General features: G+C 45.5%; 3 protein-coding genes across 3 annotated transcripts; 2 read left to right on the top strand and 1 right to left on the bottom strand.

Moving 5' to 3' along the window:
* Positions 1–8,208: 8,208 nt before the first annotated feature.
* LOC130486918 (D(1) dopamine receptor-like) lies at positions 8,209–9,570 on the top strand. The gene has a single exon (XM_056860217.1). The coding sequence runs from the start codon at positions 8,209–8,211 to the stop codon at positions 9,568–9,570; it is 1,362 nt and encodes a 453-aa protein (XP_056716195.1).
* Positions 9,571–22,498: 12,928 nt separating this feature from the next.
* On the top strand, positions 22,499–49,864 carry R3HCC1 (R3H domain and coiled-coil containing 1). The gene is made up of 8 exons (XM_056860909.1): positions 22,499–22,528; positions 28,759–28,889; positions 31,441–31,578; positions 33,641–35,024; positions 43,101–43,273; positions 45,570–45,640; positions 48,269–48,364; positions 49,651–49,864. The coding sequence occupies exons 1-8, from the start codon at positions 22,499–22,501 to the stop codon at positions 49,797–49,799; spliced, it is 2,172 nt and encodes a 723-aa protein (XP_056716887.1). The 3' UTR covers positions 49,800–49,864.
* A 4,145-nt stretch (positions 49,865–54,009) lies between these two features.
* Positions 54,010–127,263, bottom strand: LOXL2 (lysyl oxidase like 2). Its single transcript, XM_056860220.1, has 13 exons — positions 126,918–127,263; positions 125,030–125,205; positions 100,636–100,847; positions 90,561–90,783; positions 81,785–81,968; positions 75,137–75,288; positions 73,407–73,574; positions 66,421–66,583; positions 64,567–64,810; positions 59,967–60,082; positions 56,981–57,117; positions 55,530–55,641; positions 54,010–54,343 (listed from the first exon to the last, which is right to left on the bottom strand). Exons 1-13 carry the CDS (start codon positions 127,261–127,263, stop codon positions 54,264–54,266), a joined length of 2,313 nt encoding a protein of 770 aa, XP_056716198.1. The 3' UTR covers positions 54,010–54,263.
* Positions 127,264–130,774: the final 3,511 nt, after the last annotated feature.

The raw sequence follows: 130,774 nt of genomic DNA, 5'->3' as shown, positions 1-130,774 counted from the left end.
TTAGTAAGCAGATGAGAGAAGGAAAAGTAATCACTGTATTTTTTACCAATGATGAAATAAAGGGGAGAAAAGACTTTAAGCTTCTAGTTTTCTCTGTTGCTGTCTATGCCAGTAGTCAGCTCTGCCTTCAAAGATACATTGCTTTGAAACTAGCATCTTCCTGTCCATCTTCCTGTCTCTTATTCCCTCACTGTTTTTATTCTGCCCTTCTTAGAAACTAGTACAACATGCATTTTTCTTCCCTCTTCCTTTTCATCCTCACAGCAACCCTGTGAGGCAGTTTGCACTGAGAGTTGAGCTGCCCACTGATTATAGCCAAGTGAAGATTTGCACCTGAGTCTCATCAGTCTTGGTCCAACACTCTAGCCACTATAGCACCTTGAGTCTCAATGTAAGGGCATCTTTTCCTCTCCCAAGGCCGAAGTATGTTTTGAGTTCCACCTTGGTTTGGGAGCACGGCATGTCTAGTGCTTAAATGATGCAATCTCCACTGTCTGCACCAGAGGGCCCTATATCGTCTCTGCTGATAATTTGTCAGAAAATTCTACAATCTTCTTTTTGAGAGCTCTTTTATCTAGCTATTCTGCTGTTTTGCATAAAGTGGATAGGAGCCAAGCTTGTCTTTGCTGGTGAGAAAGGAAGGAGGCGTTGTCTGACCACTGAACAAAGGTTATGCTGAGAATCACAGGATCTGCATTGGACTGGGTGACATTGAATGAAAGGGTTTGTCGAGTCCATCTTATATTGTTTTCCTCCAGCATTTAGTTGAAAATACTAATATCACTAATTATGGGTTTTGCTTGTTTTTTCACCCGTATGCATGTAGGTATCTGGAATAACTGATTTTTTTTGTTCAGCATTCTGTGTTCTGTTTAAAAATTTAAAATTTTAAAATTCCTGGAACTGCAGATTGCACTATAGGAATATGATCCTTACTATGAACTGTAGAAATTTTCTTCCAGGTTTAGGTACAGTGCAAATGGTTAGGAAGTTGATAACAGCACTGCCTTTGCATTGGACCGGCTGCATCTGTGAATGCCTTTCCAGCAGCCCCACTCCCTCTCCTTGGTCTAACTCAGGGTGGGGAACCTTTTTTCACCCAAGGGCCAATTGGATATTTATAACATCATTCGCGGGCCATACAAAATTATCAACTTAAAAATTAGCCGACCAATAAGTTTCTCCATGGCCCGGGTGGGAAAGGGTTAACACAGTTTCTTGGGCAGTCCTAGCAGCTCCATGGCTAAAGGGGAGGGGAAGGTTCCTTTTCTTGGCAAAACAAACTCACATCTGCCTTGAATACAGGCTATTCCTGTCCACGGGAGGGGGCGGATCGCCAGTCTTAGATTCTTCTGTGCTAGAGATCTGCCAGGACCCACGAAGGGCCAGACCAAATGATTTCGCGGGCCTTAAAGGCCCCCCTGGCCTGACGTTCCCCACCCCTGGTCTAACTGGAATATGTGTAAGATAAGAGCCAAATGGATTCCTTAGAGGAGGTAAAACAAGTCATGCTTATGTTGCTGAGCAAAGAAGCTTCATTTGTGTCTGATCTGCGTACCAGTTCTGTGGCATAGCATGTCCAGTTTGTGAATAAAACTCCTGGGTTATGCTTCAATGTAACAGGCTTTTCAGACAGGCACAGCAGATAGCCCTGGGCTAGCTGGACCATTGGTCTAACTATATGGCAACTTCATGTGCTCTTACAGTCCAGCACTGCCTATCTATCTAGGATCAACTGGAGTCCCTCTCCTGTCACATATTAATTCTGTGTTATTACCACTGCTATTTCAGTTCTGCCTTCAACATGCACATCCTCTCCAGAGGTAAATGTCACCTCTGTTGGCTAAGTACATGCTAGTTGGTGCTGTTAGCAGGAAGTACCATCAATTCAGCAATGTGGTGCTGGTTGTTGTATGTTGGGCTGTGTGTACAGTACCATTTAAAAAAAAGTTCTGTGTGTAAGCAATCCAAATTCTGCACTAAAAGAACCTGGATTCTGAAATGTGATTATGCACAATAAGAAGGAAAATGTAAATTTGCTCAATTCTCCCACATTTGTTAACTTGTATAATATCTTATTGGTTGGTTAGTCACAGGAGGGGTATGGATGTTGAAGCCTCATTCCCATCCACTGGCAATGTATGTAACAACCTCTCTAACCTGTGAAATTTCTACAAGAATTTTCTACATGCTTTCAAGTGTATCTTAGCAGCCATAAGGGCTAGAAACTTAAAAATCACAGTAAACTGAATTATCCACCCATACCACATTTGCCATACAGCCCTATAGGTATGCTAGTTCCTAGAGATCATGTTATTGTGCATTTTAGACAGCTGTTTCTCCTGATTCTCATAGCTGTGATTTGATTCCAAAAGAGTTAATAAAGGATTAAGTATTTTCTTTCCTTAGCTCAGCATCCTGTATCCTTGGTACTCAAATGCCAAAGGTTTCTGCTGTTATTTTGAACATTCAGTATCTTTCAGTCCTCCGTGCAAGAGGCAGAGGTGTTACTGAGTATATCCCTACTGCTTCTGCATCTAAAATATTTGCTGCTCTGGAGAGTTGGAGGAGGTATTCAACAGTTAATGCTGAATAGCTCATGCTTTGTTTGAAGTGGCCTGTAATTTTCATGCTCTGGCACCAAGTGGGAATGTAATCAAGAGAATTGAAGAAAAGGAAACAGACACAATTGTTGAAGGAGGGCAATTTACATAAGGAACATTTTCTCGGATATGAGAGAGAAATTAAATAAGCATTGCAATTTTAAATAAGGTAATGGTGGTGAATGGAATACTTGATGAAGTGTAAGCACGGTCCCCATCGCATTGTGTAAAAATGCAGCCAATAGGGGTTTTCTTCCCATCCAGACTTTTATATCAAAATGTGCTTCAAATATTGGCAAACCTATTATTCTTAATTGGCATGGATTTGGATTTTTCACTATTGAGGTATGCAACAATGGTATATGAAAAGTATGGATAAGAGACTTGTGTAGTTTAATTTAAAAAAAATGGGTGATGGCTTAATGCCTGGGGAAGAAAACATGACTTATAGCCTAGTCTTATTTTTGCTTGCTTACAAGCAATTCTCACTAGTTCAGTGCAGTTTCTCCTAGTTAGTAGCTATAAGATACTGGTTTTTCCTAGTTAGTAGCTATAAGATATGAAGTCTTTCTGGTTTTATGGGGAAAGTAGTCATACAGTCCTATGTGTTTTTGCCACTTGCAGACACTTCTTGGCTGTTCTCGTTCTGGGCTCTTCAGGCATCTTGTAGACTGGGTTTTACCATCACGTGACCAGGGAGGCAGGACTAAAGCTTCACTTCCTGACCTCCTGGGCGGGAAAACCTCCCAATCCCAGTTTCCGTCCTGCCTTTGTAAAGGGAGGCAGCGTCTGCAGTCAGCCCCGTTAGAGGAAGGCTTTTCAAAGAATTTTCCCTTGACTTTACTGTCCCTTTTTGCCCTCCCAAGAGTCTTTCTAACCTCCAGACGTTTGCAGAGTTTGTTAGATAGTTCGGTCCTTTCAGGATATGAATTCCTGCTATGCATGTTCATTCTCCCTTGCCGCCATCTTGCGTCCAAAGGAGATCATTGTTAACATTTTAAATGGTTGTTTCACTTTCTATTCCTGTTCTTATTCGTATCACTTATTTTGCTGTAGTGTTTGTTGTTCCTTGCACTTACCTGTCTCCTTTAGCTCGGCGAGTCCGAAAACTGGGATTGGGAGGTTTTCCCGCCCAGGAGGACAGGAAGTGAAGCTTTAGTCCTACCTCCCTGGGCACGTGATGGTAAAACCCGCAATCTACAAGATGCCTTTGATCCCAGAACAGAAGGAGCCCTCACGGAAGTAAACAAGGCTCCGTTTCATATCACTGAGGGCTGGAATCTTGATTTTGTTTTGAGTGACAGCTTAGTTTTTCAAATTTTAAGCTATCAGCGTGTGAGATTCCACAGGCAAATAGACATGGTTACATGGAACTTTCTTCTCGGAGAGCCAACTGCTTTGTTTTGTGTAGCTGCCAGGAGAATTTCATCCAAGCGGGCTATAATTAAACTTAGGTTGCAATTTGACTATGACATCATTTCACTCGAGCAGCCTGAGGGAATGATAATGAGCCTTATTTCTTTTGCTTGTCTGAACTTTTACCTCTCTCAACACTAAACCTGTATGTTTCCTCGAAAGACGGAAAGTCTGTATAGAAATCACCATCGGTTTTTGTGGTGCTTCAAAATACTGAAAAAGCTGTTAGACCCAAGATGGCTGTGGGGGCAGAATATGTAGACGGATCTTAGAAATTATGCCTGTATTATACTCTGCTATGGAGGGTAACTTGGGCCAGCCCCTCTCTTTGCCTAACCCACCTCAGCGGGCAGTGGTTGGAAAGGTAAAATGGAGGCGGAGAGAAAGTTGTAAGCTGCTGTGTGCCCTCATTAGGAGGAAATCATGCTATAAATATCTAAACATCAGTGATGGGCTGATTTAAAAGCTGCAGTTAGTTTCCTTAATCTGCAGACAAATCCCCAAAACATTGTTTGCGTAATTGCTTTTTAACAGGACCAACCAAAATATCACAAAACTGTGCGTAAACTTTTGAGTTCTCAAAAGATTCTTCAGGGTGGATATTCAGTACAAAGGGAGGGGGAAGAGAATAAGCTGCTTCATGGTGTGTTACGGTGGCAAGGCCAAAATCTACTGCTGTAGTCTTAAAATGGAAAGTGGGGATGTACTGTAGTCTAAACTGGATTTGTTTAGGTTAGGGGTCCCCAATGGGCACCATGATGCCCGTTGACACCTTTTATGGTGCCCGTCAGGTGTTTTTAGGAAGTGGGCAGAGCCAGTAGGGCTTTTGCCCAGCAAGGCTTCTTGACTATGGGAGATTTGACTGGCAGTGCAGATTTTTTAAAATTTTGCTTTGGCAGCAACTGCCCCCGCAGCACAAGGATCTGCACTGTGTTACCAAAGTCACGCTATGGCAATCATTTTGCACCTCCTGCTGCAGCCATTTTGTTGCTGCGCCCACCATGCCATGTCTGAGTTCTAAATGTGTCTGCAGGCTCAAAAAGGTTGGTTTGGCACCCAGCAACACCTAAGAGATTTCCAAATGCTCCAAATTCCTGGGATGGAGGAAAAATTGCTTTGTGAATGGCAAAGGCAGCAGTTGTTTCTCCAGCATTAAAATGAGACTCAAATTTCAAGTTTTTCTTCACCCAAAAATACAAAAGCAAAGTTTTGGTAGTTCTGTGCTTTTTGATTGTAAGCCTTCGATGTGATAACTGATGGGGAATGGCCGGGCCAGTCGAAGAACAGTCGTGCCCTAACTATATTCTTCAAAGATCTAATTATATCAAGCAACCTGCCTTCCAGAAGCAGTTCACCTCCTCCTTGCTCTGAAGCATTAAGTCTCGGTTGGAAGGAAGCTGTACAGCTTTCGTCATGAAAGAGGTCCGGCTGCGAGGCTATTTCGTTTTCGAGCAGGTAGAATGCTGAGACTTGTGCCTGGGAAGGAGATCATTAAGCCAAGGCCCTTTGGGGGGTGGGGATCGTGTGGGTTGTCAATAGAGGGACTGCTGTTTCCTTTGGAAGAAGGGCACGCTTTACAAGCCCATATTAAGGTCACTGTGCAGAGTTACAGCAAAGGCCAGGGTAATTAGCAAGGATAGTGCTGAAATGTTTTACTCGGGGCTGGTTTCCAGGGGAGAGCGTTGGCTTCGTAGAGCTTGGCTGCTTGTTTCTTAAAAGACTTGCCAAAGCAAGGATTAAAGTCACTGTTTTCCTGCTAGTGGGAGAGTGCTTTCTATAGGGTTGGCACAACATGGCTTCGTGGCAGCATCATACATTTGAATGTGTTAACGCAACACTGTCTTCCTCACTTGCAAGCTTTCCCATATTTAGGCCAGTTTATTTAGGTTTGTTGGCTGCTTCTGCATAAAATGCAGGCTTTCTATCACTAGAATAGTAACTAGTAACTTTGAGAACAGACTCTGAATTACTCTACACCAAAGCTTCTTAAACTGTGGATTGCGACCCCATATGGGGCTGTGTAAATGAATATGGGGGTCATGAAAAAATTGATTTATTATCAGTAAATGTTTGATTTGTATACCTATATACCCAGGGCTGTGTAAAGATTTCTCAGGTGAAAAGGGGTCGCGAGTGGAAAAAGTTTAAGAAGCTCTGTTCTACACAATGAGCTGGAATTCATTGCCATAAGATGCAGAGGTGGCCACTGGTTTGGATTGCTTTCCTAGATCAGAGTTTCATCAGATGGACACTCCAATGCATTTGATAAAGTGAACTTTGACTCACAACAGCCTATGTTGGAATAAATGTTGTTAGTTGTTAAGGTGCCACCAGACTCCTGTCTTATTCCACTATTGCCAACTAACAGCTGCCTCTCTGGAATGAACAAGCATTTCATGCACAAGAATGTTGAGTGCAAGAACTGGCAGCTTCGGAGGGTAGACTCTACCTTGCTAAGATCTCTGCCTCTCCCCCCAGTGTGGCCCCCAAATCTCCAGGAATTTCCTATGCCAGAACAGACAACTCTAACACCCCACTATTTTGGAGCTTTAGAATCTTTTAAATTGGCAGTGTTTTGCCTCTTACTTTTGTGTGTCACTGCAAAGAAGAAAGCAAAATGTATTAGTGATAAAAGGGAATGCACTAACAAGGGCAAACATTTTGTAGGAAGCCCATTTTGCCCACTCTGTTTCGTGTTAAATCCAGCGTCATGGGCCATATTGATCTCAGCTGGATCTTTTAGAAACAGCGCTAGTTATGATTACTGCAAAGTTTCAGTAACAACAAATGCTCCTAAAATATACTGCATTTTACCTCTTAATTTTGAACCTTGCTGAAAATCATGCAGAGTCAGAAATGATGCCCCCATTCACATATCCAAGCAATCTTTCAGTGTTGCAATCATCAGGAAATGAACATGTGTGTGGGAAATGTCGCATAAGATTATAAGGACTGAAGAAGTGCAAAGGCTGTTAAAATGCTAGAGCAGTCATTAATAACAAGATCACTTAACATCTATAATATAAATGGGAGAATTGCCTGGAAACAGTATTTACAGCCCTTCAGCTGTAATGTGGAATTCCCCCCCCCCACACACACACACAAATTACACTGAAAAGTCCAGGTTGTTTTCCTTTTTCATAATATACGCTGGGTTCTTGTTGCATACACTTTCTATAGGGTGCTGTTTAGTTGGGGAGTGGTGTGAGCCATAAGTCAGCATCAGTTTCTGGCTATTTAACGAACAGTGGAGGCACAAGAAAGCTATTTAGTGAAAAGTGAACCACCTTCAACAGGATCCAAGTCCCTTAATATCAAGGAAGGAAAGTGTCATTCTCAGTTTTCCAGTAAACAGGATAAAACACTGAAGAATCTCTTACATGTAAGAAACCAGTTTCACTTAAAGGAATGGAATATCCCCAGTGAAGGTAATTCAGCGGGGCTGGTGATGAAATCTTGGGAATACAACTCCATGCTGCCTCCAAGTGACTTGCGTGTCCTAACAGAATTTGCATCCCACCAGTTGTGAAGCTAAAAACTCTTGAATCCTCTTCAGTCCTCATTATCTCACTTCTTATCCTATGTTTTCTGTGAGCCTGTCCATCTTGGTACACCTGGTTGTGGGTCGTGGTACTTCTGAGCAGACAGAGAAAGAAAGACGGAATATCTCACTTGAGCACAATTCTCAGCAGACTAGCAGCAGCAGTAGAGCGACTTGAACTGAATTGTAGAGACGAGCATCCCGCCGGCACAGTGGCAAAAGCCCATTCTTCTCCAAACAAGTCCCATCCCGGACAACACAAAAGGAACGAGAATTTTGCAGCAAGCGATAGACGAGATGTTCGTCTGCCGAAAAGTGGAGAGGGAGGCTTGTATCTGAATCCACTCTTCAAAAAAGAAAAGAAAAGTGCTGTAGGTGAGAACTGGCTGGCTGCGAGTGTCACTCTGGAAAAAAAGGGGGTGGGTGCGAGGAAACGTCAGGCTGTCGGCAGGGATTTTGGAAAGGAACAAAAGGTTGGAACGCTGCTTCTTGTAGCTGGAAATCTTGCTGGGATGCTGGATCGTCAGGAGTCAGAGGTGGTTGCTTCTGAGATGCAAGTGAAGAAATAAAGGAGGCAGGATCTGATGGGGCTGGTAGAGATCTAACACCAAGGGAAGCACCACAGATTCTTCAGGACTTCCAGTAGCCATGAATGGACTTTACCTGCGCGGAAGAGGAGGGGGTGCATCGGCCATGACTAATGATAGCCTCACAAAGGAAGGCAAGGCGAAGGAGGGCACCCCTGAGCTTTCCCTGCGAGTGGTGATGGCCGCTTTGCTGTTCCTCCTCATCTTCTCTACCTTGCTGGGCAATATTCTTGTGTGCCTGTCTGTGGTCAAATTCAGGCATTTGCGCTCCAAGGTCACCAATTTCTTTGTTTTCTCACTGGCTGTTTCTGATCTCTTTGTGGCGGTGCTGGTGATGCCCTGGAAGGCAGTCGCCGAGGTGGCCGGCTTCTGGCCATTCGGTGGCTTCTGCGATGTCTGGGTAGCCTTTGACATCATGTGCTCCACGGCGTCGATCCTCAACCTGTGCATCATCAGCGTGGATCGCTACTGGGCTATCTCCAGCCCCTTTCGCTATGAGCGGAAAATGACCCAGCGGGTGGCGTTTGTCATGATTGGGGTGGCTTGGCTGCTCTCTGTTTTGATCTCGTTCATACCCGTCCAACTGAGGTGGCACAAAGCTGGTGAGCTTCTTCCTGCCCGTGACGTGGGCCTCAACATGACGTGGAGCCCTGAAGAAAACTGTGACTCCAGCCTCAACAGGGCTTATGCTATTTCTTCCTCCCTAATTAGCTTCTACATTCCTGTCGCTATCATGATAGTGACGTACACCAGGATATTCCGCATTGCCCAGAGGCAGATACGGAGGATTTCTTCTTTGGAGAGGGCTGTGGAGCACGCCCAGAGCTGCCAGAGCCCCCATGGCTGCCCCCATGACGTCTCCTTGAAGAATTCCTTTAAAAAAGAAACCAAGGTCCTCAAGACCCTCTCGGTCATAATGGGCGTCTTTGTCTTCTGCTGGCTTCCTTTTTTTGTCCTCAACTGTGTGGCACCATTCTGTGACCCCAACCTTCACACGCTGGGGGAATTGCCCTGTGTTAGCAAGACGATCTTCAACATCTTTGTGTGGTTTGGCTGGGCCAATTCTTCCCTCAACCCCATCATCTACGCTTTCAACGCCGAATTCCGGAAGGCCTTTGCTACTCTCCTGGGCTGTGGCCGAATCTGCCCCAGCAACGCAGTGGAGGCGGTGAATTTCAGCAATGAGCTGGTCTCGTACCATCACGACAGCACCTGTCAGAAAGACATGGTCACTCTGAGTTACCCACACCTTCTCCCCCACGCAACCTTCCTCCCAGGGGAGGACAATGATGTTGCTTGGGACAAGGCCTCCCAAACCTCTCCCCAAAATGCAGCTGTCTTGTCTGCTGTAGTGCATATGGAGTGCGAGGCTGACTTATCACTGGAGAAGATCACACCTTTCACCTCTCATGTGTTGGATTGAAAGGGATAGGGAGGGGATGGGAACTATCTGGGGCCATCCATATTTCATCAGTTTTGTGGAATGCATGCAGAGAAGAGGGGCGGGAGGAGAGGAAATCTGTATTTTCTTATTACCAAGTGTGATAAGCATTTATCTTGTTAGTAGGTATGCAGATGATCATCTCTGTCTTTTTGATATACTTTAGACGGAGAATAAGGGAGCGGAGACCTCTGGTGCACATGCCACTAGTTAGGGAATGCCAGTCATTTGCATGGCCCATGTAAAAGCAAATTCATATCAATTTTAGGAAGCTGGTACGGTCAACAGGGCCAAGGGCTATTGTCACCAGGAGGTGGTGATGGAAGCTGCAGAGGTCTTGCCCTCTCGGTGATCCAGGCTTCTTCCCTGAATTTTCAACTTTTTAATAAATGAAGGTACATATAAATTGTACAAGATGTTGAGTTGTAGATAGTGCTGTGCCAAATACTCATGGGAAGGCATGGCTCAGAGAGAGTGAGAGCAAGAGAGCAGTTGCTTTGTACTCATAAGGTCTCAGGTTCAATCTCCAGTTAAAAAGTAGTGGATGTTAGGAAACAACTTTTTCTTCCTGAGACCCTGCAGAGCGGTTGCCAGTTAGAGTAGATATGACTTGGTTAAAGGTACCAATGGTTGGATTCCTCTAGGGCAGCATGTTGTATTCTTCAGAAGGCAAAAGGAGCTGCACCGATAACAGAAAAGCCACAAAACGTTAGGCTTATGAGCTGCACTTGTTTTATATGCATTTCCTTATTAAATAACAATTGTACTCAGGCAGCTGTTTTGTTTGTGTCTTTCAATAGGAAGTCTACCTGCTTCCACATCCAGGTGTGATCTGGGAGTTCACTGGTTCAAATCTTGCCTCCGCCACAAGCTCACTAAGTGGCCTTAGGCAAGCCACTCGCTCACCCTCATCTGCAGCATGAGGTCATAATAACTAGCCTACCTTACAAATCTGTTGTAAAGATGACAAAATGTACGTGGACGCTGAAAGGAAAATATAAAGGCTAAGGAGTATTATTTGTTTAAATTGATTTTATGATGATTCTGCATCACAACATTTCTGGCTCTGTTCAACCAGGACCCCATGGGGAAGTGGTTGTATAACCTCCTTTTAAAGAGGTATCTTCTACAGACAGGGGAAACTGATGTAGTTTTATCAGGACTGCAGGCTTGGTGGGCATGGACCAGGACATATATTGAGCAGAGAATGGGAAAACCCAGCAATGACTGTGTATTTTTAAACGGGATTTATTTGAGTGGGCTGGTACTATCAGCAGCTTGTCACTGCAACCTTGCCCAGAGCTGAGGACTATCTGCCTTGAAAGTATGGTCTGCCTGGCACAGTGTGCAGAAGATAAAAGAGGGCCTATTAAATGAAGGTGATTTGGGTTTTTTGGAGGTGTTGGAGAACCATCATTTCTTGCTTAACTCACAGCCATAGTCCTGAGCATGTTTGGAAATATGCTCCACTGAGTTCAGCAGGTCTTAATCGCCCAGGATTGCAAGCTTGGTACTAAGGCAACTGGCTTAATTAGTATTTGCATATATTTAAATGAGGGTGTCTGTGTTTAACAGGTGTCAGCATTGTGTGGGCTGCTTCAGTTGTGATGTTTTCCTACTTGAATATTTTCCCAGCTTAAGGGTACACAGTTGTGCATGTTAAGCAGACTCATGGTTGTTTCCCTGCATGCATGTGGTACACAGCAGTGAGATCTGCGCTGGGAGAACCACTCTGTGCCTGCAGAGAGTTTCAGAGGGTAGTTATGCTGGTCTGCAGTAGAACAGCTAGATTTGAGTCCAGTAGCACCTTAGAGACCAACAAGTTTTCAGGGTATGATCTTTTTCAAAGGTTCCATCATCAGATACAGTAGCTCACAGAGGGAGCTTTGACTCTTGAAAGCTCATACCCCAAAAATCTTCTTGGTCTGTGAGGTGCTACTGGACTCAACTCTAGCTGTTCTATGCCTGTAGTTTCCTTGGCCTTTCTTTCATCCCATCTCAACCCCAAGCTCTTTTGGGGGCAGTTAAATTAGAGAAGAGTGAGGGCATATGCCCCAAGTCTGAGAAGAGTGAGGGCTTATGCCGAAGGCTCACATAATCATTCTCCACCACTCATCTGGAGTAGCATATTTGGTACAAGTGCCATAAATCAGCATAGACTCAATGGCAAAAAATAATAATTAATCAGTTAAGTAGAATGGCAAAAAATAATTAATCAGTTAAGTAGACTGGGGTCTTTGGGTGTATGTATAAATTTCAGAACAATTAGCTAGATATTCCTAAGATCCCAAAAACTATTTCATTGTTAGAATTGTAAGTCATTACCTCAACTTTTAAAAGAAAAACATGTGAGTAAGCAAGTACCACATTTATGCGCTGGTTCCGGAGCATTTTAGTGCACAAGCATGAGGTTCACTGGGTGACTTTGGGCCAGCCACTCACAGCCTGACCAACAGGGTGGTTGTGATGACAAAAGGGGGGAGGGGAGACCCAGGTATGATGTCCCGAGCTCTTTGAAGAGGAAGAGGGAGGTAAAATGTGGCAGACATGTTCCATATCATCATCATCCAAACCTTTATTGGCATAGAAGCAAAATAATAACATTCATAAACAAAAAGAGAATATAAATAAAATATCAATAAATATCAATAAAATATCAACCCATCAACTGTGAGAGGAAGCCAGTCGATGTTCAAAATTTTAAAACAGTTCCTCAAAAATCTGGCGACCCCCACTGTTATGTGCAGGCTAAGATCATTCAATAAATAACGAACCAGCCCCTCATCGGTTCCAATAGTACATTTCTTCAGAAGCGGCTCGATAAATTGCTCGTGAGGATAGGAACCAAATTCACAATGGTATGTTCCATATCTCAAAATAGATCTATGTGCTGGAGAAGCAGAACGACAGATACGCCTGGGTAAAATAGGGTGGTGGTCTACAGGACTCTAAACCACAGTGTTCCCGTGTCATGAACATAAAGCATTACTAGTCTAAGGTTTATCCTCCATTGTGCTGAAACCTATAGTTGGACAGTTTCCAAGAAGTTTGAACACACATGAAGCTGCCTTACACTGAATCAGACCCTTGGTCCATCAAAGTCAGTATTGTCTACTCAGACTGGCAGCAGCTCTCCAGGGTCTCCGGCAGAGGCCTTTCACATCACCTCCTGACCTTGCCTGGTCCCTTTAACTGGAGATGCCGGGGATTGAACCTGGGACCTTCTGCATGCCAAGCAGATGCTCTACCACTGACCTACAGCCCCTGAGTTCTGGCACTCTATGATTAGGTCTTTGATTAGATTAAAACTCTTCTATCAGAGCCCAGCTGAAACAGTTGGGTAGATAGTTTGGGGGAGAAAGGAAAATAACGGTGCCATCTTAAGTAGAGTTACACTCTCCTAAGCCTATTGACATTTAAGTAGAGTTACACTATGCCTATTGACATTTAAGTAGAGTTACACTCTCCTAAGCCTATTGACATTTAAAAAAATTCTGGTGAGAGTCCACAGTAGCTGGGGACAGTTTCTTGTAGCGTTGCAGGCAGTACTTAGGATATGGTTCTGAAACTTTAATGTAAGTGTGCTTGTTTTGCTGGTGTGGTGTAGTGGTTAAGGTGTCGGACTAGGACCTGGGAAACCCAGGTTCAAATCTCTACTCATGCCATGGAAGTTTGCTGGGTGCCCTTGGGCCAGTCGCTCACTCTCAGCCCCTGACCCTGGCTAGTATTTGGATGGGAGACCTCCAAGGAATACCAGGGTCACGACACAGAGGCAGGCAATAGCAAAAGTCTCTTGCCTTGAAACCCCTATGGGGTCGCCATGAGTCAGCTGTGACTTGATGGCAAAAAAAAAAAAAAACAGCCCAACAACGACCTTGTTTTGTAACTGAATTTTTTTTTCTGAATGGGGTAAGCCTGAGGAAGAACAATATCTATTTTAATTTGAGCTTATTAAATATCTGAAAATACTGTTTGTTTCCCTCACACCACTCTCTCTACACAAATGTTCATTTCAGGCAATAAAAATGAAGTACTTATTTGTTGTACAAGGTCTCAAGATAGCTAGTACTGATATCACTTCCTAAACAGCTTGGAATGGCATGTTTTTCCTCCCCTGTTAACACTGTAACAAGGTAGAGAAGTTGGACGAGGGGGGGAGCAGGCACCAAGCGAGCATCATAGCACTGTGGGGATTTGAACCCAAGCCTCTCTGCTGCTGGTACCACACCAGCTTCTGTTTACCATCAATTGAATATGCTATTGCATTTCTGTTGGTTTTCTTGGTTACATGTATATATAACCCAGAGGATATTTTTGCAGGTACACAATATGGCTATGTATTTTTTTACAAAAGCTACACACATTCGCCTGAGACTTGTAATGTGGAGTAGTTCTAAGAAGGTCTATATTAGAAGATTTGGCTTCCATTTTAGGCCCAGCATGTCACCTTGGAAATTAATTACAGAGTGAGGAAATCTATCATTTTTATTTCAGCTTTTTTCCCAAGGTGAGCAAAACACCATACAATGCTCTAGTCTCCTCCATTTGATCTTCACACCAACCTTGTGAAGCACCTCAGGCTGAGTGCTTCATGGCTGGAGTCATCCTTGGTTCAAATCTTAAAGCAATCTCGGACACCTTAGTGCTTAACAAGGAATTGGTTGTTGTAAATATCTGGCAGGTGATCTAAATGTCCAAATTCCCACTAAAGCATGAAGCACCTGGGTGAATTTGGGACAAGTCAGCCTAACCTACCCTGAAGGGTTATTGTGAGGACAAAATAGAGGAGGCAAGAACTGTATAGGCTGTCCTGAGCTGCTTGGGAAGGGTGGGGTAAAAAAAATGAAGGTTGTAAAAAAAACCACCTGAAAATGGGGGTGGGGGGAAGCCCCAAAAAGGTGGCGTAGCACCGCTGTAGCTTGAGGGGTTTTTCCTGGGCTGAAACAGGTTAGAAAGCTGCCTAAAGGCAGCTCCGCCCCCAGGAACGCCTCCTGGGATGCCAGCGGGAGGCTGCGCTGGTGTCCAAGGGTCGCACTGCTGCCGCAGTCCAGGGGGGCAGGTGTAAGTGCTCCAGTGTCCGTGCCAGTTTGCATGGCGCAAGTGGCTTTGAATGCTGAAAGTGCCATACAAATGCAGTGTTATCATTATGACTGTAGTTATGTTCAGACTGAACTTACCAGTTGATTCCCAAACCACTTTCTTCTTTATGACACTTCCTTAGGGCTGCTATATTAATGATCCCCATGCACTAGGGCTGCCTCATTTCAATAACAATGGCTTTTAAAGAGGCTTTTTCTACTCGTACCTTTGTAATTAGTATCTTCTTTGCATATTCTCATCCTGTCTGGTGGCTTCAGAATGGCAGATGAAGAGGAAGGAGATTGGAAGAAGATGAGGGCAGCTGCCAGTGTTTCATTGTAAAAAGTGACAAGGGTGGTTTAGAAAAGAAAAGTGCTTTGAAAGAGACGTGCTCTAGTGCCAAAGCAGAAAGTGGCAGATGCTCATTCCATGCCTCTCTGATGTGCAATGTGGGGCACCTCTGGTTCCTCAGCCTTGCCAAAGTACGTTTCAATTCTCCTTTCCAGCAAACTTTTAACAAAGAGGAAAATCAGAAGGTGCTAATTACTGAGTAAGGGTAATGACTAAATACACCCCAATTACAGTCAAGGCGCTGCTCAGTTGGTGTGGGTGGGGGAGGCACTTCGCTGATGCTCTGGGGGACCGTCCTGACATCTTGCTGCTGAAGCACTGACAGATCAGATCTGCTTCGTTGCCTCTTAAGTAACTGAGGCTTTTTTGATTTCCTTGCCCTAATCTGAATGGTGTGTCTGCCATAGGTGGTTTTTATCGGGCTTGCTGAGTTTAAGATGGTGGAAATGCTAGTTTCTAGGTGCCACAGAACTCTTTTCGGGGTTCATGTTCAAAGTACACTTGAACACATGAAGCTGCTTTATACTGTATCAGACCCTTGGTCCATCAAAGTCAGTATTGTCTACTCAGACTGGCAGCGGCTCTCCAGGGTCTCAGGCAGGGGTCTTTCACATCACCTACTTGCCTAGTCCCTTTAACTGGAGATGCCAGGGATTGAACCTGGGACCTTCTGCATGCCAAGCAGAGGGTCTACCACTGAGCCACGGCCCCTGTACATTGATTCCCCACTCCTCCACATGAGCAGCAGACTCTAATCTGGTGAACCAGGTTGATTTCCCCACTCTTACACATGAAGCGTGCTGGGTGTCCTTGGGCTAGTCACAGAGCTCTCTCAGCCCCACCTACCTCAGAAGGTGTCTGTTGTGGGGAGAGGAAGGAAAAGAGACTCTAAGATGGTTTCCCCTTAAAAAGTAGAGAAAATTGTCATCTAAAAATCAACTCCTCCTTCTCCCTCCTCTTCCATTACTCAGTCACTTCAGATAGTTCCGCCTTACAGTCCGCAGGATGCGGTAAACAGTCTTAGAGACCCAGATTACCCACCCTTCCTGTAATGTAGTGCATTGTTTTACATTGTTAGCAGATTGCTAGTAGATGTCAGACTCTATTGGATTCCATTGTTTCACACTATGTAATCCACCTTGGCCCTGACCCGGATAGCCTAGGCTAGCCTGATGTCGTCAGATCTCAGAAGCTAAGCAGGATCGACCCTGGCAAGTATTTGGATGGGAGACCTCCAAGGAATACCAGGGTCATGACGCGAAGGCAGGCAACGGCAAACCACCTCTTGAAAACCCCACCAGGGCTCACCATATGTCAGGATGTGACTTGATGGCAAAAAAAAATCCACCTTGAGTCTCAGTGAGAAAGTTGGGCTATAAATAAAGTTTATAAAAATAAATAAGAAGTTGTTTGCAGGGAGGGGGAGGTGACATCATGGCAATGTTCTTGGAATCCATTCCAGTGATGGAGGGCAGAAAGAGAGAACCTGCAGAATCATTTATGGGAGCTAGCACACTTAGAAGTGGAGAGTCTTTTCTGAACGGTGTTAAGGACTTCATCAGAACAGAATCAGTGGGTATCCTTCTGGATTAGTTAAGTATATGTGATCTTGCAGGTTGTGGTGTAGTGACTTGGTGTATGATCTTCCTGTGGATTAGAATGTGAATTTATGAATTAGTCTGGCTCCTGAGTATCCGCCTGTTCTGTTTCCAGGTTGGACTTATAATGGGCATTGGAGAGAGCTCAATAAAGGATTACCAAACTGACATTTTAAATGACCGCCCCAGTTACCAGGAGACACAGCCGAGTGCTGAAACTGCCGCTGCTCAAGAAGCTGAACTAGATACTATTAGAGACACAGCAGATGGTGATTCATCCCAGTTGACCTGCGGAGGAATTATAATGGTAATACAAGAGATCCCCTTCCCGCTGCTACCAATTGTGGGGACATGGGAAATCGGGAATGAACTCTTCACTTTGGGAAAACATGGGCAGAGGCCAAGGATTCTCTTAAATGAGTAAAATGTTTGCTTTTATGGAATAAAGATTTACATATCACACTAGATTCCTCACTCCAGTTTAAATCCATTACATTTTTATCCCACCAGAGAGCTCTGGTCATTCTCCCCATCCTTATTTTTTCATAAATACTTTTTATTTGTTAATATAGGCGTTGACATAGATTTAAATCCAATCCAAAGATACATCTGGTATAGCATAATGGCTGATAGCATGAGCTGTGATCTGGGGTGTCCCTGGTTCAAATCACACCTCTGCCATGGACTCACTTGGTGGTTGTAGGGAACCCATTCTCATATGCAACATGGAGGTGCTAATACTGGCCTACCTTATGGGGCTGTTGTAAGGGTTAAACAAGGCAATGTATGTTTAAGTATTTCAATACTGTGTTGGTAGAGAGTTGGACTAGAATCGGGAAGACCCAGATTCAAAGCTGTACACTGCCAGGAAGCTTGCTAGGTGATCTTGGGCCAGTCCCTCTCTCAGCCTATCCTACATCACAGGGTTGTTGTTATGAGGATAAAATGGAGGATGGAAGAACCATGTATTCCACTCTAAGCTCTTTGGATGAAAGGCAGGGTAAAAATGTACTAAAATAAACAATTGTAAGCACGATACTAATGCTAAGGGTTATTATTATCCTTATTTCCCATCTACTGATGATAGATGATATACTTAAAGGGCCAGCCCATTCTCTGCCAATAAAGGGTGGAATTTTATTTTATTTTTATGGGCCAGCCAATCATTATTTTCTGTACACAAAACCTTTGCATTAAGGCTGGAGAGAAATTTCATTACCAAAAGATAATTTCTTATGCATACAGAGGGAAATTGGCTGAGAAAATCTACGAACCTGACTCCTCCCGCAAATATTTGAAAGTTAAACAAGTGTAAAGTGAATACAGTTGGTGATCGATGCAATTATTAGCCGAGACAAAATGACATTTTAATCGCCTCTTGGGGGACTTCATCCTTAGGGGTGAAATGGTGCGAGGAAACATTGACATTCTCTTTCGAAGGGTTTGGAGGCTGTGGTGCGTTTGCTTAGGAATTCAGATGAGGCCTGTTGGGAAGCTGCCTGTCTAGGGCATTATTTCTCTTGGGTTCTTTTCCAAATTGGAGTCATTAGAGGCCATGCTCATCAGAGAGAGAAAAGCAGGTGCAGAGGGAGGGAACAAGTGAGAACGGCTGCATTACCCGAGGAAAGCAAAAAGTCTCTGGGTGAAGGCAAGAACTTGCTGAGGGTCTCTAGGCCACTTGAAGGAAGCCACTTGTGCAATCACAGGCTCGGCTTTCTTAATCTGTATGGTAATTCAGAGCAATCAAAATTCCGTTCATAGAGCCGAGAAGGGCACAGAGACATTAACCCTCGGTGGGCAGGACGTTTCGTGGAGGTGGGCCACTGGCGAGGCATCTCACAGCCATCTTTTCATCCATTTTCTTCTGGGATCTTTTGAAAGGAAGAGGAGGAAAGAAGGAAAGGCCTGCAAAGGAACACAGGTCTGGCACAACCTCGCTTCAAGATTGTCTGTGTTGGCTTTTAGGAGGGTGGGCGGCATGGTATAGCCCGATCTCGGAAGCTAAGCAGGGTCGGTGCTTGGAAGGGAGACCTCCAAGGAAGGCGCTGCAGAGGAAGGAAATGGCAAACCACCTCTGTTTCTTACTTGCCTTGAAAGCCCCTTCCTGGGGTCGCCATAAGTCAGCTGTGACTTTACACAAATGCATGTTGGCCTTTAACCTATTTCTGGACATCCTGAGTTTCTCCCTTTAACTGTGCCTTGTAGCCCACACCCAATCCTCATCAGATTTCTTTTCATTTAGTGTATACCTCGTGTATAAAATAGAGATGAAGTATTTCTCCCCCACTAAAAGACTTTAATTAGTTTAATGTAATCTTGGTAGTCAGTGTTATCACCAGTTACTGTGAATGATCACTGTGCTTATCTTGTATCCTTTCATATAGATGTAGTGTATTGGAATCAAAGTGGGGAGGGGAGGATGGAAAAATATGCTGCTGCCCTACTTTTGGGGGGCAGTGACTCTGGTGAAAATCATTGGAGGGTCTCAAACCAGGTATCATAGATCTGGAAAAGCCACTTGGGGTGCTGAGACTGACCTATCTATGGGGAAATGTTATATCGGCGTCTTTGCCTTTTTGGAGAAAAAAATTGTTAAAGGGGGGCATGATAGAAAGCAACACAAAACAACCTTATGGATTATAGAGTACAATCCTAAAGAGTGTTACACCCTTTCAACTTAACTTCAGTGTACTTAGGAGGGTATACCTCTACTTGTTTCTGTCCAGCCTACCATACAGAGTTGTAGCATGGGGGAGGGGTTCCATGTAGCCCCCTTAATTCTTGAAGGAGAGGGATGAAGTTAAATAAATAGTAAATAAATATCACCTTTTAATAACCGTGATGGGAATATATTACAAGGGTTTGGTTTAGAAGATGTTTCAAGGAAGGGAACAGGTTTGAGGACTTTTCTACTGTGCATGGCATGTGTTAGCTATTGCTGTGTGCATTGTGTTTCTACTGACGTAATACCACTTACTGCTTGCTTACCATATCATGCTTAATACTTATGTTTGTTTCAGGTTTCTCCTTATTTCAGATTTCCCAGTGCTATAACATTGCTTATTAGATTGCATCGACTTCCATTGTGTAATCTGCCTTGAGTCTCAGTGAGAAAGGTGGACTATAAATAGCACAAATAAATAAATAAATAGTAAGCATGCAGGAGAACCGGTTAGCACAAATGGCTCACCATATGCACTCTGCCTCTGCACATTTGTGTTTTGGAAAGTCTTCCTCACATTGCCATGTGCATCTGCCATTCAGACTGAAGACTGGTGAGATTCTGGGAAGGGATAGAGAGGAATACATTCCCCTCCCCACCCTCAGAACTTTTATCTATCCCATTTGTATCCTGCCTTCCCTCTCAGAAGCTTAGGATGGCTTACCTTACATGGATCTCCTTCCTTCCATTTTATTTCACAAAAATTCTGTAAAGCAGATTACGTTGAGAGAGAGTGACTGGCCAGATATTGCCCAGTGAGCTTTATGGTTGAGTGGGGATTTGATTCTGGATTTCCCAGTCTGGCTCCCATAACACTTTGCTGGTATTTCATAATCCGTCATTTCCTTCTCAGTTCTAGTTAAATGAAGAGCCTGTCTCCCCAGAATGCACTTTCAAGGAACAGTGTGCACGACATTCTGATAAACTGTGCCGTCTACTGCTACTCTCTGTTCAAGGCTGTTGTTGCAAATTGATGAGAGAGATCATTTCCTGTGAGGGCTCAGGGTGGGATGTACTGTGCCAGCTGGGGTTGGGAGTGCTAGGAGTAGTTGTGGAAGGACTATCTTGCAGTAGTCAGTAGTCTAAAAGGATCTTATGTCTTGTCAAATCAGGTCAGGGTCAAGTCCAGATACGCAAGGAGGCATTTGAAAGGGAGCAGGAGCTGGCCAGGGCAATCTTTTCATTGTTCTAATTTTAGTATATGTGTTGCTGAAGCATGGCACAGGGGAATCTCTTCATCGTAACTGGTTTGACTGAGAGCCAAACTAGATATTATATGTGACATATATTGGGACACAGGTAGCCAACCTGAGTCGCTGTGAACTAGGGCTGCCAGGTTCCTAGAGGGTGATCCCCTCCCCCTGGCTCCCATTTCCCACGACCATTCAGAGCAGAAGCAGAAAAATAATGGCTGTGGGACCAACAAGCATGATTAGGGATGCCAACCTCCAGGTGGTGGCAGAAGATCTCCTGCTATTACAACTGATCTCCAGCCGACAGAGATCGGTTCACTTGGAGAAAATGGCCACTTTGGCAATTGGACTCTATGGCATTGAAGTCCCTCCCCTCCCTCCTCAGGTTCCACTCCAAAAATCTCCCACTTGAGGTGATGGAGGGACCTGGCAACCTTAAGCATAATGTTACTTCTGGGGAAAATCCAGAAGTGTTATAAGTCCTCGCTAGGAACTGCCGGAAATTCTATGGTTTTACTATAGAGTTTCCAGCAATTCCCAGAGAGGTATGATATCACTACCCTGAAAATGACATCACACCGTCACAAGCAGCCACTCCCATGTCTCCACCCCCAGTCTGTGTTTGTGACCCAAATTGGAGAACCCCCCCCCCCAAGAAGCTACTTAGTAATAATGCACACACCACAGATCCATTCATGGATCTTCTGGAATCTCATCTAATTTAAGATTTTTACAACCTTTGCTGATGAATGACTAATAGGCTAATCTTATGGTTGTGGTATGCTGACTGTTGCTCCACTAGTGTTAATGCCAGACGTACATTTTTAGGATCTGATGTTCCCCGCCACCAAGTCCAAAGCACAAAGAGATAGAAACAAAAGCTACCTTAGCAACATGACAACCACTCCCATGCAACTCTGTTAACACAGAGGATGGTGCAGAGTTGTTTTCTGTTGCCCAAGAAGGTCGGACCAGAACCAACGGGTTGAAATTAAATCAAAAGAGTTTCTGCCTAGACATTAGGAAGAATTTTCTAACAGTTAGAGTGGTTCCTCAGTGGAACACTGTGTGTGTGTGTGTGTGTGGGAGGTAGTTGTGAATGTCCTGCATTGTGCAGGAGGTTGGACTTGATGACCCTGGTGTTCCCTTCCAACTCTATGATTCTAACACCCACCACTCATGTCACTCACCAATGATATCTCTGGATTAGCCACTGGTCAACCCATGGCAACAGTAGGAATGCTGAGATGAGGTCATGGAATCCAGTTGGTAGCCTCTCCCACACAAAATGTATAGGCAGGCTGCCAGAAGGAGGGACTGTTGTCCCTTCCCCGTCAAAGGTGGTCATTAGCTCCATAAACTTCCACACAGATCCTGTAGGCAAGAGATTTCGGCCATTTATGCATGGGAGTTTTTGCCTTGGGTGCTGCTCTCTAGATGCAAATGTTTCATCCGAATTCTCTAAACTCAAAAATAAGCCCCCATGCAGAGTTTTGAGAATTCAGATGGGGAAAACGTGCATCTAGAGAGTGGCAAATCCAAGGCAAAACCTACCATGCATAAATGGCCTTCCTGGATATTTGTGAACGCTACTACAGTTGACCCATAGTCCGCTGCACATGTGCCGTTATGCTAATACAACAGCCATGTCTGCGGGCGAGGGGTGGAGTCTGTATAGGCAAAAACAGACCCAAATGAACAGGGGGCAACTCTAAGCTCTGGCTCTGACAGCTTAGAGGGGGCAATGGGCCGCAGTGGGAAACAGGAGATGTGGGGTTGATTCCTGCCTGTGGGAAATACTGAGGTGATTTCTGCAAGGTAAAGCATATCCTTTGCCCAGCAATAATCTTAGATGGAAAAAGGAGAGACAGTGGGCTCTAATTCCACAGCAACCGACATGAGAAACTCAACATGGGACCTCTGTAATTTCCTCAGGGCTCAGCTTTTCTCTCTCCCCAATCATATGCATGGAGCGAGGCAAAGAGTACAGTATGAAGGTGACTTATTTGGTCTGACAGTTCAGTGGAACACCATAGGCTTTGCATTCAAGAGGTCCAGGTCTGATACGTTGTTATGGGCTCCCAGGTGAAAGAACTGGTGTTAGTAAAGGAACCTTTTTTCATTGTTACTGTATTACAAAATTTCTTTCCTGTTTGGAGGTTTGCCGAAGCGAGAGCTGGATTCATCTGAATCCCCCTCATTTGGGCTGCTTTTTGGCCAACAAGACGCTCTGACAAGCCAATTTTACTTTATGTTTTCCAGTACATTGGGCTTTTTATTTAAGAGTTTGTATTTTTTCTGGTTCAACATTGTTGGGCAACCCAAGTTCCCAGCATGGGATAAAGATCTTTTAAAAAAAGAAACAGAAGTACCTTCATTCATCATCAGCTACCAAAACTTTAATATCTGAATTGATAACAGTCCTTTTCAGCACTGAGTTTGTGAGGTCAGTATTTCTGCACGGCCCCTCTATGACAAATATAAGGACATTCTAGAATAGGCAAAAATTCTAAAGGAGTTGACCAGAGACAAATGAAACAGCTCAAGGGACTGTGTCAACTGAAGATCTAGTAAGTTTTCTGAAAATGGATTAGGAACGGTTTAATGCAAACACTTCAGTGGACACCTGCATTCCACAGACTACATTATGTTACCTTACCTGGGTAGATTTGGGTAATGCATTACATTAAAGCCAAATCTAGAAAAAAAACGCCATTGTCAGATATAGGGCCATAGCCAGAGGAATCTTGATGGGGACCTCTTCTTGAATTTTCAGCTTGCATTTTTTAAAGAGGTCTTGTCACTGTAGAAGATATGTGGAAAAACTGGCAGGGACTATTATACAGTTGCTCGACAAAATATGCTTCTAGTTTCCTGGGTTAAAGGTTCTTGGCCAGGGCTCCTGTTGCTAATTTTTAGTAACATTTTTGTTTTGCTAAAATTCTGTATCATGAAACATACTAGACTGCATATATTAGATTTTTACTGCTTTTCTACTGTTTGTCACTGGTTTACAATGCCCCTTCTATTGTTATCTGCATCAGAAAAGCATCTGTTTTTAAATATAGGAGGAAATACAATTCCAGCTCACTTATATTTAAAAAAAATTTAATCAGCTATTTAAATTGTTTACAATTGTTAAAATGAGCTATTTAAAATTGTGAGGTAATTTCAGAATTATTTTATAATAATTTAGAGCTGTTTTATTTGTGTGTTGAGAATACTCATGCCTCACCTACATATACTGTACTCAAGGCAGCTAACAAAATAAAAAGCTAAAGTTCATCACAATTAAAACAGATAAAATTACATCAAAATTAAAATCAGATACTAGCATATTTATATAGCAGAGCAGAGAAAAATTCTTAAAAGACCTACCACAGCACTAAAAAGATCTTGTTGGACACTATCTTTCAGAATAGCAATGTTAGATATTGTCAGAAATTGAAAGAACTGAAGTACGGGGAGCGGCTTGTCCGTTATGGTATCATGTTCCATAATCTGGGCGCCACACTTGAAAATGCCCTGCTTTGTGGAACCATTTCTATAGATTAACCCTCTCCTTTGCAGAGGTATTAAAACTAGTTCTGGCAAGTGAATATAAACCAGTTGAAGCAGCTACAATATCTGCAACCACTACTGAGGCGGATTAACTCACTTAACCCTTTGGCAGTTGCTCTCAGTCTTCAGATTCAGCCAAGGTTACAGACAGAAACCACACACAATGAGATGTGTGTAAGGAAAAGGCTGTGGCTTAGAGTTAGAGAGCCAGTGTGGTGTAGTGGTTAAGAGTGGTGGTTTGGAGCGGTAGAGTCTGATCTGGAGAACCGGGTTTGATTCCCCACTCCTCCACATGAGCGGTGGAGAATAATCTGGTGAACTGGATTGGTTTCTCCACTCCTACACATGAAGCCAGCTGGGTGACCTTGGGCAAGTCACATTCTCTCAGACCCACCACCTCACAATGAAGGGCTTCTGCATGGCAAGAAATTATGACCTGCTACCTGCAGCATGATCCAAAGCTATGCCAAGGGATAGAATCCCCATTGCTAATGCTATAAACATGTCTCCGAGTAAACAACAGACCCATCCAGTTCAGCAACTCAGAGCTTAATTAGCCAGTTGCTGTGTTAATCAACTTGCTTAATTGGGCAAAGTCTGTGAGAGTCTGCTTTTAAAGATTGAATTGTATATATTTGCATGTCTGAAAACAAAGATTACTGTGTGCATGGGGCGGAGAAACCTGTGTGGATAGAGAGATTTTTCTCCTTTCGTAATACTAGAACTTGGGAGCACCCAGTGAAACTGATGTGTCCAGGACAGAGACAAGGAAGTATTTATTTACTCAATGAGTAATTAAAATGTGGAATTCACTGCCAGAGGACATAGTGATGTCCAGGAGCATTACGCAGATGGTTTTAAAGGTCTATCTGTGCTGGCTAAAGGGAACCTCCATATTCAGAGGCAGCAAACCTCTGAAGATCAGTGCTAGGTTGCAACATCACTGAAAAGCCTTGGCCTCTATGCCATTTTGTTGGCCCTCCAGACTAAAGGGTTGGCCATGGTATGAAACAGGATGTTGGCCTAGGTGATTAACTGTTCTGATCCAGCAGAGCTTTTCTTATGTTGTTATGACCATGTTAGGACTAGTTACCAACCTTGAGATGGGGCCTGGAGTTCTTCCAGAATTACAAGGGTTCTCCAGAATACAGAGATCAGTTCCTTGCTGGGAGGAAAAGGCAGTTTCAGAAGGTGGACTCTATGGCATCCCTGCTGAACGCCTCCCCAAACTCTGTCTTCCCCAGGGTCCGCCCCCAAATCTCCAAGAATTTCCCAACCCAGAGCCGGCAACCCTAGGGTAGGGTAGGGTTGCCAACTCTAAGTTAGGAAATTTCTGTAGATCTGGGGCTGAAGCCAGGGGAGGGCAGAGTTTAGGGAGGGGAGGGACCTCAGTGGGGTATAATGCCACAAAATCCACCCTCCAACGCAGTCATTTTTTTCAGGGGAACTGATCTCTGTTGTCTGGAGATCAACTGTAATTTTGGGACATCTCCAGGCTCCATCTGGAAGCTGACAACCCTAGCGGAGGTAGGAAGACTGGGAGCTTGGTGTGTTTCATGCAATTGGGAATGTGCTTTCTATGCAACTGTGGTAAGTAGCATGCGGTGAAGGCACTTCTGCCAGTAATTTGTAGGAGAGAACTCACCACTGAACTCATTGGTATCTACAAAACTAAACCAATCACTAGTCTGTGGATTGTATTGGACACACTAGCTTCTGCATCCAGGTTTTTAAAAGATTTGGTGGGTGATGAGATATTCATATGTGTGTGTGTTAGGTGCCCTCAACTTGCTGCTGACTTATGGGAGACCCTATGAATTTATGACCTCCAAAACATCCTGACAACCTTGCTCAGGTCTTGCAAACTGAAGGCTGTGGCTCATTGCAAAGATCAAATCCCTGCTCCTGGGTGACATTTAGGATCAGACTGTTAAAAAGCAGTGCATTTTAACAACACATTTGTTAGGTTGCTGATTAGACGCAAGTGATAGGGGAAGTGTCACCTCTTGTATTTTTGCCTGCTATAGGCACAGTGTAGTGGTTCTTATTGGGCAGAAAGGAGACATCCAAATTTTGTCAATAAATAAATACATTTTAAAAGTGGCAAATCCAACCCAGCATCAAAGGTCAAAGCCAAAAAGACCAAAATCAGCCATGGTGGAAAACCCCAAGCAGAGGAGCTTATGTCACTAATTTTAGCTGTAGCAGGTCTTCTGTACCCAACCTTTTAACTGCAGTTTAATCTGAAAATAAACAGGGCAGAGTCCAGTAGCACTCAAAACAATAACAAAAATGTTATTCCATCATGTGTTTCCATGGTCTAGAACCCTTTTCTTCACACAGTGGATTCTACTCCATCAAAATTAATGCCGGAACACAAAGATTGTTATTCTTTCAGGTGCCACAAGTCTCCTGTTCATTGTTGCCACCATGAAATGTGTGTGTGTGTGTGTTCTGTTGGGCCTGTTGAGGAAACCTGTAATTGTACACCGGGGTTTCCCCAATGGGTCAAATACATTCCTGGAACCAGGCTGGGGAAGGATGAAGCACCTTCTTCATTTGTGTCACAGTGACGATAAACCAGACACCATATGCTAAGGAACTGAAGAGAACCCACAAGTCAAGTATGACCACTTAACACAGGATGGGGATTGCAGACCCAACCCCTGTACCCAGTAGTGTGTGGAGAGAACATTGACTACCTGTTGGGAATCACTGATCTGAGAAGGTGCCCTGAAATGATGCATCTGTCAACAGCTACCAAGCTAGGGTTGCCAGGTCCCTCTTCACCACTGGCGGGAGGTTTTTGGGGCGGAGCCTGAGGAGGGTGGGGTTTGGGGAGGGACTTCAATGCCGTAGAGTCCAATGGCCAAAGCAGCCATTTTCTCCAGGGGAACTGATCTCTATCGGCTGGAGATCAGTTGTAACAGCAGGAGATCTCCAGGCAGTACGTGGAGGTTGGCAACCCTATACCAAGCCTCCATCAATGTGAGAAGATCCGGCCAGACTGGAGTTTTCGCTGGACAGTTGGTTGCCCTATCCCTAGGCGATAGCCTGTCTACACCCATCTAGAGATTTCCTGGGGGTGGTGGCAAAAACTGCCTAGACTAGGCCGTTCTCTTCGTTTCAATTACCCCCCGCCCCCGCTGCTTGGCATCTCTTGGGCCTTTGCTGCCTCCGGTGAACCTGCTGCGAGAGAACAAAGAGACTGGCCAATTTTTGCACCGGGCCCTGGATCTAAAAATATTGGCTGCCAGGAGACAAAGGGGGCCCACCCACAACTATAAGGCTATCATTTAATTTTTATAAGCTATAAATAACATTTTCAAAAAATACGTAAGTGGAAAAAAGGTACTATTAAAATTCCCAGCTAAACTTCATTACAGTCGCAATAGCAAAGATCCGAGCCCATATAACGTATGTGTTGGCCTCATATAACCTGAATCAATTTTTTTCAGTTATTTATTATATTCTTAAATATAAAGTATCCTCGAAAAAATAATTTTATTATTTTTTTTATTAAAATTGTGTGTGTGTGTGTTAAGTGCCGTCAAGTCGCTTCCGACTCGTGGCGACCCTATGAATGAAAGTCCTCCAAAATGTCCTATCTTTGACAGCCTTGCTCAGATCTTGCAAATTGAAGGCTGTGGCTTCCTTTATTGAGTCCATCCATCTCTTGTTGGGTCTTCCTCTTTTCCTGCTGCCCTCAAATGCATTGCCTTGAGTTTGAGTAGCAACTGTAACCCAGCAGTTTCTCTTTCCAAGGAGCAGAAGCAAAGCCTGGCGGAAGAGGGGGGAGCCAAGAGGGGCGGGGAGGGAGGCGGAGCTGCCGCCGCCGCCGGGGAAGTGGGAGGCGGGCAGGGGGCCGCTCAGCCGTCGCCGCCCGGGGGAGCAGTTGCAGGCCGGGGGCTGCGGTACGTGCCGGCCCCGGGGCGCGCGCGGGGGTCTTGCTTCCCTTCCCTACCCCCCCCCCCAGATCCGTCCCTTTGCAGCGGCCCCGCAAATCCCGGCCCCGGGATTGCAAACCCCCGGGGGAGGAGGGGTTGCTTAGCGGCCCTAGCAGTGGCACCCAGGACTAGGATTCTCCCTCCCCCGCAAAAAAAAAAGGCGTCTGATGTTGCAAAACCCCGTGCAAAACCCGGGGGATCCGTCCTTCGTCTCCTTCCCAAGCCCATGCGGAGCGTGACACTGCCATTTATTCGTGGAAGGTTTTGCATTGGGTTTGCCGCTCTTTAGAGGCACTTTCCCCCCATCCCTATTCTCAAAACTCAACAATAAGCCGCCATGCAGAGTTTTGAGAATTCAGATGGGGGAAATGTGCCTCTGTAGAGTGACAAATCCAATGCAAAACCTTCCATGAATAAATGCACGCATTTATTCATGGAAGGTTTTGCACATTGGGTTTGTCACTCTATAGATGCACATTTTCCCCATCTGAATTCTCAAAACTCTACACTGCAGCTTATTGTTGTACATGGCCGTTTGTGGGGTGTGTTTTGTGGGGTTGCTTCGTGTTGTACATGGCCGTTTGTGGGGTTTGTGGGGTGTGTTTTGTGGGGTTGCTTCGTGTCTGACTGCTCGGGCCTCCGTTGACTCTTGATTCAGGCTGGTTTCTTTCTTCTCCCCCCCTCTCTCCTTCCCCCCCCCCGTTGCCCCCTCGTGACAGGCTCACCACCCCACCGTCACCCTGGCGCTGCGTTGCTTGGACGGCGTGTTCCTCTCCCCCACGGAGAATGACTTTGTCAACAAGATCCTGGAGGAGCTGGACCACTTTCTGCTTCAGAACCAGCTGGACAGGTAAGAGCCCGGACGGCCAGTGGGGAAAGGATGCTCGGCCCTGGCGATGGTCGTGAGAAGGTGGACAATGTCGCAGCAACCTTTTTTTGGGGGAGGGGAGGAATCTGACCCTGGGCTTTTCTTGGCTTTTTGTCTTAACTTGGTAAATGCATAGAAAGTGTTCTCGTGAATGTCCGGTTGTTTGTGTCCTTGGACTGTCAGAAAGTGACTTTTCTTAATGTGGAAGAGGAGGTGTGGCGTTGCATGCCTTTGAACACGTGCTGCTTGAGTAATGGGAACTGGTTTTCAATTCTGAAGGTTGTTCATTGCATATTATGGTTTTATTATATTGCTATGTCATTTTAATGATGATAGCCGCCTTGAGCCCAGCATTGGCCGGGATAGAGGGCGGGATACAAATTGAGTAAATAAATAATAAATAGTGGATACTGAAGGAGAGGAGGAAGAAGAAGAGTTGGTTTTTATATGCCGACTTTCTCTACCACTTAAGGGAGACTCAAACCGGCTTACAATCACCTTCCCTTCCCCTCCCCACAACAGACACCCTGTGAGGTAGGGGGGATGAGAGATTGTGACTTGCCCAAGGTCACCCAGCTGGCTTCAAGTGGAGGAGTGGGGAAACAAATCTGCCAATGTGAGCTTTTTTTCCAGTGAGCGCAAGCATATGGTGGGAACCAGCATTCCTTTACCATGAGCCAGACTACAAGGGACATCTCTCTCGTTGAAAGTCATCATCTCTAAGCCAGACTTTGGCTGCTTAGAATTGCGGGGTCCCAAAGCCAGTCAGAGGGGATCATGGACAAAGGCAGAGGGAAAACAAGGGCCACTGCCCATTTGTCTATCTTTGCTTGTTTTACTACTGCTTATTTATCAGTTAACTATCTCAGCTCTTCCTTGAACTCAGGCCTTTAGTGCTAAACAATTAGGAAGGAGACAGGACGGAATGACTTGATGGGGGTTGTAAGAAAACACAAGAAAGTTGGACCCCTAGCCAACCATCTCTGAGAGAACTTCAGAATTCTCAGCAATTGGGTCTTGGCTTGTGCCTCGCCATTTTTTATTTGATGGGTGTAACATGTAGCCAAATTCTACTCCATACTGGCTCTCTTGATTTTGGTGGCACTTCAGCATTGGTTGTGCAGCCATAGCCTACATTTTACTGTATTCAGGCTGTGCTAATTTCTGTTTGGATTTTACTGGCAGTCTGTGAAACCTGGTTTTAAAATGATTTGTGGCAATTATTTTTATTCTCCTGCCGATATATGTATATTTTTAGAACTATCTGTTGTTGTATTATTGTAGTTGATGGAAGTTTTTGTTACCTGATAAGTGCCTTGGGAGTTGCTAGCTGGAGAGCGTAGGCACTATCTAGTCCCTTAGTTAAGATCCTCTGCTCAAGCCCTGCCCTCTGTGCCCCTACCTGCTGAGTTGAGGAAGGTTTTGACTACAGATAGGACTTTTTCAGTGGTGGCACCACCTCTGCCGAATGCCCTTCCCCTTGAAGCTCATCTGGCACTTACCTTACTGTCTTTTAAGCACCAGGCCAAAACATTTAATTTTACCTAGGCTTTTTATCTAGGAGCCCCGTGGCGCAGAGTGTTAAGCTGCAGTACTGCAGTCAAAAGCTCTGCTCACGACCTGAGTTCGATCCCGACAGAAGTTGGTTTTAGGTAGCCGGCTCAAGGTCGACTCAGCCTTCCATCCTCCGAGGTCGGTCAAATGAGTACCCAGCTTGCTGGGGGTAAAGGGGAGATGACTGGGGAAGGCACTGGCAAACCACCCCGCAAAACAAAAGTCTGCCTAGAAAACGTTGGGATGTGACGTCTCCCCATGGGTCAGGAATGACCCGGTGCTTGCACAGGGGACCTTTACCTTTACCTTTTTTTTTTTTTATCTTATTAGGTGTTTTATCATCTGCTTCTAGCCTGAGGACTATTTGATGGGTATCTTTTAGGATGCTCAATAATATTTTCTAATTTTCTAATTTCCTAATTCTGAATATACCATACTCAGACAGGATCTGCCCTTGCTCTTCTGGCTCTATTGACTCATTAGCCCATGCCCTTTTGGAATGCCGCTTTTACGAGGAACTTCGATCGCACTATATTTCCCCCCTTTTAATATACAAATCCAATGCCTCTGTGACTGACATAATGCCTTTTTTACTAAGCGACAGGGACCCCAAGGCTACATTGTCAGTGGCAAGATTTGTTTCAGTCCTTATATCCCTCCAACACTAGATATATGCTGCTCAAGATCAATTGATCAAGGAGCTTCTAAGGGATAAAAGGAAAGGAAAGGAATAATATTTTCCTCCTCTCCTTTTTTATGCTATGGGCTTGTTTTTATAGTGATATGTGGGTGTTTTGGGGGGGTATTTTTATTTGTAATTGTCCTTGAGTGGGTCGTTGAAGAGGCAGCATATAAATTCCCCAAATAAATGAATGATACAAATAATAAATAGGATAAGTCTTTGTGATAACCTAAGCAGGGCTTATGATCTTACTGCTGGATGCTAACTTATTTGATGCTTTCTCTCCCCCTCCCCCAGAGTTCTCTTGTTTCCTCCCTTGTCCAGTCGACTTAGGTATCTGATCCACAGGACTGTGGATGACGTTGACCTCCTGAGTAGCTTTTCTGTTGGGGAAGGATGGAGAAGAAGGACCGTGGTCTGTCACTCAGCAATAAGGTTGGCTTCCCACACTTAACAGACCTCTTGGATGGGCTGTGGGCAAGCATGCAGGCAAGCAAGAGCTCCTGGCTGAAAACAGAACTTACCTTCCTCCTCCTGCCAATTGCAGCCAAAAGTGAACAGCTAAAAGGAGACAGGAAATAAATGGAGACGGCAGCAGAAAGCAACATGGGAGCGGGCTGGATCAGCGTCCGCATCTCATGAACACACGAAGCTGCCTTATACTGAATCAGACCCTCGGTCCATCAAAGCCAGTATTGTCTACTCAGACCGGCAGTGGCTCTCCAAGGTCTCAGGCCGAGGTCTTTCACATCACCCACTTGCCTAGTCCCTTTAACTGGAGATGCCGGGGGTTGAACCTGGGACCTTCTGCATGCCAAGCAGATGCTCTGCCACTGAGCAACAGGCCCTCCCCTCGCTCCATGTGCCCCTCTTTATTTCTCCCTATTGTGCCTGCACAAATGGGCAGCTGCAGTGCAGCCAAATTCAAGTCCAGTAGCATCTTAAAGACCAACAAGATTTTCAGGGTATAAACTTTTGAGAGTCAAAGCTCCCTTTGTCATATACATAGAGTTGCTGCCTAGCAGATCAGCCTCCTTAGTCATAGCCTGAAGTGGCTTGTAGATGTAGTGGTAGCTGGAAGATAACCAGCCTTAAATGTATGGGCTGTGGCCCAGGTTCAGTCCCTGGCATCTTCAGTTGAAGGATTTGGTAGTAGGTGATGTGAAAAGCCGCTGCCTGAGACCCCGGAGAACAACCAAACAAAAAGGACAGAACTCCACTGTAGACTATGCTAGATATATAAATCATATCATTCTCTGATTAGAGTTTTCAATTGTCGTGCAATAAGATAATCAATGTTTACAGCACCACAATTTTCTAGACTAACTGCTTTTTTGGGTTGTGGTATACAGCATTTTTGACTGCTGGACTGGTTGCATATTTATTTTCTGTTATTCTGTGTTTATTGTTTCTACAGTTATGGTGTATTTAAACTATCAAACTGTGGTTCAATATTGCCTTTATGTTCTTTTGAACTGTGTTTGTTAGCAGCAATTTGTACGCTAGCTTTGGCACAATTTATACTTTCTGCAGATGTGGTATTTCTATTGCCTTGTTATGTGCAACCTGATCCTATCAGCAGTTTACTTTTGGCAGTTCACTGCCAGTCTGAGTGGGCAGTACTGACCCTGATGGAACGATGGTCTGATTCAGTATAAGGCAGCTTCATGTGTTGAATGGCGGTTTTGCTTGGGCCCCGAATGACCAGGAAGTAGCCCTTCCTCCTCACTTTCTCTTTCCAGACCAAGGTGCTTCGTAACACTACAGTGTGGCTCTTCAAGGGAAATAGGGAAAGGCCCTTTAAAGGGCTGATGCTGTCCCATGCAATTTTAAAAGCAGAACGTAGCTCCTTAGCCCAGTTGGTGGCTCTGGATGTCCAGATATATGCTGCCCCTGCAGCCAGCCCATGGTTCCCCCTTTAAACCAGAAAAAGGCAGGTTTTGTTATTTTCCAGATTAAGGGGAAGCTCTGGGAATGCCATGAGTTATGCTTAGAATGAGCATGAAGTCATGTGGCCATTGCTCTTAAATCTGCAGGCTTCACATGTTCTGTGCAGGGAAAAATCCCTGTATGAAAGCAGCCCTTTTCTCAGGCTTACATTAGATGTTATGCGAAACCATGATTTAATTAAACTAGCTATGGTTTCTGTGATGGTTTTGAATGCAGGCCATTCCACTGACTGTTGTTAGTTATGGTCTGTCATGTCAGGCTCTGAAGTTGGTTTATTAAACATGATTAGTGTTATGGGTTTTGATGATTTCTGCAGGCAGAATACCAGGGTTGCTGTGCAGAGGAAGGCACTGGCAAACCACCTCTGTTAGTCTCTTGCCATGAAAACCCCAAAAGGGGTCACCATAAGTCGGCTGCGACTTGACGGCACTTTACACACACACACAAAATTCTTCAACTTTTTGCATCTTTTGCCAGAAAGTGAACAGCATTTACCTGGGAGTTTGCACATTGCCAGTGCTGAACTCTCTTTGTTTCTTTTGGCTAGGCTGCCGGATAACCCCGATGATCAAGACGGCTCCTGCATCAGTGCCTCAGCCTCCAATCACCCTCCCCATTCGAGAAACAGAGGGTGCAGATCTGGAGGAGGGCCACGCCGCATGGAAGGACAGGCCAGTGGTGCTCAAACTCGCCGAGGAAATGGCAGGGGCAGGAGGCAGCCCCGAAGGAAGCCAGATAGAGCTTTGTATGTCCCCAAGGCTATGCGCAAGAAGCCTGAGGGCTTGGCAGAGGACAGCCCTGAAGCGTTTGGAGCAGAGTTGCATGACTTTGGGTTGAATGAGAACAGAATGTCAAGCATGGTCTGTGGCTGTGAAGGAGTTACAAATACTGGTACGTTTCCTGACAACGTTGGCCCTGATGTGGAATATCCAGAAGCTCAGAACCCCAGTGAGATGTATAATAATAATTTGGAGTCTGGAGGTAAAAGTAGTGAAGACCCTGCGGGGTATCTATGTTCTCCTTCATTGGAAGGTCTGTCAGAAGAGGAAGGCCAAAATAAAATGAAGCAGATCACCTTGGTACAGGAGATCACCCCAAGCCTGGTCCTTTCAGAAAACCAGAATACAGATGGTCTGGATACTGTGATATCTGAGAGTTTTGAAACATCAGCCTTACTGGAAGAACCAAAGACTAGGAATCTCGATGCTTCATTTTTCAAAGAAAGTGGACAGCTGCCTTCAGTAGAAGACCAGAACAAAAGCACTCCAGATGTTATTGCATTGGAACTGAGCAAAAATCTGACATCCTTGGAGAACCATGGAAACGACTGTCAGTATTCCACTGTGTCAGAAAGCAGCATGTCCTCATCCCTACTTGAAGACCACGAGGTGCAGATTACAGGTGAAGTTGTACTGAAGCATACTGATGAGCTGTTGGAAAATAAGAATGATTGTACATGTGCTGGTAAAGTGGAGTATAGTAAAACCAGACCCTTGTTAAAAGACAGCAGTGTGGATGCCGGCGCATCTCAACATGACCCAGAAGTGTCGGCCCAGGAGGACCAGGATAGGAACGGCATTGATGTATCCCTATTGGAATGTAGCCAAACTGAGCCCTGTGAAGTCACCCAAGATCAAAGTACCACTTATTCATCTGGTTTGGGACAGGCATCGGTGGTGTCTCCTGTTCTGGAACGTAGTACAAAGTCATCTGTCTTAGACCCTGAGGCCCTGCCTTTTATAAATACCTCTGTATCCTACCATGGCAAAACCAGTCTGGTGCTTGAAGACCACGAGACCAGTGTAGACCTGGAGGGCAACAAGCTGCCTGGGCTGGAACTGTCTGCAGGCGATAGAAATGTGGGAACCTCTGCAGTGGACGAAAAGGACGGCATCTTTGAAGATGACTGTGGCACCGAACTCCTTCAAGAGGTAACGGTTGGACTTTTTTTCAGAACACGTGAACACATGAAGCTGCCTTCTACTGAATCAGACCCATGGTCCGTCAAAGTCAGTATTGTCTACTCAGACCGGCAGTGGCTCTCCGGGGTCTCAGGTAGAGGTGTTTCACATCACCTACTTGCCTAGTCCCTTTAACTGGAGATGCCGGGGATTGAACCTGGGACCTTCTGCATGCCAAGCAGATGCTCTACCACTGAGCTACGGCCCTTCCCCTAAACGTCTTTAGCCTGGGAGGTTCTTCTGCATGGCTTGTGTAAAAATGACTGTTCATAGGGGGTTTGTTGGCCTTGTTGAGTTGCTGATGATGCATTCACCTTGTCTGCAGAAGGTGTACCTAAGGTGGAAGCCAAACAAGACCATCATTTTGTGTTGGGGCAGGACAGGGGAGGCTCCTGCGCCCGACTTCCCTGTTTAGTCCTTCCATAGAAGTTGATAGCTCCAGTTGATTCATGTGAGAAATGCTTACAGGGATTGTAAATGGGAGGAGTCTTGGGATTGTAAATGGGAGGAGTCTTGGGATTGTAAATGGGAGGAGTCTTGAAGAGGAAGCGAAACTTTTCCTTTCCCTGTCAGCCCTTGGCCCACAGAACCAGAAATCACCACAAAGTCATATAGAGTCCAAACAGATGGCTTTTACTGGTCAATTAGGCATACAGTGCAAACGAATAAAATGACAGCTATGAGAGGCTCACTAGCTGGGAGATATTATAAGGCAGGAAAGGCGGGAGATTACACGTACAGGCTGAATACAGTTTCCCAGGAGCTGGGTTCCCAGGCCTAGGTATGCGACCTTGGGGGGCAGACAATACAACGCAGAGACAGAGGCAATAACGAAACCGAGATAGCAGCCTGACATTCTGCTCCCCTCAAGGCCCCCTCCCAGTTCGCAAGGGGGCTGGCCGATCTGGGTAAGCAATGTGAAAGGCGTCGACGAGGTCGGGGGCGGAGACATCCCGTGCGCGTACCCATTCGTCATAGGCAGGGGGGAAATGTTTCCAACGGACCAAATATTGCAGGTTGCCATGGTGAACACGGGAGTCAAGGATCTTGGAGACTTCGAAGTGTTCCTCCCCCCCCACCATGATGGGTTGCGTAGGAGATGGGTCTGGATGCCACCGTGGAGAAGCAACATGGGGTTTGAGGAGGCTAATGTGGAAAACAGGATGCACACGCCTCAAGGATTTGGGGAGAGCCAGTTCCACTGTGACAGGGTTTATGACCCGGGTGATGGGGAAAGGGCCAATGTATTTAGCACTGAGCTTATGGCACGGTTGGGTGGAACGGAGATTTTTGGTGGAAAGGTAAACCAAAGTACCCACTTGCAGATCACCCCCGGGGGAGCGATGTTTGTCAGCTTGTGCTTTGTATTTACGTTTGGCTCGGTCGAGGTTGCTAACGAGCCAGGGCCAAGTGGTACGGAGGGCGTGTGCCCAGGAGGCAATGTCGGGGTTCCCCTCCCCCTCTATATCATCTGTAGGGGCGATGGGACTGAAATCTTGTCCATACACAGCAAAAAATGGACTAAAACCTGTGGATTGATGCATGGCATTATTGTAGGCATATTCTGCTAAAGGTAACAGTTCTACCCAGTTATCCTGGTGGTAGTTAACATAACAGCGTAAATAACATTCAAGTACAGCATTGACACGTTCAGTTTGACCATCAGTTTGAGGATGGTATGCACTAGACAACCCTTGTTCCACTCCCACCAACTTGAGGAAAGCTTTCCAAAACTTAGAAACGAAACCACTGCCGCGGTCACAAATTATCTTACGCGGAAACGAATGTAAACGAAAGATATGCGTCACGAAGAGGCGGGCCAGTTTCTGAGCAGAGGGGATCCCTGCGCATGGAACCAAATGTATTTGCTTAGAAAACAAATCAGTAACAACCCACAATACAGTTTTACCCCCACTGAGAGGGAGATCAGTCATGAAGTCCATAGCAATCACTTCCCAAGGTTTGCTGGGCGTTTCAAGAGGTTGTAGCAGTCCCGGGGGTTTGCCCTGCGATCGTTTCGCAGCGGCACAAACGGGACAGCTGCGGATGAAGGAGTCAATGTCGGAACGCATTCCCCCCCACCAGAACTGTCTGCGCAATAAGTGAAGGGTTTTCAGAAACCCAAAGTGCCCAGCTGTTTTGGCTCCATGGGCTAAATGTAAAACGTCCTTTCGGAGAGCCTTGGGGACATACAATTTCGAGTCCTTGTACCAGGATCCTCCTTGTTCCAAAACACCAGGAGGTAGGGTATGAGCGGAACGTTCTAAAAGGCACTGGTCCCGAAGGACAGTTAAAAAGGACTCGGAGATGGGGATTTTGGAGGGGGCCCCCCCGTCGGCCATGGAGATCTTAGAAACAGTTATGGGGCTAGTGCTTACGTGCGGCGGCGCGCAGACTGCAGGCGGCTGGGCGGTCGGAGGGGTAGGAAGGGCGGGAACTCCGGTTTGTTGCGGTGGCGGCTGGGCAGCCGGTTGAGCTGGCGGAGCTTGTACGTTGGGTAAGGTGTGCTGATGCTGGGATCGAGTTTGTACAGCCAGCATAGGTAGAGCCCCACGTTGCATAGGGGTGAACAGAGAGTTGGTGGGTCTTTCGAGTTTTACCGGATATTGTGGTAAACGGGAGAGGGCATCCGCAAGAACGTTCTGTTTCCCAGGGACGTGCTTCAGGGTGAAACGGAACTGCGCAAAGAACTCCGCCCACCGTTGTTGTTTCGCCGATAGCTTATGGGACCCCGTGAGGGCAGCTAGATTTTTGTGATCGGTCCAAACCTCAAAGGGGACTTTAGACCCTTCCAAGAATTGTCGCCATAGAGTCAGTGCATGATGAACTGCTGAGGCCTCTTTCTCCCAGATGGGCCAGTTTAATTGAGCGTGCGCAAATTTTTTTGAAAAGTAAGCGCAAGGGTGAAGAAGACCATCCGGTCCTTGCTGGAGGAGAGCCCCTCCCATGGCTACATCGGAAGCATCGACTTGCACAATGAACATTTGATTTGGGTTTGGGTGCTGTAGCACCGGCTCCGAAGTGAAGAGGCGTTTGAGGGCCAGAAAGGCGGCTTGGCATTGCTCAGTCCATAGGATTTTCGCGGAGGGCAAGGCAGCCGAGCTTACTTTTCCCTTAGTTTTCAGTAGGTCCGTAATGGGTAGAGCCACCTGGGCGAAGTTAGGGATGAATCCTCGATAGAAGTTTGCAAATCCCAGAAATTGCTGTACTTGCTTCCGGTTGGTGGGGGGAGTCCAATCGAGGACGGCTTGGACTTTGGCGGGGTCCATGCGAAGACCTTGGTGGGAGATGATGTATCCCAAAAACGTGAGTTTGCTTTGGTGAAATTCGCACTTAGCTAGTTTTGCGAAAAGTTGATGGTTACGCAGGCGTTGCAGAACTTCCCTGACCAGAGCCACATGCTCGTCCATAGTTTTCGAATAAATGAGAATGTCATCTAAGTAGACCACCACCCCACGATATAGAAGGTCATGTAGGATTTCATTGATGAGTTGCATGAAGACCCCCGGGGCCCCTTTTAATCCGAACGGCATCACAAGGAATTCATACATTCCGAAACAGCTAGAGAAGGCAGTGAGGTGCTCATCCCCTTCGCGGATACGGACTCGGTAGTAAGCTTCCACCAAGTCTAGTTTAGAGAACACACGGCCTTCCTGTAATTGTCCCAAAATATCGGATATTAATGGGATAGGATAGGCATTGGTCTGGGTAACCGCACTGAGCTTTCTGAAGTCAATGCACAGGCGAAGGTCGCCCTCTTTTTTCCGGACGAAAAACGCGGGGGCCGAGTTTGGGGCATTCGAAGGGCGAATGAACCCTCTGGCGAGGTTTTTGTCCAAAAAGTCCCGGAGGACAGTGCGCTCGGAAGCGCTCATAGGGTAAATCTTACTCTTGGTTAATGTGCAGTCCTTTACCACTTCAATCGCACAGTCTGAGGCCCGGTGGGGGGGTAAGGCATCACATTCCTTAAGGTCGAAGACATCTTCAAAGTCCCGGTATACAGCGGGTAGAGCCGGTGGTGCTGGAGCAGTAGAGGTTAATGCTGGAACGGGCGGATATAGCAGAGCAAAGTTTTGCCGATGCTGGTCGCAGGTGGGACTAGCGAAGGAGATAGTGTTTGTTTCCCAATTAATACTGGGACTATGTCCTTTAATCCAGTTAATTCCCAAGACCACTTCAAATCGGATAGGGGCTATAGTGAAGTCTATTTGTTCCCAGTGGGAACCAATTCCCATTGCCACTCCTATGGTGCGGTGATCAACTGGACCCCCCTGGAAATGGCTTCCGTCCATTTGGGCAAATTGGACGGGGGCGGGTAAAGCCTCAGAGTCGGCTCTGAGTGCAGCAAAAGTGGTTTCGCTTATGAGAGTGCGACAGCAACCGGAGTCAATTAGTGCTTTGACGGGGATTTGTGGGCCACCGTTAAGTTGCTGTAAAACTGCATCCACGTAGACGGTGGAGTCCACGTCTTTAATTTTGGTAGGAGCATTCGGTTTGATAGGAAGATCCTGAGAGGTCTGTGGAGACGCTCCATTCACCACAGACCGGAGCCGTTTTTTGACAAGTCGAGGGGAGATTCCAGGTTTAAGGCTGGAGAAATCCAAGGATTTTCCTCATCCGAAGAGGGAAAATCGTCCCCCAATGGGGCACTTGTAATCCGAGACCCGGCGGGGTCGTTGGTAGTAGGCAGGGAGGTTGGGTCCCCGGCATGGAGTGCAGAGGGTGTGGGTCTTCCCGGAGCTGCGCTGCGGGTGGCCGCGGTGCCTCTGCGTGGTGGACGACCTCGGGCGCGGGTTGTCGTGCTGGGACGAAATATTTCCTGGCGGCGTGGGCAAACGGCTGCAAAGTGGCCCATTTCTCCGCAAGTAAGACAGGCACCCCTCTGAAATCGGGCTTCACGTTCCTGGGGCGGACGTGGGGGATTTCGTGGGACGAGCAGTGGTGCCTTGGGTTGAGGCTTTTGGGTGCCTTTTTCCTTGTGCTTTTGACGGACGAGAGAAATGAAGCGTCGGCGGCTTTCCACTTCCTCGGCTAATAGGATCCAGTCTTCGAGGGTATCGGGATCGCCTCGCATGTAAGACCAGTTCAGAATGTCAGGATGCAAGGCTTCCCTGAAATGATGGATCAGGGTGGTCTCGGGCCAACCTACAATTTTACTTGCCAGTCGTTGAAATTCATCGGCAAATTCTCGAACTGTAGCAGAGCCTTGTTTTAATTGTAAGAGTTCCGTTTTGGCTCTTTCCCCCAGGAAGGGGTCCTCAAACCTCCTTCTCAGGGCAGTCATGAAGTTGTTGAGGGAACGAATAGCACGAGAGCGGGTGTCAAACTGGAGGACCATCCAGTCAGCCGCTTTACCTGTCAGAAGGGAAGCTACGTAACGCACCCGGCTGTCTTCCGTGGGGAAAAGTTGTCCTTGTTCTCGCATATAACTGTCCACTTGATGCAAGAAACAAGGCAAAGTCTCGAGAGATCCGTCATACGTAGTCCTCAATTTGAGTTGCTTCCAAGGGCTGGGCGCAGGTTGACCCGGTTGCACGGGTGGTCCGGGCGGAGGGACAACAGGAGCTCCAGGAGGCAAGGGTGGAGCAGGCACATTAGCGGGTGGTTGCACGGGTGGTCCGGGCGGAGGAGCAACAGGAGCTCCAGGAGGCAAGGGTGGAGCAGGCACATTAGCGGGTGGCTGTACGGGTACCCCCTGACCCGGTATCGGAACGGGCTGTCTCAGAGCTATCAGGGTTTGTTGTAATTGCCTATTCTCCTGAAGCATACGTTCCATTACTTCCTGGAGTTGATCAACACGGTCGGAGAGCTCCCGATTCTGGGCTCTTAAGAGATGAGCCTCCTCACTTAGGCCACCAGTAAGATGAGGCTTACTGGTCCGGAAGCTTGTGGCCCATTGAGAGCTATCCCCATATAAATCCTCGTCTTCAGACTCTTCTGAGTCTCGACGTCGGTCAGCCAAACGGCGTGCGCGTTGGGTCGCGCGCGACGGGACAAACGCCGGGGAAAAGGACAGACCTGATAGCCCTAGTACATTGCCCTTAGGGCGCGTGTCCACGTTCGCCTGATTCCTAATCCTTGCTGCAGCCGCCCTGGCTGCTTCCGCAGCCTCTCTCTCTCTTGCGACCTTAGCCGCTTCGGCGGCTTGCTGATCCGCAAGAACTTTGGCGTTCTCAAGTCTCAGGGCAGTCTCTGCCGTAATGCGCGGTAAAAGTTCTGTCTCCAGGAGTGAGAGTATGGGGTCGGGTTCCCCGCCCAGCAGAGGTTGTACTCGAACCGCCAGTGCGGGTGCCTCGGCTCCGAAGGTCGAGGTCAAAACTTGAGCCAAGGTGGCTATCGGGGTGTCCTTTGTACATTCCACAAGGAGAAGAGCGGTGCTAATAGCGACTCGCTTGGCCTCAGCCTGACAGCTGGCTGCATCCGGGATCAGGGAAAAACCCTCCGGTGGGGCTCCCGCCATGGTAGAAAGAGTTTCTCGAGAAATAAGATTATCCAAAAGGCCAGTTAATATTTGTAAATCCTCAGTCGCCAATCGGGCATCGTCCAGTAATTGATCCAAGTCCTGAAGATCTAGACGAGCATCAGTATCCTCCGACGTTAACATCCAGAGACGTCCTTTAAGAGATTGCCACTGTTCCTGTACCAGTCCCCTCAAGCGGCAAACCTCTCGGGTCGTCCGGAAAAGTTCAGCGATTAAGTCTTGTAACAGAGTAGGATCCTCAGAGAAGGGCTCCAGGGTGTAGATCACCTGGAGAGCTGCACAGCTCCCATCCAAGTGGCAGGCGAACCCCCCTGGGCTCCAGCCTGGCTAGTAGAATGGTGAAGAGAAGGGGAGATAGCTGTCATAATGTCAGCCCTTGGCCCACAGAACCAGAAATCACCACAAAGTCATATAGAGTCCAAACAGATGGCTTTTACTGGTCAATTAGGCATACAGTGCAAACGAATAAAATGACAGCTATGAGAGGCTCACTAGCTGGGAGATATTATAAGGCAGGAAAGGCGGGAGATTACACGTACAGGCTGAATACAGTTTCCCAGGAGCTGGGTTCCCAGGCCTAGGTATGCGACCTTGGGGGGCAGACAATACAACGCAGAGACAGAGGCAATAACGAAACCGAGATAGCAGCCTGACATTCCCCCTGAGGTAGTTGTAGGTCTTCCAGTAATTTTAAAGTTATCTTTTACTTGCTTTGTTATCTCAAAAAAGGCACCCATGTTATGGTAACATTCATATTTATTTAAATCAGTTGGTTAAGACACATTTTAAAGTAGGCTGACATCCCCAATAGTTAGAATTGAAGAAGAAAATGTCCAGTCCAACAGTGTGTTGGAGAGAAAGCATTGTGTGAATCAGCCTGTATAACTAAGGGCTGTTTTTTACTGTTAGCCGAATTAGATTGTATAGCTGTACCTAGACTGTATCACCTGAGGCTCCAAGTATTTGTGTGTGTGTGTGTGTGTGTGTGAGAGAGAGAGAGAGAGAGAGAGATGGTGGTTGTCTGTGCGCAGGGAACTATTACTAGGGGGAGTGTTCAGACATACACCTGCAACTTGGTGTATTTCAGGAAAAGACTTTGCTATATGACGTTGCTGAATGTTGTATGATCCAAATGTCACCGGGTATGGCTCTTTGTCTCCTGGATTTTCCTGGCCAGGCAGGAAAATTATTACAGTGATTAAAAAGGTAAAGGTAGTCCCCTGTTCAAGCACCAGGTCATTACTGACCCATGGGGTGATGTCACATCCCCACATTTACTAGACAGACTGTTTATGGAGTGGTTTGCCATTGCCTTCCCCAGTCATCTATACTTTACTCCCAGCAAGCTGGGTACTCATTTTACCGACCCCGGAAGGGTAGAAGGCTGAGTCAACCTTGAGCCGCCGGCTACCTGAAACTGACTTCTGATGGGATCGAACTCAGGACGCGAGCAGTGATTACAGTAGCATAATATCAACCATAAATAGCCTGTATGCAAAGGAATGTTTCTTGTTCTTATGTAGGCACTAATATTTCCTTCTTCAGCAAATCTCTTTCTCTTTCAGATCAGAAATTACCTGACCATAAAGGATATAAGCATTGAGAAAATCCAGTTTGATTGCACTGGCTATGGGGAGGCACAGATCAATGAGGGAGACTTTGGACATGTGCTAGAAATCTATGATTTTTCACCTTCACTGAAGACTGAGCACCTTTTGGAGGCCTTTGTGGAGTTCCAGTAAGAAACCGGCTTAAAGCTTTTTTGTTTTGTTAGGGCTGGCTCAAGGCTGTTTGGTACCTTGGGCAGAGCTGCTCCTTCCCTGGCAAATTTTATATTTAGATGTGTGTATATTATGTGTGTGTGTATGTGTGTATATATATATATATATACACACACACACATACATACACACATGTATATATATATATATATATATATATATATATATATATATATATATATATATATATATATATATATATATATATGTATGTATATATATGTGTGTGTGTGTGCTTTGTTGACACCCAGCCTTTTCTCCATAATATGAATCAAAGCAGCTTACATTGTTCTTTTTTCCTCCGGTTTATTCACTCAGGTTCTTCCCTGCGAGATAGGTTAGGCTGACAGTGTGTGACTGGCCCAAGGTTACTTTATGTGCTTTTATGGCAAAGTGGGGATTCAAGCCTGAGTGTCTCAGATTCTAGTCTGACACTCTAACCACCTCACCACATTGGTTCTCCATTTCATAAATTATATACAGTAGAAATGTTGTTGTATGGCATTTGATTATGCAGAATGCTAGGTCAACTGGCAACACCCATAGGGCTGGGTCCTCTCCTTCAGCCAACAGACCCTTGTGTCTTTGGATATGTGAGGTACACACCAGCCTTGAGTGGGAGATAACTAGCTTGATGCCTCTGGCTGTTGTTGGGCTCCTGACTGCTGGTGCTGCCAGATGACATCATCCTCAGGTGCCTCCTTCCGCTTCAGCCTACTTTGATCTGTTAGGAACCAGCTGTCCTGGAGGGCTCCCGGACAACTAGTTTACTCGTCTAATTGCTGCATGGGATGACTTGGGGAGGAAGGGAAAGGGTCCCACCAAGCATGGAAGTTATTGCCGTAGAGTTCCTAATGGGGTGAGGTGTGGTAGCTGTGGATTCTAGGTATCAGGTCAGATCTTGGATACCTGGATTAATTGCCAACCTTCATTCCCCATGAGTACCAGATAACAAAGGTTTTTTTTTGTTATTACCCAATAGACAAAAGGAATTTTTTTTTTGCAACTGCTAGAGTTCTTTTTGGATCCCTGTCAGCAAGTAGGTATGTAACTAGGTCATAAGAATATATATCAGAACAAACTGGCATACATGGTGAAATATAGCACTTCCTGAGGTTAGCAAACAAACGACACTCCATGTCGATCTTGCCGAAGGAACAGGGGCAGATTTGTTCTGAATAAGGTAAACATATGAACCTTCCCCTCATAACTGCTGAGGAGTGGGCGTTTAGTCTGCCCAGGATAAACGCTCTTAAAAGGCTTTGGGAAGTCAACAGAGGCATAGGAGAGACAAGATTTCGGAGGGGGAATACCAAAAAATTAGGAGGAACAGGTGCGATGGGCTCTAAAGGCAGAGCTTTGGTGATTGATTAATTTTACATGATTTCTCACCAAAGCAAATGCTCCATGAATGCCCAGGTATAGTATCCAGGTTAACACTGAGAGCCAGGAGTTTCTCAGAGGCAGTCTTAAATCATACTGACCTATAAGAGTCTTCCTTCAGGAAAGCCAGATAGCCCTTGCTGCTCAAGTCTGACTTGATGAACAGTCTAAATGCATGCAACCAAGCTCTTGCCTTAAGGGAAGGTTGGCCTGGTTCACGCCAGCTACACAACGAGGAATGTTTAATAATGTTCGCAGAAAGAATAAAAGAAGATGGTCAATATTTTCATTTACGGAAACAATCCTTATAGCTACTCCATAAAGAATAATAGGGACAACTTTTAAGTTAATGACTTCAACAGCACCTGGAACATAGTTTCCACCTGTTTCAGAAAAAAATTAATATGCTGCTGGCAAAGGTTTTCGCTTTTTTCCCTTATCAATGACTGACGTGCTCCCCATTTTAGATTAGACGAAAAAAGAATACCCAAATGTGAAAATTCCTTCACTTGTTGGATTTCTTCTCCATTCAGAGTCCATCTGAACACTGAAGGATTTCTTTTTTTGGAGAGGACAACTAACCTCACTGCTTTCATGGCAGGGCCTCTCGGGTGTTTTGACCTTGCTGTTCTGTTCCAAAACCTCGCTGTCCATTAATATCAAACGAGACAGGTTCCTTTTGACAACATCCAATCTGTTTCAATTACCGTGCCCAGCAATGGGCCGGTCCCAGCGAAAGTTTGTTGCATCTGCCCCATTCAAAGCAATGGCACTTGAAACTGTCTTTATGGAGAACGTTTATTTTGGGGGAAACTACCAGTGGTGTTTTAACTTCTAATAACTGCTGTGATCCTTCTGTCTTTTTTTCAGAGAGAGTGGCTTTAAAGTGCAGTGGGTTGATGACACTCATGCTCTTGGCATTTTCTCCAGTTTGGCGGCAGGTAATGTGGCACAAGTATCTCTCCCCCTTTCTCTCTCCCCCATCTTTTTTGCACGAGTGACTGTGATCCTGCTAACTAAGCTTGCTCTGCTTTCTCACTTAGTAGACTCTCCAGCTTTTCCCTCCTTTACGCAGTCTGTTTTGTGTTTTCAAGAACATACTTTTGCCACTGCAGACATTTCTGCATTGAAAATCCTGAATGTTCCTCACGAAGTTTTGGATGCTGTCAGTTGGTTATATTCCCCTTTGTGGCTAATTTTTCTCAAGAATTTGGGAGCAGGGGTAGCTGCTGTGAAGAGAAAGAAGGAAAGATAAACAGCGGAGGGAGAACAAACAAACTTGTTGTTGCTTGGGCTTAACAGTGTAGTCCTAAATTATTATATCATTCTAGGTCCATTGAAGTTGGTGTGCTTAGAAAGGTGTAATTCCGCATTGGATTGTGCTGTTAGAGGGCCACAACCCACTTCATTGGATGCAGGAGGGTTGACTTTAGTTGACACTTAACACTATATGTTCATACACCTGCTGGCATCACTGTATCTAATAGGCAATGGCACAGGGGCTGGCCACATTATGAAACCAGCAATAAAGAAAAGGGTATCTACCTACTTGGGGACTCTTCACATACACAGAAAAACCTGACTTTGTAAATTAACCAAAAACCTGGGATAGGAGTAAATATGCTCCAGGACAACTGAATGTTGGTACAGCTAGATTCGAGTCCGTTAGTATTTAGAGACCAACAAGATTTTCAGGGTACAAGCTTTCAAGAGTCAAAGCTCCATTCATCAGAGCTTTCACTCTCGAAAGCTTATACCCTTAAAATCTTGTTGGTCTTTGAAATGCTACTGGACTCAAATCTAGCTGTTCTCCTGCAGACCAACTCAGCTGCGCTCTGAAACCATCTGAATGGAGGGAGAATTTGAGAATTGAAGGGGAGAAAGAGGTGGGGAGGGATTTGTCTGCTCAGGTCCTTGAGAGCTTTTGGAACCGGGAGAGGGGAGATTTGGAGTGAGGTGGTGTTTCCAAATTGTTCTCCCCTTCAACGGGCAGAGCTCTAGTACAGTGAATCCCTTTCTTGGCCGGCTTCTGAGAACTGCCGTATCTGCTCAACCTGATTTTGCTTCCTGTTTGCTGGTGGGGCAGAGATGCAGGCAGTGATAGAAATATCCACCCAACAGCATCTTGTAGTCAATAATACACAGTTCTTGAAAAACTGGTTTATTAACGTCATTCTTGACTTGCCTTTCTTCCCAGTGGGGATGCAAAACGGCCGACATCATTCTCCTCTCCGCAGTCTTATTCTCACAACCCTGTGAAGTAGGTTAGGCTGAACGTATGACAGGCCCAAGGTCACCTAGTGAGCACCATGGCTGAGTGGGGATTTGAAGCTGGGTCTCCCAGGTTCTAGACCCAACACTCTAACCACTGCGCCACACTAGTTCTTAGTTTTGGGTAGACACTCAATAGGTGGGATCCAGTACAGCATTTCCACAGATGCAAGGACTTCTGCCTGCAGAACATAGCTTTTGCAGCTGTCCCTGCTGTGGTAGCCTGGAATGCCTCCTCGGAATCTTGTTCTTGGGCACTGCCCCTGGATCCAGTTTGTTGAGTCTGGAAAACATGTGAACTATTGTAATAGTGAGGTTCAAGTCCCTCAAGTCATCTGGTCAAGCCTTGCTAGGGGTTTGAATCTTGATTCTGCATGTAACAGGGTATTCTACTTGGCACAAGGTGTATGAATGCTAAGTATTCTGTTAGATAGGGTCCACAATGTGGTGACAGACCCATATGTATAAAGCATGTGCTTTTAGTTCAATCTCTAGCATTTTCACTGTGTCTCTGTTTGGTCTGTCTATCTGATGATTGAGCAATCATAGCATAGATGGGAAAGACATTCATACTCTGGAAAGCTACTGCCAATCAGCTTAGCCAGTACTGGGTTGACTGGACCAATAGACTTACGCTCTTTACAAGACAGCTTCATGTGTTTATAGAGGGGTGAGCTCATAAACATTATGGTAAACAATGCCTCTATTCCATCACTTGCAGCTTTCTGAAAAAAGCTATGATAGAGACACTGTTGCCAGTGGTTCATGCATTCATCCCTGTAGCATCTCTGCTTGTTGCTTTGAAACCTGCAAAAACCATATAGCAGCTGGTAAAAAATGTGCCTGGGCACATGCACAGTGGGAAATGGTGTACCTCTCATACCACTTTCCGGCTCTCATATATTCTGTTGTATCCAGCCATGTTTCTTCTCACAGTGATGACACAGGCACTGGCCGATAGATGCCTGTTAACTTAATTAACCTTAGCCCGCATAGTGCTTGACAATTGTAATGGAAATGCTCACTGGGGCAGGAATAGCATTTACCCAACAACAAAATACTTCTGGTTTAAGTTAAGTGAGCGGATGGAACTGTAGGTATTGTTGAAGCTACTGGGATGTTTGTTTGGATAGAAGGTGAAATGACACCTGAAGGGACTGGGACCACTTGTGGTCTCCTTTTAACAGGCTTGCATCAATGCTGTGAGAGGGTCTAGGCTGGCAGTGGCTCACTGAAACCACCTACTGAGTGCATATTTATAAAAAATACAACCTCCTAATAATATGGTCTCTTGGCAGCATCTCAAGCAATGGAACAGAGTTATACATCATTAAAGATCCGCCCTCTAATCCACGGTACAAGACAGTCGAAAATCAAGGCACTTCAGCGTCCAAGTAAGAAATGTAATATTTATTTTTGAAGCTAGTTGTGGCTGGAAGTAATGTGACTGCTCTTCTGGAATCACTTAGGTTGGCACCTTACGTCAGGGGTGGCGGCGGCATTTTTTATTCAGATAGAGGCTTAGTGAAAGCAAGAGAAAAGGCTCCAAGGAAACACAAATTGATTTTGGGTCTCACTGGCATCTACAAAATGCATCTCAGAATACCCAGAGGTGAAGACTTAGTGAAGGGCCCAGTTTGGGATCTCAGCAAGTTTGATATTGCCGCCTCAAATTCCAGAATTGTTTCTCCCGTGTGGCTAGGAGTTGCCCCCTGGTTGGTTAGAATGGACCCTCTGATTTCCACAGCATTCTACTTTAACCTGCAGCCGGGAGATCGTATTTTTATTTGGTTAAAATCAAAAAAAATTCTGGCACCTGGTTGCATAATGCTCTGATTACATGATAACCAGGAGCTGACAGCTGAGAATTCTGAAGCACAGCTGGAGCCAGGGGGGGGGGAAAGCACATCTGGATGGGACCATAGGCATTCTGGAGCCCCTGGCCACATTTTTCATTATCCCTGTTAATCCCTGGTTGTCCTTGCTCCTTCCCAACTGTCCCTCCTGCTTCACCTCCAACCCTTAGAGGACAGATGGGTTGGTGGTGGAGAAAAGGTGGCTGGGGGCTCCTGTTTCTTTTCAGAGGGTCTCTAGTGTACAGCGGTTTTCTCACAGTTTGGGTGCTGAACTGCAGCATTCTCCTGTTTTATATTTGTTGTTTTTCTGTGCTTTCTTAAACAGCCTTTGATCTGATTTGAGAAAGCGCAAGGAAAGACAACAAACAGAAAAAGAGGACGTAAGAAGCTCAGAGAGAAACTGCTGTAGTTTGGTACCCAAACTGTGGGGAAACCCTTTGTGTGAAAAGACCCTACAATTCTGAGTCTGCCATGGGGTGGGGAAGCTTCAGTACACCAAGCAGGCATGCAAACTCTGTGCCAAACTCTTTAAATGTGTACCTGGGCTCTTAGCAAGGGATGGACTGAATCTTTCTTGCAAATGCTTTAAACAAGATTTATTTTTACTTTCAGGAAGTTAAACACAGGGGCGCTTGAAAAAAAAAAAAAAAGAGGCACCCTTATACCACCTTGTCCAGCTGTATGAGTGGACCAGGCCTTATCCATATGGCAGAAAGGGTTTTAAACTGGCTCAAAATCTTGTGAAGACTTGCGGTCCAGTGTGAATCCACCCATGTTGATTCTCCTCCCCTTTTCAGTCTCTGCTTCTTTCCCCTTTTACTCAGAGCTCCTTCAGCTGGCCAAGGAGAGGCCCCAGACCGACACAGTAGTGGCTAGAAGGCTGGTGACCAGGGCTCTGGGATTACTCCGCAAAATCCAGCCATGCCCAGGCGAAGAAGTGCCAGAGTCAGAAAACGTCAGCCTGCCAGAGTAAAGCGAATCATCTTGAATGGCTTGGGGTGATGGTTTTGGGTGTGCTATTAAAACCGCAGTCTGACGGTAGGCCTCGTCTGTGGGTTTTTTTCGGGGGTGTGTGTGTTGTTTTTGCAGTAGGGAGAAATTATTGTTGGTTGTGTTAGAAATGGGAAGGAACCGAGTTGACAAGCATTTAATGGTGGGAAGTCAAATTTCCTCATTGCTTTTGGGGAAGCGGGCTGACCTGTAAAGGGACCACAGGAGGGCACTGTAGGGCAGTGAAAAGTCTTTCTTTTGGGCATTGAAAACATTTGCCAAAACAGACGGTGTGTTTGTTTTTTAACTTGGCTGATCACCTGTGCTTTGAAAAATTAGGAAATTCTGGAACAGGTGTTTTTCATTCTGAGTTTGGTAGACAATCCTCGTTTCGCTGTACATTAAGGGAGGGACAACATTTCCTGCTCCATCTCCTGTCTTCAAAACCTGCTTGCTGCTCTTGCAAAGGATGTGTGATTTAAATAAAGGGTGGGTAGGAGGCGGTTTGAAGCTCCCCCTCACCTGCTTTTCTTGCAACCCCGGTCCCAAATATGTTTCGAGTTAGAAATGCAGCTCTGTTCCCCTTACTGGGCGAAGAGCAGGGAGGAGAAAAACGGCATTCTAGAGGAAAAATTGAATGCTATCTGCCCCCCTCCCCAATTTTTCAGTGACGCACAGTGGCTTTTTTTCAGTTTGTGACCGCAGCATGCAGGGAGAAGCTGCTTTGGCCTCCTGTCCCTACGCTGTTTCCACTTCAGCAAACCACCCCATGGAGCAGCTGTTGGCTTCATTGCGAAACTTAAAATGTAGCCATGTAAGTAATGTGTTGTTTACAACAGAGCCAATAGCAGCTCCATGGGTGTCCTTGCAGATGTGAAAGCAGGCGGGGGGGGGGGGGCAAAAGCCGGTCCCCCTGCTTGCTGGGATCACAAATAGAAAAGAGTCAATGTTTGTCTGGGAGGCATAGAACTCCCATCGTGTGTGTGATATAAAGTCCTTATGTCTCCAACGAACACAAGGACTTTGTATTAATGTGTAGATGGTGCCTACAGTGAAATTAGAAACCAATGAGAGAGAGAGAAGGACATACATAACAACAAGGACACATTTGCAGGACTCGATATCTTCTTTACTGAAGTTTGTAAAAGTTTTTTTTTGTTTTGTTTCATTTTAAAATAAAGTCATTATCACAATGTCTGATCAGCCGTGGATGTTGAGTGGTTTTTGGAATCCTCTTTGCCTGGTGTGTATTTGACTTTTCAATTTTACACTGCACAATTATACACTTTGCTGAACTCTTGCACTGTTATTTTGTTCAAGGGCTAAATTTGTTATGGCCCATATGAATTCCCTGTCTGGAAGTGGCAGGGCAGTATGGCCCTTTTGATGTAAATCAAGTTACATAGATTTTTATTATTACTAATGTGGGAAGGGGGGCAAATGTGTTTAAGTGGGTTTATGGATTGAACCAGGGGTTTATGGATTGAACCTTTTTGAACCTGCAGGCATCTTTGGAATTCTGACAGTGTGGTGGGCGCAGCTATCAAATGGCTGCCACAAAATGGCTGCTGCAGCTTACCGCCAGTCATACAATGAAGATCCTTGTGTTGTGTTGGTAGCTGCTGCCAAAGCAATGTTTTAAAAATCTGCACAGCCAGTGAAATCTTGAATGGCCAATAAGAAACCTTGCTGGGCAAATGCTCACACCTGGTGCTGCCCACTTTCTAGAAACACTCAGCGGGCACCATGGAAAGTTTTAGCAGGCTCCGTGGCACCCACCTACAGGTACCACGTTGGAACCCCTGGATTGAACTCGAGCCTGCGCCCCTCCTTTGCTGCTGGAGCCACTGCAGTTGAGCTGTTCCCCCATGTCATTTAGCAATGTAGGGCCCATGAAAAGAGTTGGACACATGGCAGCATCCAGCCAGTGACTCTTTTCAGCGCTATGACTGCAGAAGAACATGAGTAAAAGAACAGTTCGTTGCTGGAGCCCTTACCAGGTGTCAGACAAAAGCTCTGCCTTCATGTTTCCTCTGCACTGGTGCCAAAGTGGCCGAGTGGCTGGAAAGATGGTGGGAAATGCAATGGCCGTCGTCATGCACTAGTGCCATTCTCGTCCTCCAGTGCAAAGTGATGCTGCCGTTCGTGCTCGCCAGCCCAGCTGCAGCAGAGCCACTGGGGACTCATCCCTGTCACTGCTGCTAAGCTCGGTCTCTGCTCTGCCTTTCTGATGTGTGCACCACTACCAACAGTGGTTGGTGTTGTGTGGTGCTGGTGGCAGTGTATGGAGGAGCTAGTTTGGCTTCCTTGCGTGTAAGTCTGGTACCCTGGCTTTGATGGACCGAGGGTCTGATTCAGTATAAGGCAACTCCTCCAGCTGGAGGAAATTCTTGTCCTGTCCAAGCATGGTCACCTGAATTGGCCTCTAGCCTCACAGCACTCACTGGTGAAGTAGGTTACACGTGACAAAAAAACCAAACAGACCAGATACTGGGAGATTTAAAAGGTAAAGGTCACCTGTGCAAGCACCTGGTCATTCCTGACTCAAGGGGTGACGTCACATCCCAATGTTTCCTAGGCAGACTTTGTTAATGGGGTGGTTTGCCACTGCCTTCCCCAGTCATCTTCCCTTTACCCTCAGCAAGCTAGGTATTCATTTTACTGACCTCGGAAGGATGGAAGGCTGAGTCAACCTTGAGCCGGCTACCTGAAACCGACTTCCGCTGGGATCGAACTCAGGTCGTGAGCAGAGCTTGGACTGCAGTACTGCAGCTTACCACTCTGCCATGGGGCTCCTACTGGGCAATTACTCGTGCATTATTGCAAGTCACAGCGGCTAAGTGTAATTTCTAATCATCTACATAGTATTTAACCATTCAGTGTGCTTTATTCTGTTCCTTTTATCTTGGAATCTCAACTCACTTCCCTGGTCTGCTTGTCCCCATTTCACACCCAGTAATGGAGGAGGTAAGATGCCATGTTGCTCTGAGAAATTCACGGACAGAGGAGGTACAAACCTGCTGCAGTTACTGCCGGGCACAGTGCAATCTAGCTGGCACCTTGTAGGATGTGTGTCTAGTCCTTCACTTGGGGAAGACTTTCACACACCAAAGGAGGGAGTAGGCAAAGGTTTCACTGGAAAACACAAAGCCTAAAAGAATCTTTGTAAACCCTTGTCTAGGCTTGATGAGTCCCTTTTTAGTTCCTTCACTGACACAAGCAAAACAAATAGGACCCGAGGCAAAGATATCAGAACCTGTGTGCATGGAGGTAGTCAACCTCTGCCTCATATTGAGAACAAACGGTGGGGAGCAAGGACCCTTCATGTCCTGTTTTCTTGGCATCCAGCATCAGCTGGATGGCTGCTTTTAGACTAGGGTCTTGATTTGGTCCAGCAATGCTAAAGTAATTCTGCTCTCTGAATTCTGGCTTCAAGGCTGTAGCCAGCCTGGTTCCAGTTACTGGAAGTTTACCAAATGCACCCATAGGCTATTCAAGTAGGTGTGTATGTATGCCTCTGCAGTCCTGTTCAAGCAAAGAGAGGCATGGGGGTGGGGGGCTTAGCACCATTATATATTTACCAATGTGCAACAGTGGGGGAAAAAATCACAGGATAGTCTGACATCAGAAGGGCCCTCCTGGCATAAAGCCAATAAATTAATTGCCTTCGGAGAGTATATTTGATGATGCAATGTTCATATACAATGTTTCCTGTGGTTGGGAGCATGTGGGCACAAGACCGCACTGATCAGAGTACGGGGGATGCAGGTCAAAGGCAGGCAGGTGAACAGCTTACTGGGTGAACAATTCACAGTCTAGTGGCACCCAAAACCAAAATGAAGCCAGCTGTCAAATATGCTGTTGGAGAAGGGATGGTGCCAAGAAATCGGTGGCTGGCAAGTACTAGAAATTAAGAAAGAGTGTTCCTGAGGCCTCTGTATGTCATGAGAACTCTGCAGAAATGTCTGTTCTGCATCAGTGGTATCAAGTCGACTTTTCAAATCTTAGTGAGGCGGAGCATTAAGACAGTTGCTGTGTGAGAGCAATTCCCTTAGAAATTGCCAGCATTTGATCCCCCCCAAAGAGGACTGTTGGGCTGGTATTGCCACCTTTTTCTGAACAGATTCGGCACGAGAGTTTGCACACAATTCCTGGTGAATAAATTAAGGTGCACACCGAGGGGAAACGTTTTTTGGGAAACTAGACAGCTTAGTGCAAAACCTTCCTTTTGCTGGAACGAATATGAAATAAGAACCAACCCTATTTCTTCTGCTGCTGAAGACCATAAAGTAGGTATGGAGGACACCCTTGAAAATAACTTACAAAGCTAATTTGAAAGTTCATGGTTGGCTGCTTGAGTACTTTAGGTTTCGGTGCAGTGGTTAGGGAAATCGTGGGAAAAGGTAGTCCTTCCTTAAATAACAGGGCTGAAGTTAAGGTTTTCTTTTTATCGAGTGGGCACCTGGTTGGTCATAAGTCCTTTGAAGTGATCAAACCTCTCTTCCATTGCTTCACTGAAGGAGTCAGCTGTGGAGAAAACAAAGAGACAATGGGAGGGGAGGGGCTGTGGCTCAGTGGCAGAGCCCATATTTTGCATGCAGAAGGTCCCAGGTTCTATTTCTGCCATATTTCAGGGAGCGGGTGTTGGAAAAGACCCTTCTCTGGGACTCTGGAGGACAGATGCCAGCCAGAGGAGACAGCACTGAGCTAGACAGACCAGTGGTCTAAGGCAGCTTTATATATCAGTGAGAATGGGGACGGATGGGCAGCAGCAAGATTGCACACTGGTTCACTCCTTGGCATTTCCATCCTCCTCTTCACCCATTACAGAATACACAGGTTGGATGTGGAGTACCCATGCTGTATCAGACATAACACAATCACATGTGAGATGTGGGTTCTCCTCCATTCCCATGTGTATGCTGCCCGATTAAGATCAGGACTGGTGCATGTGGAAAGGGGGCTTCATCCTTCCTCACTGCACCATTTTCCCCATCGGAAACAGTCCTGGGGTGGTGGTACTTGGGGAGACCCATGTGTCCCTTGGGATACACATGGATTTCCCCAGCAGGACCAAGGGTCTCTCCTAAAACTTTCAGGGTGGATAAGAAGAAGAAAACGAAGAGTTGGTTTTTATATGCCGACTTTCTCTACCACTTGAGGCAGAATCAAACAGGCTTACAATAGCCTTCCCTTCCCCTCCCCACAACAGACACTCTGTGAGGTAGGTGGGGCTGAGAGAGCCCTAAGAGAGCTGTGACTAGCCCAACCCCCCCCCAGATGGCTTCATGTGTAGGAGTGGTGAAACCAACCCAGTTCACCAGATTAGCCTCTGCCGCTCATGTGGAGGAGAAAGGGATCAAACCCGGTTCTCCAGACCAGACTCCACTGCTCCAAACCACCGCTCTTAACCACTACACCACACCGAGCAGAACCATCAACTCATGTGTTAAATTGTCTGACACAGGGTGGACACCCCTTATATGAAGAGGGACTCAGGTTTGGAGATTACCTTGATCTGCCCAAATGGCAGTTGCCAGTCGGAACAAGACGGTGCGAGCTACACAATCCAATGACCTGACTCAGCTTGATTACCCTTCTACAGGGCTTGCATGTCAAATGGCAGAAAGCCATACACCTGAAGCATTCTTATCAGGTACTACCATACCAGCTTGATATGAAGCACACCTTTCCAGCCTTTTTTTCTACCCACCTATGTGGCAGTTGAACAACCAGACACGTTGTTCGTTTAACTTGCATTGGCATTTCATCTTGTTGTTGGAATGGTCAATCTCTGCAACGTCGTGGCGTGGGTTGACGTGGATCTAGGAAAGGATTGCCAGAGAGGCTTTAGTAGCATCTAAACAATATGGGTTAAGATGTTGCATTTGAGCTTTCCGAGGGCAAGCTGATCCAAGAACTGTAAATAGCAGAATTTGTTCTCCATATAAACAATTGTTTGCTAGAGAAACACGGGGCTGGATTAAAGCCTCTCCTCTCTCCTTGGCCAGATTCAAGGCAACCTGACTCCCCAGTTCCGGAGTTGGAAGTTTCACCCTAGAAAATATCTTACAAATGATCAATTTCAGTTTTTTATAATATTTTTAAAAAGTAAAAAGGAATCTTGTAGCACTTAACATCAGACAAAGTGGCTTACTGTTCACAAAAGCTCACGCTGAAACGAAAAACTTATTAGTTGATCAGGTGCCCCAAGGTGCCTGTTTATTTTTGCTGTTAATAGACAAGCGTGGTTATATCTCTAGAAGTGCATTTTTAAATTGCTCCTTGGTTCCAATTTGTATGGATAAGACAGAACTGTAAAAGTACTATGGAGGTAAGTTCCGTTGTTTTTAGACTCTGAAATTTAATTTGATTTGGCAGTAAGTAAAATTTTCAGCCTTTTCGTGAGGCCACATACTTTGATTGCTTAAAACACTGACGAATCAAGGTCAAGGCCTGTTGGGCAAAGAAGCCAGGTAGTGGCTGTTTCACAAGGTGCAAAACACCTAGTGAGGGGGGACATTCAGACGTGCACCCTTCTCACTTGCAGCCTGAATAAAAACTTTACCATTTGATTCTGCAGACGGGACATACTGGCCCTTAGTTTTCAGTTCCCAAGACAAGAGCCCCTAATTTTGTTTGGCATGTGGCCACTTTTGGAATTTCGAGAACACTGAGTGGATTCTCTTCCACAAAATAGCTGCCATGGGTTGGGGGGGACAGCCAACCACAAAATGGCTGCCATAGGTGCTGGGGCCAGTCACAAAACACTGGGTGATTGTTAGTCAAGCATCCTCCTCTGAAGGAGGCACCTGTTTCCGAATTAGTGCTTTTTGCAGACACAAAAGTGCTGCCTCTTGGGTTCATTTGAACCACCCACTGATATGTTTGGGGGAAGAAGGAAGGAAGTGCCAGAGAACATAGCGTTGTCCACAGGCACCAGGTTGGGGATCACTAATCTTGGCAACAGGCTTGGAGAAAAAAGTCCTGTCCCTTTAATAGAGGTGTAATGTGTGGAAAGGGGCAGCTGAAGCTTTTCCTAGCATAGAGGTAAACAACACCCCCAGGTAATTAACATCTCATTAAGCCTCTATTAAAAGGTATCACTGCTCCAAGATCATTGTATATACAGAGCAGCCATTATTTTGATGAATCATAACAAACCTGGAAGATGTAGCTTCCTGGTGGGACATCTGTAACATCAATCCACTGGCAGTCAATATCATGCCGGTACACATCATAGCACCCAACGCTTATACCTTGCTCCCCAAAATTGGCACATCCATATTGCCTCTCGATGCCTAAAAAGGAAGGGATGCAGATGCAAAGGGAATATCAACCATAATGTAGTGTCTGGAAGCCCTTTTGAAAGACTTTGCAGTTTGTTCAGCTTGAAGGAAGAGAATAGCCGCAGTGATCCAAGCATAACACTTGTCATAGCTGGGCTTCTTCAAGTATTTATCAAACTCCATCATCTCCTAGGTTAACTGGCATCACACATCTTTTTCACCAGCCTTGCAAGGGGATATTCTTGCTCCTCTGGTCTGTGCAAGCAACTTGAGGCTCTGATTGCATGCTACTAGTTTGCAAGTATCAACAAGAGGCTCCAGATGGGGCACACACTATCCTAAAATGGGGTCAAATGTAGCTATCCAGTTCAATAGGGCCCAGACAAGATTGTGATGTGACTAAGCTTCCAGATGTGCATCTGCAACTGGACTGGTTATGCACAGAACATAACTTTTCCTTACTGGAACTCCCCTGCTATTTTTTTTAATTCTTCAAATGCCATCTTAACATTAACTTGTTCCCATGTCATTTTTGGGGGGCAGTCTTAATTGCTCCCGAGGCTATTTGTCCCATGAGGCAAAACATAGGTTATGTTATCTATTCCTATGATATCTATCCTTTCCTTTATGGGACAAATAACAGTATGGGTGTATGACGGATTCAGATCCTAAAAACAGTTATGGGGGAGGGGAAAGGCAGTAAACAAACTGTGGAGGGGGCATGCGGAAGAAACAGTGCAGTTGATGGCCGCCAAGTTAATAAGGGAAAGGAGTGCCAATACAACTTCCCTATCTACAAGGGTGTTTCTATTAATTCCAGCAGAAGACTATTTTTCTATCAAATGAAAGGAGCCCATTTTCCTGTCCATTAGAAAAGATGTGCATTCATTTTTATACACAGATTTCCATCTTCTGTTGGAATGAGTGGGGCATTCCAAACACCAAAGGGGGGGCAACCCTCATTCATGTACTAGGACAACCCAGGTCTTTGGACCAGAGTTCATTGTTCAGGAGAGCCCTTGGGTCCCCTCACACTTGTTAAGACCAAAAAACACTCCAGACTATAAACGTGGCTATAGATTTGATAACAAGACATTATTGAACTAGGCAAATTGATATTGTAGAAATCTATTTATTTATTTAATCCATTCGCACCCCATCTTTCTCCCCAATGGGGACCTAAGGCGGCTTACATCATTTTCCTCTCCTATATTTTTCCTTACAACAACCCTGTGAGGTAGGTTAGGCTAAGAGAGTGTGACTGGCCCAAGGTCAGAAGTGAATCTAGACTCCCAAGCAGAACTGAAAGAAAATGGATTATAGTCATATGATGTTCCAATATAACCTCCAAAGAAAGATGTAAATAGAAAAGATTTTGCCTAGCGCTTATGGGACCATGCAAACATCCTTTAGGTGGCAGTTCTGTAAGAAGGGTGCCATCACTAAAAAGTCGCTGTCTACAGTAGATCCATTCCTTACTTCTGCTATTGGAGATAACTGCAGAAAGACTTCTGATGATAATCTTAACTGGTAGGCAGATTTGTAGTGGAAAACTGGGTCCTTCGGAAGCCCTGCTGCTACATCACGTAGTATAAAGAATTAAATGCACAGAGGGCCTGGGACTTCGGCCATTCCATGTGCTTTGCTACACTTGTGTCAAACATGACAGCAGTGAAACAAATCCATTGCAATCAGGCCTGTAGCCAGAAAATATTTATGGTGGGCGGCGGCAAATGAGTACAATGGTAGCCAACCCATCATGATTTATTTATAGAACAATTTTCTACTTGAGACTCAAGGTTGATTACTTGGTATAAAACACTGTAATCAAATAGCATAAGAGATCTAATGAGCAATGCAATTGGACTAGGATTACAAAAATTAGAGAAGCGCAAAAAAGTATCAGATATGCTATGACAAGCAATGCAGAAAATGGAATTACAAAAAAGGAAAACAATGCTGTAAGAGTATGATAGAACATACAACAAATGGATAATATATAGCATACAACTAAGGTTGCCAACGCTGGAGTGGAGCCTGGGGAGTATGGGGAGAGGAGGGACCAAAGCAGGTTATAATGCTCTGTGGGGCTGCTGACAGTCCACCCCCAAAGCAGCCATTTTCTCCAAGTGAACTGATACCTGTTGTTTGGAGAGCTGTTGTAATTCCAGGAGATATCCAGGCCCCGCCTGGAGATTGGCAACCCTAGCATACACCGTGGCCCAGAATACAGTCATATTCTCTATTAGCTGGGGTTGGGTCTGAGTCCAGGGCCGTCCCACACCCTCCAGGGTTACTTTAGTTGGGCAAGTGTCCTAGGGTAGAGCCTCAGAGTAGAGCAAGCGGAGGGGGTTTCTCTTCACCCAATTTCTACTCTGCTCTGCCAGTTACCTATCACCATTTGCCAGGTAACGAGTCTGGCGATTCCTCCCTGGCTGCTCCTAGGCATGCCTTTTAAATGCTTGCCCAAGGGAGGGCCAACCCTGGGCGTAGCCAATCCTGCCTCTCAGCCCAGTCCTGGGGAGTGACTGGGCCAATGGATCCTTGCTTTGGATTGGTGAGCTCTCTGGCCCTTTCCTCTGGACTTGTTTAAAGAGCTGGCTGACCTGCTGGACCTCCTCTAGGAAGGTCAGCATTGCCTGCTCTCCCTGCCCCTGCTAATTCTTTTCTAGCCAATTGCATAGAGAATCCTCACTTTTTCCTTTGCATAGAGAATTTACACTTGAGAGACTTGTGACAGATGTCACACCAACCGCTAGTGCTGATTGGAGGGGCGTGACAAATGATTGATGGGGCACTGTCCCTTTCTGCACCACCCTGGCTAGGGACCTGACCCGTGAGGTGCGTAGAAATGTGCATACCAGGTGCGCAGTCACTGTCCTCCAGGCAAAAACTGGCCTTGTTTCCTTCAGCCACTTTGGTGCCATTGAGATCTAGCAAATCGTAATGTGTGAACACCTCCATGCTGTGGTAATGTCTGTGAGACAGAAAGGAAGCCAATGTCTTGATTAAGGAAAGCAGGCATCAGGCTGCCTTAAAATAAATAAATAAATAAATAAATAAATAAATAAATAAATAAATAAATAAATAAAACACAGTGTTGTTACCCAGAAGCGGTGACAACCCAAATCACCATTTACAGCCTTCTCCTGAACATTGCCTGGGAGAGGCTGCGCTGGAGCTGTCAGCAACTTCAGTTGGTGCCACCACTTAGTAGAGCGCGGGGAGGGGGGTAGTGCAGGGAATAGGTGTTGTTTTGATACTGTGATTGAGTTTCAGGGGAATCCTAGAGCGTCACTCCTACGTCATGATGTCACTTCCAGGGTCACGCTGAAAGTGATATTGCAGCATCGGAATGAAGCCTATTTGCATGTCTCCTCCCCCCTAAACTTCTCATTGGTTGCCAGAACTAGGCAGGCAACCCTAGGCGGTACATACCCCTTTCTATTGAGAAAATCAAACCATGCACAAACGGAAAACCAAATGCATCTTGCCATTTAAACTTGGGTAACATTGTGAAAATAAACTCTGGCACAAAAAATAATTAAAAGTCAGTGGGCCATAAGACACTGGTTGGAGGTGAGCCTAGCAGGGTGGCTGATTCCTGTGCCTTGATAGCTGGTTGGGCTAGTGCAAGATGTCCCATTTGCCAGGGCCCAGTTGGAGGATGAAAAACAGAAGAGTGGAGTAGGAGAGACGTATTGATCTTAAAGTCATTTTTACCATAGGGTTCCAGGGAAACCCTACACGGCCAAAAGTTACACGGCCAAAAGTATTTGCCCTTTCACCAGGTCTCCATCACCCTTAGTCTCCTGCTGGTTGGCAGTGCTGGGCTGGCAACCCTACTGGAGGGCCTATCAGCAGGGTTCAGGGGGTCAAGAAATCCTTCCCCAGCACTTGGTGTTCAAACGTACACTGCCTCCAAACGCGGCAGTTTCTTTTAGCCATAAGGATGGACCAATCACCTATGAATCCATCCAATCTCTTTTTAAAGTCATCCAAACTATTGGCCTTCACGTGCTATTTATTAAATATATAGCATGTCCAATTTTTATAAATAAATTCTGAGGCAGAAAACCCTCGTGTGAAAGTTCCACAAATTAATTCTCCAGCACATTTGATCAGGCAACATTGGTTTTTTTTTTATAATGTGGTTTGGAAACCAACGGCACCTCCCACTCCCTCAGCCTTTGACCATCCTCACTGCAGACTGGGATGTGCCGGGCAGAATACTACCGCCAGAATAAGAGCAGGAACTCGGCTTGAATGTTGCAGCTTTCCAGTGGGGTTTATAAGGTCAAGCCACTGTTAAAAATCTAGTGGGCAGTCCTTACAGATCCTGTTATCCATTCCTCGCCCAAATAATTATTTATCACCATCACCCTCTCTCAACTAAGACACCAAAGAGATCAGAATGTACCCAATATGTGGGATTTTTGTAACAAAATTCCAATTTGCAATGTGAAAGCAAAGGCAGGAAATTAACAGCATCTGTGGCTATTGTATCCAGGCATCCACGTCACTCTGTCCTAAACAAAATAATGATTTAGTTCATGCAATACACTAAATTGGGTAAGGTCAGCCAGGTCTACATCTGCTGACTGCTTCTCTAGTCTTGGGAATATTCTGTCCAGGACTTAGGACACTCTGTCCTGCAACTTAGGGTTGCAGCCACTGGCTGGTACTGGCTGGAAAGGGGGAGAGAAGGACCCGGGGGGTGCCGTTGCTCTGACCACGTGACATCATTCTGACAGTTTGCCCCAGAAGTGACATCATTGTATTGATGTGACGTTTTAGGATTCACTGGAAATTTGTGATGCTGAATGAATTGTACAGCATTGTGTTAACATGATAATATCACTTCCAGGTGTGCCAAATCCTGCCCTCCTCTGGCTCCACCCCCAAAATCTCCAGGTATTTCCCAACCCAGAGCTGGCAACCCTAACAGGTTTCTTTCCCCATCCTGGCCCAACCCAAAACAGCTTCTAGAGGAGTGTGGATATGGGCCTGGCACCCCTAAGTATAATTTTCATGAGTGCATACTTGTGATGGCATACTTTATTCCAGAAAAGGGAAATAGGGTAATTTTGAACATTCAAATGATTCTCTTTGTTAAAAAAATGCCTTACTCTGGAAAGCCTACATGGCCTTTGAGCCTTACAACAATCATGTTAGGCGGGCTAGCCCAAGGGATAACAACGTTTCCATGGACACAGTTGAGCAGGGATTCTCACCAGGTACCCATAACTAAACCCAACACTCTAGCCCAGGGGTGTCAAACATAAGGCCCGCAGGCCGGATCCGGCCACTTGGTAGCTCTTATCCAGCCCGTGAGCCAGCCGAGGCAGCCACTCCCTCCACTCTCAATCTGGGTTGGCGAGGCATGGCTCGCCCCCCCACCAAGTGACATTTAAGTCATATCTAGCCCTCGCAATAAATGAGTTCGACACCCCTGCTCTAGCAATTTTGCCAGTTCACTTGCCAACTGTACAATAAGCCCTTCACCTAAACACTGCCTGATTTCTGTTCTGCTATGTATGTATGTGGAGAAGCAAGCATAGGATTGCATCAACAAAACGAACACTTCCCAGTTTAACTAGGGGAAAGCAAGTGACTGAAAAGTAAGGCCCGTTTTCATCTGCAAAAGTAAATTGTAGCTTAATAGGAAACATCTGACACTGAGGGTCAGGTAGCAGCACCTAATTTACCAATGTATTTGTTCTTGTTAAAACGTGTTGATGTAAGGTGAGGAACGAGGCATTTTTCTTGTAAAGGAAAACATGATCCAAAAAACTGCCTCAGAATTGCTGTGATTAAAATTACTTCCAGGTGCTCCATCATTTCCCTTTACCTGCCCATTTAAGTGGCTTTCCCCATTCCCTCCCCTTGCTTTCATGTCCTGAACAGAAGCGCATAGTTTACAGAGTGAGACTGTTGGAGTGGGAGGAGGCATTTTGAGGGTTCAACACTATTTACTTTGAAGTTGGCTGCTCTGGCTATTTCCAGTGCAAAAAAAAAAAAAAGTTTAAACTTTAGGTCTGACGGTGTTCCTAAAATATGTCTGCATCGTTCAAATAGGTGTTTATGTTATAGTGTTTACGGACTGGAAATTCTGAAGAGGAATTGAGTCCATGGTCCTCTGAGCAAACAGACCTGTTTAAATACACAGGCGGGCTCACTTAAACATGGGCTGTTCGGAAATGCCAGCCAGCACAGCATTTTGCAACCAGGCCGTGATGTGACCTGGTTTTTGGTAGTCTGTGGAATTAAGCTAGGACAGACCAGGAGAACTTGTGACCCACCCTGCCGAATGCGGCCCACCAGCCAAGCTTGGCAAAGCCCCTGTGTTTGCCGTCTGCTTACGATGGCAAAAAATACGGTGGCTGGGTAGTTAGGGCTGCCAACTTCCAGGTGGTGGCTGGAGATCTCCTGCTATTACAACTGATCTCCAGCTGATAGAGATCAGTTCGCCTGGAGAAAATGGTGGCTTAGGCATTGAAGTCCCAGCCCCTCCCCAAATCCCGTCCACCTCAGGCTCCGCCCAAAAAACCTCCCGCCGGTGGCAAAAGAGGGACCTGGCAAACCTGTGGGTAATTGTCTAGCACTTGACAGATCATAGGGTTACCAACTCCAAACTGGAAAATCCCTGGGGATTTGGGGGCTGAGCACTGGAAGGGCAGAATTTGGCAAGGGGAGAGAACTCAGCAGGGATGTGCCAAAAATCTCCGTCAGAGTCACGGTATGACATCACTTCTGGGGCCAATTTGGAATCCTAGATTCTAATTAAAAGGTGTTGCATCGATGCAAATTATGTCACTTCCTGGTTTGCCCTGGAAGGGATGTTACACCATTACTCTATTGACACCCCCAATGCCCCCACCCCAGTCTCTCACCAGCCATCAGCTGGAAACCCCAGGCAGAACAGAACTAGAATACTTTGCAACCAACACTCTGAGAATAATAAGATAATGAATAAGATCACCTTAACATGAGGAGATGGTTTCTATAACATGAGAAGATGGTTCTAATACCAGGTTCACCATGATCGCATAATATTCTACCTGGAACTTATCCGTATTAACAGATGTGTTATGAAACCTTTCTTGACTTATGACTGGTTAATTGCTATTGCTGCTGTGGGCAGAATGGCTCAAGAGGTATAGTGATTTTTCACCAGTGGAAATGGACAATAGAGAAAAGTTGTATAGGCACCATGCTTTGTAGATGCAATGAGAGTCAATAATACTTCCAGGAGATCCCTATGTCTTACATCCAGGCCAGACTCAAGCAGCTGCAAGGCTATATACTTCAGTAAACTCTCTCAATAAATGAACCTCCATAGTCCAGAAGTCCAAAATATGCCTGTAGGGGGTATTTATTCCTCTCCTTTAGCCCCTTAATTGGTAATACACCTTCCCTTTTTACAATCTGCAACAGTGAAGGGGAAGACCAAATGCTTGCCTGTGACATTCGTGCCAAATCCAGGAATGGCGCCCGTGTCTAGGGCGGAAGTCTGCTTGCCCGACGTTGTGGATCTGGGAGGAGAAACGCAGGAGCCTCCTGTGACCGGTGGAAACGGATGTGTTGACAGCTGAGGAGGCCAGGCAGTTCTCCTCGAGTGCACACTGTAGCATGTACATTGGACGGTCTTCAAGGTATGATGTGTACTCTACCTCCTTGGCATTGATAAGGAGGTCAGCGGCAGCTGGAGGCAAGAACAGGAAATTGAAACAAACATCTTTAGGGATCACCTGCTCCAAACCACAGGATTTTAGGCCAGGTCTGGATCCAGCCCCTCTCAATAGCAACATTTGCTGGAGCGGCTTCCAGTGAGTGCTGGTGTCACAGCAGGGGAGTAAGACTTTGCATGCTGATATGGCTTTCAGTTGCCTGGGCAATGCCTTGCCTGGAATAACATCAGATGACCATGGTGATCATCTGAAGTTCATAACTCATATTACTGCTGGGGAAAATGGGGCTTTCTTTTTGAACATCAGAATCACGTTCTAGATTGATTAATGTGTAATATGGTGAGAGAAGAACAAAATGATTGCCAGCCTGGCTCAGAGGAAGAGAATCTGAAGAAAGGTTCAGTTCTATCCAGTTCACCCTCTTTTTGTTTGCTTGTTTTAGCCATAAGCCATAACAAGTTACTATGCATTGCGTATGATTAACATTTCAAGGAAAGAAGCAGAAGCAGAGTTGGTTTTTATATGCCGACTTTCTCCACCACTTAAGAGTGACTCAAACTGGCTTACAATCACCTTCCCTTCCCCTCCCCACAACAGACACCCTGTGAGGTAGGTGGGACTGAGAGAGCTCTAAGAGATGTAACTTGCCCAAGGTCACCCAGGTGGCTTCGTGTGTAGGAGTGGGGAGACAAAACCAGTTCACCAGATTAGCCTCCGCCGCATATGTGGAGGAGTGGGGAATCAAACCCTGTTCTCCAGATCAGAGTCCACCGCTCCAAACCACCATTCTTAACCACTACACCATGCTGGCAAGACAGACAATGTGGAATTAGTGTCAGGAATCCCATACAATATGAAGCTGCCTTATACCAAAGCAGACCTCAGGCCCATCTAGCTAGGTATCTGATCGGCAGGTTGGACTCTCAAGAGGTTCAGGCAGAGAAAGTTCTTTCCCGACTGCTGCTTGAGATCTAGGGTCGCTAGTACAGCACTGGCAACCAGTGGGAGCAAGGAGCAGGGCAGGGTGTGACTAGGTGTGACATAGGGTTGCCAGGTCCCTCTTCACCACGGGCGGGAGGTTTTGGGGTGGACCTGAGGAGGGCGGGGTTTGGGGAGGGGAGGGACTTCAATGCCATAGAGTCCAATGGCCAAAGAGGCCATTTTCTCCGGGGGAACGAATCTCTATTGGCTGGAGATCAGTTGTCATAGCAGATCTCCAGCTAGTACCTGGTGGTTGGCAACCCCAGTGTGTCACTTCCTGTGACAGCACTTGCACCAATAGCACTTCCTGTGGGAGCAGCAAGGAGGCTTGGCAGGGGCCAAGGGGTGTGAGTTTGCCCACTGCCCACCCTGGGAGTATGGCAGTGTTGGGAGGAGCTCCCTGGTGCTGGTTCATGCCAGGAACATGGTGCTGAAGCCCCCTTTCTTTGCTCACTGGCCGGTAGTCCCAGGCTGAATTAGGCCCACATGCACCTGGGAATTCCCAGCAGAGAACTCCAGGTGCGCCTGACTCCAAGTCCTTATGGCAGCCACATGTGAATCGGCCTTAGGATCACAGGAAATGGCCTGCCTCTGTCTTGGGTGTCATCCCAACTCCATGAAAAAGAAAAGTCCAGTGACTCACCCTCTGTGCAGGAAACGCCAGCCGCGTAGCGCCCCCCTCCGCTGGGACAGTTGACATGGGTGTCATGTCGACAATGTGAGAGAGCCATTTCTGTCCCAGAACACTTAACCCCACTCAAGAGTACTTGGTCGGCGCTAGGATCTCCCTGCCAATACCAGGTTTCCTAGAAAGGGCACAGAAACAGGATGGTGAATTCATGGCAGATTTTTTTAAAAAAAGAACAAAAAATGCTTGAAACTTTTCATTCTTAGATTTATTAATTTTTAGCACACTATTTGGTTCTTAGGAGCCCCATGGCTCAGAGTGGTAAAGCTGCAGTACTGCAGTCCAAGCTGTGCTCACGACCTGAGTTCGATCCCAACGGAAGTCGCTTTCAGATAGCTGGCTCAAGGTTGACTCAGCCTTCCATCCTTCCAAGGTTGGTAAAAAGAGTACCCAGCTTGCTGGGGGTAAAGGGAAGATGACTGGGGAAGGCACTGGCAAACCACCCCGTAAACACAGTCTGCCTAGGAAACGTTAGGATCTCCCGCTATTACAATTGATCTCCAGCCGATAGAGATCAGTTCATTTGGAGAAAATGGCCACTTTGGCAATTGGACTCTATGGCATTGAAGTCCCTCCCCTCCCCAAACCCCGCCCTTTTCACGCTCCACCCCAAAAACCTCCTGCCGGTGGAACCTGGCAACCCTAGATGCCATAGAGTCAACCCTCCGGAGGTTCCATTTTCTCCAGGGGAGCTGATCTCTGTGACCTGGAGTTCAGTTTTAACCCTGGGAGAACTTCAGACCTCACCAGAAAGTTGGCAATTCTAACCCCATCTCACCTCAAATTATTGGCTGCTGATCAAGGGAGTGAGACAATGCACAATGTAGTGAAGTCACAGCATGCATCGTTTTTTATCTAGGCATTACAAAGAAAGTGAAAGAGACAGGTCGGGAGTTCCTTATCTGATTGAGCTTTTCAGTCTCTTTGGCATTACATTACACTAAACCTAGGAGAAAGCATCTATTTAGCACATGAACTCTGCCAATCTGGATCATGGACCACTTGGCCTTCGGAACTTGCCCAAGAGGAATTAAATGAATTATGAACAATTAAAATGCCATATTCCTGAATACACTGAGTAACTGAGACCTGGCTCCTGGCCCAGAAAATACACAGCAGCTCAATAAATAGTAAAGTGTGATTCCCATCAGCATTTCCTCCTGTAAAACTAGCCAAGAGCCAAACACATGCCCTTTTCATCAGGTGACTGTCATGCTCCCAAATATTTGACTGACCACTTAGATACAAAGAGGTAGAAGGCTACTGTATGGAAAGCTTTTTAAAAGGATTTGTGCCCAACAAGGGCATTTGTCAACAATTTGTAGTGTGATTTCTAATTAATACATGAATTTCATCTTCCCCTTGCTTCTTTGCTCCCTGGCCTTCAGCCCCCTTTCTGTGTTTTTGCCTATGCCAACCACACAGATTCCTCCAGTTCCCCATGTGATGTCTCATTTCCCTTGGATTGATAAAAAATTTCTGCCCCACGCAGTATGACGGCACTGACAGTTAAAATTCTGTAACTAGCATTTTCTCCTGCGTAATAAGAACACTTTAATGCTGAAATTACATCTGTCTGAGAGGAAGGGTCAACACAGATTTGGGGAGGGGCAGGCAGCATTGCATTGGGCCACAGATAAGAGGTGGAGCCATTTTGAAGGCTGGGGGGTGGCAACACCAGCTGGTTGATCAGTGGAAAGCCGGGATGGGGAATGCAACAGATGCTTTGTGAGGGCCGGTTCGTTAAAACTGGTCTCCCTTCTTCCCCATCTGGTGATTTGACGACATGATTTGCTGTAAATGTATGGTTTCTCTCTTGATTTTGGGTTGGTTTAAGCCTTGGTGGCCAAGCTCTGTTTCCATCTCCTCCTCATCAAATACAACCCATCTATTAATTTATCAGTTCAGTCTGTTTTGAGTCAGATGCACTGCCATGATAGCATGAATGCCCAGTAAATAAATGACGTCTCCCTTGCAACATCTGTGTATCTGGAAGAACAACACAAAGCCCTGTCTGTGACCTATATGCTTTTTTATACAGCGTGGCATAAGTCACTTATGACACGCGTTGCTTGCCTTGGTTTGCATGCTAATAGGAAGTGCTCCCCCCACTTTCCCCACAGTATCCTGGCGCTGTGCACCTCCCTCCCAGGTTCCCCCCTTATTTCCTGTGATCTTTCCCAAACCTGCTTTACTGCGATATTCTGGGAAAGATCACAGCAAAGCTGTGGAAGCATCCATATGGTCAGGAAAGTCCAGATCTTCCAGATATAGATCTTCCCACCTATATAGGTGTCATTTCCCTACCTCAGTTGCCCATGGTAGTCACCCCCCCACCCCAGGATCTGGGGATGATGTTGTATTGATGCGCCAATAAACACCATACTGGTTTGGAAGCCAAGGTGGAGCAAAACAGCCATGTGGATGCAGCCACAAATAGTACCAGAGAAGTTCAAGATTAGCATTGACTATTGTCCTCTAAATCTGAAACTAAAGATTTCAGTGGACTCCTTGATACATATCCTTTTTCATTGTCCTTACATATACCAACTTAGGCTAAAATGGATTATACCATGTTTTAACAAATGGTCCACATCTTCTCGAGCAACTTTGGAGCAAAAGGTTCAATTCCTCTTAGAGGATTGTGACCCTGAGCATACTTATTTTGCTGCTCGTTTTCTGGAGGCTGCAGAGAAGAGATGAAGGGAGGTGTTTTTAGAGATGGGTCTTATTTAAGTTTTATGGTTTTATTGTTCAAGACCTTGGTCTAAGAACAGGGGTGGGGGGGAGAAAGAAAGCAGCTAAAGATTTTGGATCCTGCACAGGCAGCTTCCAGATGAGGAGCACATTTCTGAAGAGGAAATGAACTGAACGTACTGTTGCAACAGGCTATCAAATCAACCCCGTGAGCAATGGGCCCCTTACCTGCTTTTACACACAGGGCCAGCCCTGTTCTACACACAGAGTTGCTGTATGTTCCAATCAAGGGTGCAGCTGGGACCAGCACAAGGGCCTTTTCAATTCAACATATCAACTCACCCAGCCACAGGAAAATGCCCCACATCAAACAGCCCTACCCCTGCTTATGTCAATACAGCTGAGAGATGGGAAAGGACACTGCCCAACGGATGCCGTTTCCCTCAGCTCTTGAACCAGAAATTTGCAGCTGCACAAGAAAATAAACCAAATCTCTACTGCGGTGGTTTATTCTCAAGTGAACACACAGTAGACTGCACAAATAGCTTCCCTTTCTACCTCTTCTGGCCTGGACAGCTAAGGTATGTAGGATTGCCAGGTCCCTCTTCGCCACTGGTGGGAAACTTTTGCGGCAGAGCCTGAGGAGGGTGAGGTTTGGGGAGGGGAGGGACGTCAATGCCATAGAGTTCAATTGCCAAAGCGGCCATTTTTCTCCAGGTGAACTGATCTCTATCGGCTGGAGAGCAGTTGAATTAGCAGGAGATCTCCTGCTACTACCTGGCAGTTGGCAACCCTAAAGGAATGGACTCTGATTTGAAGAACCAGACTTGATTCCCCGCTCCTCCACATGAGCGATGGAGGCTAATCTGGTGAACTGGATTTGTCTCCCCACTGCTCCACACGAAGCCAGCTGGGTGATCTTGGGCTAGTCACACTCTCTCAGCCCCACCTACCCCACAGGATGTCTGTTGTGGGGAGGGGAAGGGGAGGTGATTGTAAGCCAGTTTGAGTCTCCCTTAAGTGGTAGCGAAAGTCAGCATATAAAACCCTCCTCCTCCTCCTTCGAGTTTGCACCAACTTATTTCCAGGGAAATGTCACAGGGACAGCAAAGGTACATCTGCACCACCTCAGGGGCAGAGTCACTGATTAGCACATTGCTTCTGGGTCTGGCTGTAGAAAGGCGGGTCTCTCATAAAAGAGGAGCCGCCTTCCCTACAAAATTTCTGCACAATGTTGATACAGAGTATAAGAAACATGGGATTTTCCTTTCATAGGTGGGTCTGCAAAAAATTGTGCCCACAAAAATCTCCCAGGGGTTGCTAGTGGAGGGCTGGCAACCCAGCATGGCTGATTTACACATTACAAAGTCTGCACCGTAAACATGTGGATGGTCGCTAGATGTGATCGGGAAGTTCCATGCTTACCAAGTGCATGTGGACCTGAGTCAGATTGGTACCACAGTGCTTGGGGAGAAGGGCTTAAACCTTTCCCCCTTGCTGTTTTCCAGACAGGACTCAGACTAATGGATATAAACTACAGCAAAGGGGATTTTGTCTACATTTGAGGAAGAATTTTCTGATGGTGAGGTGTGTTCAACACCAGAACAGACTCCCTTGTGGGGTGGTAGATTCTTTGTTGTTGAAGGTTTTTAGGTATTGATTGGATACCTACTTGTTGGGGATACTATAGCTGTATCAGAGGCTGAGGAAGATAAAAGAGCCCTGCCACTCGACAGCTCGAAATTTCAGGAGCCCCTACTCCCCCCACTGAACCCAGGGGAACGAGTGGAAGTAGAGTGGCAAGAAACAGAAGAACCCACTCCCCCAATTTGTAACGCTCAATATGGGATGGGGGAATCTCTAGGTATGAAAAAGGTAGGTAAAGGTCCCCTGTGCAAGCACCGGGTCATTCCTGACCCATGGGGTGACATCACATCCTGACGTTTCCAAGGCAGACTTTGTTTGCGGGGTGGTTTGCCAGTGCCTTCCCCAGTCATCTTCCCTTTACCCCCAGCAAGCTGGGTACTCATTTTACTGACCTCGGAAGGATGGAAGCTGAGTCAACCTTGAGTCGGCTACCTGAAACCAACTTCTGCCGGGATCGAACTCAGGTCGTGAACAGAGTTTGGACTGCAGTACTGCAGCTTAACACTCTGCGCCACAGGGCTCTCTAGGTATTATGCTTCTGAATTTTAGCCCCCACAATACAAATTTTGTTCCACCACAACTGGCCCTATCGGCCTGCTCCTTAGATGTTAGGACTGGGGCATCTTGCCAAGAGCTTTCAAATTCGCCTTCAGGTAATTCGGCCAAACCCCTGAAAAATGGCTGTATTTGTTCAGAACAAAATGAGTCTCTAAATTTAATATCTGAATTGGACTGACTATAGCTGTAGTTCCTGGGTTGGTGGAGAGTTGGACTAGATGACCCTGGCGATCCCTTCCAACACTGAGATTAAACAAATAAATGACCCTGGGAGCTGCCATTTGCTCTGCTGGAGAAACTTGCATGTAGTCCGTGGTGTATGTAATTTTCCCAGATGGGACAAATAGCAGCTTCCCATGTCTGTTTCAGGTCAGGAAAATGGCACAGGGGAAGGCTTGACACCCCCCCCCCCAATGCACCAGTCCCCCAGGACCTGGACTTTGTATTGTGTGAATCGGCTCTTCACACGTTCCCCTGCAGAAGAAAAGTGTGATGGATTTGTGGATAGAGGATAGCCCTACTCACGTAACTTCCCATTATGGGAGATGGCCCTCAAAATACAACATTATGTTTTGAGGGAGCTTCCTTCGTGGAAGATGTCTGCATGGATTGGTTGAATTAAAAATGAGCAACAATAATTGCACCATACAACTTACATCTTGACAGGCTCCAAAGGGATGTAAACTAAACTACATATGTCACTGGAGTCCCATGATTAGAATTCCAGATGTGCATTTTGGCTCTAAAAAGAAGCTATGTCGGGATGGGGAAATTGGATTGGGGCCATGGTGCTGAGGAAGGGGAGATTTAACCCCTCCTTCCCTGTGCCAGGTACTTTCCCAGGTAAAAATGCTACCCTCATTTGATTTTAGCCCCAAAGGAGGAAAAAAGGAAGACATCCCTGTTGTGTCTGCTTTTATTCTCTGCAGTCTGGAGGGGTATCTTCTGACCGAGGAAACTGCATGGGTCAGGAGGGGGAGAATTAACCTACCCTTCCCCTGCACTATGGCTCTGATAAAAATTCCTTCCTTCCAGGACTGCTTTTTAGAGTCCAAAGACATCTGGAGTTCTAATCACAGGACTCGTGCATCGTCTGGCCCTTTGCCACAGCACTGTAGGCTATCTCAGAAAGCAAGTGGTTGCTCACTTATCCCCAAACCAGGAGTCTGGATTTCAGAGGAGATAGTGAGCCTCCTCCTCAAATGGAATAACACCACCCCTGAGCTCCTTAGAGAAAGGGTGGGACACAAAGGTAATTAATAAATACCATACTCTACATAATGTAGCTGATGGCAGGTTCAACTAGAGCTGGTTGCATAGCAGGGATGGAGATTCTTATGTGGGATTCCAATTGACATTACTGAGACAAAAGTGACACTCTTAATAAAGCTCTGTGAAGCACTGAATAGCTTTGCCTGTGGTTTTTGTACCCCTTCTCCTAGTGCACACACTAAAAATAAGGGTGGTCTGGTTCTCTCATTTGCTTCAATGTTATTTAATCTTAAGTGTCCTCCTAGGACCTTTCCTTTCTGTACTGGACCCTGCTGCTGCTGGAGAGCTATTGTATTGTCTGGCTTCTACCACAATTATTTGGCTTGGTACCTCCAAGAATTTTCCATGGATACTACAAGCAATGTAACTTGCTTCATACTAGCTTAATAACTCGCCCTACAAAAGTTGAAAGCTAACACATTTTGTTTTTCGGAGGCAGAGCATGGTCTAAGAATGAACTGGAGGAAATATCATCATCATTATCGTCACCATCCCCATCTAATAATAATAATGATCTAAGAATGAACTGGAGGTATTGACTAGATCGGGGGCCCCCAACATGGTGCCTCTGGGTGCCCTGGTGCCCGCCACCTTTTCTGTTGCCTGTCAAGTGTTTTTAGAAAGGGGGAGAGGCCAGGTAGGTCTTTTGCCCAGCAGGACATCTGTCTTTAAGATGCCACATGACCCCAGATAAAACCTATACTTCTAAAGTCTCTTGAGAGAGTATCGCTTCCTTCCCTCTATCCAAACAAGAGGCATCAACATACCTGAAATGCATGCTCAGCATAGCCACGGTTCATCTGGCGGCAAACCACCATGGCTTCTGGGGTGCCCCAGTTGTCGCTACAGACTGTCCCCCATTTTAGAGTGCCGTTGTGGTGCCGGAGGACTTCTACGCGGCCTTCCGAGGGTGTACGGCCACCACTCAAACGTATCTGCAGATTATTTTTTAAAAAATTACTCTCATAGATTACTTGGTTAAGATATTTCCTATAATGATTGTAAGCAATCAAAAAATCTCCCAACCCCCTCTTGTCTGCATCCTCTACCAGTGTGTATAATGGTTAGTTCAGTGGCTTGGAAGTCACTCTTTGGCATGCCACCTGTGGCTCTTCAGTGCACCCTTTATTATGGCACCCATCAAATGTTTCTGGAAAGTGGGCAAGGTCATTGCCTGGTCGTTTGAGACCTTGAAATGGCTACCACAGGAGGGACTATAGGACTGATGAGCAGGCAGCATTCCTGAGCTGTGGCCTTCAAGCCAGTGATGGAAGTAAACTACCCATGTTCTCCAATGATCTCCCGCCCTTCTCCGCAGCTGCTGCACTCTCATCCTAACACTTGGGTTGCTGCCAGAAAAACAAACTGGCCTCTGAGAAGAAAGATCAAAATCACCACTGCCCAAATGGCTGCTTTGGCAATTGGACTTTATAGCATTGAAGTCCCTCCCCTCCCCAAACCCCGCCCTCCTCAGGCTTCCTCCCCAAATCTCCAGGTATTTCCCAACCCAGAGCTGGCAACCCTATTTATTAGAACCTACAAAATGGGCTCTGGTCATCGCAAGCTTATGGCACAATAAATTCTGTTCAGTTGCACTCCACCATCACAATAAACCATGGTTTATATTCCATGGCTTATTTAAACCCTAGTTGACTGTGATGTCTGAATGCAGATGGTCCAACAAACTGGGGTTTCACAGTGGTGGGGTTCATAGTTGGTTTCTTAACCACAGCTTGTTCTAATTGTGGTTTCCTGTGACATCTGAATTTACAAAACACAGTTTGCTGAGTAGCACTCCCTCTTGGTACCATGGCCACAGAGAAGGCAGCATGAGGAGGTGGAAGAGAGGCACAAAGGGGTTATGCACAACTGTTTTTTTTACTTACATCTGGCAGCACAAAGAACCATTTAAACAAATCATGGTTTATTTAATGTCTGAAAGCAGTCTCTGCCTTTAAGGTGCCACAATCTCCTTTTTCTTTGTATTGTAACAAGCTGATGTAGCTACTGCTCTGGAATTTATAACAATGTTTACTTTGCTATCAATTCTACAGCATGGAGCAGTGGTCCCCAGTGTGCCGACATCTTACCTGGTGCCCACCAATTGTTTTAGAAAGTTGGGTGGGGCCAGCTGGGGGTATTGCCCAGCAGGGTTTTGATTGGCCATTGGAGACCTGATTGGCGGTAAAGGTTTTTTAAGATGTTGCTTTGGCAACAGCTACTACCACAGCATCACTTTAAAACAATGTGTTCATTTAAAAAGGCATCCTGTTAAACAGACCGTCTACCTGAAATGTTGAAGAGGTACTATTAGAGTTATGCATAACCTCGCTACCTGACATTTTGCAGTTTGGCTCCAATTCTTGGCTCCAATTCTTGTGTCAGGTTTGCAAAGGTGGCCGCAGGCTCAAAAAGGTTGGGGACCCCTGGCATAGACAGCAAGGCTGTGACCGTATTGTTTTTCTTTCCATTATAGGCATATGTGTCTGTTCCTCACCTGGTTCTGGAAACCCATGGCTGGGACGTTGCACCTCACACTGGCATCTTCTTCGTGGCTGCATCTCTGTGTGTCAGTGGTGAATTTGCAGTCTGTGATGGACTTTTCATAACCCAAGCATTCTACTTGGTTGAGATGAATGGAGCCCATGCCTTTAAGAGAAAGAAGTACACTCTAAGTCTCAGTTTTCCACAGCCAAATAAGACGAGGAATTTTTGAGGGTTTTTACACTTCGTCATATCAAATCTACAGATCCAGAAGCTCCTAATACCAGCTCAGAAGGATTACCAGGGTTGAAAGAACTGAGATTTCAGCTACAGTCTTCTTGCAACTTGTTTTTACTGCCTGAGAATTTTTTTTCCAGTAGCTGATTTAAAAAAAAAAATGCCAGAAAGAAAAGAAAGTCCAGTGTTCCACTTTTCTATCATTTACAAACTTCAGCTGGAGACTTGGAAGCAAAATATACTTTGCCTCTTCTTCTTCTTCTTCTTTTTTTTTTTTTTTGGCAATTTTCTGTCTGACACGAACCTGCAGTTGATCAAATTCTGACATTTAGCTGGGAACAAAGATGCTTTTGCCAGGACAACATAACAAAACATAAAGAAATGGAAAAACAAATAATCTTAAATACAGGTGGGTTACTTGAGGATTCCAAATTTGTTTTGACCTTAACAATGATTCCAAGGATACAGGGATTTCATAAGATGTCTGAGCTTGAATGTGGTTGGTTATTTTAACACAAAACATAATCTCCCCTCATTTAGCATCAGTAATTTTTCAGTCTGATTGCTCTGATGACCAAGCATTTATTGAGATCTGGGATTCCAGCACAGAACGCTGGTCTAACTTAATGTTTTCTGAACGGGTCTAAATGATGCTCTCGATGCCCCTGAAAACAGAGATGCCCCCTGGAGCACTGATTGCTCCTCTTTTTACAAATCTATGGGCAGAAACATCATTCTAACCGAGAAGCACCAGGATTATCTGATTTATCATTGCAGGGATTTCCTAAAGCAACGCCATTGCCCAGAAACCAAATTCCATCATGGAACCCTATCTGAAAAGGCAAATAGAAGGACTAACCCGTCCTTGCTGAATGGGTGCATTTGTGCACAAATTATGGTATGTTGTGCCTTACACAGTTTTCTGTTTGCCTGGTCTCCTAATTTCTGCAATCCTAGTCTTATCACATTGTTTACTGGATGCCTTGTGCTGTCTGACTGAATTGTTTTCTATATTTTGTAATCCACCTTGAGTCTCAGTGAGAAAAGCAGGCTATATATAAAGTAAATACATAAATAAATTAAATAAATAAACGAAGTAAATAAATAAACAAATAAATATACACCAATGCAGAACCTAATGTGGTTTTTTGGGGAGGGAGGGTTTCTTTCTGATATTTCACAGTCCCCCCTGCTTCCAAATTTTATGCATCCCTTAAAAAAAAAAAACACATGCAAACATACTGAATGTATAGCAGTACACCAGTATCTTAGCAAATATTTAGTGGGGTTTTTTAAAATCACTCAATCCCAAGAAGAATCTAGAGGAGAACATGCAGGGAACACATAACAAGATGTATCTGCCCTACATGCATATATTGGCCATGTACTACTTCCCTGGGCTTTCCCTAAAGAATTGTAGCTTGAGGAGCCAGATGAACTGAATCTACACATGAACGTACGAAGAGGGGACATTTCCTTCCTGCAGTGATCTAGCAATTCTTTTCTTTCGTTAAACAAGCAGGTGCTAACTTGCTTCTACAGAGGGGGCATCTTCAGAAATATTGATTCTCAGGACAAATCTAGGCCAAGGCTCTTGAAAATCAAAGCGCCGGAGCAGCTGCCTAAAGTTTCCAGGCTCCGGCTGCGAAATGTGGCAACAGGCAACATGCTTCACCCCATCACGTTGCAATCCAAACTTTTCGTGTGATGCTGGCGCTTCCTCGGCTGTTGCCGCAATTACACATCAGAGTACTCTGCGTGCACTTTGGCTGGCAAGCTCATGTTTTCAAGATTCCAGAGAGCAGCAATATTTTTCATATTTTTAAATTAAGTTTCCTTCTTCTTCCCCAAACCACAAGGGTCTGGAGGCGCTTCACCTATTAATTTTGTTTCATAGTGTGGTGTTTGGTGTTGTATCCTCTCCTCCCTGCACATGTAAGAAGCAGGGGACAGGCCTTGAGGATTTTGGAAATCAAGAGCCAGCCTGGAAAACAAAGTCTTAGAACTTACCATGGTTAAAATATTGTCGAAGGCTTTCACGGTCAGAGTTCATTGGTTCTTGTAGGTTATCCGGGCTGTGTGACCGTGGTCTTGGTATTTTCAGCTGCTGGTGAAACGTCAGGAAAGAAAATACCAAGACCACGGTCACACAGCCAGGATTACCATGGTTAGATTTGGGAAACCTAAACCTGGACATAACTTCTAGCCAGTTCTCTACATTTCATCCTGCTGACACAACCAAGAAATGAACCCTGCTGTGGCCAATGCAGATGATGGGGAAGGGGCTATGTAGGTAGGAGAACGCTCATTTAGCTCTTCCCATGGAGTTCAATGGAACAAAACAAATGGGCTATAACTTGTGATAGAACGGGGAGGAACCTGACCGCTACTCCAGACCTTGGGTAAGAGGGACAAATAAGGCAAGCCCTGCTCACCATTCCTGACAGTAGAGTTCACCAATTTACAGTGCCATCCATAGAAGAGTAACCACCCTTCTAAATCAATTGAAGCTAATGGGCTTAGAAGGACATCAATCTGTGTAGAGACCTAATTGGAGGGTATGTTTTGTGTCTTTGCCCAGGGACCGATTGCTTCTCCCTCAATATTCCCTGGGGCATATAGATCCTTCCTCCAGGTATGTCTGTCCATCATGACAACAGGCATTTTGTTGATATATTAATAATAGGCTGAACCTAAAATATTTAAGATGGATGTGGGAGGTGGGAGAAGTGAGAAACTTATGGTATTCAGAAGTCTGTGAATATGTGATATTTGTTTAATTAAAATATTTGCATCCTGCCTGTCTGTAAAATATATTGAATTCAGCTCACAACACACTGGGTAAAGCAATTAAAACCATAAACCAATAGCAATTAAAACAATAAATCAGTAAAACAAATTAACAGCATAAGATCATAAAAACCAAGGGCAATAACAGAGGCAATTAAAATGCAAGCAGAAATCATAGCCAAGAATAGTATGCTAATCAGAACCTGTTAATAAGAAAGCAGAGTAAAACCATCAGCGGAGCAGAATAGGATGAGAGTTATCTGGTACTAAGTACAGGAAGGAAAGAAAGAGGTCAAAGATACCTCGAGTCATCTGCTTCAAGCCACCCTCCAAGAGACAGTACCACTAAGAAATGTAAGTTCTTTTCACATTTGGGGTACACATAAAAGACACAAATGTAGTATTAAAATGTTTTTGCTTGGTACTTGAAAGCTGGTAAATTTGGTGCCCGGTGAACTTCTGTGGGGGAGGGAGTTTCATGATCTCTGTGCCACACAGAGAAGAACCCATCTCTGATGCTGACCATTCTTGCATCTAAAGAAGAACTTAACTGGCTGGCAGGCTTATATGGAGGATGACAGCCCTTCAGGGATCCAGTCCCAAGATCCTATAGAGCTTTAAAGGTAATACCAGCATAGTCTTTCTAATGAGACCAGGGCCCTGCGGGATCTTATGGAGTTCCGCAGGGCCTGTAAAACAAAACTATTCCAGTAGGTTTATGGTTGAGGCCAGCTAAGGTTTCCCTTTTCAATGCTGGCCTCCGTATCTTACTTCATCCTACTTGCATAGGGTTGCCAGGCCCCTCTTCACCACCAGCGGGAGGTTTTGGGGGCAGAGCCTGAGGAGGGCGGGGTTTGGGGAGGGAAGGTACTTCAATGCCAAAGAGTCCAATTGCCAAAGCGGCCATTTTCTCCAGGGGAACTGATCTCTGTTGGCTGGAGATCAGTTGTAATAGCAGGAGATCTCCTGCTAGTACCCGGAGGTTGGCAACCCTATACTTGCAGATTCTGCATCTTGTTTCGAATTGCCTGCAGGCCCTGCTGTGGCCTTATATCGCAATCAAATGCGCCACTGAGATATGGGATTTTAATATTTGTTATGTCTGTTTTAATCTATTGTTTTATCTGATACTGACGTTTTATTGTATATTTATGTGAGCCACCCTGAGGCCAGCTTTCACTGGGGGAGGGTGGGCTATAAGAATGATGAAATAAATAAACAAACAAATAAATAAATAAAACTCGTAGCTAACACTGGTCTTTTAAAACTGGCATGATATGAGTTCTGTAACTCAGCCTGGCAAGCCAGTTTAGCACCATGCTTTGAACTAGCTGAAGCTTCTTAACAACATTTAAAGGTTGCGCACATGGCAACAGTTCAACCTGGATGTAATCTGAGTGTGGATACCTGAAGCCAAATCTTGACAATCAAGGAAAGGCTGCAGCTAACAAATCAACCAAATCTGGCTAAAGATACCATGGTCAACAGAGAAGGACAGCTGCACCTCCATCTGAAGCCCTGGATCTAACAGCACTCCAAAGCTGCCAACCTTCTCTTATTCAAGATGAACATGATAAATTCATTCATTCATCACATAATACATAATTAGCTTATGGAATTCATTTATGGAATGGAAGTGGTGTTGGCTACTAGCTAAGGCTAGACAATATACTCACCACATTCTTGGCTGATGATGTGATGTCTGCCACTAGTGTAAAACGTTAATTGCAAAGGATTAAAAAAAATACTTTCTCCCCAGAGCCCAGAGGTCTTAATAGCACAAGCCATTGCAAGCTTCCTAAAGGAAGTTGAAGAAGTCAGTTGTTTGAAAGAAGAACCATAGATACAGACAGCTCAATTAGTCCTATTCTATCGGATGATTTGGAATCAGAACTCTAAGGCCAACTGATACTGAAATCTTCCTTCTCTGGGAAATAAAATGCAAATGTTGTAATTGCTTTGGGCTGAAAAGACCATGGGGATACCCAAATGGAATTGTTGATGTCAATTCCCGAGGTGGCAGTTCTTCTAAAGAAATCAACATGTCATGTGAAAAGAGATTATGTCCCGATGGTGCCTGCATGATTTTAGACTAAGCCTTAAAGGTAAAGGTAGTCCCCTGTGCAAGCACCAGGTCTTTGCTGACACATGGGGTAACATCACATCCTGACATTTACTAGCCAGGCTGTATTTATGGGGTGGTTTGCTATTGCCTTCCCAAGTCATCTACACTTTACCTCCAATAAGCTGGGTACTCATTTTACCGACCTTGGAAGGATGGAAGGCCGCGTCATCCTTGAGCCGGCTACCTGAAACTGACTCCCATCGAGATCGAACTCAGGTCATGAGCAGAGCTTGGACTGCAGTACTGCAGCTTACCACTTTGTGCCATGTGGCTCCTTGACTAAGCCTTAGACCAGGGTTGTCAAACATAAAGCCCATGGGCCAGATCCGGACCCTTGAGAGCTTTTTTCTGGCCCATGAGCCAGCCAAGGCAGCCACCCCCCCTTCAGATCTGGGCTGGCGAGGCATGGCCCAGCCCAAACACGTGACATTTATGTCATATCCAGCCCTCATAACAATTTAGTTTGACACCTCTACGTTACCTTAGACAGTTTAAAAAGGGGGGTGGGCAAATTCCTGGAGGGCAGGTTGTATCACAGGCTATTAGCCATGATGACTAAATAAGACTTGCAGGTTAAGAGACAGAATAAGTCTGAATACCAGTTCTTGGGGAGCAACTAGGGTTGCCAGGTCCCTCTTCACCATTGGTAGGGGTTTTTGGGGCGGAGCCTGAGGAGGGCAGGAGTTGGGGAGAGGAGGGACTTCAATGCCATAGAGTCCAATTGCCAAAGCGGCCATTTTCTCCAGGTGAACTGGTCTCTATTGGCTGGAGATCAGTTGTAATAGCAGGAGATCTTCTGCTATTACCTGGAGGTTTAACAAACACACCAAGCACTGATGACACACAAAAATATAATGAAAATGTTACAAACATACAGTACAAATTCCCGAGTCCGTACATAGTTACAGAAGGTAAGGTTGATATGCTTAGAAGCAGCGCGGCTATTAGGAGCTCGGCGCAAAAACGTCCCAGCTGTAGTTGGGGTGGAGACTAAGTCACTCCAATTCCTGAAGAAAACCCGGACTGGATTTTCAACCGCTGTGTAGCCGAAGGTCAGCTTTTCTGAATTAGAAATCCAACAATACAGCTTGCTTTTAGATGTTTGCGCCGAGCTCCTAATAGCCGCGCTGCTTCTAAGCATATCAACCTTACCTTCTATACCTATGTACGGACTCGGGAATTTGTAAAAAGTACTGTATGTTTGTAACATTTTCATTATATTTTTGAGTGTCATCAGTGCTTGGTGTGTTTGTTAAATTACCTGGAGGTTGGCAACCCTAGGAGCAACAGTGGGGGACAGCTATGGCTTATGCCTGGTTTTATACTACCCCTCTGAAGCATCCGGACATCCCTATGGAGAACTGAAGCAGATGAACCTTTGGTTTGATCCAGCAGGGTTCTTTCTATAGTTTATTTAGGAATTCATAGGCTACTCCTCAAGTGACCTGCTTTTTCTTCTCCCAGTCCCCTTTACTCTTTCTGAACATGCATTCATTTTAAGCTTCTTACCTTGTCCAAACCTTGCGCCTGGAATCGCTTCCAGGGCACTTCCGAAGCCTAGCTCTCGGCAGACCACACTGGCTGCAGTCAGGCTCCACCGGTCATGGCAGATGGTGCCCCATTCCCCATTCATTAGCACTTCAACACGACCTTCTCCCGTCTTGGCTCCACTCTTTAGCCTCACCAGTGGATGCTGAAATAGAAAGGCCCATGGAAACACCTCATTGGTTATGAATGTTACTGTCAAGGGACTCCGTTAACTCAGAACAATTGAGAACTACCGCGGAACTATCACTACCAGGTAAATTCAATCATTTAAGCACACATCTTTTAAAATAGGCCCCAGCCCCAAGATGATGTTAAATAAAGGCATGCACAACTTTGTACAGAGAGAGGACTGACCAGGAGCAACAGCAGGAAGCAAGGCTCATGGGTCAGTGAAAAAGCAAGGCACTTTTCCTGGGGAATGGGGGCAGTATTTGGCACAAGAAAGCCAACTTCTTTGCACAGCTACTTTAGGGGTCTTGACAAAGAGCCAACCATTGAGAATTCAGCAAACAGAGCATGGATGGACTGCATTTCACTTTTAAGGTCCTTCTGTGGAATCCTTGGTTAGCTCTATTGCCTTATGCATTTTCTGAAATAGGAATGTATCGGCTTCCTGCACCAGCCATTCACATCCTGACACCTCCCCAATTGTTTGGAGGTTCTAGCAGGGGAGCACAACTATGGTATACCCTTGACCGAAGAATGGTACACTCCTTCTATCTGGGATGGTCGTCCTCTTCCACCAAGTGCGCAGCTTTGGGAGGGATGCACATGGAGCAGCGAGGTAGGTAGGGGACACCCGCCTAACCAATCAGATCAGCCAAATCAACCCTGGCGATCAATGGGGTGACAGATGTCGCAGCCAGATCGCCCTCACATCCAACACCTCTCCAAGCTTTACTGAAGGCAGACCTAATTACACTATTAGCATAGTATGTAAAGCATAACCCTGGGATAGTACTGTATGGTGGTTGTGTATATTTCAGACCTGATCTGACACAGCTCCTCAACTGTCACAAACATTGTCAACAGTTCAAAGGCAAAAAAGAAAGCAAGCTTTCCCTTTTCTGGTAATGTGTGCAAAAAAACCGTGAGTTGTTTCAAGAGCCCTCATTCTCAGTTGCTCTCACTTGCCTTCAGTGGTGCTATCACATCAACAAGCAAATCTGATTGGCTAGGTAGAGCTGCGACACCATCCCATTCACTGCATGATCACCATTTGGATGGGATCAGGTTTTTGACTCATCCATGAGGTAGGACACAGCAGCATCCAGGAAAAAGAAGCAGCAGCAACCAGGAAAAACAATGTCATCAAGCTGGATAGGGGAATGTTTGCACATTTTAAGTGGCATTTGGGGGAAAATTCTATCACACCAAAAATATGAATGTCTATGTGAGCACTGAAAATAGTGAATATTCCACAGAACACTCTTCTTTTTTAAAAACAGCTCCTCTCTCTTAGGGTGTCAACAATGACTTTGTGAGAGTGTGGGCACTGCTTGGTACAATCTAAAAAGTCACACAGGGGCTGAGCGGATTTGTCACTACAATAACAAGCAAGGTTTCAGTGTGCTCCATAGTTCCTTGCTATTCGCTCTTTGACACAAACAGATTATGTAACAGTGCAATCCTAAACCAGCCTACTCAGAATCCTACTGAAGTCTACTCAACTGGGCTTACTCCAAGGAAAGTTTTCTTAGCACTGTCCTGATCTGCATGGAAGTTGCACAATTTAGTTGTAGCTGGCGCAGACTCCAGATTATTTCAGCAAAGACTTTTGCAGTGCATACACTGCACTCACGTGTCTACATTGAAAGATAAGGCCCGAATCCCCAACTTCTGAAAATTGGGAATTAAAAACAGCTCCAGTTATGCTGGCTCTTGAGCCTCTAGCAAGCCTCTAAATCCCAACAAAGACATCAATTTTAACACGAGCCATAGGGAAATCTTTCAACTAAACTGAAAACAGGCTCACCATCCAAGGACATGATGTACATGCTTTCCCATACGGTTAGAGAGAGAGAGAGAAAACCCTGCTCCTAAAAACATTTTTGAATTGACTGACTCTTGTTATTGAAGTAAATACCCTCTTTTAATGATTTATAGAATAACAGGCTGTCCCAAGATCTCCACCCAGCAAGTTCGTCTATGACTTGATACAAAAGAAGTCCTGATTGCAGGAATTTTGCTGTGCCCTCTGGAACCAAGTGATGCCAACCCTGCCTCTGGTCATATATGTACACGAATGGTGAAAGTACCCTACTGTGTGGTATGTTTATTTACTGAATATAGAGGAGGTTCAATAAGTGGACGGTGGTCCAGATCTGAGTAGAGTGAAGCCTCTGTCTCCCCAGGGCTTCCAGGATAGATGGTGCTCCCCCCTACCTCCCGGCAATAAAAAAAAGCTTCAGTAGAGCTAAAAGGGAAACATCAATACACCCAAGAGAATGCCTCTCCTGTTACTATATAGTTTGTTCAGTGGGGGTGTCTGCCTTCCACTCAAGATCTGTATGAAGGAGGGGTTCTCAGTTTTTTTTTTAAAAAGTGGAATGCTTGGAATTTAGGCCATATTTCAGTCATGGAACAAAGCCGGTGTATGGGTCCATCATAAAGAGAGACAAACTTTCACATGGCTCGCTTCCCTCCGGACATTCTGAGTTTGAAGTGTGCATTAGGCTTGTCTCACCCCACCAGAATTTTTGGACTTTTCTTCCTTGCCCTGTGCTGCATACCTGAGCAAACTAGAACCTGCAACTCACACCTGGATGTACTGAGTTTCCCTTTCCTGTATGTGTGTGTGAGAGAGAGGAATATCATCTTGCTGAGTTACTTAAAATAGTTTTTTTTAAGCAATAGGAAATGACATGAATTTATGGCAGGAGGTGGTATAACATCCCCCCCAGCACGTGCGCGCGCACACACACACACACACACACACACTGTGGAGAAGAACCCTGGTTTCTCAGTGATAGAACCAAGGCATAAATTTGACTGGCAGCTTGCTGTGGTATTTCCTAGTTTTCTTATGGGGGTGTGTGAGGAAGGAGCCCCGTGGTGCAGAGTGGTAAGCTGCAGTACTGCAGTCCAAGCTCTGCTCATGACCTAAGTTCGATCCCAATGGGAGTCGATTTCAGGTAGCCGGCTCAAAATTGACTCAGCCTTCCATCCTTCCGAGGTCAGTAAAATGAGTACCCAGCTTGCTGGGGTTAAAGGGAAGATGACTGGGGAAGGCACTGGCAAACCACCCCGTAAACAAAGTCTGCCTTGGAAACGTCAGGATGTGACGTCACCCCATGGGTCAGGAATGACCCGGTGCTTGCGCAGGGGACCTTTACTTTTACTTTTATGTGTGAGGAACTTTGTCAGTGAATTTATAAGATGATGTGTGTTTTATTTATTTAACATATATCTAACCCATCTTTTTAGCGAGGCAACTGACTAGGATAGTGTAGTCGCAAATATCTTTGGGTGTCACCGTTATTAACTGTTCCTGGACATTTGAAAAACTCTGATGCATTTCTTGATTTGGTTTCTATCAATGTGCATGTGAACTACTACAAATGTATTAATTCACAAACATATGCCATGTGTTATCTGATTTCTAAATGAGAGGTGCTAGGGCTCAGTTTTGCCTGGCTCTTGTTTATCCCCTCTGATATCAAAGCTAACCTCTTGTAGGAATATAGAGAGGGACTGATGTTCCTCAGTGATGTTTCTCAGACTGTAGAACTCTGCATATGTTTAAGGGAACTTTTCCCTCTCTTTTTTTTTAGTGCTGTAGAAATCCTAGTGTGGGCAGAGCCAGTGAAGTGTAATGGTTAGAGACTAGGATCTAGTTAGACCCAAGTTCTAATCCCCGCTTTGCTATGGAAACTTGCTGAATGACTTTGAGCCAGTCACTTTATCTCACACAAATATACCTCACAGGGTTGTTGTTGTGCAGATAAAAATGAAAGGGTGAAAATGATGTTGTAAGATGCTGTGCTTTGAGGAGAAAAGCAGGGTATAAATGTCTAAATAAATAAAATGAACCGTGTGTGTTAAAAATTGCCTCCTCTTCAAAAGTCACCAACCACTACTGATTACTGGAGATTACAACTCCCTACAAATGTTGATCCTGTTCAAGAAGATTGGAAGCTTTGGAGGTTGTAGCTGGATGATACACTAATGCTATAAATAAAGCAATGTTCCATGAATGAATGGATGAATGAATGAACACAGCATGATTTGGGAAAAGTTGCCTACTTAAACAGCATCAAGTATTTAAAAGCTGGAGATATGTACTGTAAACAGGGCAGAGGTCATCTGTAGGAAAGCCAAAAACCTACACAGAGCACTTCAGGAATCAGTGGCTACTCGGTCAACTCAGAGTTTGTCAGGATACTTCACTGCTTGCGGTATTGGGGACAGATAATCTGCTGTAATGTTTATTACAGCACCAATTACACACTGCAACTCACTTAGTGGTCCTCGTGGGCATTTTTTAAATTGTGAGAGTTATTGGTCCACTGTTTGCATTTACCCTTAATCCTGAGCAAATATGCAAACTCTCATGTGCTTCTGAATAACAGTTTTGTAAAGACTAAATACGAATGGACTCAAGCCCACAACTGCCGGTCTTGAACTATTGCCTGGAGGGTTCTCTGGCTGGAGTGTATCCTGTGTACCATCAACTGGTACACCTCTGGCCAAAAGGATAAGTGCAAGAAGACTGCTGAGCCAGGCAAGACTTGCTTAGCAAGCCGTGCACCAATTGGCCAGATAGTCTCTGACTCCTAGGCCGTTTATGCTTGGTAATTAGCAGCACATTCCAGGCTGAAGTGCCCTGCATATTTTTTTTGATTCTTCACGTCATTCCAGATATCACTGCGAAGACAGCCACACCTGCTTCACATTTCTTAAGAGCCCTTTTAACGTGACCTTTTGTATTTGCTTCGCCCTGCACTGAAGCATTCACTGAAGGAAGCATGCAGAATCCCAGCCATGGCTTAGCTATGCAAACGACTATTGCTAATGGCTATGTAAACGAAGGAACGAAGGAGCAGGTGAAGGGGTGTGGAATTTGTTTGACTTTCTCCTCTTGAATTGGGATTGTGAATAGTCATGTTAAAGGTCGGATTTAAAAAATCAGCATTGAGCGAGGAGCAGAATCGAACCTGCATAAATGGCCCTAGAAAAGTTTCTGGGTCAGGCTTGCTTACTGTTCTGAGTAATGTGGAGATCTGCTCCTGTGGCTCACAACCACCTCTGTTGCATAGGAGCTGGATGTGACAATATGTGCCTCAAAAACTGAACTGTACTTCCTGACTTTAAGCCTTCAGTCCACAAGACATTTGGAACTTTGACACTGTTGAGACTTCTCCATATTTAGATGAGTCTGACAGCTGTTTCGAACTGTTCCTTGTGGCCGTTGATTATCTAAGACAAAGGTTGCTTCCACATGGAGATCTTGCTCAGCTCTGCATTGCTGCCCAAATTGCAGCAGATTTAATTTTGGGTTCCCCATGACGTGCTCGTGCTTCTACGAACCTGGGTCCACTGTCCTTTTTTCGCAAACTGTTTTTTTTTTCCCCTGGAAGGTCATAGCCAAAGCAGGTTTGGGAATGTATGGAAGGAAAGGTGCAGATTTCTCTACTTCCCTGCCCACTTTTTCACCTCCTGCCCATGACCCCCCACCCCCTGGCCAGTGGGCTTTTTGCCAGTTTTTAAAAATCAGTGGTAGATACATTACTATAGAGGTTTACTGTTAACTTTAAAAAGCCATCAAATTCCTGCAGTCGCCAAGCCTTTTTGTGAGGTTTTGCAAAGATAACTGGTTTTCCATTGACTTCCCAAATGACAGGTCTCCTGTTGGGAGATACCAGTTCCAAATATTCTGTAGCTAGAATGTTGAGGAGCATTCTGTGACATCAAAGCAGTTCTATAGGAGGAGCTGGGAAGGATGCTAGCGGGAGACAGATGCTAACGTCTAGCTTTATTATATATCCATTGTATGCTAGGGTTCCCGCCTTCTCGGGAGCCATGTTTGCTGCCCCGGGTGGGAGGAAGGAGCGATCGCGGCAGAGGGGGAGGGAGATCGGGTCCGGCTGGCCAACATGTGCGTTTGCGCGCGCACGGAGGCTCGAGCCGGACCCGATCTGCCCGGATACAGCCTTCTCATTGGCTGGGGCAAGGAAGGGCTCCAGCCAATGGGGGCGGAAGGCGGGAGCTGGGTGGGGGCGTGGCTAGCCTCGGCCCCTCAGTATATAACAGGGGAACGGGCCCGCCCACAGCTCACTCCGTTTTCTTTGTGAACCCACCCACCCTCCCTATGGTTTATTGTGCTTATAGTCACAGCTTGGGGCGGTTTAGCATGTGGATGTGTCATTTTGGGGGAGAAGCTCCATAGGAATTGGTCGCTTCCCTGGTTTTGGGAACCCTATCCCAGGGGTTTTGGGAGAGGCTTCAGGGACATGCCCTGGCGGCAGGGCAGGTGTCCGCCTCTTCCCAAGTGGTGGGGGATAACACCCAGTGGCGTTCGTCCTGGTGTCATCCTGGTACTGCCATCCCAGTTGCCCACAGCGGGAGCGCTGTGGGCGGAGGTTACTTCATGGCTGTTGTGGACACGGCCTGGGCACTTGACACATCACGCATGCTGCGCCACAAGGGTCGCAGCTGTTTGCCAATTCCAAGCTGTGGCCAATTTATTCCAAAAGCAATCCAATTCCTTACAATTAAATGTTTATAATGTTGTTGTTTAATAAAGTTGTGTTTTAATAAAATGTTAACTTTTAAAAAATGTTTGAATTTATTGAACAGCGACGTTCCTTTTAATTAACCCTGGGTCAGCAATCCATAATATTCTTTTCTGCCAGTGAACTATGACAATCGATGCAGAATTTGGTTCAAAAGGGTATCATGTTTCCTTTGTTGTGCTTTCAGTCTCTGGTCTGACATGAAAAGTTTTCCAGCCATCACAGTTTATGGCTTCTTGAACATGTCAGGACCATGAGTCTGCATTCTCCGGGTATGGTGCTAATTTGTCACTTGTTGCAGGCTCTGAATATTCATGTAAACAAAACTAAACCCTGGGCTTGGGCTGGATGTTCCTACAGGAATTTTCTCAGCTGCAAGCCACTATTATATAAAAACAAAGGGAGACGGATGCATGATTGTCCACATTTAACATTTATATAATAAGAAAAACTAACTCTTTGAAAGAAACATGGAGGGGCAAATTAAGCACAGCCAGCCAGATTAGCAGTCAATGGGCCCAAGCCAAACCATTTGGAATAAGAATGTGGCAAAGGTTTTGCTATGTGACTTGTCAAGTGCCATTTCCAGCAATAAATGAATCTCACACTGTCCGTAGCCAAGAAACATTCCGAGCCAAAGCAAGAGGAAGGCTATAAAAGAGGCCCTGCTCTCATGAACAGATACAGCAACAACTGAGAGTGAAGCAACTGAGAGTGAAGCAACGTACAGCTTTCTGTCCTAGGAAGATGAACTCTGGATAAACAGAAAAGTAGGTTGTGGTGGGTGCTTACTGGCAAGCGTCCATGTCATCACCAACAGACCTCTCTCCTCAATCCCTAGAGCAACCTAGCACCTGCTTTCAAATTTGAAATTTGTGAATTTGTTTTGGCAAAAATGAAGCATAAACTTAAAAATGGATATGTGCCACTTTAAACAATGATGTATCTTAAAAGGACAGCCTGCAGCATGAATGGAGAAATAAGACGAAGGGCTGAGCCAGTATTCAACTTGTTGGTATGTATATATGAGAAGATAAGTTATTAACTTACGTTCACTCTGTGAACAAAGAAACCCTTAAGGCCACTGTTAAGAATAATGGTGCATGTCTGGTGTGTGCCTCATTGAATCACAGTCAGTCTGTGTATGTACATAGTCCTTTACATGATACCCAATATGTATAAGGAATTCTGGATAAATTGCAGTTAGTCATATTGGAATATTTTATTCTAACACAACGTGGCCCTGGATTGTGTAACCTTTTGTTCACATCCAAGGAGAAAGGAATGGGGCTGAACACCCTAAGCTACATAACTGATGGACCACAAAACAATACTATAGCTTTAAATTTGGTCAGGGCAAATGCCTTGGGCTCAGAACTTTGGAGAGCCCACCAGTAAAAACATTTACAGTAAAAAACTAAGGACAAATACAGTCAGAACTATCAAGGAAATTTCCACAGACACTAAAACAGCTACATTATTCCCTTTATAATGATGCCCTCCCGAGTAGTTCTGTTTAACAAATTTTGCAGAATGATAGGAGTGCAGGAGCCTACCTGATCTTGTCAGGCCAGCCACTCCACCAAGTGGGGCCCCAACAGAGAATGCTTGAGTATGGGCAGCTTTTGTTCTTACACATGTGCAAGAGCAGCACCTTCAAAAGGCCATGCTCAGATGGGCAAAGCTGTCACAGCAGAATTGTATGATCGGCTAAATGTCTACAGCCAAAATAGGGTTGCCAGGTCCCTCTTGGCAACCGGTGGGAGGTTTTAGGAGCGGAGCCTGAGGAGGGCGGGGTTTGGGGAGGGGAGGGACTTCAATGCCATAGAGTCCAACTGCCAAAGCGGGCATTTTCTCGAGGGGAACTGATCTCCATAGGCTGGAGTTGTAATAGAAGGAGATCTCCAGCTAGTACCTGGCGGTTGGCAACCCTAAGCCAAAAGCTGTCTAAAAACCAGAAAAATCAAGGACTTCAGCGAAAGCTGAGCAAATCTCTGTCTTACCTCCTGCCGGAAAGCTTTGCGGAAACCAGTGCGGCTGCCCGGGGCAAAGGCACGACCAGGGACGCAGCTCACCACAGCAGGCATTCCGTTCTCGCACGTAACGTTTTCCCCAGTAGCCTTACTGATGCGATTGCCCAGTTTACAGCTGGAGAGATGAGCCTCGGTGCCTTGGCAGTCTACAGAGTAAGCCCAGTATCTGTGCTTCTTTCGGTTTGAAGTCATCCTTGAAGGAAGAACCAAAGCATAGCTATTGACCAACACTTACTGTGAGGATAAAAGGCAGGTGTACGTAGGTCAGGTGAAGCAACATTTGACCTGTGTGTGTGTGTAAAGTGCCATCAAGGCGACCCCAGCAAGGGGCTTTCAAGGCAAATGAGAAGCAGAGGTGGTTTGCTATTGCCTTCCTCTGCAGAGTCTTCTTTGGAGGTCTCCCTTCCATGTACCAACCCTGCTTAGCTTCTGAGATCTGACGAGATTAGGCTATACCATGCTGCTGCCTCCCCTCCCATTTGTCCTAGTAATGGCTAATTGACACTGCTCCCATCCAGATCTGGTGAATTTACCACACAAGATGCTTAAATTAAAGCTTATTTACAATATTATACTGGGTTGCAGTATATGAAGGAAACAGAGAAGAAATCTTGTCGAAGGCTTTCACGGTCAGAGTTCATTGGTTCTTGTAGGTTATCCGGGCTGTGTAACCGTGGTCTTGGTATTTTATTTCCTGTAACAAAAATTCAACATTGCTGAATGTTTGTTACAGGAAGAAAACACCAAGACCACAGTTACACAGCCTGGATAACCTACAAGAACCAGAGAAGAAATCCTTTAAGAGACTATCTGTGCTATCCTAATTGGGGGCGGTGTGCGAAAGGGGATAGGAGCTGGTGTGACCGCAGTGATGGTTAAAACCACTTGTGCCAGCTAAAGTGGCACTAATGCTGGCACGAGGGCACTCACACTGGCTCTGGAGAGCTGCACTGCAGCGTGAGCCCTGGGTGCCAGCACAGCCTCGCTGGCAGTGTATTCCCAGAGCCGGGGCTCGAACTGGTGTCAAAGGAGGCATTCCCAGGGGCGGAACTCCCTAAGCCCTTTCGACCCAGGAACACCCCCTAGGTAAAACTACCATGCATACACAACCTTAGTGAAAAAGCTGGCTAGTTCCAACCTACACAGGCCACTCTATCAGTTTACATAAGCTTCCTTGCCTGGTCACTTGGGAAAGATTTTTACTCACCCCAGATAACTGCTGTCTACAAGTATGGCCCAGTAGTAGAGTCAAAGGGTGGAGACTTCAAGCAGGATGGAAAGATGCCTTCCTGCCACCTCTTCTGGCCTCTCCAATCCAGCTGAGGACTTTAGGATGCCATAAATGTCTAAAGTTTGCTGGGGTAAAGTGTAGACGACTGGGGAAGGCAATCGCAAGCCACCCCGTAAACATAGTATGCATAGTAAATGCCATAATGTGACATCACCCCATGGGTCAGTAATGACCCAGTGCTTGCACAGGGGACTATGTTTACTCTGAATGTTGAAAAGTAGGCAGTAGATTAATAATATTTTTTCTGTGCAAGCAATTTTTGTGGGCATTTATCCAAGGTACTTTTGCACCATTACTGAGGATCATCAGGCTAACTGTTTCTTGGTTCCCCATCCTCTGTGCTAATTATGCATTGTAAATCAAGGTTGCAGCCTTTTAAAAAATTCTGAATGAATTGTTCTTTTATCTGTCATCCTGGTTTATCTGCTACCTTGGAATAAAGCCTTACAAGGCCTCTGTGTTAAAAGATTAAAGCCCAGGGATAATTTCCAAGAGCAAAAGGAAATCCACCACGGCAAATTAAGAGCAGCCCAGCCGGGCATGGGCTTCCAAAGCTCTGCGGTGGCATTTTGTAAGAATAACTCTAATAAGTTGTTGAATGTAGATAAGACCCCTTGAAAAGAAACAAACCAACTTCCACCTGTCTGAGAACACAAAGCAGACCTCTGCCTTGTGGAGAGAAAATGGGACAAAAAGGTTTTCAGCACCAGCAGATGGGAAGGATTAAAGTTTTAATGGAGGACAATTGTAATCCTGAATTCTTTGTGGCAAACTCTGAGCACAACTCCCTGATGTAGGAATGGGAAAGGGATGGTAATTAATGTGTTAAAAATTAGCAAAAGCTGATCATGGAAAAAATTTTTTAAGATGAGCTAGAGCTCAGCCCTAGAGCTTGTTTGTGATGTCAATATGTGGAGTAACAACACACATTAGGGTGCATCTGAGCATGCACAGAGTGCACCAGCATAGCTCACCAGCACAAATCTAAAATTAAAGGACAGGACTTCCAGGTCAAAAACATGTGGCTTATAGGTGTATTTGCCTGGCACTATGGCTTTCTAGAACACTGGCAGGATCGCTAAGGGGTTAGACTGGGTTCTAGGGAATCCTGAGATTCCACAATAGGAAGTTCTGAAATTGAAGACAAGCTCTCTCGACAGCTTGCCCACAACTACTGCTCTTCCCCTGTTGGGAAGGGGCTGTGGCTCAGTGGTAGAGCAGAAGGCCCCAGGTTCAATCTCTGGCATCTCCAGTTAAGGGACTAGGCAAGTAGGTGATGTGAAAGACCTCAGCCTGAGACCTTGGAGAACTGCTGCCAGTCTGAGTAGACAATACTGACCTTGATGGACCAAGGGTCTGATTCAGTATACGGCAGCTTCCTGTGTTCATGTGTTCAGTGTGCAGTCATAGGAGCTGATAGATAATGGGCTTCCTTATAGTAGGAAGTCTGGAAACTCCCGGATTAAATGAACAGTTCGAAACTGACAAAGGGGGGTTAGTTAATGAAGGACCTGCTGAAGGAGATTCTTATCTCTGTAATGGGAAAGTGATAGAGTTGTTGTCCTATCAACCTTTTGACAGGGAGAAGTTTTTCTCCCTCTCCCATAATACTAGAACGCGAGGTCATCTGTTGAAGCTGGAGGGTGACAGATTCAAAACAGATAAAAGGAAGTATTTTTTTCACACAACACATAGTTAAATTGTGAAACTCCCTGCCCCAGGATGTGGTGATGGCTGCCAACTTGGAAGGCTTTAAGAGGGGAGTGGACATATTCATGGAGGAAAGGGGTATTCACGGCTATTAGTTAAAATGGATACTAGACATGATGCATACCTATTCTCTCCAGTATCAGAGGAGCATGCCTGTTATCTTAGGTGCTGTGGAACACAGGCAGGATGGTGCTGCTGCAGTCGTCTTGTTTGGGGGCTTGTTAGAGGCACCTGGTTGGCCACTGTGTGAACGGACTGCTGGACTTGATGGGCCTTGGTCTGATCCAGCAGGGCTTTTATGTTCTTATGTAACTTTTTTTTACTAAAACTGACGTTATAGCTCTGTTAACTCGCAGATGTCATTTCAGAGTGTCACTTATTTTTGCAGCTCCACTAAGGCAACTAATGTTTGGAATCCTTTACTTTCTGTGGCTTGTGCTCTCCTAAGTCATGTGATTTCGGGGGGGGGGGGGGAATGCTCCGGTCATGACAAATTGCCTGTTCACACATGGCTTTTGACTGGCTCCATACTCACAGAAATCATTTATTTGCCTTGCAAAAATTTTGACCTACCGGGTCTCTTGAATTATGTTAAATGTGCAGCATCAGGATAGTTACATGAGCTCCTGTTGAATGTTTGGGTAGATGTCAGGCTGACATGTGCAAGAACCGGGAAAACTCGCTCTGCATCACTGGAAATAAGCAGTGACAAATCTTAGAGAGGAGTCCTACGGTTCTGCTGGGCTGCTGGTTTGTTAATATCACTGTGGTGGTGTTGTTGTTGTTGTTGCCGTCAAGTCCCATCTGACTTATGGCGACCCCTGGTGGGGTTTTCAAGGCAAGAGACGTTCTGATGTGGTTTGCCATTGCCTTCCTCCGCATCACGACCCTGGTATTCCTTGGAGGTCTCCCATCCAAATACTTGCCAGGGTCAACCCTGCTTAGCTCCTAAGATCTGACGAGATCAGGTTAGCCTGGGCTATCCCTGTACATGGTGTTATTCTCACATGGGTTCCCAAATGTTAGCATATCTTCAAAATATGCAGGCATATGGGACTTTGTAGCAGCCTGAATTGCCTAGACTAGCCCAGGCTTGTCAGAACTTGGCCTCTAAGAAGGGTAGGCCATTGTTAGTATTTGGATGGGAGGCCACTAAGGAAAGTGAGGGTTGCTATGCAGAGGAAGGCAATGGCCAAGCACCGCTGCTCATCTTTTGCCTTGACCATGAGCATTGCCATGGTTAGTATTTAGATGGGAGACCACTAAGGAAGACCAGGGTTGCTGTGCAAAGAAAGGCCACCTCTTCTCATCTCTTGCCTTGAAAACACCATGAGGGGTCACCATAAGCTGGTTGTGACTTGATGGCACTTGTATATTATTATTATATGGGACTTTCAGCGAAATGCTAAACAGTGTTACACCCATCTATAGTTCAAATTAGACATGACTTTTTAATTAGTTGGATTGCGGTTCTCCCTCATGTGGTAAATAACCCCCCTGGAGCCATTTTGTATAGAGAGATAGTGTGGGAGGAAAGGCTGAAGTCCTTCCTCCCCATGCTGTGGTTTCAGTTCAAACTGGGCCCCTGCAACGCTTGGGAAATTAGCTCCCTGCAGTGGCCATCTGATAGAGGAGAATGAGAGTTCAATTTAAAAATCACATCTAGTTTGAGCCTAGTCCATTGAAGTCAAAGGGCCCGGAAGGGTGTAACTCTGCTTAGGATCGCACCATTAGGAGCCTATAGTTCTCCAGACAGCATAACTGGAATATATGAAGCTACTAAACCAATAAAGTTTACAGCAGGCCTGAAATTTCACGGAAATTTAGTCCACCTCTGTTGGTCTCTTGCCATGAAAACCCCAAAAGGGGTCACCATAAGTCGGCTGTGACTTGACGGCACTTTACACGCACGCACAATGCTTTTATATAGTCCAGTTACACATTAAGGGAGAGAAAGTTCCAGATGAAGGTTTGGGATATGGCTTTGCAAACGTCATATATAGTAATGAAGATTTCAGAAAGGTCAGTTATATTTTGGGAATACTTCCAATAAAAATAATAAACTATACAAAAATGTAAAAAGGAACTTTCTACTTGCACTGGCAATTCAGGTTACTGATCAGGAACTCTCGGAACATGCTTCTCGGGATTGGGCAGCGTAGCCGCTTGGCATGGCAAGATGTCGTGTACCAGGATAGTACCGGCTGTCCTCTGAGGTCCTTTGGGGATAACTGCTTACGTGGTAGCGAGCAGCTTAGAATGAGCTAGCAAAAAGCCTGAAAGAGTCTGACCAGGAAAAACAGTAGGCTAGGAAACTGACAGCGTTTTTTATTTGTCTTTCCTCTTAATATAAACTGCGCTGTCAAAAGGCAGAAACTAAATGACATTCCAGGGCAAGAGTTTGGCAGGAAGGACGATGAACTCAGTTGTTTTCTTTAACTCAAGAGCCACCAGGGAATCATTTCAACTCCAGCCATCCATTGTGAAATGCCGCCATCTCACGTGGGTGACCTCAGCACGTAAAAGCTGTGGTTGAAGCTGGGAATGACATTTCTTGGTTATGCGGGCAAGAGAAGGAGATTTTTGTGTGTGCGCAAAAATAAGAGTTAATTTATTGGAACAGAAAACTGGGTTCCCAGCTGTGAAACGTAGCATGGAATGGAAGGTTCCTCCCTTGGGAAAGGTTGTTTACAACATTGTGCAAAATGAAAGCAGAGGAATGAGAAATGTGATAACTGGGCTTCAGAGCCATGTGTAAGAAGGACTGGATCCAAACGACCACTGAGAAATTTCAGTGAAGTTTGTTTGCTTTCCCTTTAAGGTAACATTTGAAGCCATAAAATAAGTGTATTGTGGAATACCATTTGAGAAAGAAGGTATACTGCTGGTTATTGACAACATTTGAAGTACAAACTTATGTAGTGATCGTTTCATCTAATCTAAGTCCAGTGGATTTAGAAGGGTTCAATTCTGTTTAGGATTGCACTGATCAATATTCAAAATAGAAAGATTTAGTTGGTTCTTGTAGGTTATCCGGGCTGTGTGACCGTGGTCTTGGTATTTTCTTTCCTGACATTTCGCCAGCAGCTGTGGCAGGCATCTTCAGAGGAGTAACACTGAAGGACAGGGTCTCTCAGTGTCAAGTGTGTAGGAAGAGTAATATATAGTCAGAAAGGGGTTGGGTTTGAGCTTTTGTCAGATTGCACAGAGAAGCCATTGAAATTCATAAACATCAGCACAACTTTAACAGAAAAGAAGAGAGTTTAAGAACGAATAAGGCTTGGCTTCCTGTCCTGAAAACCTCCAGACTAACAAAGACTACAGTCCACAATAACCATGCGGATTAGCTTTGGATTTCACACATTAACAGATCACTTCAGGATACAATAGTTCCATTTTAACATACCACACCCTCATTAGCACATTATCTTGATACTTACAGGACAATGATTAGCACATTACCTCTGATACTTTTTGCAGGACAATGATTCAGCTCAAACCCAACCCCTTTCTGACTATATATTACTCTTCCTACACACTTGACACTGAGAGATACTGTCCTTCAGTGTTACTCCTCTGAAGATGCCTGCCACAGCTGCTGGCGAAAAGTCAGGAAAGAAAATACCAAGACCACGATCACACAGTCCGGATAACCTACAAGAACCAATGAACTCTGACCGTGAAAGCCTTCGACAATATTTAGAAAGATTTAGGTTCCTCCTGTCCCATGACCTGGAGGCTGTATGGAAACATTTAGCTCAGCTGCCTTAATGGCAACCAGTGCCAAGCTCCCTTCTTGAAGTGGTTTTCAAGCTTTCTGCCTACAGAGAGGACTTCTATATCTGCCAAGCAACTATACAGCACATTGCAGAAGAAGCTGGGTCATGTTCTAGTTTACACAGTCACATGGCACGTTGACCAGGCCTGTTGCTGCTGCTGACCCACATGGATTGAAAGTGTAGCCTAAACACACCCATTGTGGGGAAGACTGGTTTTTAAAAAGGAAGGATTAATTGTCCACCACCACTGATCTTCTCACTATAGAATGCCCAATAAGCTCCCAAGGAACATACATTAACTTTTTAACCTTTATGGCAGTCAGTATAGCTGGTAAGGTGGGGGGAGGGAAAGAGTAAAGGCTCCAGCTACACATTACACAGTCTAAGAGTTGCTAACTTTCTCTACCTTTTAAGGAGAATCAAACTGGCTTACAATCTCCTTCCCTTCCTCTACCCACAACAGACATCTTTTGAGGTAGGTGGGGCTGAGAGAGTTCTGAGAGAACTGTGACTAGCCCGAGGTCACCCAGCTGGCTTCATGTGTAGGAGTGGGGAAACCAACCTGGCTCAGCAGATTAGAGTCCGCCGCTCATGTAGAGCAATGGGGAATCGAACCTGGTTCTCTAGATTAGAGTCCACCACTCTTAACCACTACACCACGCTGGGGAAAAGATTGTCCAGGCTGCTGATCTGAGAACCCTTACAGTATGAAAACCACTGGCTTAAGACGTCTGTGTTTATGGAGCACAGCCGCACAGGATACAATTCTAGGTAGAGCAGGATGACCAGATATATGTTGGCAGTTCACCAAACCAAATGAAAGAAGTCAATCATACAGCGTACAGAAGAGAATTCACCCAGAGCAATCTCTTAGCCCTTCCTGTGGCAAATCCTTTAGCAGTGAACTTCAGGCAGTAACTTTCAGAGGTCCAGAGAGGCAAAGAAAGAACATTGCTGTAAACATGTGATTTTTTTTCCTCCATATACAGAACACTACACCAGTCCACCTGGAAACACTTAGTTACTGATGCTGGCCAAAACAAAAAAAAATGTTTCTCTGGACTTTAAAAAAAATTACACTAAATGCGCTTTTGCCTGATTCTAATCCATGAGCTGTTTTGTTTGGTCATTAACTCACTAATGAAAAGCATGAAACAGCTAGTGAAATCCTGCAGGCAGGGGCCCTGGGAAACGTCCCTACAGACGAGCCAAAAGGACAAGCTAAAAGCCACAAACTCTGTGCCTTCAGGCTCAGGCCTCCCTCTGCAGTTTGCGCCATAGGTCAGGGTAAAAATAAATAAATCCAAACTGTTTCTCAGCCTGAGAAATCAGGGGCCTGGAGACCAAGCCCTATGAGGAAAGACTGAGGGAGTTGGGAATGTTCAGTCTGGAGAAGAGGAGGTTGAGGGGTGGGGCATGATTGCTCTCTTTAAGTATTTGAAGGGCTGTCACTTAGAGGAGGGCAGCAGAGGACAGGACTTGCAATAATGGGTTTAAATTGAGGCCGGGAAGGTACCAGATGGATATTAGGAAAACTTCTTTTACAGTGAGAGTTGTTCAATAGTAGGATCAGCTACCTAGGGAGGTGGTGAGCTCCCCGTCACTGGCAGTCTTTAAGCAGAGGCTGGAAAAAAGAACCTGTCAAGGATGTTCTAGGCTGATCCTGCATTGAGCAGGGGGTTGGACTAGATGGCTTATATGCCTCCTTCCGTCTCTATGATTCTATGAGCTATGCTGCAGCTGTTTGAAAGCCATTTTATGGTAAACTGTGTGAAAAAAAATCCTGTTTTGATTCTTAGCGAGAGACAAAACGTACCTGCCACATCTTTTTCTTGCAAGCTGTTGCTCAAATCCTGGTGGGACCAAGGTACAAATGGATCAAGCAACTATCCCATATTGTGATTTAACGTGCGCAGTTTGGTTTAGCTCCTCTTCCGTTCTCACTGAGGGCTGATTTTTTAAAAGCAGAATGTTCCCAGGGCTGCATCACATTTAATTTGTTCTATCTTTATCTTGTACTGCTGTCGAAGATCTCAAGGGGGCATATATGGTTCTCGCTTCCTTCAGTTTCTCCATATAGCAACACTGTGAGGTAGGTTAGTGACTATCCCGGTGAAATTCATGGGTCTTGCCAGGCCCAGTCCAACACACTAATCAATACACTACAGTGGCTGCACTGCATTGATTACAGGTGGGAGCTGGTCTGTTTGAATGCTCCTCATCCAGGTAAAAACTATCCTGCTTGTTGAAAGTTATTTTCCAGGAACCAGTGTGGTGTAGTGGTTAAGAGCGGTGGTTTGGAGCGGTGGACTCTGATCTGGAGAACCGGGTTTGATTCCCCACTCCTCCACATGAGCGGTGGAGGCTAATCTGGTGAATTGGATTTGTTTCCCCACTCCTACACACAAAGCCAGCTGGGTGACCTTGGGCTAGTCACAGCTCTCTTCGAGCTCTCTCAGCCCTACCTACCTCACAGCGTGCCTGTTGTGGGGAGGGGAAGGGAAGATGATTGTAAGCGGTTTGAGTCTCCCTTAAGTGGTAGAGAAAGGCGGCATATAAAAATCAACTCTTCTTCTTCTACTACTTTTAAAGCCAGTAAGTATCTTTTCAGGTACTTACAATGGGGAGGTTGTGAGTTCAAGCTTCACAAAAGCACTCTCTTAGGGGAAGAGACTGTGGCTCAAGGCAGTAGACTCATGGTTTACAGGCAAAGGGTCACAGATCCAACCCCTGGCGCCTCCAGCGAAAGGATCTCAGCAGTGACTGGGAAAGACCTTTCTCTGCCAGAGACCAGTAGGCAAATAGTGGGCAAGGTGGACCAAAGCTCTAACTTGATATAAGGCAGCTTCATATGTTCAAACTTACAGCATACGAGGGAGAAGCTCTTCTTCTGGGTATGCGAGCTCTCCAAATGCAGGGCACATTTTTATGCAAGGCAGCATTCAAAAATGTGATACCCAACCAACAGTCTAAAATAGCTGAGTCCCAGGAGGCCTCTACTACATACTTTTCCTGCATGCTTGAATTGGCCCAGAGTTTAAATATGTGGTTTGAACTGGTGTCCGATACACTTTACAGTGAGGTAAACCTGAGCTAAAGAAATGAAGCATTTTATACACTGACAGAAAACCCCCATTGAAGCTTGACTTTTTCCAGGCCTAGGTTGGAAAACTACATTTCTGAAAAGAGCGCTCTGTGTTTAAGAAACACGATAAGCCTGTATGGTTCGAGAACACGACCAACCCTTCTAAAGCATCCTTCTTACTTGTAGATATTGACGTTGTATTTCTTCTCGCTCGGAAACCCAAACATGCCACAGATGACTCGGGAATTTTTTGTGGTCCAGTTCTTGTCACAGATCTGCTTCCAGACGCCGCCTTCTTTTACTTCCACATACCCTTCTGTGATGGGCACACGCTTGCGTGAGGAACCCAGGATGGCTTGGATTCTGGTGTCTTCCACATGGACATTCATATTCTAGGAAGAGAGAAATGGTTTGTTGTGAATACCAATTGGTCAGAACACAACACAACTGAAAAATACATGTCAAGTAGATCTGCTACAGCTTAAAAAAAAAAAACACCCCAAAGCATTGTATAAAAACAAATCAGTACAAACAAGTTAGTCCCAATGCTTTGGTGGAAGATTTTAGCTGCAGTCTTCAGCGTAACATGAGGACAGGGCCACCTTAACGCATGGGCCCGATGGGCACTTGCCCGGGGCCCCCACGAGCATAGGGGCCCTATGCTAATCTGTGTATGTTAAGTGACTTGCCATAAATAAATACTACTACACAGTAGTCTAGACTATACTAAACTATAAAATAATATTTGCTGCAATGTTATTGTGTTACAAATGGACATTGTGATTTGTCTCTGATTTAGTATCCCTGGGTTAGTATTGCAGTCACCTCTGCCACAGTGCCACCTCACTTGCACGTAGGCCTATGTGTCTGGATCTCGTGCTGTATAAAATAAATATATGTTTAATATTATCGACCATTTACTTTTCATTCCTGTGAGTGGTGGTCGTAGGGGCCCCAGCACGCTGGTTTGCCCAGGGGCCCATAATGCTGTTAAGACGGCCCTGCGCGAGGAGGCTGTCTTTTTCTCTTCTGACCAAAGTCAGAAGAGAAAATCGGAGAGTTTATCTGCATAACTTTGGCGCTATCCCTGCTGAGGCCATTTCGGCTCCGCAAAATGGCACAGGGCGAAGGCTGGAGGACCTACCACCCCACACTGTAGTGCCAAGCTGAATGAGGCTTTCACCCATTTTTAAAATGACGTTCCTCACAGCTGTTGTGGGGCTACAGGGAACCCGGATCTAGCTTGGGTTAAAGGGAAACAAGTCCTACTGTATGGTTTAAAGGGAAACAATTCCCGGGTGCCTGGATTGCATGCTCCTATTGGCCACTGGGGTTATCCTCCCCAAACACGGACTTGGGGGAGAATGGCTGCAGGCGGCCAAGAGGGCATAAAAGCAGGGGTCTGATCACAGTAGTTAGTTCTGTTCTGCCCGTTCTGAATAAAGCGTTTGCTGTTGGAACTCCGTCTCCGTTCTTCGTGTATTGCCCACGCGATTTAACAGTGGCGACGAAGGTGGGATTCAAGCGCTGGTAGGCAACCCAGCTTATCCCCGCTGAAATCACCCGAAGGCCGGTAAGCAGCCTGGCTCACTAGGTGAAACCACTACAGAATAGTCGGTAGGCAGCCCGACTCTTGGTGGAACCAGAAGTATGACAGTGAGAGGAACTTTTTGATCCTGGACTCTGGGCCCTGAGAAAATCCAGAAATGGGAAGGTATCAGAATGTATGGGAATAACTGGTTGAAAGCGGCACTATTATATAGCATTTTGGTATATATAGTGCTTTGTCTTTTTAAAAAAAATTTCCAGTCTGGTTATTATTCCTATTTTATAATTGTAAACTGACTTTGTGTGACTTGTTGTAGCCCAACCCTGTGAATCCATGACTGAGATGAAACTTGAACCTGCTATCTAGTGCCCCAGACCAGAGCACTAACTATTGGGCTATGGCACAGACAGGTTTATTCTGAAACGAGATCTGAAGCAAGCCTGGCTGTATACGTGGGGATGAAAGACTACCTAGGCTTCCCAATTTTAAACTGGTCCCCTAGCTGTCCCTTGAATATCAGTTTGATCAGCAAACGATTATCAGGTGATGGTATTTAACTTCAGTTCTTCATTTCTGCCAGTTAAACCTCTGATAAAGGGACAAGACATTGTTTTCCTGTCCAGTTGGCAACTATGGGGAAAATCCTTGGGAGACGTGAGTTCAAAGGATCCCTTGGAAATCACAGTGGGACTCAGCAGGGAGTGAAGTATTCCTGGCCTTCTCAGCCAGCAGAAAAGGGAGTTTCTTTCTGCTTCTTCCTGGCTCAGCTCCAGACACCTGGCTCAGTTCCAAGGGAACCTCCTGTGGCCTCTGTCCCTAAAAGTGGACACACACCCTTTTAGGGTGCCATTTCTTGTTTCTTTCCAATTCCTAGCCACAGGTCATGTGTTCTCCTTCCAGCTTAAGCTTTGGGGCCACTGCTGCATAGTAAGCTTAAACCAGTCGGTATCTATCAGCCTGACTTCACAGGGTTGCTGTGAAAATAACAATAGTTTAATTTTGAGGCACTACCCTGGTCAACACACGCCACACTAAACCCCTTTAAGAAAAGGCAATATAAATTATTGTATCAATAAAAGCTGCTGACCTAAACTGGGGGTGGGTGGGTCACAGTGAGCACAAAAATAGGTGAATAGATTGTATAAATGGTCTTCTAAGATTTCTTTCTTGCTGTGAATTTATCTCCCTCTCAAGCCTGGATTGCTTTTAGCTAAACAGAAGAGTGATGAGTCACAGTTTAGGACCACGTGAGGGCAATTCTGGAGCAAAACTCAGAGGAATGTAGGCTGAGAGGCTCAAGAGGAAAAAATGCAGTGGTAGTAGGTAGCTAAAAGGAGGGGAAACCCAAAGAAAAGGAAAAATGCAACTAGATGTTTATATAAAGCTTTCAGAAGTTTCCTTTACAAAAAAACAAAATTCAATGTTTTCTTTATTACAGCACAGCTATGGAATTCTTCTTGATCCTCTCATAAACGCAATACCTCTGAAGGGAAAAGGCCAGTATACTAAAGGAATTCTTTTTAATCCACTGTGATCAATTAAAAGTTAGTTGTTAGAAGCAGGCTTTGCACTTTAAATAGGCTAAAATTAAGATCTGCTTACATGCAGTCAAGAGGAAGATCTGGACATGGGGCCACCTTACAAAAACCTTTTTGACATTTTACAAAACTTCTCCAAATGAGGTCCAACAAATTGCTTGAGCAAACTGATACTATTGCTGCATCACTATGTGACCTAACTCTTCTGTGAACACAGTGCTGACAGTGCTGACAACGTACATTCATTCAAGGGCTACAGGCAGCCTAGAGAAATCTTTGTGTGGTCCATGGATTGTAATGCCAGACACTTAAGAATCACAATTTTCAGTCTCAAGTAATTTTACCGACCTCAGAAGGATGGAAGGCTGAGTCAACCTTGAGCCGGCTACCTGAAACCAACTTCCATCGGGATTGAACTCAGGTCGTGAGCAGAGCTTTTGACTGCAGTACTGCAGCTTACCACTCTGTACCACGGGACTCCTTGTATCAACCTACAGCAGAATTTTTTTAGATGGAAAAGATCTGCATTGCATGAGAGCTTCTGACAATCCCAGAGGATGTTCTAAAAGATTTCCCTTCGACAGGGCTTCACTGGTGTTAAGAACTACGGGACTTAAGATAAAACACAAGGCCAATCACAGTCTCAACTTCCAAAAAAACTTGGAAACTTGGAATCTGAGGCTGCACCCACACAGCAGTATTTTTCTGAAATCCCTCGGTAGCAGAAACAGAGCCTCCATTCGGTAGTTTTCCCTTCACTTTCCTTGTCTCATTAGCCCCCTTCAGCCAACATTTCCTTCTCCTCATGCCACTGCAGTGTTATATCTGCCCTTGGAAAAAACAGGTAACTAACTTCAGTGTTAAATTATAACAATATGTCAATTACCAATTTGAAGCTACAGCAAGATGTCAATTACATATAGTAATTGCTAGGTCGGATGGCACTCAATCTGCTACTGGGGTAGAGCAGAGGACAAGTACGAGTAGAGCTGTTCTTAATGATGCGATTGGACTAAAGCCAAAAGGACGTTCAATGGTTGACATGAATAGATGCAAAAGGAAAGTCCGAAGCTGTTTGACGCATATAATAGGAACATGGAATGTGAGAAGCATGAATCAGGGTAAGCTTGAAATTGTTAAACAAGAAATGGAACGTATGGTCATTTCATGGAGTAAGTGAATTAAAGTGGACTGGATTAGGACATTTTCAATCAGAAAATTACAAAGTGTTTTATTCAGGGAATGACAAAAAGAGAAGAAATGGAGTTGCTTTAATAATGAGGCAAGATGTAGCAAAGGCAGTCAGGAGCTATAATGCAAAGTCTGACCGAATAATATCAATCAGACTTCAGGGAAAGCCTATCAACATAAGCATCATTCAAGTTTATGCCCCAACTACAGATGCTGATGAGGAAGAAATTGAAAGTTTTTATGCCAGTGTTCAGGAAGAAATTGATCACACACCTAAACAAGATATGCTGATAATCATAGGTGATTGGAACGCTAAAGCAGAAACAATGCAGAATCAAATTTGGGCTAGGAGCACAGAATGAAGCAGGAGAACGCCTCGTAGAATTCTGTGAAGACAACAATCTGTTCATTGCAAACACGTTTCAGGCAACCAAACAGACGATTGTATACATGGACATCACCAGACGGCCAGTATAGAAATCAAATAGATTCTATAATTGGAAGCAGAAGATGGAGAAGCTCTATTCTCTCGGCCAAAACAAGACCAGGAGCCGACTGCGGTACAGATCATGAATCATTAATATCGAAAATCAAGATAAAGCTTAAGAAAAACACCAAAACATTCATAGCACCAAAATACAATCTAAGCAATATTCCGGAAGAGTTTAAAGACCGTAAGGAACAGATTTGCATTACTGAGTTCAAGTGAATGTAAACCTGAAGAACTATGGGTGGAAACTAGAGATATTATCAAGGAAGAATGTGCAAAGACTATTCCTGTAGCCAAAAGAAAAGAAAAACCTCGATGGATGTCTGAGGAAACTCTTAAAATTGCCAGAGATAGACAAGAAGCAAAAGTAGAAGGTGACAGAAATAGAATCAAAAGTCTAAGTGCAACGTTCCAGCGACTCGCACGTAGAGACAAAGAGACCTATTATAATAACCAGTGTAAAGAAATAGAAGAGAACAACAAAAAAGGAAGAACAAGAGATCTGTTCCACAAGATCCAAGAAATCAAAGGGAAATTTAAAGCACGGTTAGGCATGCTGAAAGATCAGCATGAAAATACATTAACTGAACAGGACAAAATAAAGAAAAGGTGGGAACAATACACTGCAGAACTCTACAGAAGAGATGAAAGGATAACAGATTCTTTCCAAGAAGAATCTTTGGAAGAAGAACCTACAGTTTTAGAAAGTGAAGTGAAAGCTGCATTGAGAGCAAGCGGGAGAAACAAATCACCAGGAACAGATGGGATATCAATAGAGCTATTCCAAGCCACAGAAATGGAGTCCATCAAAATCTTGACAAGAATATGCCAACAGATATGGAAAACAAAAAATGGCCCACAGACTGGAAACAATCCATTTACATTCCAATTCCCAAGAAAGGAGACATCAAAGATTGCAGCAACTATCGGACCATCGTATTAATTTCTCATGCAAGTAAAGTGATGCTCAAAATCTTACAGCAAAGGTTGTTACCATATATGGAATGAGAAATGCCTGATGTTCAAGCTGGTTTCAGAAAAGGAAGAGGCACTAGAGATCATATTGCAAATATACGCTGGTTACTGGAGCATACGAGAGAATTTCAGAAGAAAATCAGCTTGTGTTTCATAGATTACAGCAAAGCTTTTGACTGAGTGGATCATGAAAAGCTATGGCTGGTTTTAAAGGAAATGGGCGTGCCACTACATCTGATCGTTTTAATGCGCAACCTGTACTCTGGACAAGAGGCCAGTTAGAACAGAATATGGAGAAACGGAATGGTTTCCAAGAAATCAGAAGGAGATTGAGACTGGGAAGGGCAGCCATAAAGGAGCTAGAAAAGATTTTGAAGTGTAAGGATGTGTCACTGGCCACCAAGACTAGATGAATTCATGCCATCGTATTCCCTATTACTATGTATGGGTGTGAAAGCTGGACAGTGAAGAAAGCTGATAGGAAGAAAATAGGTTCCTTTGAAATGTGGTGTTGGAGGAGAGTGTTACGGATGCCGTGGACTGCCAAAAAAACAAATCAGTGGGTTATAGATCAAATCAAGCCTGAACTGACCCTAGAAGCTAAAATGACTAAACTGAGGCTATCGTATTTTGGTCACGTCATGAGACGACAAGAGTCACTGGAAAAGACAGTCATGCTAGGAAAAGTTGAGGTGAGCAGGAAAAGAGGAAGACCCAACAAGAGATGGATGGACTCAATAAAGGAAGCCACAGCCTTCAATTTGCAAGATCTGAGCAAGGCTGTCAAAGATAGGACATTTTGGAGGACTTTCATTCATAGGGTCGCCATGAGTCGGAAGCGACTTGATGGCACTTAACACATACACAATTGCTATAGATTGGTATATTACTATAGATTAAAGCTGAATATTGGTGGCCCTGGGGCAAGGAGAATGCGAGCTGATGTGGGCAGAAGGTTAAAAAATGCATGTCTTCCCATCCACATAGCCTACTAAGGACCTAGACTGCAATCTTTCCTGAAAGATCGTACTAGCTCAGGTTTAGGAAAGACTACAGATATGTAGAAGAAAACATGGAAAGTGGCCAGTCAGGGGTTGATCACATGTGAATGGTCCATATAAACCTGCTCCAGTTTAGACACAAAAATGAACCAAAACCTCCATATCGATGGTTAAGGATAGAACTACACATTAAACCCACAATGAAGTTGCTTCCATATTATATTCTCCACTGCTCCATAATCACACAAGATTATTTACCAAGTGTTTGTGATATTTCCTCACCTGCACTCTATATAACTGGTTAATGATGGTAGGGACAGGGGGAAAACATACAATACACTGATATCAGAGTCCCGTGGTGCAGAGGGGTAAGCTGCAGTACTGCAGTCCAAGCTCTGCTCATGACCTGAGTTCGATCCCAACGGAAGTTGGTTTCCAGTAGCCGGCTCAAGGTTGACTCAGCCTTCCATCCTTCTGAGGTCAGTAAAACAAATACCCAGCTTTCTGGGGGTAAATTGTAGACAACTGGGGATTGATGACTGGGAAAGGCAATGACAAACCACCCCGTAAAACATAGTCTGCTTAGTAAATGTTGTGATGTGACGTCACTCCTTGGGTCAGTAATGACTCAGTGCTTGCACAGTGGACTACCTTTAACTTTTTCCTTTACACCAGGGGTGGGGAACCTTTTTCCTGCCAAGGGCCATTTGCACATTTATGACATCATTCAGGGGCCATACCAGGTGTAGATCTCCCGTGGGGGGGGGAAGAGGCTAGGGTTGCCCGGTCTCCAGCCACCACCTGGAGGTTGGCAACCCCAGGGGAGGTCACACAGAGAAGGCCTGCAGGGTGCCCCCCCTCCCCCCTCCCAGGTGGAAGGGCAGCCAGCAGTGGGCCCGAGCAAACAAGGTGCCAGGGGGGCGCAGCCCACAGTTGATCGGCAAGGGAGGAAGGAAAACAGAGAAAGAGGAAAAGGGAGGGAGGGAGAGAAAGGGAGAAAGAAATGGAGAGAGAGGGAGAAAGAAAGAAAAGGATGGAGGGAGACAAAGAAAAGACGGAGGGAGACAAAGAAAAGGACGGAGGGAGACAAAGAAGAGACTGAAAAAGAGGGAGAAAGAGAGGGAGAGAAAGGAGAGTGACAGAAAAAGAGGAAGAAAAGAGAGAAAAGCCTTCCCCTCCACACACACACCCCCGCGCACGCTGGCCCCGCGCGACCGGACCCCAGCCTCCCCTGCCCCTCTCACACACAGGCGGCGCACAGAGCCCCGCGCGACCGGGCCCCAGTCTCCATGCCCTCTCCTCCCCAGTCCACAAAAGGCCCCCCCCCCCGAAGCCCGATCGGCTCCTGCATGCATGCTCTGCCGCCGGGAGCCACCAGCCTCTTTCCCCCTCCCTCTTGCTGCTCAACAGCCGACAGTCGGCGAGAGGAGGTCCAAAGGGCGCCGCAGCGCCGCTGTAAGCCGTGGCGCCAGGAACACCCTCTGGGAGGGCCGACCTGCGCCCCGCCTCTGCACCAGGGCCCCGGAGCTCGAGGGCCACAAAAAATGTCCTCGGGGGCCGCATACGGCCCCCGGGCCTGAGGTTCCCCACCCCTGCTTTACACTGATATCAGGACCCAGGATATGGGATCCTATATTGTGTGTTTCTCTTGCTACGTGTGTGTAGCACACGTGTGTTTCTCTTGCTACAAGGTATTTGGTTGTGCCCATCCTGTCACCATGTACTCCAGTCCCCCGTAGGGCAAACTGCTGAGCAACACCGTTTATGCGCTGTCCTTCTTGAAGCACTGTGCTGTGCACAGATGTACAGTATGTGCATAAACTGCAATGTGAGAAAACAGAAATGTGGCATGTGCTGTCTCCCTGTTTCTTATATCTAAGGGTGGTTTTACATGACCCATATTTTTTCATGAAATAGTCGGGCTGTTTGACATTTCTACTGTGCATCTACTCTTTCCATGATAATTTTTCCAACATGTGCAAGAGGCCCATGGAAATGATGAAAATGGGGGCGGGGCAAACTTTTGCCCATGGTGAGCTTATCGGCACGTGAATGGGTCATCAGCCAACAGCCTGAATTAGTATACAGTGAATTAGTATACAGTGCGTTGGTTTAACGATCAATCCATTTGGGCTGTTCTCCCATAAGTAGTCATGCAAAATAAGCTATGCCAACCCTGCTGCACACTGAAGTCACTGAACTCAAATATTCATTCTGAGAATTCTGGAATAAACATTGTCATTAAAACATAACCAAATTTTCCAGGTTGAAGTCACTCCCTCCCCCTTTCGCAACACACTTTCACATTCAGTGATCCTGGAAAAGTAAAAAAGAAGCTGAGACCCAGTGGGATGTGAGAGAGGAAATCGTGAGTCCTTCACCCTCCCACCCACAGCCAATCGGCATCCCCTTCTGCTGCAGCAATATAAACACTGGTTTCAGCTCTTTGCAGTTAAAGCATCAATCTGATTCCCTTGTAAGAGGGCAAGCTCACCCATCTTTTGCCCACTCCCGGAGCCAAGGAAGACTCTACACCAGGGCTGGTTCCATGTTTTGAGGGGCCCTGGGCAATGTCCAAGAGCCCCCTCCCCTCTGCTACTCACCAAGCCCCCTGCTCGTGCCTTCTTTCTCACCCACCCACTCACAGGCCCACCACCTGCGCATCCTTCCCACACCCATTTGGAAGCCCTCCCACTTCCCATGCTCCAAAGCCCTGTGTACCATTTCTCCAACTGTGCTGGGCAATCTAGAATATTCTAGATTCCTCCCAACCTGCACTGGAAAGCACTTGCCAAGTTGCAAAAAGAAGGGCAAACTGATAGCATGCTGTCACTTCATTATCCTTACCATCAGTTCACTACCTCTCATGCTATGCATAGCTCAGTAATGGCTATATTTTGGGGCAAATGATCTAGAAGAGAGAGAGAGAGAGAGAGAGAGAGAGAGAGAGAGAGAGAGAGAGAGAGAGAGAGAGAGAGAGAACCATTGCTTGTTTGCTCTAATTTTCATCCTGTGCTGGCTAAGGAGAAGAATGACCAATTTATTAAGAAATACATCATCTCTTTTATCCTCCGTGGATAGTTCAAGCCTCCCACAAAAGCTGACTTAAGGCTCAGCTCTGTTTCCCTCCCTGCTTCTCTCCTTATGCTTGGACAGACCCCCAGCTTGCTCTCCTTGAAACAATCTGGCCCAACAGATCTGCTAGTGCCATAACGTGCAGGCTACAGAGACCGTGTAAAAGATATGAAGAGTGTTTTGCCAGACGGAGGACTTGCACTTCATTCTGGAAAATAAGGAGGTGCTGAAGGGAATGGTTAGAACAGATCCAGCCTTCAGATCAGGCAAAACGAGACCCTTCAGGCAGCACGGGTTTTAACTGGTCAGCAGTGATTCCATTTACTGTTATATTTTTATTGGGGGGAAGGTGCCATTTGCTCTGTGCATGAAATGTGAAGCTATTGCACAGCCAGACCATATGGCCTAATGACACATTATACATTTTTCCTAGGTACTCTCTGGGCCGAAGTGATCAAATATGTAGTGTGAGTTCTGTGCTAGGAACCTAAGTTCAGGCCTGAGCAGACTCGGCTTGGACTGGGATCATAGCAGAAGCCCCACACACACACACCAGTTGGCTGTTTTCCTGACCCCTGAAACAGAACCGGGGGTACAATTTGCCCTGGTAGGAAAATATAGGTGTTCCCCATTGGTACATGTGGAACCCCTAATGCCCCCCTGGGGCATTTCAGGTCAGGAAGACAGTGTGTGTGTGTGGGGGGGAAAGGGTTGCCAGATCCATAAGAAACTCCATTCTAACCATAAGAAAAACCATGCTGGATCAGACCAAGGCCTATCAAGTCCAGCAGTCTGTTCACACCATGACCAACCAGGTGTTTCTAGGAAGCCCACAAGCAACACGACCGCAGCAGCATTATCCTCCTGTGTTCCAAAGCACCTAATGTAATGGGCATGCTCCTCTGATAATGAAGAGAATAATATCCATTTTGACTAGTAGCTAGGGTTGCCAGGTCTCTCTTTGCCACCGGCAGGAGGTTTTTGGGGTGGAGCCTGAGGACGGTGGGGTTTGGGGAGTGGAGGGACTTCAATGCCATAGAGTTCAATGGCCAAAGTGGCCATTTTCTCCAGTTGAACCTATCTCTATTGGCTGGAGATCAATTGATCTCCAGCTAGTACCTGGAGGTTGGCAACCCTACTAGCAGCCATGGATAGCCCTATTCTCCATGAGCATGTCCACTTCCCTCTTAAAGCCTTCCAAGTTGGCTGCCATCACCGCACCCATCAAGTGCTGTTAGATATTACATACCAATACCTGTTATAAAATACTGTTAAAATCAATGATCGAGGTGAAATATTGAAGTAAAAAATTAAAATCAGAAAATGGTAGAAATTGATATCAAATATTCAAGAATATCTGGAGATTATTTGACATCAACATTCACAGCAGAGAATTTTGGGGAGCAAATTAGTCTCAGCATAAGGAAATAATTTTTTAAAAGACCAAACCCTTGCTTAGTTCCTCTGGAAACTTTGGCTCTGCTTTAAACTGCAGCTGCAGTACAACCGTATCCTAATTCAATTTTGCACTCCAAATCCAGACTTCTGCTCTACATCCTTCATTTATTACCTTCCTGTATATGAAATATACCTCGCTGGCTAACATCTTGGACAGCAGCAGAAATTAACATCTCAGGTTACATTCTCGCTCCTAACCGCTCACGTTTTTCACAGTGTGGGCTCCAACAGGATGACTGTTTAATGGTGCCTGCCTTAGCCAATTCATCCTTTTTAGCACAACTCCAGCAAGCAGATATATCATTTTAAATACTGAGACAAAAGGAAAGAATGCTGCCTCAAACCTGGTTTGGGGGCCCTTGTTTCCTTATGACAGGAGATTCAGAGCTCATCTTTACAGGACAGTTTCCTTCACCAAAGAGAATGCCGAACATTTTGGGGATGTTTGCTACAGCCCTGCAGGTTGGCGGTCCAATTCGCATTCCAGACCATTCTGTTAGAACAGAGCCAGTGTGGTATCATGGCTAGAGTGCTGTGGTATTGTGGCTGCGCCTTCCTCTCCACAAGGATGCAAAATGTGCTTTTGAGTACAATCTTCCCAGAAAGCTTGTACCAAAGCAAGTTTGGGAAACTGTAGAGCAGACTCAGGGAAAACCCAGAAGGTGTGCAGCTGCATGTTGTGTGGAAACACAGAAGCAAAACTACTATATAGTTTGGGAGAGAAATTCAGAACAAGACCTCTGTGTGGAAGCAAACTGTAAGGGCAATATTCTTTTAGGCCACCCAACAATGGTGCCTCTACTTTCTCCCATTTACTGTTATGTATTTATTACATTTCGCATTTTGCCTTTGTATTCAGTCACACATCAGGTGTGAGGGGATTTGTTTCCTGAGCATGTGGGGCCCTGATTCAGATAGGAACCACAGCCCAATTTTCCTGATCTGAAATAGTTTGGGGGGAGTACTAATTTCCTCGTTGGGGGAATTTGAGGAACTGGCTTTTGTACATCTAGATATATGGTAAAGATCAAAAGCAGAGATCTGTGAAAATCTGCAGACAAGTTGTAAAAATTTGCTCTACCTTCTCCGTGTCCCTCTCTGCCATTCAATACTTATTCCATTTATATCCCATGTGCTACTCTCGTGGACACAGATATCTATTATTACTCCATAAAACGGATGCGCATGTAATACTTTTGCTTCCTTCTCTGCACCTCTTTCCTACAGTCTCATCTGTTCAAAGGTCTTGCAAGCTGACATTTTTTTTTTAAAAAAAAGTTGGAATGTTAATAAAAATTTCAAGACTCCTCAGCTGCTGAACTTGACAGCTCGGAAGGGCTCTCCTTTCAATCAACTGAAGCTAGGATTTTGACAGCCAATGGAGACAGCAATTTCACACAATGAAGCCTGTATTTACTTCTTCTTTTTTTAATTAAAGTTTATCTAGTTTTTTGGAGGGGCAGCTTTTGGCAAATATAAGGTCTGTGCTACAACAGGACCGAAGCCTTTGCACTAGATGTTTATCCAAAATGGGCACTGACTTGGAAAACAGTGATTTACAAATTGAGAGGTAGAAAATCATTGAATGGGGAAATTCTCCTCAATAGTACAACAGCGGAAAATGGCACAGGAGGCTGCTATTTGCCCAGCTAGAGAAACATATCTGCATCCATATCAGTATCTGCAAGTTTCCCTAGTGGGGCAAAAAGCAACTCCCTGTGGCCATTTCAAGCTGGGGAAATAGCACAGGGGGGAGGCTTAGCCCCCTCTCCCCTCACATCATGCTCCCAAGCCAAAAAAGGGCCCATTGGCTTTGATTTTTAGCGAAAAAAGATCCTGGGAATTTCATTCATGGGACTCACGGGAATTTCATTCATGGGCAACACATCCCAGTGTAGGATCACCAAACTGCGCCCCTTCCAGGGCACAGGACACAGCAGCCGACATGACATCACACCTCAAAATGCAGGCATTACTCGCAGGCCCCTGGCCCTGGCCCTCAGAAGCGTGCCAAGCTTCCTACAATGCCCCCCCCCCGACTCTGCAGCGGCCATGTAAGTTTGCTGGTAACCATGTCTTCCCGCCCCTTAAAAGCATGGGATAGAAGCTCTCGCAGTGCTTCACTCTCTGCCTCAGGCTGGGGTACAGATCCAGGCAGGAAGGAACAGACCTACGTGCATTACTCACTGGCCATTTATGCATGGCTGTTTCCTCGCGGCCACCCCGCCGACTGCTTCCGAGCTTTGCTTTGGTTATGCTTGCATTTTCCGACCGTCAGAGGTCACGTCGCTCTCCCCGTGTGTTTCCGTGCATTTTGCCTGTGTTTTCTGGATTCGTGTTTAGCCAGGATCCCCAAAATGCAGGGAAAACACGCAGGGAGAGCAAGGCAACCTCTGACAGTCAGCAAATGTATGCATAATCAAAGCAAAGCCCCAAAGTAGTCCATGAGGAAACAGCCATGCATAAATGGCCACTGTGTTGCTGTTGGTTTTTTTGCTTATTCTCTGCTTTTATTCCAAAATCCAAAAAAATCCTAAATCCGAAACACTTCTGGTCCCAAGCTTTTAGGATAAGGGATACTCAACCTGTAGTGCTACAGCATTATTGCAATCACTAAAGCCCTCTGGTGGTATAGCAGGGAAAACAGCTGCTGTGAGAGGTTGATAGAAGGGAAATGGTGGCATTAGGGGTGGGACTTTTGAAAGTGTGCACCTACCATCCAGAGGGCACAATAAAGCACTTGGATTACACTCATCCTAAAAAATATCATAGCAGAGGAAGTTTGGGAAAGAGTGTATTCAGGACAGGGACAGGACAATTGGAGCATCAGAGAATGCTGTTGTGGATGTTCCGGGGGAAAGCCCTCCCGTTTGTCAAAGAGAAAAACGTCTTACAAAAGCAGCCTTTGTCAGGTCCCAGTGTTTACGGAAGGCTTTCTTTTATAATTTACATCTATTTTTTTTCTGCATACCTGTGAATTCAGAAACCTCAGCTTTGTTTGCGAGGGGCCCGGTTCCCCTGCCCCACTTTGGCTTACAGGATCATCGCATTTACGATTAGAAGGGATGATAAAATAATGAACCATGGACCTCTGTTTTGAAATAATCAATCCATGTTTCTGTTTTTCCCGTTCACTTTTTAAAACTCACAAAATGAGATTCTTCCCTTTGGGGGATTTTTTTGTTGCATTTGTCATTTTGTTACAATTGCTGTAGCTGGAGGCTGCTTCTAAAAGCCCTTTTGCTCCGCCTTTGCTTCCAAACTGGGGGGACTGTGCTAGCAACAGCTGCTACTTACTAAGCACATATTTTAGGTTTGAGATGGTGTTAGACGAGGCTGTAAGTACATACTTAAATGTACTTCATGTGAAATTCCTTGGATTCCTGAACTTTTTCAACATTGGCCGTCTAGGCTCATGGGAAAATTTAGATATCAGAAGAATGGTATACTGCAAGCAAAAAAGTGTGGGAAAGTCAATACCAGGTATGTGCAAAGGAGGAAACTTCCCTCTTGTCAGTGCAGGGCAAAGGACAGACGTAGTTCAAATCCCACTGTAAAGAATCCTGGAGCACAATTTTTGGATTTCCATCCAAAATAGAAGTGAGCTGCAACTAGGGTTGCCAGGTCCCTCTTCGCCATCGGTGGGAGGTTTTTGGGGTGGAGTCTGAGGAGGGTGGGGTTTGGGGAGGGGAGGGACTTCAGTGCCATAGAATTGCAGTGTAAAGCCCATGAGAGTCCAAATGGCCATGAAAGCAGTGGCTGCGGAGCCTAGGGTCATGTTGCAGCTCAAACTCCAGACTAAAAGACCAATTGCCAAAGCGGTAGGGTTGCCAACCTCCAGCTGGTGGCAGGAGATCTCCTGCTATTACAACTGATCTCCAGCCGATAGAGATCAGTTCCCCTGGAGAAAGTGGCCGCTTTGTCAGTTGTACTCTGTGGCATTGAAGTCCCTCCCCAAACCCTGCCCTCCTCAGGATCCATCCCAAAAACCTCCCACCAGGGGCAAAGAGGGACCTGGCAACCTTACAAAGCAGCCATTTTCTCCAGGTAAAATGATCTCTAACGGCTGGAGATCAGTTGTAATAGCAGGAGATCTCCAGTTAGTACCTGGAGGTTGGCCACAACTCAGGGCCAAACTGCACGATTGGGTTTTTAAAGAGTTGGCTCCAGGTTCCTCACTCCACATCGAGTGGCAAAAACAGGGAAATAACTCCCCCCAGCTGTTTTCGCACAGAAGAATGGTGTGTGGAGGGGGAGCCCTTCCTCCCATGTGGCAGGGCTCTCTTTTATTTTTTAAAAGCCATTCACCACAGCTGCTATGTGGCTACGGGAACCCTGTTTAAAAACCTGTAGTTTTGCCTGCACATAGAGGCGTGGACTGGCCTGCTCCTCTTCAGGACCACAAGCTATTTTTACAGGGAGCATAAGTCGCCTGCACTCTGGGCGCCTGGAGAGAAATTGAGTGCTGATGTGAGAAAGGGGCTCAGTAATATGTGGACATGTCACAGCGTGCACTGCCCAACATAATATGTGTTGGCCTGAGAGCTGATGAATGATTTGTATGGGGAAGATAGATTTGTTACAGGGATTCCTTGGGAGCCGCTAAATTGTGCCAGTTTTTTTTTTAAATGCTATCAGTGAAACGATACCTGCCGACTTGATTTTTCTCTGCTGGGCCAACATAGTTGCCCAGATACTAATCTGTTTTATTCATAACTTCACTGTTTTCTGCAGTGCATCGAGATTTGCTACCACCATTCAGATTGTTCTAGTTTACCATCCCTCAGACTTTCCTCTGGTCCCCATCGGTTGCCTTTTAGCAGTATATGGATACGTATTCACACAAAAAGCAATGTTTGCAATTGCCAACAATCTGAAGGGAGAAAATGTCCTGCCCCTTTAACAGAAGCTTAATGGGAGGTTACTTAGGAGCTGATATTATTTACCTCCATGCCAGAGAAAGCATCAGCTGCACTCCTCTACAGTTTAAGCCTCTGTTAAAGAGGCAAGGCATTTTTTTTCTCCAGGTTGTTGGCAATCCAAGTACAATTGCAAAACAATGTGAGTGGACTGAGCTAACCACAGCAGATGAGTCTTCAGAAGGGAATCCCAATTACTATGTTAAATGCATCTACACCCACACACTTACATCATTGGGAAAGCAGCCAGGGAGCTGCCGGCACTGATAAGCCCTGCATGAGATATTTCCACTGGAAGTTTTTTCCATGCTTATTGCTTAACCATCAGTCAGCCAAGGAAAGAGATCCCCTCTCATCTCTTAGGGTTGCCAAGTCCCCACTGACCACCAGTGCTTGTGACATATTAAAAAAAATACACCACAGCCAATTACAAAGCAGCATTTTCAGGGGGGAGGGACTCACATGTGGTTCAAAAGCCCTGTGTCTTTAAAGACACTAGAACAGAGTAATTCAGTAACTGAGATGGGTAATAAGTTCAAGACAAAGAAAAGGAAAGGGTTCGTAGCAAGCATGCAACGTTAAATTCATTTCGCTAAAGTGTTGGGCAGCCATTGCATAGGTAGCTTTAATAAAGCACACATTCCTAGAGAACAGATCTGTCACTCAGTGTCTAATAGCCAATAAATGGAACTAATCCCTTACTTAGAGCCAGTATTCTTGATTGTCAGATGTTGGATCAAATTCACTATCTATCATTCATCATGCCCAGATTGTGAGATTCATGGGACGTTTAGTTGATTATTGTTAAAAATGGTTCTTTGGCCCTATCCAGCACATCAAATTTTATGGTCGAAGAGATGGCTATGCTAGAGGGCATAAGATGTTGTGTGATCTAGCACTAAGTTCCATGTACACCAGCACCCTAATGGGATCTGCCCACAGCTGGAATTCAGAACCATGAAGACATTCTGTTTGCAGATTTTTTGCTGCAGTGGTTTGATTATATTTAGTAGCAAGGCCTATATTAAGCAGAGAAAAGGGCAGAGTCAACAACAAATATTTTTAAAGGGATGTTTTGGGGGAACTCTTTAAAAATCCTTCTGTGTCTATTTTTAAACATTATAGTAGGGTCCTATTCCTACGCCCATTAAATTGCTAGATGAGGTGGTCAAGTGGTAATGAGTATATTATTTTAAACTATGTTTACATACCATTGAGTGGTGAAACAAGCTCCGTGAAAAAGTATGTCCTGTAAAAGTTAAGGCAAAAACCGTATCCTAATTCAGACCAATAAGCAAACACCCGACAGAAGATGTCCAAATGCTACAGTTGGATCTTGTACAAATTATGTGCGATTTAAGTTGCTACTCACCATTTGGTTCAATATATACAATTAAATATCTCAGCATGAAATTCACGTGTTCATTCAGTTGACATTTAACCTGCTAGCTATTACAACTTGTGGAGGCTCCTGAATCTGCAGAAGCAATAAAGGAGATAGATATGGTTGCATTCCCCCCCACACACACACACACACCCCATAGCACAGAGATGAGTCCAGAGATCATACCTCTGTGGTTTCATGTTTCTCTCTTTGGACTGATTTCTACATTGTGACATACATAGGTTGAGTCGAGGGTCTCCGCTCTGTGTCCTGTGTAACAGTCACATGCAAATCCCTCAGTTTCCACTACTTCAGAATGCAAATACAGCATGCATGGAGAAATGGCTTCGCCCACCAGCCTATGCTGTTTTCCTGACCTGAAATGGTCCTGAGGGCATTATTTGGCCTGTTGGGGAAACCCACATGAAAATGGTCCACATTCTTTAAGACAGCTAGCCAGACAGGTAGCATGAGATAGCACTGAATTGCATGATTATCTGGTTCTCAAGGGTACTTGTTATTAAGCTTTTGCTCAACTTCTGAACAACATGCAGATTTCTTGATACATAAATTAATTTCAAATGTGTGAAAATGCAATACTGAAATTTGGTTAGCCCTGAGGATGAATGGGGAAAAAATCCAATTGGATTGGTTTAGAATTATGCTAAACTATTATGAACAGAGGGTCGGGTCAAGACTTTTGGCTGCCTGGGGCTGCCACCACACCTCTAAATGTAGATCTGGATCTGACCCAGTGTCTTACAACCAGAGGGGCAGGTTTGGGAGAATGACATCATGCTGATGATTTACCATAGAGTTGGGGGGATCCTAGAGCATCATGCCAATGTGGTCATCTCACTTCCGGGTATACAGCAGAAGTGATGTGATGACGCAGTCCTCCCCCCGCCCCCCGCCATTTCACCCCTGCTGCCTTGTACCCATTTTGTTCTTAAAACTGGACCCCTCCTTTATATGTGACCAGGGCTGACCCACATTTTAAAAAAACAGGTCTTCTATGCAGAATGCTCATTTGCTGGCCTTTGTGTCAGCCGTGAAGCCACCTCCACACTCCCAGGAGCAGTTTTTAAAATGAAAAAGATGGGTGGGGATGGGAACCCCTAAACACAAGCAAAAAGAAAAAAAGGCACAAATGCTTAAGCAGACAACCTCAAACCTTAAGCAAAACCCTCAAACACAAAGCAGATGGTGTGTCTAAAGCATGCAGGGGTGGGGGGGAAAGATTTAAAGCCAGGCACTGTGCACATGGCAGTACAGAAGCACAGGCAGAGCTGCATCACAGCTAACCCCCACTCCTGTTTAAAAGAATGTCTGTATGCAGCCTTAGTCTTCAAGATGCCACGGGACACTGAAGATATAATCCTTCTGTGATGGTTGTGGAGAGCAGAGTATGGAACAGCTCCCACAGACTTCCATTATGATGTCCCCTTCCTCGGTAATATGCAGCCACAGCCAGGAAAGACAAGTCCAGGGAGGCCTTTCCATACTTTTCCAAGGAACATCCAGCAGCTCGATCTTTCTGCGTGGCTCAGCAGGGAAACAGGGGGAAAGACAAGCTGCTAGATGCTTCTAGTGAAGCCATGGATTGGCCTTGTATAATTTGAATTTCCTGGCTGTATTGGACTACACTTGAGGGGGCAGTAGGGCTGCCAGGTCGTCCCCTCCCCGGCCACCAGAAGGGGGTTGGCGGGGGGGATAGGGTTGCCAGATGCAGGTTGGGAAAGTCCTAGAGATTTGGGGATGGAGCCTAGGGAGGACAGGGACCTCAGTGGGCTACAGTGCCATAGAGTCCACCCTCCAAAGCATCCATTTCTCCAGGGGAACTGATCTCTGTAGCCTGGAGATGAGCTGTAATTCTGGGAGATCCCCAGGTCGCACCTGGAGACTGGCATCCCTAGGTGGCAATGTGCCCAGCCCAGTGACAGCCTGCCAATGGACGAGAGGGAAGAACCCCCCACCCTGAACCCATCTTCCCACAAACACAAGGTGCAAGACTGTCATTTTTACAGACAAGCAGGCCACACCAAAGTTCAAATAATTCTTCTAATTATGTACATGCATCCAGGGAGAACACTGTTTTAAGAAACAGACTGAATCCACGGGTTTCCTTTTCCCTTCTTGGCATTAATGAGACACTGTCTGAGTATTTAGATGAAGCACACTTTCCCCCCCCCAGACAGTGGCACTCCCCTCTTCAGAATTAACCCAGTGTCATTGAAACTCCACAGCAGAGCTAAGCAAAAACGTTCCCGCTCAACCTCGGAAAAATGGAGAAAATATGTGTTCAGACAGGGGCATCAGGCTAATTTGGATGAACCAACAACACAGGGATTTGGTCGTTTAGAGAATCCCCTAACTTCATACATTCACCTTGATGGCCACATGCCAGGTTTGTAGTGTTGCTGGGGGAGCCGAGGCAATAGTAAATTACATAAAAGTAAGAAATTTATTCTTACTGGCCCTATCTCTCTGGAGGGCCTTGAAGCAGAAAAATTATTCTTACTGCTATCTTCTCTTTTTGGGGGGCTTGAAGCAGAAATGGGAGGTACTGCTTTGGCTACTTCCTTACTGGTACTCAGTACTGGGCCCATACCAGCACACTTTCATCTCTGGTGGTGGTGGTGGCGCTTGGGGAATCCTAAGCAACTTTCATCTTTGAGAAGTGACATAAGAGCATTCAATACAGCCAAATATATCTTGGCTAGGAATGAGCAGTGGGCTCTTCAAAAATTTTAAACATCTGTGTTGTTGTTGTTTTCATTGCAAGTTTCTGTTCCTTTTCCTGTGTATCCATGGATAAGATAGTGGGCTAAATATCCAAATAAGTACAACGGTAACAGCACAACAGCATATGATTTGATAATAGTTTACCTTTACATTACAGGGGAGAGGCCATGGCTCAGTGGTAGAGCATCTGCTTGGCATGCAGAAGGTCCCAGGTTCAATCCCCAGCATCTCCAGTTCAAGGGACTAGGCAAGTAGGTGATGTGGAAGACCTCAGCCTGAGACCCTGGAGAGCCACTGCCAGTCTAAGTAGACAATACTGACTTTGATGGACCAAGGGTCTGATTCAGTATAAGGCATCTTCATGTGTTCATGTGTGTGTTCATGTGTACAATGCATGGTAATAACTTAAACAGCGGTGTGGCCAGGCTTGTCTTCAACTGTCAGCTTTTCCCTTACAAAAAATAAAATCGCTCTGGTGTTAAGGAATGGGAGCCTGAAGTTATTTTTTATTAATCTATGTGCAAGGACAGCAACTTCAGTAGGAGCTTGGACCACATGGTAAAAGAATTACTGTTTCAAGAGAACAAAAGGCAGGGTACGTAACCTAGGCACGGAAGATGTGATGTAAGGAAAACCGAGACGGGCCTGTCCTATAAAGAGGCTGAGCTTTTTGCAAGTGGAAAAGTTACTGTTAGGTTTCTGTTTGCTTCCCCTTATACAAGAGATGAAAAGTTCAGAGCACATTTTGAAAAGCTCATGTCCATTAAAGAAGGGAATGCTGAAGCCATTGGGGGTTCTCTGTGAAACTGTTTTGTTTACAGATCCACAAGTTTAGATGCAGAGAAAAGGAAGCAGAGTACAGTAAGCATGCCATGTTATCTCCGCAGAAGAATGATATCCTATCCATAACTTTTGTCCCTAGCTGGGCTCTGAGGTTGAAAATAAGTCCTGCTTGGGGGGGGGGGGGGAATCAGCAAGAAGTTCAGTCCACCAGTTCTCCCTAGGGGACACCCTGTACTTGCATTAGCGTTACTCAACAAACCTGGGTTTGCTGAGGTCTCACATTGAGTGGCGGATCTACAATGAAACAATGAAGTTTATGCTTCAGGGCCCCTAATCCTGGAGCAGACCTGAAGTGACTTTTTTTTAAATGAGTGAATTTTTCAACAAAATTGATGGAGTTTTTTAAAGTGTGTTGTTAAAATAAGGCTATTTTAGTGACAGAATCATAAACCAACGGGTTGAAGTACTTAATATTGACCTTAGAATATGCTCTAATACCCATTTCTTATGGCCTCAAAATGTCCCTGTAACTGGTCAACAGCTGAACCCCCAGCTGTAAGGGCTCACCGAGCTCGCCAGAATCTATTCATAGCCTACATTTTGGCAGCTGGGTCCTCGAATCCTTCATTGGTGCACGGCTTAATAGTTCTATAGCTCAGCCCTTAGGCTAGAGCCAATAGGAACCATAAAAAGACATCTGAATTCAGGCTGCACTCGTCTCGCTTGTGCATTTTAACACCAAAAATCAGATTTTCACCTCTTCATCCTAACGAACCCCCTCTGATGACCTTCTACCTCTCTATTAGAGAATGAACCAATACATCTGCCATAGAACAACCCCACTGAAGAAGATAACAGCTGTCGCCCAGACCTCATTGCTGGTGGGAAGGGGCTCACTGGCCCATTTTCAAGGACTCCACCCCACCACCCTGTTTTCCGCCATTTGGGCCTCGCAAGGGCAGCAAGGCCCTTTGGACCTTGTTGGATGTTGCTGGTTGCAAAGGGGCCCCCATAACAGTCCAAACTTCGGGGTCTCAAAAATGTAGGTCCGCCGCTGCTCGCACTGTTCTGATCTAAACAGTCCGAAAAGGTCAAAAGTTAAGTTGAGTATGAAATAGTGTGACCTATTCCCAGGCAGAAGGACCTATTCCCAGGCACAGAAGGACAAACATTGGTGCAACTGGCTGCAAATGAAGCTGTGCTGATAGATGAGTCACGTATCTTCTCCCCCAGTCTCCCTCGCTGAGGATTTAATGTGTTCTCCTCATCTCCACCCACCCTCTCAAAGTGGGTGGATCTTGCAAGTTCCTAGGAACAGTCAGGGGCCAGTGTAAACTGATTCATCAGAGCAGAACGGAGCGGCCCCAGATTAGTCCCCTACACTTTGATCCTTCACAAATGAAAAAAGCAAAGGCAGAGAACACTGGCTTGCATGATTAATATCTGAAGCATCCCAGAATGTGAAATGACCTCTGTCTAGACTGATGCATGTTTTTCCTTAGCCTCTGTTCTGAGAATTCAAATGGGTCTCTGGGGAAGCCTGCGACTGCCAAAGCCATCTTGGACATTCCCGGACCTCCTCCTTACACTGAGCTGTCCCCAAGAAGCCTGCCGGGATACAGACAGACTCCTACACATTAATGTGGATAAAAGGGAGAGTATGAAAGACATTCTAACCCCAGTAGATCTTTCTCTAATACAAAATATTATATAAAATAGATGCTTTAACCTGAGTAAGGCCAAGTAGCCCAAACTGTTGACATAACTACAGATTATGTTTTCCTCTAGACCCTCCTCAGGTCCATGTGATCCACACACTCTTGCAAGTTCTCCAGCAGGAACTAAGTTCCAAGATCACAGGGTTAAATTTGGATCAGGACTGTGGCATGCAAAAAAGGGCTTTGGTCTCCCCGCCCCCAGCCATTAGCCCGACCTGAAATGCTGGGTGGGGGGATGTGCCCTGTTGGCGGACTCTACATGTGCTCATGGGTTAAACAACGATTTCCACAATGGGTAACTAATACCCCCCTGGGGCCAATTTAGTTAAGAAAATGACAAGGGAAATAGCAATTCTTTCCCTGCACACCACAGTCCCAAATCTGAATCAGAACCCACTCGCCTACAGCCTGAGTTCCCAGTAGGGAATTTGCACATGCACATCTGACATATGGTATTCATGGCAGAACTGAACCTGACCTGAGCACTGTGCATTGTATATCTAAGCTCTTAATGGTTAGCAGCTCTCTCAGGTTCTTTCCCAAACACCTGCTTCTTGAGATTCTTTAAAATGGGCAACGCTTGGGAATTAACCTGGGGTTTTCTGAATGCAAAGCATATTCTCCATGAGTCTATGACAGCCCCTGCCCAGTCATTGGCTTGGACTAGAGAAGGGAAGAGGTATTATTGTGATGTTCAGACAAGGGTAGAAACTCAGATTCTTACAGAACAGAGTTACTCCAGTCTGAGCCTTTTGATTTCAGTGGGTTTAGATTGGGTTAACTCTGCATAGGACTGCACTGTTACTATTTACACTAGACCTGGCAGCCCCTGAGGAAATATGCATTTGGCAATATATATGGTATGTATTTTTTGAGATATCAAAAGAGAATATTTTAGATTGTTGTGAGTAGTGGACTGCGTCATGATTCCGGTTTTCATTTTGGTAGCAATTATTTACTTAAAACGATTTTGAGCTAGCCATGAATGAAGTAAAGCAAGCATTTTTATAAATACATAAGCATACGTCTCCTCTGGAATGGGGAGGTCATTTAACGCCTGTGAATCATTAAGCAGTTTTCATTGTTTTGTTCTGTGTCCATACACTACTGTTGTGTTCTTCCCCTATTGTTCTCCTATTTTTGCAATCCAGCTCCATTGCATTGTTTGTTGTATGTATTATACTATTATATTATATGATATGTATTATACTGTTTTAGTGTATTGTTCTCTGACCTTGTAATGCATTTTTATTCACTGTTGCATGTATGTCTTTATACTGTTCTTCTTGCACTATTTTAGCTGTCTTATCTGTTTTGAGCATCAGAGAAAAAGGTAGACTACAAATGAAATAGGAAAATAAATAAATGTAGTTGAGCCTTTTGCCAGGTCAACAGCACAGCACCTTCTGCCTGCTCTAGGCTCTGGCCCTACCCACTAATTTCAGGTATTCTCATCTTGGGAACACTCCAGGACTACCTACAGAAAAGGCCTCCCATAGTCCCCACCTTGGCTCTGGCAGCAGACTCCATCAGTAGCTTACAAACATGCCCCAAAGGTACATCCTTCTTTGATTAATATTTTATTGCCTATTTATCAAGTGGTTTGAAATATAAGATGAATACTGTGTACCCTGATTGCACTTGTAGGTGCTTGCAAAATCAACGGGATTCAGCTTGTTCTTGCAGGTCTGACTAGAGCTGCCAAGGCTTTGTGAGCCAAATCCTCTTTTCTTCCAAATTGGGCTTACCTCTATTTGGTTGAGTTGGGAGTCATCAAACTTAAAGCCTGGGATTCTCCTATCGCTGCAGACCACACCCACATCCTCCGTGTGTTTGCAGTCTGATACACCCCAACCATTGGAAGTACACGTAGCCAACGTAGCCTCTTTGCCTGTACAGTAGACATTGTCCAACCAAATTCTGCCTGCAGAGAAATGAAAGAAGAGACTGCCAGTCAGAATGTCCATGCCAATGGAACCATGGGACAGCCTGAGGAAGCAATAATGGGGGAAGGTGGGGGGAGGCTGAAGTTGCTTCTACCTGTGCACTGGGGATGTGAGGAGAAATCTCCCACTGAATGACTGATGTGAAGGTCTCAGGCTGTCCACCAACAAACACGGGGATTTTGTAGCATGTGAAGTGGCCCTCTGAGCAAACTGAGGGTTAAATGGGACACAACTCAAAGAGAGGGAGCAGGCAAGCAAGGTACCCGCTGCTCTGTTTCTTAGTTGCCATTGCTACTTACTCATTGGGGTGAGTTTAGAGGTCCCTCTGTTGCTCTCAGGACCCCAATCTTGCTACCACCACAACCACACAATGCAAGAGGACAGGTGCTGGTGGTTGCTGTGGCTGTAAAAGATCAGGGGGCTACAGTGGAACCCCCCAAGTGTCTTGGGCCTTAGCTGCTGGCAAACCTCTCTGGGCATCTGGCAGGTTCTCTTCCACGATGAGGATATGGGCTGTCCATTTGTCCATCCATCCATATATTTGGGCCATGCTTAAAGGTTTTTAGAATGCCATACATGGTTCTCACAACAATCCTGGGAGGTAGATTCAGCTGAGACAGAGTGACTGGTCCAAGAACAAGAAGTGGCATCACTGTGTTGCAGAACATTCTAGGATTCCCCCCCCCCAAGAACTCTATAGTTTCGGAGAAATCCTAGAATGTCCTGCGACATAGTGATGTGACTTCCAGTTACACAGCAAGAAGTGGTGTCACAATGTCATGGAATGCCTTTTGGGTAAGTTTCCTACCCTCCCTGTCTGCCAGGAGTTGCCATCCAAGGGCTGGCAACTCTAGACTGAAAGTCCTCTCAGTGGCTATGAGTAGACTTGAGGAGTTCATGTTAGGTATAAACTGGCCATCAGTTTCTGCAACAGAAACTGTTTCTACCTGCAAGTTTGTTGATAAGGAATTAATGCCAACCAAGCATACACAAGCATTAACCATATTATGATTAATCACAGAGTTCTTTCTAGTTCTTTATATCCCCACTTTTTGTTGAAATCTCTCCTTTTCACCAGCCCATACACCTTTCTGTGCCCTTTGTCTGATATTGTTTTATCAGTTTGCAAAGAGGCAAGATAAAAGAATCTGCAGTTTACAAAGCCATTCTCCTCTTCTTCATTTAATCCTCAAAACAACCTTGTGAGGATGGTTTGTCTAAAACAGAGTGACTGACCCAAGGTCACCCAGTAAGTTCCATGGCCAAATGGGGATTCGAGCCCCATTCTCCCAGATCCCTGTCTAGGGTTGACAACCTCCAGGAATAGGGTTGTAGTAAATGTAAATAGTCTGGCAGGTGCTTTCATAAAGAGAATAGGGTTTATTCTTTGAATTTTTGTGATTTTGTTGCATTGTTTATAGTATATTTTATACGATTTTCCTTCATTGCATTTTTCCTAATTTTGTAATCAGAGTTGAATTTCAGTGAGAAAGGCAGACTATAAATAAACAAAACATCCAGATTTTAATATATCTGTCATGCTTCCCCCCCCCACACACGCACACACACCAGTCTTCTGGATGAAGCAAGGTATACATTTAATGACAGAAATCCCTTTTGTTGGTAGAAGGTTAAAGCAAGCAAAAGCAATGCAAATGGTCTTCTTGTGATTAAAACAACAAGGACTTACCTTCTCCTTTGCCATATTTGGAACTGGGGATCCAGGATACAGCCTCCAGGTAGCCCAATTGCCTGCAGACCACATTTGCAGCGTGGATGGAGAAATCGTCATCACATACGGTGCCCCATTCCCCACTGTAGAAGACTTCCACCCGTCCTTCATTGTATTTCTTCTTGTGCCCAGCCAACCGCACCTGAATTTTGGGAGCATCAGCTGCCTTCTGAGGTGGACTCGAAGGGTGGCCGGGTTGGCTTGACCAATGTTCATGCTGAGCAAGGCTCAGGGGGCTCAGGTACACAGAGAGGACCAGCACAAACAAACAGTGGTTAAAGGTAAAATCCAGGAACCTCTCCATGTCTTTTTCAGCAGCTGCAGGTCTCCCGGGAAAGCCAAAGTCCTTAACCAGTAGAGTTTAGTGGAGGGCTGGGAGGCAACTTGGCTGGTTTGCTGGAATGAAGAAATGAAGTATGTCAGACATCAAGCCCTATGCGGGAGGACAGAACGCAGCCTGTTGCCCCTTCATTGAGCTTGTATCCAACCCCATCCCAACCTCCTGCTTTCAAATGGACCGATGGGGCCAGAGGGAGGACAGGAAGCAGCCTGGCATCCTTCCATTGTGCCTTAGCTCAGATTCTGCTGGACCCCTCCTTCCAAAGGCTGCCACTGAAATGACCAGAAGGAGGGCAGAAAGCAGCGAGGCCCCCTCCAACGTGCCTGGATCCAGTTCAACTGAGAACCCTGCTCCTTCCACCGATCAACTGCTACCAATGAAGACATCAGAGAGAGCAGACTAGCAACTGGGCATCCCTCCATCATGCCTAGGTCCTGCTGCTCCAGCTGGGAAGCCACTCTTCCAGGAACACTGGTAGCAATTTTAATGGGTTGAATTCAGCCAGGTTTTTCACTCATTCTTGCCCAATCGCTCTCTGTATTACAGGCGCCATCCCATATAGCTTTTGTCTTAGGCTTGCCAGCTCCTGGTTAGGAAATACCTGGAGATTTTTGGCGCAGAACCTGAGGAGGGCAGGCTTTGGGGAGGGGAGGGACTTCAATGCCATAGAGTCTAATTGCCAAAGTGGCCATTTTCTCCAGGTGGACTGATAGGGTTACCAACTGCCAGGTAGTAGCAGGAGATCTCCTGCTAATTCAACTGATCTCCAGCCGATAGAGATCAGATCACCTGGAGAAAAAATGGCCGCTTTGGCAATTGAACTCTATGGCATTGAAGTCCCTCCCCTCTCCAAACCCCACCCTCTTCAGGCTCTGCCCCCAAAATCTCCCACCGGTTGAGAAGAGGGACCTGGCAACCCTATGGACTGATCTCTATCGGCTGGAGATCAGTTGTAATAGCAGGAGCAGCTACTACCTGGAGGCTGGCAACCCTATTTTGTCTATATACAGGCTCGATGCCTTGGGTTGCCAGGCTTATAGTCAGAGGCTGTCTGCTGATCTTCTCCATTGCCCAACGCCACTCCGAGCAGTGGTGGGAGAAAAATTAAGAAAAATAATTGCCGGCCTCTGTTGTACCTATAAGTGACATAGTGACTTTGGCAATGTTGCCTATCTCACACACCCCTCCCATATCCCACCCACCAACCCTCCCACTGGTCGCAGGCTTGGCCAGGCAACCCTGTGTGTGTGTGTAAAGTGCCGTCAAGTCGCAGCTGACTTATGGCGACCCCTTTTGGGGGTTTTCATGGCAAGAGACTAACAGAGGTGGTTTGCCAGTGCCTTCCTCTGCACAGCAACCCTGGCCTTCCTTGGTGGTCTCCCATCCAAATACTAACCAGGCTAGCCTGATGAGATCAGGCTAGCCTGGGCCATCCAGGTCAAGGCCCAGGCAACCCTATGACCCATGAATATCAACAGAGTCTTTTTGGTAGTCAAAGGGGGATTCCTCCTCCCTTTTTCACCAGTGAAAAAGCTGGTTGGATCCAACTTAATACATTACATGGTGTTTTCTGATTCCCGTGAACCATTTTGTGGAGCCAATTTTGATTGAAAGGGGGGATAAGTATAACACACAAATACATAGATTCTTCTCCTCTCTGGTTTCCATGTATATGTTAATCATGAACGTTTACACTAAGGAATAGGCCACAAAGGACAGAATAATGGGATGGCTGAGACTTTCTGGGCTGCATCAGCACATCCTTGGATATTTCGCTGTTGTTGAGCTGTGCCCATCATTTGCAACTGGATTGTCTTGTTCACTCAGGGAAACTCCATGGCAACTTATTGCTTTAGATAAATGACAGTACAATCTCCCATGATGTGTGGATGCAGCTCTGACATCTCCTTGGGTGCAAGGCTTTTCAGTGGAACAATTTCACACTGTCAGCTGCTAGTCACCAAAGCCCTGTGCAGATGTTGTACCAGGAAAAATTAATATTTGTAAGTGAAGAAGAAGAGGAGGAGTTGGTTTTTATATGCCAACTTTCTCTATCACTTAAGGAAGAATCAAATCTCCTTCCCTTCCTCTACCCCCAACAGACATCTTGTGAGGTAGGTGAGGCTGAGAGAGTTCTGAGAGAACTGTGACTAGTCCAAGGTCACCCAGCTGACTTCATGTGGAGGAGTGGGGAGACCAACCCGGTTCACCAGATCCAGAGTCTTCCGCTCATGTGAAAGAGTGGGGAATCAAACCCGGTTCTCCAGATTAGAGTACACTGCTCTTAACCACTACACTACACTGGCTCTCCACATTTTGGGATTGAGAGTCTTGAGATTGTGTTGACTGGCCCATCCCTGGCTTGTATGTGTGTTGATCCATACAAAAGGTTAGATGAAGATCAGGGCAGGCACAGAAGTTGTGATTCTGACTACCACACATCTTCACAGAGCTTCACTGCACAGAAATCAAGTTACACTCAAGCCTGTACCATAAATGCCACAAGCGAACTTTCAATGGGAATTACTGGTTTGTGCAATTTAGGATTGATTCACATGTGGAGGCCAAAACAATTGTACATATGGCTATAAGCCAGACAATTCTGGCTCCCTGGCCTGTATTTTTTAATGACCTATAGGTCCCAAAACACATGCTTCTCATGTTGCATACATTACAGCTTTAAGGGGCACGTGTAAAATGCTTTGTCTGTGCAGCCATTAAAAAGTGATACATGAAGCAGCCCTAGAGGTATTTCCAAAATGGACTGCTTTGCTTTTCTGTGTGTTGAGGCTCAAACATGCCCAGAAGCCAAAAACTTTGGCCTAAGACTACAATTGGCATCCTCCAGGTAGAGCCTGGAGATATCCCAGAATTGTGACTCCACATTACAGAGGCCAGTTCTCCTGGAGGAAATGGCTTGTCTGGAGGCTGGACTCTATGTCATTATACCCCTTGAGATCCTTGTCCTCCCCAGACTCCATCTCCAAATCTCCAGGAATTTCCTAACCCAGAGTTGGCAAGCCTACCTGAGATCATTAAACCCTTATTACAACCACCTGAGGATAGGCTGTGGATACTTGACTGAAAAAAACACTCTGCACATGGTCAGAGGCATTCTTAATGCTTTCCATGTTTGAGAGATGAACCTATATAAGGGTTTGGGAACTAAATTTCAGCTCCATGGGAAGACCTGCCCTGGGGGAAGCACAGAGTGGCAACTGACCATCTAATTGCTAGTATTTGGGAGAATTCAATGTTGTAATGACCCAGCATCATTGTTCCAAAACTGTGAGTTGCAGCCCTCAGGTGGGTTAATATACTCTTGGAGGTGGGTCACAAGATAATGAGAAAGAGGCTGACATACAGCTAGGGTTGCCAACCTCCAGGTGGTGGCTGGAGATCTGCTGTTACCACTGATCTCCAGCTGATAGAGATCAGTTCACCTGGAGAAAATGGCTGCTTTGGCAATTGGACT

This window comes from Euleptes europaea, chromosome 14, assembly GCF_029931775.1.
Source record: "Euleptes europaea isolate rEulEur1 chromosome 14, rEulEur1.hap1, whole genome shotgun sequence".
Taxonomy (NCBI): Eukaryota; Metazoa; Chordata; class Lepidosauria; order Squamata; family Sphaerodactylidae; genus Euleptes; species Euleptes europaea.
The sequence above is the reverse complement of the archived record's forward strand: the minus strand, read 5'-3'. Positions and strand labels throughout refer to the sequence as shown.

Coding starts and splice junctions, on each gene's coding strand:
- LOXL2 (XM_056860220.1), bottom strand. CDS start 127,263: ATGGAGAGGTTCCTGGATTTTACCTTTAACCACTGTTTGTTTGTGCTG. Junction 60,083..64,566: donor ATTTGGCACGAATGTCACAG/GCAAGCATTTGG, acceptor TCTGTCTCACAG/ACATTACCACAGCATGGAGG. Junction 55,642..56,980: donor CAGGAAGCTACATCTTCCAG/GTTTGTTATGAT, acceptor ATCCTTTCCTAG/ATCCACGTCAACCCACGCCA.
- R3HCC1 (XM_056860909.1), top strand. CDS start 22,499: ATGGAGCGAGGCAAAGAGTACAGTATGAAG. Junction 28,890..31,440: donor CTTCAGAACCAGCTGGACAG/GTAAGAGCCCGG, acceptor CCCCTCCCCCAG/AGTTCTCTTGTTTCCTCCCT. Junction 48,365..49,650: donor CAAGGCACTTCAGCGTCCAA/GTAAGAAATGTA, acceptor CCTTTTACTCAG/AGCTCCTTCAGCTGGCCAAG.
- LOC130486918 (XM_056860217.1), top strand. CDS start 8,209: ATGAATGGACTTTACCTGCGCGGAAGAGGAGGGGGTGCATCGGCCATG.